Source organism: Acomys minous (assembly GCF_964271855.1).
Source record: "Acomys minous genome assembly, chromosome: 1".
NCBI classification, from domain to species: Eukaryota; Metazoa; Chordata; class Mammalia; order Rodentia; family Muridae; genus Acomys; species Acomys minous.
In genome coordinates, this window is record NC_140483.1 from 164650502 (window position 1) to 164794680 (window position 144179).

The 144179-nt window shown below is 38.5% G+C and overlaps 1 protein-coding gene across 2 annotated transcripts; it reads right to left on the minus strand.

Annotated features, from left to right (window-relative positions):
* Positions 1-47827: 47827 nt before the first annotated feature.
* On the minus strand, positions 47828-105483 carry RASEF (RAS and EF-hand domain containing). 2 transcript variants are annotated; one of them, XM_084779533.1, is made up of 17 exons: positions 105053-105483; positions 87266-87412; positions 86301-86391; positions 77881-77976; positions 75718-75795; positions 71678-71793; positions 70376-70444; positions 67792-67876; positions 66615-66703; positions 64039-64273; positions 63590-63727; positions 63354-63498; positions 61777-61858; positions 60549-60663; positions 57703-57822; positions 52551-52627; positions 47828-48894 (listed from the first exon to the last, which is right to left on the minus strand). In XM_084779533.1, exons 1-17 carry the CDS (start codon positions 105391-105393, stop codon positions 48789-48791), a joined length of 2130 nt encoding a protein of 709 aa, XP_084635659.1. In that variant the 5' UTR covers positions 105394-105483; the 3' UTR covers positions 47828-48788. The 2 variants fall into 2 exon arrangements, with proteins under 2 accessions (XP_084635659.1, XP_084635660.1); XM_084779534.1 differs by having other exon boundaries at positions 63354-63494; positions 63586-63727.
* Between the last annotated feature and the right edge of the window lie 38696 nt (positions 105484-144179).

A 144179-nucleotide genomic window follows, 5' to 3' on the forward strand; every position in this document is an offset into this window, starting at 1 on the left:
CTGGATTTCTGAAAATCTCTTGCTCTTACTGCTTCAAAGACTAGTTTGAGTAGAGATGGTCTGACAGACTTCTTCTTTACTACCTAATTATTCCTAGTATGAATTCTCTAATATAATCTCTTTCATGCCTCTCTCGGCAATAAAACTTTAATATATAACCAATGTTTTCTTATGAAATGTTCAGTTTTTCTATTTTTATGGTCACTGAAACATAATACTTGTATGTTTTCTTTAAGACAATATAATCTAGAAAGTTCTTCAAGGTAGTAATTCAGGGCAAATGAAAGAATGGGAGTTAATCTTAGAAATGCTTAGTCCATAAAGAAATTGGTTGTAAGTTTTTTTGCTTGTGTTTATTATTCTCTAGCAGGTGAAATTAGAACTCAGAGGAAATGGTAAATAGACAGGAGGAGAATGTCTCCTAAGGGAGCTTACATCTCTAAAGTACCAAAGTAATTACAGTATCTGACAGATTCCTATTCTTTATTTTAGCCCAGTTTTAATAAAAAGAAGATTCAACATTGGTTTATATTCCCCGGAATTGCCTTTAATTTCATCAACTCACAATATCCAATATGAAGACGAGCCACATTTCCACTGAAACTTCTTTTTTCTCTCTAAGTTCATTTACAAAGGCAGCCACCAGGGCTTTAAACGTTGTCTTCACTTCTAATACACTAGGACTGGTAATGACTCTCCCAGGTCACCCTGTGAGATAGGCAAATTCCCCTTCTCCTCAGTCCCAGATAGTGATAGAGAAAGCATCTATTAAGTTAAGAACAAGAAGGCTGTTTCAGGCCCACATGCTATAAAGGAAACCCTTCCTCCAGCCAACCAGTTGGTATGCTCCCACTTTACCAAAGACAGGCACCCTTGTCACTTCAGAAACTCTTCTGAAATGGGGAGTAGTGAAATGCTGTCTATATCTGAGAGCTCAAAGCTCTTTGAGTAACATTCTCAGCATAAAGCAGGTCACAGTACTTCAAGTCTCAGGCTCTGGAATGCTATCATAGCTAGTGTTCTATTGATGTGGTAAAACACCATGAGCAAAAGCAACTTGTATGGAGAAGGCTTTCTTCACCTTGTAACACAGTCTATCACTGAATGAAATAAGAGCATGAAGTAAAGTAGAGGCCGTGGTAGATTACAGACACTGTTAAAGGGCTTGCTTCCCAGCATGCTTTCTTATTAAAAAAAAAAAAAGCCATGTGCCAAGGAATGGCACTGTTCACAGTGAGTTGGGTCCTCACTTGCCAATCATTAAATAAAATAATACCTCCATAGACTTGCTTGCAGTCCAGTCTTAATGAGGCATGTTCTCCATTAAGATTCCTGCTTTTAATCTGACTGTAGCTTATGTCAAATCAACATGAAAGTATCCAGTGCAGACACTATTGTTTTAATGAACACTTAAAAACCAGCATTGTTATGCTTGTAGAATAAGAGTGTTGGCAATAATGCTACTTTAAAAGATTATTTACCATGACTTCTTTCTAAAAATCTCTCTTGGTAGACATAGAGTCTGAAAGTTCAGTCTAATTTCTGGGTAAGACAAAACAAGCAATGTTTCTGTTGCAAAGGTAGAAATCAACCTCTAAAATACATTTGCAATGTTACAACAATGACATAGTACAACGATAACACTCAAAAGGACTTCATTCCAACATTTTTGGGCATTTTGCAACTGTAGTGACTACATTTTCATTTTAAATAGTTATGTAAAAAATGTATGACATATTTAAGCTTTCTAAATCATCAAGCTTTCAAGATTCTAAGGCAATGTATCAGATCTTTATGCACCAATTACTGAATTAAAACTACAGCACACCAAGGAAAAGACAACTTCACCAAGATGGTCTGTGCTAACAATGTAAATAAATAAGTAAATAAACAGATGAATAAAGCAAAGAAACAAATAAATAAAATAAAATCTACCCATTCCAAAGACAAAAAATAGATGGTTGCATGAAATAGTAAAAGATGGTAGTGAAAAAAGTCTTCTTTTAAAAAAGTCTATACCCCCAAATAAAATAAAAACAAGAAGTAACAACAAACGGAGATTCAGCAGAACAAAAAAACTGTAAGTTTGGTAAGACAGAGAGGAAAAACAAACACTCACTATTTTTCCCAATAAGTTGTCTGATAAAAATCCTTTTAAAATTCAAGTGACTAATCTCTTATCTATTAATAATAAAAGTTTTAAGTTAATAAAGCAGATTGAGCTCTATTCCCAGGGGACCTCTCTGAACCTTGATGTGGTGGCACTAGCTTTCCTCCTTCTTGTGGACTCTGTCAGGCATTCCTTCCAGCCCATCCTCATTCTTTTGTGTCAGCCTCCAATGCCTAGAAATCCTTCTACTTGGGGTCCCCAGTGCTGCACATCATAGGAACTCAGCTCGTGATTCATATTATCCTTCCTCTGACACTTTAGGATCTCTCCATCCTCACCCTTAGCCAGGTAACAACCTGTATACACCCTCCTGTCCCACATCAACTGCTTCACTAGCGACTCCAACTCTTGATATAGTCTCATGATCCGCCTAGCTCATTTATCCCTCTTTCTCCAGATTACTCTATGCTTTACTGCAACCTACTTGTAGGATCCCCTCTTCCTACAAGACTTGATAGGCTGGGGTCAGTTGGTAGTGGAGGAGGGCTCCCTCTTTCTGAAATCTAAGGGAAGGAGGGAGAAGGGAAAAAGGAGGGAGGGTAGGACCAGGAGGAGACAATGAAGGGGCTACAACTGGGATGTAAAGTGAATAAATTAAAAATAAACAAATTTTTAAAAAATAGAGAAGGAGAGAGAGGCAGAGAACCAAACAATGTTTTGTAAAAATAACCTTTTGCAGCCCAATGTGGGGCAGACATTACACTAATCTAGCCAGAACTTGCATATAGTCTAAACTTAAACAGAAAGCAGTTTCTTAGTTCTGTTTCCTGAAATAGAAAAGCAAACAGTTTCTCAAGCGGGAACTCAAAGCTTCCAGATTAGTCAAATCCCCTAAAGAGCACCAAGGCCTCCTATGGCTGCAGAAAACAAAAACTGATACAAACCCCAAAGAGAGTTCTCTCAGGAAGCCTTTGCTAAGAAAAAAAAAGTGGTTCCTGAATACAAGCCTTCTTCACAAAGCCAAACTTTCCTAGCCAAGGCAGGAACTAAATCCCTTTGAGAAGGGGCTCTTGCCAACCTGACTACGCAGGCCAGAGGAAGAAAGTACCTGTGGACCAAATAACTTCCCAGAGTGGCAGAGGAGGTCACGATCCCTTGATTGAAGGGAAAAAAAGCCTCTCCCTGGAATTAGGAAACAGATGCAGACTGAGAAGCCTCAAGTATATGAACTGGTCTAAAAGGAAAGCTGAGTCTAAAAAAGTAAAGTCCTTAGGAAGAGGTTTTGATATTTTTTTAAAAGAACTATTTTCTATATTGAAAATATGAAAGACACAGTGACACAGTGCTTCTGTGTTCCATTTGAGTTTCTTTCTCTTAGCTTCCAAATAATTATTTCATTAATGATTACAATTTTGTATGTCTTATTTGGGAGAAATCAAAATAAGACAGACTTGGAAGAAGAGACAGAAAAATTAGTGGCCATAACACAGAGGTAGTAGGATCTTTGAATCTAAATAGGGAACCTTCAGAGAATTCTAATCTGGAACTTACAAGAGCACCAAAAGGGGTAGTTCTAGATGAGGAAAGTCCACAAAGGCTTGAAAAAATTGCCGAATGGCAGCCCACAGAGATTCTGAACAGAAAGTCTTCAGCTATCAGACTGGATATTGTATGTGTATTTTCCAGGATCAATCAATTACTAGGTGAATGTCTATATGCTAAAGTAGAAATTCAGATCCTGTCTGGTGTTGCCTTGGAACATGGTCATATAATGATGTACATGATGTATTTTGCAGGGTTTGGAGAACTGAATTCAGAATTCCAATGGTCCTTTGCCTTAAGTTCTGGAAAGCATGATTCTAAGGCTACACATTTGTTAGAGATAGTGACTGTCTTGGAGATGCCTTTGCAAATTGGCAATGATGGTACATATTTCAGTATGTATATCCATTGGAGTACAACAGTTTTTTAGACACTATGACATAAAACCTGTTACAAAAATAACATAATCCTATAGGTCAATTATGAAATGATCTAACAATAGTTTTTAAGGTGGCCATAAAACAGAAGGGAAATATAATATCTCCCCAAAATAGATTAAATAATGATATATTGATTTTAAATTTTTAAATGAGACAAATACTATGCCTATATACACTGGATTTTAGAAAGGACTTCAGAAGGAGATCAGCATTTAAAGGTCCTAATTCCAAAATGGAAGACAGGAAATATGTTGTGTTAGGGAGAAGAAGATGCTCTTGTCTCAACAGGAAACAGAAACCTAGGTATTTTCATCCCAACTCATAGAAATCAGATTTGATAGAGGGAGACCTCCAGAAGGCCTTGGGAGCAGGCAAAAGGAAAGATTTCAAGAAGACAAACAGGATAGGTAACATAATTTGCTGATCCCTCCACATGGGAATAACTCTGAGACTGACTGAGACATGAAAATGTTTCCAGACAGGACTTCAACTGTGCACGGCCAATAAATCTTTGGCTCCAAATTCTTCAGAACTTATCACACCATTCTTTTAAATGGCATAGATAAAATTTATACTGAAGCATAGTTGTACAGTAAAACTAACTTATATAGAAAAAACATGCCTTACCTGCTCAAACAGAGAGCAGAGAATGATCTTTAACTGACCTATTCTCAGTGTACAATCCAAACATATATTAATGAAAAATGTATAATACCTTTGAAAGTTTATATATTTTGCGGATCAAGAGGACCAGAAACCAATAAAGACAATTAACCGAAGTGATTCAACCTCATAGACAACCTCAATAACTGATTCCTCAGAAATCTCCATCCCAGCCAATTTCAAAACAGATAGCTAGTTCTTCCAGCTTCCAGTTCCAGACAGGACTTCGACTGCACACGGAATTTTCTCAACATGCAGAGACGGGAGAACAAAAGTTACAGATAGATTTCTTAAGACTGAACAATATCTCTATTTTCTTGGGCCACCCAAAAAGAAAAACCAAATCTCAAATCAACAGGAAACAATTTAAGAAAACTACATTCTATTTCCAAAAGTGGTGGATTGCATTTGTCATTCTTTGGGTGATAAATGTTTGTTATGGCTTTAAAACTGTTAGTTATAGGAATGGTAAGTAACAGGATACATTATGGAATCTGATTTTATATCAGAAAGTAGTAATAAGCCAAAAATCTTATATTGGTATAAATATTTGTATTTTGATACATAATTAAGTTTGGTTACAACATGCTAAGGTATTGCCCTTATGTAATTCTTTAAAAATTCAATGTTAAGTTCTAGTCACTTTGAAAGCAGCTATTACTACCTGTTTAGAATATTTAAGAAGTATATATTAGCAGTTAAACAATCAAGCTCATGGTCATATTAGATACAAGTTTAGTTAATTACAAAAATATGTTTTGTTGATTGACAGATTAAAAATAGCCAAAACAAACAATTCAGACAAGATGGATGGTCTTTAAAATCCTCAGAGATCGACAGTATATGGCATTTAACTTAAGCCTTTTTGACAATAAGATAGGTCTGCTTCTGGCAGCACCCACATTCTACTTCAAAGAGCAACAAAGGTTTCACATGCAGCAAGCTAGCCACTGGTTGAGGAAGCACTCTGTGTCAATTATAAACAGAATACCATGCAAAACTGGACAAACTGGATGCAGCAAAGTTGACTGCCACTTTGTAAGGACAAGGTAGGGAATTCCTTTATAATTCCTGTTTTACAGAAAAGTCTGTCAAATATTCTCAGCCAGAATGCAAAAGATGATGCTCTAACATTATAGAAAATTTTGGAGAGAAGCCAAATATCTCTGTCATTTATAAACTTTTGAGAGATGCTTGCCTGAAGTTCCTACATATTTAGGTAATAATCTCTGATGGGGTTGAAGACTAGATAGTTATAGTCTCATAGTTAAAAACTATTTAGGATGATAGAAATTAATAGATAGTAGAATACATTATCCAAAGTAACAGAATATACAAATGTAACTCTTTCCTAATAATTTTAATAATTATTATTACATATAGGTTGCTATTGTAAGAGAAATATCCTTTTATTAGACTAAAAGGGGGATGTAGGCATAAAGTTATTGTTTAATTCGAATGCTTATTTCTGTGCCTCCCCATATATGATTGCAATCCTTGTTCTGAGAATTTCCCGTCTCAGTGTTGTATAAACATTGATACTCAGTTGTCCCCTGATATGCCAATAAAACATTACTGAGCAGGGAAGAGAATAGGGCTGGACTTCCTTCCAGCCATGGAAGGTGTAGTTAGAATAGAAAGTAAGGGATTTAGCTATGAGAGAGATCCAAGAGACATCAGGAGAGGATCTGGAAAAAGAAAAGCTATTAAATGCAAGTATCTCTGAGATGAATGCTGGGAGAAAGCCAAAGTAGCTTAGAAGGTTAAGAACACACTATTAACTGCTCAGTTATTGTGCTGGGAAGTGTGTTTAAACAATACAGTAGAGTCTCCATTATTTGTGTGATAGCCAGGTTAAGAGAGAAACTGAGAGCCAAACACAGTCTTATAAAAAATAACCGTAACAGAAGATAATATAAAATGTTGGACCAAGTACTAGTTGCTCTTCTTTATCTCCATGACATGGGGTAACTGATCTGCAGACTTTTATACAATAATGAGGCTTATATATTTAAACAAGAAGCTAAATATGTCTTCTGTCCTAAATTTATCAACCTATTTTTAAAAATCTATGCCCATCTAATATCAGAGCTTGGATTCTGGAGAAAGCAGACCTTGCCTATCTCAAACATAAGGCTTTGTGAGCAAGCTTTGAAAACACTCAAGATGTAAAATTGTTAGATATTGATATACTGAACATTATATGCCAAACTAACACTGATAGATATATATTCACTCTGATTAGCTGGGGTCATTAAAATATACTAATGGGCTATTAGTATAAATATCTCTACATTTATGCTCCAGTGGTCCACACCTGACTACTCTAATTCTACAGCAAAAAAGTTGTAGACCAGACTACTATAGGGTTGCTTATTTATTTCTGCTTTGTACAACTGTATAAATTCTCTTCATACTTATACAAACACTTTTGTAATCAATCTGGTGCTTTCTCAGAAACCTGGGAATAGTTCTATCTCAAGAACCAGGCATACCACTCCTGAGCATATACCTGATAGGTGCTCCACCTTTCAAGGATATTTGTTAAACTATGTTCATATCAACTTTATTCATAATAGCTAGAATCTGGAAACAACCTAGATGTCCCTCAACCAAAGAATGAGTAAAGAAACTGTGGTACATTTATATGATGGAATACTATTCAGCTATTAAAAACAAGGAAATTTTGAAATTTTGAGGCAAAAGATGGAACTGAAAATGATCCTCCTCAGAGATGTAACCAAAAGACGTGTATGGGATATATTCACTTATAAGCGAATATTAGCCAAATAATACAGGATAACCACACTATAATACGTAGACCTAAAGAAACTAGATAATGAGGAGGACTCCAGGGAAGATGCTTAATTCTCATTCAGAAGGACAAATAGAATAGATGCCAGAGCAGTTGAAGAGAAAGAAGGAAGGGAGCCTACCATACAGTTCCTCTGAATGATTCCACCCAATAGGAAATCCAAGCAGACACTGAGACACACAGCCAAATTGAGGGGTAGATCACAGGGAGACTTATGGGAGAGTTAGAAAATAGAGGGATCTGGATGGGTCAAGAGCTCCACAAGGAGACCAATAGAGCCAACAAATCTGGACAATGTAGGGGGTGCTGTAGGGATTGATGCACCAACCAAGGACCATGCATAGTATCAACATAGATGCTCTTCTCAGATGTAGTAGATAGCCAGCACAATCTCTTTGTGGGTCCCGTAACATGGGGAGTAGGGACTACTTCTGACGTGGTCTCTGGCCCCCATGTGTGGATAATTTCCCCTAGTGGGGCAGCCTTGCGAAACCACAGAGAAAGAAGATACAAGTCCAGATGAGACTGTTAGGAGAGGAGAGCTCCCTCTTCTAAGGACTAGGAGAGAGAGAGAAAGGGAGGAAGGGAGGGTGAGATCAGGAGATGATGAGGGAAGGGGCCACAATAGGATGTAAAGTGAACAAATTAAAAATAAAAAAGATTAAAGAAAAATTATCTTCTTAGCCTCATTTCTACTCATATTATTATATGATATGATGTGATCAATTAGCACATAAATTCTTCAAAGGGATAAACTTTAATTGCATGGAAATCTTCTTAACACTGATATTATGAAAAGAAAAAAAGAGTAGGTAGAAAAATCTCAGGTAAATGTGTATAAGGAACAACTAATGCTCACAGTCAAAGTCCACATTTCCTTAATTACAGTATCATGTTCAGCAGAGTTAAGGCTTTGTGAGATGTTTACTAGTATCTGAAAACAGAACAAAATTTCACTACAATTTTTTCTATTTAAGATAATAAACTCTATTAAATGAGAGATAACCAGGAGAACAAAACACCTCCATCATTACAGGGTTCTAGATTCTGTACGTCTATCACATCCCAGTGAGCTCACTTTGTAGTCAACATATTAAAATATAAAGTAACTTTATTGTCATCTCTGCTCCCCCCAAACACACACTCACTCTCTCTCTCTCTCTCTCTCTCTCTCTCTCTCTCTCTCTCTCTCTCTCTCTCTCTTTCTCTCTCTCTCTCTCATACACACACACACACACACACACACACACACACACACACACACTAAAGGATCAAACTCTCTGACTCTAAAGTTTGTCATGTTTTCTTAAAAGTCTCTGGTAAGTAGTATTAAATGATTTCAGCTAGTGTGAGCTACATATAACAAACTGTGCTCTAAATTAAAAAGAAACACTTCTGTGGTTATTTTTCTCAGAAACAGAAAATCAATCTCATGTAGATTTTTTACAATATACATTATTGAGCTGGGATCAATAGTTGTCTTCATTAGAGATTTTATTGTTGTGATAAAACACCATGACTAGAGCCAACTTGAGGAGGAAAGAGTTTACTTCATCTTACAGATTGTAGTCCATCACCAAGTAAGTGAGGAGAGGATCTCAAGGCTTGAGTTCTGGAAGCCAGAACTCAAGGCATGGACTGAAGCAGAACCCATTGAGAAGTGTTGCTTATTGGCTTATGCCTCATGGTTTGCTCAGTCAGCTTTCTCATAGCATCCAAAACCACCTTCCCAAGCTAGCTCATAGAGAGCTACGCCCTCCCACATCAGACACCAATCAATGAAATTCCCTGTAGACTTGCTTATGAAGGCAGTTTATCAATTAATATTCTTTCTTTCTGGCCCTAACTTGTTCTAAGTTGAAAAAAAAGGGGAGCACAGTAATATTCTGTAAACTAGTATTCATTCATGAGGCTAGAGAGTGGAAAGGAAAGCAGAGGGAATAAAATAGATAGAGGTAGTAGTAGAAAAGAGGAAACATAGTAGAATAGGGAGTGCAGAGGAAAATAAAGGTAGAGATCAGACCTGTGGAGCACAGCAGGATCTGGAGGACAGAAGGCCTACAGAGAAAAGGCAACCAGGGTGGGGGCATCTTTGTGACAAGTAGAGACCTAAGTCAGGATAGGCCTTTGGGAAGATATGAAGAAGACTATAACTGAGACTCCTAGTTGCAGGGGCCATGGAAACTGGAGAGGACAACCTCTAACAAGATAAGACTCCTAGTGGAAGGAGAAAAACACCAACCCACCCACAAAAACTTTGATCCAAAAGTTGTTCAGCTATAAAGATAGAACAAATAGAACAAAGATTGAGAGACTGTCCAACCAAAGCCTGGCCCAACCCAAGACCCAGCTGGAAGAGAACCAACTCCTAACAATTTTAATGATACTCTGCTATACTTGCAGGCAGGAGCGTAGCAGAGTTGTTCTCCAAGAGACTCTACTCAGCAGCAGTTCAAAACAGATAAGGAGACTCAAAGCCAAACATTAGGCAAAGCATAGGGAGTCTAGTGAAAAAGTGTGTGGGTGGGGGACAAGAGGACCTAGATGTGACAAGAGCTTCATAAGAATACCAAGAAGTGACTAACCAGGGCCAAGAGGGGTTTTTGGAATCTGAAGCACCAACAAAGGACCATGCATGGACTGGACCTAGGTCCTCTACATAAATATAGCTAATGGCCAGCTCAGGCTTCATGTGTGTCCTTTAGTAAGAGGAGCAGGGGTGTCTCTGATATGGACTCTGTTGTCTGTTTTTTTTTTATCACTTCCCTCTGGTGGTACTGCCTTGCCAGGCCACAGGAGAAGAGGATAATCTTAGTTTTGATGAATCTTGATGATCAGGGGTGGGTTGGTAAGGGGCTCCCCTTTTCTGAGGAATAAGGGAGGGGGGACTGGAGTAGAGGAGGGCAGGGGGCTATGACCAGGATGTAAGGAGAATAAATTAATTAATAAAAATTAAATTATATGGAAGTGTTTTATGATAATAATTTGTTATATTTTTTACAATTTAAACTTGTTTTCTCTATTAGTATTTTAATAAAAATTGGTTATACATAAAATATATGTATCTCTATTTTCCCCATTTATTTACTTATTTCATTACAGCCTAATCACAGGATTCATCCCCCTCTCCTCCCAGTCCCACCCTCACACCTTCATTACCCAATTTTGCCATCTCCTTCTTCTCAGAGAAGGGGAGGTCCCTAAGGGGTACCAACCCACCCTTGCACCTCAAGTTGCAGCAGAACTAAGTGTATCCTTTCCTACTGAGACCTGGCAATGGAGCCCAACTAGAAGAAAAGGATCCAAAGACAGGTAACAGAGTCAGAGACAGCCCGTACTCCCATTGTTAGGGGACCCACATGAAGACTAAGCTTACCATCTGCTACATATGTGTTAAGAATCTCTTTGCTTTGGTAAAAAAAATTCATGGTCAGTCAATTTAGAGTTGTTTTATTATTTTTAAGAAACAGTATTATATCCTGTTATAATTCTTTATATAAGATGAGCTTCTTTTGATGTGTAGTTTATCTAATTATTCACAATAAAAATGTATTTTCAGAATATATTCATTCCTGCATTGTTGTATATACAAGCGACTATTACCAAATAGCTAATCCAATCGAAGAGTTTGGAATTATAACTGATGGTATATTTTGGTTTAATAATAAACCAATATATCAATCTGCGTAGACTATTGAATACAGTAATATAACACACCACACAATCAGACAAATAGTGGTACATAAAGTGCAAGTCATCTTAGACTATAAACACAAGATTCTCTGTTTCAAAATGATTGCATCACTCTTAATTGTCTGCTCCTTTGTGTGAGACAAATAGTCATTTTAAAACATAAAATATATTAAGCAGCAATTTGTCTGCATCCCATCAAGCAAATTCACTGAGGCATGAGGGCTGTGTAAACAGTGGAGCAGAAGGCCATGTTATGACATGGATAAATGCTCCTGAGTCACCAAAGCATGACAAAAGCGGTCATGAGAACATGGATTTCTGATGCACTGAAGCACCCAAATGTGGTAGGTGAAAAGAAAGTGTGGTTTGCTCACAAATGGATAAAACAGAGATCTTGTGGCATTCCAGAAAGTGCGTTTTAATGTTTGGGTGTGATTACTGCAAATGGAGAGTTGTTATGCTCTTTACCTTTAAGATATTTTAAAACCACTGGAAAGGCATTTAATGGACATGTAATTGAACCTTTTATAGGGTGATTTCCTTTTGATCATGCAAATGTCTAATGGGGTAGTTGGTCTGCTTCCTTAATAAAATTTAAATAGCTTCTGCTTCAGGTCAAAGTGAAGTCTTTCGTCTTAAGAGGAATTCATCTGTGACATGCATGCATAATTACTTCCCAGTCTCAAGTGGCAGTTTGTGATTACTGCTTCTGTCAGAACAACAGATAAGGAACCAGATACAGACATGTAATTGGGAGGAGGGGCAGTATTCTTTGCCTTGTGATTGCCTGTCTGAGAAGCTCAAATTCTTGTATCCTCTTGTATTGTCACAACTTGTGACTGTTTCCTCACCTGCTATGGGGTCCAGAATTGCCATGTTGTCCCCTAGCAGTTCATGGCTTCTTTGTAGATCCCATTCTTATCCTTCAAGTTCTCAGTGTCTGACCTTAGATCTATAGTGGTTATGTAGCTGTCTTCCATATTGTATCTCTGAGCTACTTCTATTCTTCTACTTGGCCCTCAACTGGAGTTCTGCCTTACTAATTTTCATTTCTGTTTATTCTCCAGTTTTGATCATAGATTCCAGGTCACCTTCAGGGCACTTATCACACAGTTTTTAAGTATTAAAATCACACATGTAAAGTATGCATGTACACACGCACATACACATACAGAAAGAGAGAGAGAGAGAGAGAGAGAGAGAGAGAGAGAGGCAGAGAGGCAGAGAGACAAACAGACAGAGACAGAGACAGACAGACAGACAAAGACACAGAGACAGATAACATAGGCAAACACACAAGCAAACATGCACACATATTAATAATTTTATCTTGGCATATATTGTTGATACTTTTACAAGTGAAGCTCAGATTTGCCCAGGAATCTTGGCTCCATCCTTCCTATGGGTCCACTCTATCTCCATGGCAGTGCAACATATAGCTATGCAATTCTATTCATTTTTTCTATTTTTCTTTCATTGAAAGTGGATTGTTCTCATCCAATATATTCTGATTACAGTTTCCCCTCTCCTAAATCCTCCAGGCCTTCCCCATCTCTTCTTTCATCTGAATCCTTACCCTTTCTCTGTCTTTTTCCCCCTCTTTCTGTCTCTCTCATTAGAAAACAAGAATCTAAAGCATAATAATAAAATAAAATGACAAAAACCATGTCTTAGTTAGACTTTCTATGTTTCAATGAAACACCATGACCAAAAGCAATTGGGGAGGAAAAGTTTCATTTGGTTTATACTTCCACATCACAGTTCATAATCAAAGAAATTCAGGATAGGACCTCAAATAGGGCAGGTACCTGGAGTCAGGAGCTGATGCAAAGAATATAGAGGAGTTCTGCTGACAGGCTTTCTCCTCATAGCCTGTGTCCTTATAGAACCCAGGACTATCTGCCCAGGTTTGACAGCACCCATAATATGCTGGGCTCTCCACCATCAATCACCAATTAAGAAAATGCCCACAGTCTTGCCTGTAGCCCGATATTATGGAGGCATTTTCTCAGATGATACTCTCTCATTTTGTACAACTCTAGCTTGAGTCAAGTTGAGGTAAAACTAGCCAGGACACATAAGATATACACAAGGGGAAAAAAAGTAAATAAAAATTAAGCCCTAGCAAAGCATTATGAGACAAAGTACCTTCAAAAATGCCATTACGAACACTTTTTGTTTGATTTATTAAATAAATGGAATGAAATAATTGGTGACGAAGCTATAATTTATAAATGCAGGTTTATTGGAAGTGGCACGGGACGGGGAGGAGAAAGGGCAGCCCAAGCTGGGGGTGGGAAGAAGGGAAGGAGAGAGGGCCTGGAGGTGGGAAAAGGGCAAGAGGAATGAAGGGCAAAAGGACAGAACGGGGCCAGGGAACCCAAAATGTCCGGTTTATATAGTGAATATCTGGGAGAGGGGAAGTCCCGCCCCTAGGTAGAGGGTAGGGCATGCCAGCCATGCCTTGCAGCTGGACCTAACATCCGAGCCTATTGTTGATAACAAATGGATAATGGGAGAAGAAATAATCTGGTCTTTGGCAGCTTCCTGTTGAGAATAGTATGGGGAACGGGGATCAAAAGGCTGAAATGTTGGCCAAGTCTGGGAAGAGCAGGCTGTTTTATTTGCTGTTCAGGACCTGTGAGCCCATCTGCAGCGAAGAAACTGCAGGCCTAACTGATGCAGTCTGTGAGGTATAGGCCAGAGCACCTGTGTTCTGGATGCAGCACCCAGCTGTATGCTGGGAACATTTGTATGTTAGGGCCCAAAGATAAAGTTAAGAAGTTTACATTTGAACACATTTAGGCCCATGGTCTTGGAGGTTGGCAGAGTGGAGTCCCAAGACTGGGGAATGGAGGAAGAATTTCACCCTCTGAAACAGAAAATACTTAACTGGATGGTAACCTGTGGATTCGAATGGATCTCCTGAAGCTTAAAGGAATCTTTTTAAAAGAGATTAATTGTCATGAGAGACAAGTAAAAATCTGATTAATGTTAAAGCTCTGAACAGTCTAAAAACAGCAGTAGCATAGTGAGGGAAGAGTTTTTATATAACTTTACCAACCTTAAAACCCCTTCTCATCCTCAAACCCTTCTTAGATCCTCAGACTTTGCACTTTCCTTAGAAGGCAGCTTCAGATGCCTTGGTTTTTGTTGTTAAACTTGTGTTCAAACTCATCAGAGACCTGAGAAAGATAAACTACTTCAGGGAGCATACTCCAAGCAGCCTAAGTACTGATTAATATGACAGAGGCTTACCCAGTATCCAGATAGCCCAGTAGGCTCCTGTGGAGTCAGTGGATTCATTCTGGCAACAGGGAAGCATCGCAGCATCAATCCTGGCCCAGCAAGCCCAGTCGTCATGGAAGATGAGTTGGGGAGAATGACTGATTTTATTTTGTCTAGGAAAATGGGACAACTCTCCAGGTGTCTATAGTTTGAGCAGGGCCAGTTGGGGCAGACTTGTCCAGTATCACAGTTCAGGTGGGAGTCATCTCTGGTTGCACCCAAGTCTTCTTGGAGGCCTTGGGATCACTGATAGAATCTGGGGGTCTCTGTCACATTAAGCTTTTTTGTTAAGCATTTATATGTACTTATTCTATAGCTTGTCTGACAGGTCTGAGGACCATCATCTATAAAGTATAGCTGGCTGAAACAAATGATGGGTTCAGGTGAGGGAGTTGGGGCAGTCCTCAGGAATGCCAGGAATATGGAGGCTTTCCTTGGATAGGGTAGGTTTGTAGAACTGGAGTGGGGATTTACCAGACCATGTGCAGGAAGGGGTGGGAGCATACGTGAAAAAACAAAAACAAAAAAAACAAACAAGCAAACAAACAATTACACAGATGTAGTTTTGAAAAAAGAAAAATCATGCAGACACCCAATGGCAACCCTGTCTCTCAGCCTTTGCCAAATCACAAGAATATAGAAATGATGTTTCAGTTCGATATCCTGTGATTGGTGAGGTAAATCCGTGAACTTAGAAATCTTAGATTTGGACTCATACACGTGGTGAATCTTATTCAAAATTGTACAATTTGCAGAAATAGAATCAAAATCTCTCACTATCCACAGATAACCTTTACTCCAAGTTGACAGTCCTTTACAGAGCAAATATTTCTTTCCATATTTTTCTTTTATGTGCATGGGTATTTTGAATATATGTCTGGGTGCCACTTGTGTGTAGTGCATGCTGAGGCCAGAAGGGGGCATCAGATCCCTTAAAACTGGAACTATAGACAGAAATGAGCCTCTATGTGGATGCAATCAACCGAGTCCTTTAGAAGAGTAGCCAATGCTTTTAACTCAGAGCACTCCAGCTCCATGTTTCATTTTAAATTATGTCTTCCTTATCAAAGTCTTTAAATCAGAATTTCTGACACTTTTGAATATTGGTTCACATGTACAACTTATCAGAGGAATAGATAGAAATCTCATGAACTTGGAAAGTTAATATGGACCCATGATACATATTGCGATCAGAGTTCTAGGGACAATAATGAATGAGAACCATGAGTTCATGACTAGGCTGGGCTACATATGGAGACACTACCCAAAAATAAAATAAAATAAAATAAAATAAAATCAATGGCAACAAAAAGAGCAAGTTATTTGATTCCTGTTCAATACAGCCCTCAGCTATCTACTTCACAGAATTACTACAGGAATTGAAAGTTATAAGGTTCCTAGGTAGATTATTTATGCTAAAATCATTGCTTTATTTTTATATCATTTTAGTATGGTCTTAATGATAGAATATAGATCTATCCTCAATATTGCTTCTATCAGTGCTTTCAGGGATTAATTTTTCTATCTATTTATTATTTCACCAATATATGTGGTATCTGTGGCAGCAGGTTCAAAACTCAGTTCCATGGTGTCACTACCAGAAGCCTAGATAATTCTCTCTCTTCTTAAGGAGCTATACTCAGGCAAAACCAGAATTTTTATTACCACAGAAAAGAATGTCATTACCAGTTGAAATAATGCAGAGTTGGAGTTCAAGAAAAAACATTTTTAACAGAGGGATACATACAAAAAAAAAATGCTCAAGGAAAGAATAAGACTTCCAAGTCTGACTGCAGGGCGTCTCAAGGAAGAGTTGCCCTTAGTTGCCCTTACAGTAGATATATATAGGATTTTCTTAGGTCTCCAGTTACATCTCTAATAGTTGCTAAGAGCTCCTTGTCCTTTTTGACAATGTTCAAATAGTGTACTTTACAATGGTAAAGTGTTCTGAAGAGGTTGACAAAATTGATGTAAGGGAAGAGAAGTGTCAAGATGGATGGCTGCAAGCCATTCTGGGGCTAGGTCATGACAGATGGCTTTAGAAATCTGAGTGGAGTGTTAGAACTCAATATTTCATGTTATTCTGGCCTCAAGTGGGCACAGATGGCCTTAGGAGGTGTCATATTATCTCTGTAGGCAACTTTTTCTATAAGTCATCTTTGAGGTTTCCTGGCTCTGTGACTGTCGGCAGGAAAATCAAGCCAAATCCTCCCGTATTCTCTCAGTTTTTTTATCTTGTCTCACATACTGTTCTAGAAATAATGAAAAAAAAAAGTACAAAGATGGATAAAAATAAGCTTGTTATCAAGAAGGTTATTCTGTATCAGAAAAGGTAAAGAAACAACAAATCTGTAATCCACACAAACCCACCAGTGTGAACACAGCTTACCCAAAGCAGAGAAGAGGAACAATCAATTTTACCCGTAATAAAAGATAAATTATTCATAGAAAAAATAAGCAAGATTCTGTCCACATGGGAGTTTGAGAGTTATGGAAGTACCTGATCAATCCAGCTTCTGAAAAGTTAATATGCATTTGATGTTGTCAGTGAGATCATTCAAAAAATCAAAAGTACTTTGACCACCTCCGACCACAGAATCTTATACTGAAGAGATAAGATGACTTAAGAGAGAGGTTGTTATGCCTGCCTGCAATCTTCCCACTTCTTTGCAGAGATGTGAGGCCTTTTAACTATCTCTGAGAAATGCAGTGTTAGGCAGGGTTGGTGGGGGTAGTTGTGAGAGGTGGGGGAGGAAACTAAATTAATAACTCAGTGTCTCTCTTCCAGAGAGAGCCTATGGCAGGCCAAAGAATGTACTATGGGAACAGTGTTGCCTAGTTAAGTCTTCAATACTATCATGAAGCACCATCCCTGAGGACCCAATCAGAGGCATTGTATGAGAGAAACAACTTGGTGAAGTGAATCAGTTGTTTTTAGACCACACTTAGACTGTCTGCCTTGAAACCTGGATATTCCTATACTCAGAGAATAGCTTCTCACTGACAGTAGAAACAAACGTGCTCATTGAAGTTGTAGGGAATCAGGATAACTTTGGCCTTCTAAAATAAATTGGACAATGTTCATTCTGTTTCTATTTTGTGGAATAATTTGAGAAGAATTGGAAGCCTAGTAGAATTCTGCAATAAAATCATCTGACCCTGAACTTTCCATCTTTTTTTCTTCCTTCTTTTGTTCTTGTTTGTTTGTTTGTTTGTTTGTTTTTTCCTGTGAGACTTTTAATGACTGGTTTTATTTCACTAGAGGTTATGGGTACATTTAAATTGTTTATGTGATCTTGATATAACCTGGTGAGTGATATCTATGGAGAGAATTATTAGATTTTCCAATTTGATAGAGTCTAGTATTTTAAAGAATGTTCTTTTGATAGTCTGGATTTCCTTATTGACTGTTGTTATGTTTCCCTATTCTTTTCTGATTTTGCTAATTTCCTTATTCTCTCTTTTCCTTTTAGTTACTTTAGATAAGAATTTGTCTATCTGGTTGATTTTCTCAAAGAGGCAACTTTTTGTTTCCTTGATTTTTTAAATTGTCTTCTTTGTTTCTATTTTATTAGCACTCAGTTTGATTATTTCTTTCCATCTTTGCGGGGGGGGAGGTGGTGGTGGAAATCTAGTGCAGTCAATACTTCCTGCAATCTATGAAGATGATCTTAATGAACACTTTTAGTAATGGGGGCATACTGACTCTCAACTGGCCATTTTATGGGACTCATGATTATGAGAAGGAATGTGTCTCTGAATGTGTTACCTGCTCTTGAGATCTTCCTCCTGTTGGGTTGCCATATCCAACCTTGACATGAAAACTTTTGCTTCCTCTTATTCTATTTTATTTGTCATATTTGGCTGTCATCTCTAAGAAACCATTTCTTTTCTAATGAGAGGCAGAAAGGGGGTGAAAGGAAGGGAAGGAGGAACTGGTAAAGGTAGGGGGAAGGAGACATAGGACCAGAATATATTGTATGAGAAAATAATCTATTTTTAATTATTAAAAAGAGAAAAAGAAGATGCAGGGAAGACATTGGACAGAAAAACTTGAAGTAGAGGTTGGTGCTAAAAAAAATCACTGCATTTTTTTTTACTAAGCAGTCATTTTTAATTATTTTTCTCCTGCTCCCACAAGTCATTTTTCAGAATTTATATTTGAAGTCCTAATAAGGCCATGCACTTCAGTGTGACCAATGAAATTACAGTATTTCATTGGGTTACAGTGCACTTCAGTATGACAAAAACAATTATGAATCACCTGAAGCAAAACAAATCCATCTGTCTTTACATGCTTCCTCAAAAATACACGAAATCTAAAATCAACCTAATAGGGAAAAAACAGGCTACAAGGCTGAATGCCAGCATCGTGTTTAACCTCTAACGAATATTTGCAGCCTAACAGCAAACTCTGTCCAATTAACATTTCTAATTGGAAATTGATATATTTCTAACAAGAAATTCCAGTGCACCATTATAATAACCTACTTCTTTTTATTGCATTTATTTTTAATGATTATTTTCCCCATGCCAATCTAGCCTCTGCTGCCAACAGTGAGAGAAGGGGAGCCCAGAGGCCCAAGGAACATCATCTTTGTGCTGTACTGCCACCTAGTGACGCTAGAAAAGACCTTGCACGGTGCTTTCATAGGAAACGCAGCCTGAGTTACTTGAAATGAAAGCAGGATCTTCCTTCTCTAATGAAAATTACTCACTCCTTGTTATCTGCACACAAAGGCAGAGGATTTTAGTAAGCACTGAAGATCTTCGTAAACATTAGATGCATTTCATGATGACTTTTCTCAAAACTATTAATACAATGAACCCTTTTCCGGGTAAGGTCATTTGGGAAGTCAATTGTTAATTGTTCCTGAGATAAGAAATGAACATAATTGTGAGACAAAGTTTTACCATTACCACTTATATTAAGAAACTGTTTACAGAAACCTTGTCATATTTTAAGCCAAATGATAATATCTCCTGTTTAATTTGGTAGGACATATACACACCGTGTATGACAACCATCATTATTCAAACTTTGAATATTTTTAGATAAAAAATATATGAAAAAAGAGTAAAGGAACAAAGTTATAAAATTACTAAGTATTCTACATAATAAAAATCTAACTGCCCACATAAGAACAGAACTCAAAATTAAGTAAGGTAAGAGAACTATTTCTGGGTAATGAGGACCTTTGAGGATGAGCAAACTTTAACTGCCACAAAGATAACTGCTCCCAGTTAAAAATATTTACTGTGATTCTAGCACTATGTTAAGGCTTTTGCTCTGTTTCAGCCTAGCCTAGCTCTTGTGGTTGATACTGTTGTGTCACCACTTTACAGATGGGATTGCAAAGCACAGAGGAAACAGCCTGGGTCCAAGCCTAGACTGTCTTTCTCTTATTTTTTTTTTTTTTTTTTTTTTTTTTGCTAGGGGATTTTCTTTCTTTTTTTTTTCCTCCTTTATTAATTTATTCTTGTTACATCTCAATAGTTATCCCATCCCTTGTATCCTCCCATTCTTCCCTCACTCCCAATTTACCCTTATTCCCCTCCCCTATGACTGTTCCTGAGGGGGATTACCTCCCCCTCTATATAATCATAGGGTATCAAGTCTCTTCTTGGTAACTTGCTGTCCTTTCTCTGATTGCCACCAGGTCTCCCCGTCCGGGGGACATGGTCAAAGGTGAGGCACCAGAGTATGTGAGAAAGTCATATCCCACTCTCCACTCTACTGTGGGGAGTGTTCTGTCCATTGGCTAGATCTGGGTAGGGGCTTAAGGTTTACCGCCTGTATTGTCCTTGGCTGGTGCCTTAGTTTGAGCGGGACCCCTGGGCCCAAATCTGCCTATCATAATGTTCTACTTGTAGGCTTCTAGGACCCTCTGGGTCCTTCTACTTTGCCTTTCTCCCATGATTCTCTCATCTAGAGTCCCACTAGAATGTCCTCTCCTCTGTCTCAGTTTCCTGGTAAGTGAAGGCTTTCGTGGGACATGCCCCTTGGGCTAATATGCAGATATAAGTGAGTATATACCATTTGAGTCTTTCTGCTTCTGGGTTAACTCACTCATTATGATCATTTCTAGCTCAATCCATTTATCCACAAATTTCGGGTTTTTAATAGCTGAATAGTATTCCATAGTGTATATGTACCACAGTTTCTTTATCCATTCTTCTATTGAGGGACACTTAGGCTGTTTCCATGTTCTGGCTATTATGAATAAGGCTGCTATGAACATGGTTGAGCAAATTTTCTTGCTGTGTGCTGGAGCATCTTCTGGGTATATTCCAAGGAGTGGAATAGCTGGGTCTTGAGGAAGCCCTATTTCCATTTTTCTGAGATAGCACCAGATAGATTTCCAAAGTGGTTGTACTAGTTTGCATTCCCACCAGCAATGAAGGAGTGTTCCTCTCTCCCCACATCCTCGCCAGCATGTGGTGTCACTTGAATTTTTGATCTTAGCCATCCTGATGGGTGTAAGATGGAATCTCAGCGTTGTTTTGATTTGCATTTCCCTGATGATTAAGGAGGTTGAGCATTTCTTTAAGTGTTTCTCAGCCTTTTGATATTCCTCTGTTGAGAATTCTCTTTTTAGTTCCATGCCCCATTTCTCGATTGGGTTATTTGGTTTGGTGGTATTTAATTTCTTGAGTTCTTTATATATTTTGGATATTAGACCTTTGTCGGATGTGGGGTTGGTGAAGATCTTTTCCCAGTCTGTAGGCTGTCGCTTTGTTCTCTTTACCATGTCACCTGCCTTACAGAAGCTTCTCAGCCTCATGAGGTCCCATTTATTAATTGTTGACATTAATGTCTGGGCTGTTGGTGTTCTGTTCAGGAAGTTGTCTCCTGTGCCAATATGTTCCAGGCTCTTCCCCACTTTTTCTTCTAAGTGATTTAGTGTCTCTGGTTTTATGTTGAGGTCTTTAATCCACTTGGATTTGAGTTTTGTACAAGGTGACAAATATGGGTACAGTTGCATTTTTTTACACATAGACATCCAGTTAGACCAGCACCATTTGTTGAAGATGCTATCCCTTTTCCATCGAATGGATTTGGCTTCTTTGTCAAAAATCAAATGCCCATATGTGTGTGGATTCATATCTGGGTCTTCGATTCGATTCCACTGATCAACCAGCCTGTTGCTGTGCCAGTACCATGCTGTTTTAATTACTATTGCTTTATAGTACAGTTTGAGATCAGGTATGGAGATTCCTCCAGAGCACCTTTTATTGTACAAGATTGTTTTAGCTATTCTGGGTTTTTTGTTTTTCCATATGAAGTTCAGAATTAAACTTTCAATGTCTTTAAAAAATTGTGTAGGTATTTTGATAGGGATTGCATTGAATCTGTAGATTGCTTTTGGTAGGATGGCCATTTTTATTATGTTAATTCTCCCTATCCATGAGCAAGGTAGATCCTTCCATCTTCTCATGTCATCTTCAATCTCTTTCTTTAGGGTTTTGAAATTTTTTTCAAACAGGTCCTTCACTTGCTTAGTAAGAGTAACTCCTAAGTACTTTATATTGCTTGTGGCTAATGTGAAGGGTGTAGTTTTCCTAATTTCTTCCTCTGCAAGCTTATCATTTGTGTATAGGAAGGCTACAGACTTTTTTGAGTTAATTTTGTATCCAGCCAATTTGCTGAAGGTGTTTATCAGCTGTAGGAGTTCTCTGGTGGAATTTTGAGGGTCGCTTATGTAGACTATCATATCATCTGCAAATAGGGATAATTTGACTTCCTCCTTTCCCATTTGAATACCCTTGATCTCCTTTTGTTGTCTTATTGCTCTGGCTAGAACTTCGAGTACTATATTGAAGAGATATGGAGAGAGTGGGCAGCCTTGCCTTGTTCCTGATTTTAGAGGAATTTCATTAAGTATCTCACCATTTACTTTGATTTTGGCTATTGGCTTCCTATATATAGCCTTTATTATGTTGAGGAAAGTGCCTTGTATTCACGATCTCTCTAAAACTTTAAACATGAATGGGTGTTGGATTTTATCAAATGCTTTCTCTGCATCCAAAGAGATGATCATGTGGTTTTTTATTTTCATTTTGTTTATGTGGTGGATTACATTGATGGATTTCCGTATATTAAACCATCCCTGCATGCCTGGAATGAAGCCTACTTGGTCATGATGAATGATATCTCTGATGTGCTCTTGTATTCGTTTTGCAAGTATTTTATTTAGTATTTTTGCATCGATGTTCATCAGAGAAATTGGTCTGAAATTCTCTTTCTTTGTTGAGTCTTTGTTAGGTTTAGGTATCAATGAGACTATGGCCTCACAGAATGAGTTTGGTAATGTTCCATCCCTTTCTATATCTTTTGGAGTAGCTTGAAGAGTATCGGTATTAGCTCGCCCTTGAAGGTCTGGTAGAATTCTGCACTGAAGCCATCTGGCCCTGGGCTTTTTTTGGTTGGGAGACTATGAATGATTACTTCAATTTCTGTAGGGGAAATGGGACTATTTAGCTTGTTTATCTGCTCTTCACTCAACTTTGGCAAGTGAAATTGATCAAGAAAATCGTCCATTTCCCTTAGATTTTCAAATTTTGTGGCAAATATGCCTTAAAAGTAGGATCTTATGATTCTTTGTATTTCTTCAGTGTCTGTTGTTATGTCTCCCTATTCATTTCTGATTTTGTTGATTTCAATACTGTCTCTCTGCTTTTTAGTTAGTTTGGCTAATGGTCTATCTATCTTGTTGACTTTCTCAAAGAACCAGTTCTTGGTTTTGTTGATTCTTTGGACTGTTTTCTTAGTTTCTAATTTGTTAATTTCACCCCTGAGTTTGATTATTTCCAGACGTCTACTCCTTTTGGGTGTTTCTGCTTCTTTTTTTTCTAGGGCTTCCAGTTGTGTCGTTAAGGTATTTATGTGCGATGCTTCCACTTTCTTTTTAAAGGCACTTAGTGCTATGAATTTTCCTCTTAGCACTGCTTTCAATGTATCCCACAAATTTGGGTATGTTGTTCCTTCATTTTCATTGAATTTCAGAAACTCCTTGATTTCTTTCTTTATTTCTTCCCTGACCCAGGTGTCATTTAGCAGAGAGTTGTTTAGTTTCCACATACGTGTAGGCTTTTTGTTATTTCTGTTGTTGTTGAATTGCAGCCTAAGCCCATGATGATCTGATAGGATACAAGGTATTATTTCAATCCTCTTGTATCTGTTGAGGCTTTCTTTGTGAACTACAATGTGATCAATTTTGGAGAAGGTTCCATGGGGTGCAGAGAAGAAGGTATATTCTTTCTTGTTTGGGTGAAAGGTTCTATAGATATCTGTTAGATCCATTTGACCCATGGCATTGGTTAATGATGTTATTTCTCGGCTTAGTTTCTGTTTCGATGACTTGTCCTTCAGTGAGAGTGGGGTGTTGAAGTCTCCCACTTTTATTGTGTGGGGATCGATGTGTGGTTTAAGCCTTTTTAGCAGATCTTTTACAAATGTGGGTGCCCTTGTATTGGGAGCATAGATGTTCAGAATTGTGATGTCATCTTGGTTGACTTTACCTTTGATGAGTAAGAAATGTCCATCCTCATCCCTTTTGATTAATCTTGGTTGAAAATCTATTTTGTTTGATATTAAAATGGCTACGCCTGCTTGCTTCTTGTGTCCATTTGCTTGGAATATTTTTTCCAACCTTTTATCCTGAGGTAATGCCTATCATTATGGGTGAGGTGTGTTTTTTGAATGCAGAAGAATGTTGGATCCTGTTTATGCACCCATTCAGTTAGTCTGTGTCTTTTTATTGGAGAATTGAGACCATTGATGTTGAGAGATATTAACGACCAGTTACTATTAAGAGTCTTAATTTTGATGTTGGTTCCAGTTGAGCGTTTGTGTAGTTGTGTTTTTGCCATGGTATAGTTATCTATTTCCTGAGTAGTTTTGATTGTAGCTTGACCCTTTGGGATGGAGTTTTCCTTCTAGTACCTTCTGTAAAGCTGGATTTGTGGATAGGTACTGTTTGAATTTGGTTTTGTCATGGAATATTTTGTTTTCTCCATCAATGTTTATTGATAGTTTTGCTGGGTAAAGTAGTCTGGCCTGGCATCTGTGGTCTCTTAGGGTTTGCAGGATCTCTGTCCAGGCCCTTCTGGCTTTGATGGTCTCTGCTGAGAAGTCGGGTGTAATTCTGATAGGTTTGCCATTAAATGTTATTTGGCCCTTTTCCCTTGCAGCTTTTAATATTTTTTCTTTGTTCTGTATGTTTTGTGTTTTGATTATTATGTGACGGGCAGTTTTTCTTTTCTGGTCAATTCTATTTGGTGTTCTGTATGCCTCTTGTATGTTTATAGGCATCTCTTTCTTTAGATTGGGGAAATTTTCTTCTATGATTTTGCTGAGAAGAGTTTCTGGGCCTTGGAGTCTGATATCTTCTCTTTCTTCAATGCCTATTATCCTCAGATTTCTTCTTTTCATGGTGTCCTAAATTTCTTGGATGTTTTGTGTCAGGAATTTTCCAGATTTGGCATTTTCTTTATTGGTTGCTTCAAGATCTGTTATTGTATCTTCTAGACTTGAGATTCGTTCTTCCATCTCTTGGATTCTGTTAGAAAAGCTCAGCACTGTGTCATTCGCCTTCTTCTCTGAGGCCTCACGTTCTCGTTTTTCTTCTGTCTGTGTGTTTATCATTGAATCCATTTTCATTTTCATATCTTGAACAGATTTTTTAATTTCTTTCATCTGGTTGTTTATATTTTCCTGAAAATTTTCCAGTTCCACTCTATGTGCTTCTTTTATGTCTCGCACCTGCTTCGCTGCTTCTTCCTGCATCTGATTTCGAATTTTATTTGTTTCCTCCATTAACATCCTCATTACCAAGGATCTGAGGTCATTTTCTTGTGCTTCTGTTGTATGTGAGTTCTCCAGGTTGTTTTCTTTGGGATAGCTGGGAACTGGAGACGTCATATTGTTTTGGGATTTTTTGCGAATGCTTTTACGCTGTCCCTTAGGCATCTTGCCATCTCTGTTTTTGTTGGGTAACTTCCAGAGTTGAGTGGAGGGAGTCTGATGATAGATTCACTTGTTTTCTCATGATTTCCGTAGACTGGAAGCCCTGATACTTCACTGGTGTGGATGGCAGGAGGTTATCCCTGTAGTTTTGGGCTCTCACCACCAGTGATCCTCAGCTCCCCTTTGCTGTGGGTCCTGCAATCGTTCTGGGTCTCTGAATGATCGTTGGGTCAGGCCAAGGTATCCACAACCTTTTGTGTCCCCTGCCAAGTCCAGCCAGGGATACTGGGCCCGAGCCACGCATCGAGCTCAGCTAGTTTCTCAGGGCCTGAACCGTCTGCCACAGCAGGAGAGCTGCGACTGCACTGAGCAAGCACCTGGTGGAAGTGAGCGCTCTGCCCAGCTTGTTTCACCGCAGGAAAACCAAGGCTGCACTGAGCAAGCACCCAGGGTATAACTGAGCGCTCCGCCCAGCCCGCGTCACAGCAGGAAAATTGCGGCAGCGCTGAGCAAGCACCTAGGGTAGAAGTGAGTGCTTCACCAGGCTTGCATCACAGCAGGGAAACTGAGACCGCACTGAGGAAGCACCCAGGGTAGAAGCGAGCGCTCCGCCCAACTTTCGTCGAAGCAGGCAAACCAAGGCTGCTCTGGGCAAGCACCCAGAGTATAACTGAGCGCTCCGCGCTGCTCGTGTCACAGCAGGAAAACTGCGTCTGCGCTGGGCAAGCACCCGGAGTATAACTGAGCGCTCTGCCCCGCTCAAGTCACAGCAGGAAAACTGCGTCTGCGCTGGGCGAGCACCCGGAGTATAACTGAGCGCTCCGCCCTGCTCGAGTCACAGCAGGAAAACTGTGTCTGTGCTGGGCGAGCACCCGGAGTATAACTGAGCGCTCCGCCCCACTCAAGTCACAGCAGGAAAACTGCGTCTGTGCTGGGCAAGCACCCGGAGTATAACTGAGCGCTCCGCCCTGCTCGAGTCACAGCAGGAAAACTGCGTCTGCGCTGAGCCGGTGCCCAGGGTAGAAGCCCGCACTCCGCCTAGCCTGCGTCACAGCAGGGGATCTGCGCCTTGGGCAGAATTGCCCGCTGAGCCGAGCCAGCCTCTCCACGGCACAGCTCACTGAGCAAACCCAGGACTCCGGGCCGAACCGTCCGCTGAGTCCAGCCTGGGTCTCAAGGCACCACACGACCCAAATCCTGTCCAGAGTCCCCTCTCCCACAGCAACTCCCACCGTCCACCACACTAATCGCCTCCACTGGAAGGCTCTGAGCTGCAAACCTCAGCCACTGCCGCTGGCGCCGCTGGAGCCGCTGGCGCTGCCGGAGCCGCTGATGGCACTGCTGTCCTCACCGCCGCCGCTCTGATCCAAGAAAGTCCTCGCTCCTCCCGTGTGCAGGGGCAGGCAGGTCCTCCGCACCCTGGTCCCTCCGAAACGTGGAGCACTTCTGCTGCCATGGTATGGGGACCTTGGTGTTCCTGGCTCAGAAATCTGTGCAATTCCCTGAATTGTTCGCTGGAGCTTTCAAACACGGTCCACACTGCTCGCCGCCATCTTGGATCGATCCTGTCTTTCTCTTATAAACCCCAAGTTTAACATTCTCATTAAGGAATGCTTTACATGGCACAGCCCAAGTAACTAGTATTTTATTCTGTGCCCTTTTCAATAAGGTATCACTGTTGCCACAGCCTGTGCTTTCTTTCCTTCTTGGATGACTTTTCAATTGAGGTATAGCTTTTGATAATGGTCATAAACCTTCATTAGTGTTAGAGAAGGCAGCAGCTTTTTCTCCCAGATTGCTTTCTGATTGAAAATGAAGCATCACTCATCTGTCAGTCACCTCAAAAAAGATTTTCTTATCATACCGACTGTTAAATGCACCTCTTCTTACTATGCACTAGACAAAAAGTGAGGTTTCTGAGGTTACTTTGTGTCTTATGCCTGAGGTATATATTCAATAAATATTTGAGTGGGATGATTGGAGTCATTTCTGAGACATAATTAAACCACAGTCTTTTTTACATTGATGAGGTTCTGGGAAGAACTTATTACCTCACCCAACACACCTGGTAGTAGTTAATAGTATGCAAGCCTTCTTTTTTCTCTGTAAGATGTATTCTAAGAAAATAAGTCTGGATTACCTCAATAATGAAAATATTACTGACAAAACAAAAAGAAAGGAAGGAAGGAAGGAAGAAAAAAGAAAGAAAAACACATCAGTCAGCTCATCTGAAATAGTTGTTAAACAAAGTATCTGTTTGCTGTACCTGGCAGAACTTTCTGGAAGGAGAATGTGAACAATAGATCGCTTAAACCATCCAGTCCACCAAGTTGCCATGTGAATATTACATTGGGTTATAAGAATAAGATGAACTACACAGAAATGTGAAAAAAATTGAGGGACTTAAATCTTCTAGGTCCATTCCTAATACTAAAGTGTACTGAGGTATAGGTTTTGTTTCTCTTGTTCAGAAGAACTGAATGAATAAATGAACAAAAGAATTTTAAAAATCAGCAATTGAATAAAAAGATGGATAAAGGAAACAAATACTCCAGAAACAATAAAACGTTGCTGCTGTAATTCTTGCTTATGTATGTGTGTTGTGTCAACCACGTAGACAATTCCTCCTTCTACCCAACTAGTTTCTGAAACTGCAAGGCACACGATTCTCTTTTTTTAATATATTTTATTAATTTATTCATATTAAATCTCAATTGTTATCCCCTCCTTTGTATCTTCCCATTCCTCTCTCCCTCTCATTTTCACCTTACTCCCCTCCCCTATGACTACGACTGAGGGGGACCTCCTCCCCCTGTATATGCTCATAGGGTATCAAGTCTCTTCTTGGTAGCCTGCTATCCTTCCTATGAGTGCCATCAGGACTCCCAATCCAGGGGACATGGTCAAATATGGGGGACCAGAGTTCATGTGAAAGTCAGACCTCACTCTCCACTCAACTATGGAATATGTCCTGTCCATTGGCTAGATCTGAGTAGGGGTTCAAAGTTTACTGCATGTATTGTCCTTGGCTGGTGCCATAGTTTGAGCAGGAACACTGGGCCCAGATCCGCCCATCATAATGTTCTTCTCATAGGTTTCTAGGACCCTCTAGATTCTTCTATTTTTCCATTCTCCCATACTTCTCTCACCTAGAGTCCCAATAGGATGTCCTCCCCTCTGACCCACTTTCCTGATAAGTGAAGACTTTCATGGGCATGCCCTCTGGGCTAGTGTCCAGATATAAATGAGTATATACCATGTGAGTTTTTCAGCTTCGGAGTTAACTCATTCATTATGATCATTTCTAGTTCAATGCATTTGTCCACAAATTTTGGGAACTCCTTGTTTTTAATAGCTGAGTAGTATTCCATAGTGTAAATGTACCACAGTTTCTTTATCCATTCTTCTACTGAAGGACACATAGGCTATTTCCACGTTCTGGCTATTATGAATAAGGCTGCTAAGAACATGGATGAGCAAATTTTCTTGTTGTGTTCTTGAGCACCTTCTGGGTATACTCCAAAAGTAGAATATCTGGGTCTTGAGGAAGCCTTAGTCCCAGTTTTCTGAGATAGAGCCAGATAGATTTCCAAAGTGGCTGTACTAGTTTGCATTCCCACCAGCAAGGAGGGAGTGTCCCTCTCTCTCCACATCCTCGCCAGCATGTAGTGTCACTTGAGTTTTTGATCTTAGCCATTCGGATGGGTGTAAGATGGAATCTCAGAGTTGTTTTAATTTGCATTTCCCTGATGACTAAGGAGGTTGAGCATTTCTTTAAGTGTTCTCAGCCATTTGATATTCCTGTGTTGAGATTCTCTGTTTAGTTCTGAGCCCCATTTCTCATTTGAGTTATTTGATTTGCTGATGTTTAATTTCTTGAGTTCTTTATATATTTTGGATATTAGACCTTTGTCAGATGTAGGGATGGTGAAGATCTTTTCCCACTCTGTAGGCTGTCGCTTTGTTCTGTTGACAGTGTCTCCTGCCTTACAGAATCTTCTCACCTTCATGAGGTCCCATTTATTAATTGTTGACCTTAAGGCCTGGGCTGTTGGTATTCTGTTCAGAAAGTTGGCTCCTGTGCCAATGTGTTCCAGGCTCTTCCCCACTTTTTCTTCTAACCAGTTTAGTGTCTCTGGTTTTATGTTGAAGTCTTTGATCCACTTGGACTTTAGTTTTGTGCATGGTGACAAATATGAGTCCCATTGCATTTTTTAAATGTAGACATCCAGTTAGACCAGCACCATTTGTTAAAGATGCTTTCGTTTTTCCATTGAATAGATTTGGCTTCTTTGTAAAAAAAAAAATCAAGTGACCACACATGTGGATTCATATCTAGATCTTGGATTCGATTCCACTGATCAACCAGCCTATTGCTATACCAGTACCATGCTGTTCTAATTACTGTTGCTTTATAGTACAGCTTGAGATCAGGTATGGAGATTCCTCCAGAGGATCTTTTATTGTACAAAATTATTTTAGCTATTCTGGATTTTTTGGTTTTCCATATGAAGTTGAGAATTGAACTTTCAATGTCTTTAAAAAAATTGTGTAGGTATTTTGGTTGAAATTCTATTTTGTTAGATATTAAAATGGCTATGCCTGCTTGCTTCTTGTGACCATTTGCTTGGAATATTTTTCCAGCCTTTTATCCTGAGGTAATGTCTATCTTTATGGGTGATATGTGGTTCTTGAATGCAGAAGAATGTTGGATCTTGTTTATGCATCCATTCAGTTACTCTGTGTCTTTTTATTGGAGAATTGAGACCATTGATGTTGAGAGATATTAATGACCAGTGACTGTTAAGAGTCTTAATTTTGATGTTGGTTCCAGTAGAGTGTTTGTGTGGTTGTGTTTTTACAAATGGTGTAGTTATCTATTTCCTGTGTAGTTTTGGTTTTAGCTTGTGCCTTTGGGGTGGAATTTTCCTTCTAGTGCCTTCTGTAAAGCTGGATTTGTGGATAGGTACTGTATGAATTTGTTTTTGCACTGGAATATTTTGTTTTCTCCATCAATGGTTATTGATAGTTTTGCTGGGTAAAGTAGTCTGGCCTGATATCTGTGATCTCTTAGGGTTTACAGGATCTCTGACCAGGCCCTTCTGGTTTTTATGATCTCTGCTGAGAAGTTGGGTGTAATTCTGATAGGTTTGCCATTAAATGATATTTGGCCTTTTTCCCTTGCAGCTTTTAATATTTTTTCTTTGTTCTGTATATTTTGTGTTTTAATTATTATGTGATGGGAAGTTTTTCTGTTCTGGTCTATTCTATTTGGTGTTATGGAGGTCTCTTATATGTTTATAGGCATCTCTTTCTTTAGATTGGGGAAGTTTTCTTCTATGATTTTGTTGAGAATATTTTCTGGGCCTTGGAGTCTGGCATCTTCTCTTTCCCCAATACCTATTATCCTCAGATTTCTTCTGACCTTGATTTGTTGGATGTTTTGTGTCAGGATTTTTCCAGATTTAGCATTTTACTTAATGGTTGCTTCAAGACCTATGATTGTATCTTCTAGACCTGAGATTTGTTCCTCCATCTCTTGGATTCTGTTTGACAGGCTCATCTCTGTGTTGCTCGCCTTCCTCTCTAAGCTCTCATGTTCCTGTTTCTCTTCTGTCTGTGTGTTTATCATTGAATCCATTTTCATCTTCAGCTCTTGAACTGTTTTATTGATTTCTTTCATCTGATTATATATTCCTGAATTTCTCCCATTGCCTCTTTATAGGCCTTCAGAGCTTAAACAGTTTTAATTTCCTTCATCTGGTTATTTGTATTTTCCTGAATTTTTTCCAGTGCCTCTCTACTAGCTTCTTTTATGTCTTCTACCTGTTTGGCTGCATCGTCATGCATTTGCTTATGAATTTTATTTGTTTCCTCCATTATCATCCTCATTACTAAGGATTTGAGGTCATTTTCTTGTATTTCCATTGTGTTTGAGTTCTCTGGCTTGTTTTCTTTGGAATAGCTGGGATCTGGAGACATCATATTGTGTTGGGATTTTTTGCATATGATTTTACACTGTCCTTTAGTCATGTTGCCATCTCTGCTTTTGCCAGGTAGCTTCCTGAGTTGGGTGGTAAGAGTATGAGGATAGATTCACCCGTTTTCTCATGATTTCCCTAGGCTGGAAGCTCTAATGCTTCACTGGTCTGGATGGTAGGAGGCCAGCCCTGTAGTTTGGGTCTCTCACAGACAGCGATCCCTAGCTCCCCTGTACTGTTGGTCCTGTAATTGTCCTGGGTCTCAGAATGTACGCTGGGTCAGGCCAAAGTGTCCACAGCCTTCTGGGTCCCCTGTGGCACTGGAGCTCTCCAGGGACTGAAACAGGTCATGCAGAGCAGGTCTGATGGCCACTCTTCTCCCTGTCTTCCTGAGATTGCCTTAATCCCAGAGCTCTAATGCTCCACTCGTCTGTGGTTCCTGGTAGTGATTCAGGACCCAGGCCACTTGCAGACTCCAGGTTAGTGTCATGGGACCCAAACCACACACACATTAAGTCCAGTTCGTGTCTCTGGACCCAAGTGGATCTCAGAGCCTAATCCATGCACTTAGTCCAGTTAGCGCTGAGTCCAACCAGGGTCATGGGCCCAAAGTGCACACTGAGCTTGCAGAGTTCAGTTTGAGTCTCAGGACCTGGACCGCATGCTGAGTCCAGCCAGAGTCTCAGGGCTGGGACCGTGCACCAAGCTCAGCTAGAATCTCTGGGCCCAAACTGCCTGCCAAGTCCAGCTAGGTTCTCTGGGCCCAAACCACATGCCAAGCTCAGCTATATAGAGTCTCTGGGCCCAAACTGCCCACCAAGTTCAGCCAGGGACTCTGGGTCCAAACTGCCCACCAAGTTCAGCCAGGAACTCTGGGTCCAAACTGCCTACCAATTTCAGCCAGGGACTCTGGGTCCAAACTGTCCACCAAGTGCAGCCAGGGACTCTGGGTCCAAACTGCACACAGAGCTCAGCTAGGGACTCTGGGCCCAAACCATGCACCAAATTCAGCTAGGGACTCTGGGCCCAGTGATTCTCTTAACACAATAGTCTTCGCCACAAGATAATAGGATGTACCCAGCTAAGTTGCAGAGACAGAAGTACTCAAAGACACCTCGAGCAATAGATGCCAGAAAAGAATTTGAAAAGAATTGTTAGGACAAAGGAGACTAGTAGGGATGAAGAGAAGAAGAATTCCAAGGTGAAGACCAACTGAAGGTGGACTCATATAAACTAGAGATGAACCAAGTAAACTGACTAGAGTAGGCAGGCAATATTGAAGTCAGCCAGTCTTAGGAATAACCATGCTTTATTTGGATGGGCTTTCTTTTGTCTTGTTCTTGATTTTTTAGTTAATACCCATCTTTAGAGAAAATATGGAAAAGTTTGGAAAATACTTAAATATCACAAAATATGAAAATGGCTAAAATGAAGGCCATGGCAAGGCTGTGCTGAAGCAATACTCTCTGTTAAAACTCCAGGATTCTTGTGTTCACTTCTCATCTAGGTTATGAATAATCAACAGAGGCCCCCAAGAAGCAAAAAGGTTTTTTGGTGGAGATGGAAGAGGACAGGGGATCTTCTTTAATTTATGACAATCCCTAGTGGGATAGTGTGTGAGTTCTGAGGAGCAATAGATTCAGAAACAGTGTTGCAGATGCATTGAAGGGGGTGGTTTCTGCAGTGCTGTCTTTGCTTCTCCCTATTCACATCTTTTTTGTCAAAGAAACATCTTCAAACTTAAGTTTATAAATATTTATACATTTATATTTACATATAAATGTATAAATATTAAGCTGTCCATAAATGGGCTGGAATGTCATCCCACTAAGGGTTTTATGAGGTTCAGATTGGAAAGCATTCAATTAAGGGTTTGTTGAGGTATGAGCCCAACACCAGGTGTCCCCTGGACTAAAGCAAAATAACTGTCCCCCTTTGATTGGGTCCAAGTCATTATCCTATCCTCTTCCTGTTGCTCTTTACTCATTTTTACCTTTTATTTAATCATTTCTTATTTTATTTTATTTTATTTCTTATTGTTCTTTTTTTTTAATTCCTCCAAGGAGGTGCACCATTCCATGAGGTACTGCAATACTAGGTCAATGAATGGAGTAAATGGAGCAAACTCCTATTCCAACTCCTACTTCTAAAAATCCATTTAATATATTGTCCTCAGATAGAGGATGAATCAGATATTAAACTGATAAGAACAGATACTACACTTGATCTTAGCCAGAAGGCTGAGAAGCAGTTATTATTTCATCTTTAAAAGAAGCTATAAAGGAAATGGATATACTTTCCCATAGAAATGAATGCTGATACAACTTTCTTACCTTGTTCTATTTAATTACTTTAGGTCTAATCATCTTTGATAAAGAGTCTAATAAAAGTCAAAATAGAAATATAAGGAGCAGTATCATTCTTTTGGTAATTCAAATGTTGACCTTCAGATCTTCGTGATAAAATAAAATTATTATTTGAGTCTAAAGATTATTAATGTCTATGGGTATAGCAGCAAATCATTAGTAGTATGCCATTGTTATGTCCTTTAGAATAATAACGGAATTATGTTTTCCCTATATCCATATCTTCTGTAGTGGCAGGTTGTTGGACACTTTAGTAATATCAGATATGGGCTCCATTTCATGGCGTGAACTTTACAACTAATAAAAGAAATGGTTGGTTACACCTATAACACTAATGCAATGTATATATTGCATGCTGGTCACTCTTGTAAGTTTTAGGATCTGTAGTTGAAAGATATTGATGATTACCTTTCTCCTCCAGTAAGTGTAGTACTTTAAATACAATAAACACTACTTAACAGGGATGAAGGTTCTAGGTAGGCACCATTATGACTTCTCCATGTTCCATGATATATATGTTGTCTTCTCCAAAAGATCAGTGCCTTACTCAGCCCTCATTAGGGAAGCTTCTTCTTGCAGTAGCTGAGAACTAACACACACACACACACACACACACACACACACACACACACAAACATACACCTGGACCATATACAGAGAGTGAGAGGTATTTGAAACACTCAGTCCTAAATAGGATGTATGTAACAAATCCCTCCAATCACAGCTCAGTCAACTGTACAGAAGAGAATACAGAAAGGCTATAAAAGGAAGAGGTAATGGATGATTCCAAGAAACTAGTGTCTTTCAGATATAATGGGACTGATGAACAAAGGAATTCACAGAGACTCTGGTAGCATGCCCAAGCCCTGCACCAGTTCAAATCAGATGAGATCACAGAGAAAGGGAGAAAGACATAGGCTCCCAGCCCTATCAGGAAGGTGTCTGAAATTGTTATCTATTGGTAAAAGAAAAATCAGAACCCCTAATGGAATTTCACTGAGTATATTAGCCAAACATCAGAGTAAGCTTTGTGTCCAGGAGTAGTTTGTCAACACAAAACTAACTTGGTGGTAGTTTTGTAAACTTGAATCTCATTTTGCTTTGTTGAGACATTTTGGTTTTGATCTTACTGGTAATTTGTTTATTTATTTTAATTTCTGTGTTTGAAGGGGTTCTTTTGCATGTCTTTCTCCTCATCCTCTTCTTCCTTCTAAAAGGGAGACAGTAAAACAAACAGACAAACAAACAAACATAAAATTGGCTATGTAGGAAGGTGATAAAGACCTGAAAAGAATTGTAGGAAAGAAAAATATATTTAAAATATATTATATGACATTTTAAATAATTTTTTACAATTAATTTATTTATTTATAGTTTTTCAATTATTATTTTTACATATACATTTTTATTATTACACATATATTAAATAAACCGCATACAGCAAGAAGAACAACAGAACAATCAGGAAATATATTCATGTTACATTCATAGTGTTTTGACTGTTTGTATTTGGCAACCTTGAAGAAAACATTTTCCTATCTCAGTGAATCTAAAATTCTGAATGTAAATCAATATCTATCATATCTCATCTCTATCAAGTTAAAATATCTATCTAAACCTAAAAACATCTTAAACCCTAAACAACTAAGCTTAATTGTGAAACTAAACTATTTGGTCTTCAACCCCATAAGAGACTTGAGAAGGAATAAAGTTAATGACCTGAATAAACAGAAAGACAAGTTAGCAGCTTCCAAATTAAAAAAAAAATGACAGTTTGCTGCCTAAACAGTCACTCATAACTCTCTAAAACATTGAGGCATCATCTTCAGCCTTCAGGCTCAATATATTTAAAAGACATATTTGTGAGGCAGAAACTATTGAGGACATGCTTTCCATGTCATGGGACAGTGGACAAACTGAAGACATTTTCCCCACTGGCTTGTTTGCTGTAATAGAAACCATCTCCATAAGGAGGTTCACTGATGCTCATCATCATCTTTGAGGTAGGCTGGGTATTGCCAGGAGTTAACCTGTCTTTTTGTTAAAGAATCATTAAGACAATATAAACATCTTTAAATGCCATATTCTGTAGGACTCTGAAGTTTTTGAAGACCTTATCTAACCATTTTACCTTATCTGTCAATAGAATCATAGGTATCTGTTACATCTAGGATGTGATATAAATAGACTAGTAATTGAAATGACAACTTCATCAATTGACAATTAACTTGTTTAACTTACTTATCCTAGACAGCCTGCAGTAAGTAGCCTTTTCAAAGTATTGGAGGTAAATTTTGTCTTCTACTTGAATGGTATGGGTACAATACCTCATACTTGAGTAGAAATATATATATATTGTGTGTGAAGAATACTCTTCATTTGAATTCCATACCAATGTATCAAAATTAAACTTAGTTTGCATCAATATACAAATTTCTATACCAATGAATTAAAAATAACCTTGTGAGCACAGTTTAAGACCTTAAGTTGAAGAGTCAATTCAAATATCTACTTTTTGTCCTATCATCCCTATATATTTCAATATTCCCCCTTCTTTCTTTTCAACCCCTATCTCCAAACCTAAGGAAAAAAAGATAAAGGAAAACAGAGACATCTCTGAGTTCAGTCATGTTTTCTCTCCAGAAAAGATCAATAGTAAATTATAACCAATTCCCCCATGAAAATAAACATCTAAAGCGCAAGAGAGAACCAACAACCTACCTGACCCCCTTAAGAGAAATGGGGGAAAGTAGGGTTTCTGCTGGCTGACTTGGGATGAATAATACCTTTGTAGGTACACAAATGAATTGGGTAAAATGGTTAAACAAGGTAGGATTATCGTTTGAGGTCCAGTTTCTAAATGTTGAGAACTTCGAGGCTTAATAAAAGTTCTGTGTGTGACAGTCTCAAATCCTGGACCAATTAGGACCAGAAGCTTTCTTTGAAGCTGTCTTGGGAGCTGTCCTGTTCGATGGAAAATAGCAACTGAAGCACTTGGTGTTGGCACATGAAGGATATAGGATGTCAGCATCCAGCAAGCTGAAAGGAATGAATCCTGTCAGGTCTGATCCAGCTTCAAGTCCAGTTCTTTTGTTCTGAAAATATATAATTTCTCACAAGAATTATACCATCCTAAAATTTACGTGTGTTAGTTGTGCAAGGTGCACATAGCAATTGAGGTTAGTTCTCTGCTCTTTGCACTAGCAGAAAAAGACATCTATAAGTCCTCATTCATTATATATGAAGAATGGCACCTACTCCTAAGTCACATGTATTCTGTAACCATAAGAAGCATTGACTATTCATAGACATTCATGTCTCAGCCTGTCTCAGAGCTATTCTCATGTAGTGGGATTAGGAATATAAATTACCTGCTTGTTCTGCAGTTTCAATTTTTAGTTTTTTAACATCCCAATTGTAGTCCCCTCCCTCTTTACCTCCTCATCCAACCCTCACTCCCCCATACTCTCTTTACTCATCCCCTAACCCTCAGAAAGGGGGCCCTCCTCCACTAATATTTGAATTCAGCTCATCAAGTCTCCTTTGTACTACCTGTATCCTCTTCCTCTGTGGTCTGTAAAGGCTACCCAGCCAGGGGGAAGTGATCCACATTGCGGAAAGAGAGTCCATGTCAGTAAGTAGTCCCTATTCTCCTTATTGTGGTACTCACAAGGAGACTGTGCTGCCTACATACTACAACTGAGCTGAGTGTCTAGGTCCTTGCCATGCATGGTCCTTAGTTGGTACATCACTCTCTGCAGCAAATCCCTCCTCCATCCAGATTTTTAAGTGTGTAGTTTATTTATTAAGATTTATTTCCCTCTCCTAAACCTCTGGCTAGTTTGCATCCCTTTGTACTGTGTGTCTACTAGGCCATCCTGCCAAGGAGCAGTGACCAAGTAGTGAGCCCCTGAGTGCATGTCAGAGGTTCAGCAGCAGCACTTCCCCACCCCACCCCCAATTCCCCTCATGTAAAGAATTGGACATTTATTAGCTGCATATGAAAAGGGGGTCTTGGTTCTCTGCATGCATTGTCCTTAACTGGAGCATCGGTTTGTGCAGATAGCCCTGTGCCTTCATCTACAGGCCTTGATGGTCTCTCTCTGGAGCTCTTGCTCCCTCCCGGACCTCCCATCCCCCCACTTTTAACTACAATGCTCAGCACTCTGCCCACAGTCCAGCTTCGAGTCTCAGTAACTGTCCCTATCACTCACTGGGTGGAGTTTCTCAGAGGACATCTATGTTGGTCTACAATCACTTATAAGAGAGTATATACAATGTGTGTCTTTTGAGGTATGAGTTACTCACTTAGGTGATCATTTCAAGTTCCATCCATTTGGCTGCAAATTTCAAGATTCCCTTGTTTTTAATAGCTGAGTAGTATTCCATTGTGTAAATGTACTAGAGTTTCTTTATCCATTCTTTGGTTGAGGGACATCTAGGTTGTTTCCAGATTCTGGCTATTATAAATAAAGCTCCTATGAACATAGTGGAGCAAATATCCTAGTTGCATAGTGGAGCATCTTTTGGGTATATTCCCAGGAATGGTATAGCTGGGTCATGAGGTAGAACTATTCACAATTTTCTTTTTTTTTAATTATTTTATTTTTGTACATATACATTTATATTATTACACATATATACAATATGTTATCTATGGCATGAAGAACCATGACACAATCAGGGATTATATAAATGTTACATTCTTAGTGTTTTGGCTATTTGTATTTGTCAGCCTTAAAGAAGGCATCTTTCCTATCTTGATGCATCTAAATTTCTGAATGTAAATCAATTTCCATCACATATTGTCATTATCAACTTAGAACACCTATCTAGACCTAAAAACATCTTAACCTCTAAACAATTAAGTTCCATTGTAAAACTAAGGTACCTGGTCTTCAAATCCCTCAGAGACTTGAGGAGGAGTAAACTTGATTATCTGAGTATGCCAGGAGTGCAGGTTAGTAGTTTTCCAAATGAAAAGATGACAGAGACAGTTTTGTACCTGAATAGACACCCAAAACTCTCTATAACATTGGAGCTTCTTTTTCAGCCTTCTGGTCCAATATATCTGACAGACATATTTTTGAGGCAGGAACTATTGAGGACTTGTTTACTCTGTCTTGGCAGAGTTTGGCCTTTGACTCTGCCTACATTCAAGCTTGCCTCTTTTTTTGGCAGAATTCTATCTGTGGTAGAGTTGAGGACCTTTTGCCCAATGGCTGGTTTGCCACATTTGAAGCCATCTCAATAAGTAGGTTCTTTGATGCTCATCATTTTCTTTGAGAATGAGTGGGTGTTGCCTGTAGTTAACCTGTCTCATGGTCAAAGTAATAAAAACCTTTTTAAATGCCATATTCTGCATGTCTCTGGGGTTTTTGAAGACCTTGTGTTTCTATAGAGTCGTATCTATCTGCTGTACCTAAGATGTATATTCTTGTGATAAAAGTAGACTAGCAATTGATATGACCATGATTTAATCTACTAACATTTAATTTGTATAACTTATTCCTCCTTAACAGCTTGATAGAACTTTCAAAGCATTATAAGTAAACCTTGTATTTTAATTGAGTTATATGGGTACAGTAACTCCTATTAGAGAGTGTGTGTGTGTGTGTGTGTGTGTGTGTGTGTGTGTGTGTGTGTGTGTGAAGAATAATCTTATATTTGAATTCTATACCATTGTATATAGAACTTATTTTGCATCTATATGTAAAATTCTATACCAGTGAATTAAAAATATCTTGTGAGTGACAATTGAGGCATTAAGTTGCAGAGTAGATTCACTAATCTACTTTTTTGTTCTATCTTCCCTGTACATTTCTATATTCCCCCTTCTTTCTTTTTAACGATTTTCTCCAAACAGGATGTCAATGTCCAGTGTGCTGTGAGGAATGCATCCTGCCAGGTCTGATCCAGTGTCATTGTCTGGTTCTTTTGTTCTGAAAGCATATAATTTCTCAGGATCAGTATACAGTCCTAAAATTATGCCTAAAAGGTGTGCATGATGCATGGAACAATTAAGGCCTGGATTTCTGCTCTTTGTATGAACAGGAAAAGAAGACATTTGTAAATCTTCATTCATGCCATATGAAGAATGGCATCTAATAGTAATTCATAGGGGTTCTGTAGCCAACAAGAATCATTGTCTATGCCTAGACATTCATGCTTCAGCCAGGCTAATGGCTAGTCCCATATGGTGGGATTAGCAATATAAGTTACCTGCTTGTTCTGCAGTTTAAATTCTTCACATCCTGATTGTAGCCCCCTCCCTCATTTGCTCCCAATCCCTCCTTCCTCCCTCATTCCCTTTCCCTCCCTCCCTTAGTACTCAGACAGGGGAGCTCTCTTCCCCTAATATCTGACCTCAGACTATAAAGTCTCATCTGTATTAACTGTAATTTCTTCCTCTGTAGCCTGGCATAGCCATCTTGCTGGGGGAAGTGATCTAAGTTTGGTGGCCAGAGTGCATGCCTATAGTAGTCCCTACTCCCCAGACATGAGATCCACAAGGAGACTGTGCTACTACATCCAAGCAGTGGTTCTAGGTCCACATCATACATGGTCCTTGGCTGATGTTTCTGACTCTGTTTTATAATGTAGTTATCCTGTATTGTGTGGCTAATGTCCAATTATGATTGAGTATATACCATGTGTGTCTTTCTGTGTCTGGGTTACCTCATTCAGGATGATCCTTTCCAGTTCCATCCATTTGCTTGAAATTGTCAAGATTTCCTTGTTTTTAACAGCTGAATAGTATTCCATTGTGTAGATGTACCACAGTTTCTTTATCCATTCTTCAGTTGAGGAATATCTAGGTTGTTTCCAGATTCTGGTTATTACAAATAAAGTTGCTATGAACATTGTTGAGCAAATGTGCTTGTTGTGTGGTGGAGCATTGTTTGGGTATATTCCCAAGAGTGTTATGGCTGGGTCCTGAGGAAGAGTAAATCCCAATTTTCTGAGAAAGAACCAGATTGATTTCCAAAGCAGTTGTAGAAGATTGCACTGCCACCAGCAATAAAGGAGTGTTCTGCTTTCTCCACATCCTTGCCATCATGAGTTGCCACTTGAGTTTTTTATCTTTGTCATTCAGATAAGTGTAAGATGGAATCTCAAAATTGTTTCCCTGATGACCAGAGATGTTGATTTCTTTAAGTGTTCCTCAGCCATTCAATATTCCTCCATTGAGAATTCTCTGTTTAGCTGTGAACCCCATTTCTTAATTGGGTTATTCCTTGAGTTATTTATATATTTTAGATATTATCCCTTTGTCAGATATAGAGTTGGTGAAGATCTTTTCCCAATCTGTTAGCTGTTGCTTTGTTCTGATGATAGTATCTTTTGCCTTACAGAGGCTTTTCAGTTTCATGAGGTCCCATTTATTAATTGCATATCTTAGAGCCTGAGTTATTGCTGTTCTGTTCAAGTTTTCAATGATTTATATGCTCTTTCCCACTTTTTCTTCTAACAGATTTAGTGTGTGTCCAGTTTTATGCTGAGGTCTTTAATCCACCTGGACTTTAGTTTTGTACCGGGTGATAGATATGGATCAGAGGAATCAGCCACAGAGTAAAAGAGTGACTTGGATGCCAGGATGCTGTGTTGTTTCCACTATTCTGCAGGCATCCTGCCCTGCTCCAGTACTCAAAAGAATGCAATGTGCTTGGAGCCTGTGGTTCTCAAGCCCGGACAAAGTCCAGCCATAGAGGGTAGGGGAGTCAGGGGGACTTCTTCTTATCCTCCCCACTTGTTTAGTCTGAGAAGTCCCCCAAGACTATGGTTTGGGTCAGCAGGTAGTTCAGTCAGCGTATTGTTGAGCCTCTGAACCTCTGTTCCCCAGGGGGTCTATACTCCCTCCAGTATTCAGAGGAGTGCAGGGTACTAAGGGTTTGTGACTCTTAAACCTGGGGGAAGTGCAGTTTAGATGGGGGATGGGAGGCTTCTCCTGAACCTTTCCAATTGTTCAGTCTGAGAAGTCTCCAAGACTGTGTTTTGGATAGAAGCTGGTTCACTCACCTGTTTTGTTGTGCCATCACTACAGACCCTCTGCTCCCCATGGGGTCTGTGCTTTCTTCCATACTCAGAGGCATGTAGGGTGCTCGAAGTTTGTGCCTTCCAAACTGGGAGTTGTCCAGATGCAATGAGGGGGGAGCTTGGTGCTTCTGGTTTTTCTCTTCAGTCCATTTCCCAGCCTCTACTCCTCTGCCCTCTAGACACTGTACATACTATGATCTGCCATCTTGTCCTCTCTATATGACATTTTTAAAAATAAAATAAAGCTAAAAGGCAATAAACCAATAAACAAACAAATTGTCAAAAAATTACGAATGTCTCCCTTTTTCATCATTTGTCCTGAAAGCAATCTCTATTTTGGTAGTGTAACACAGTCTACGGACATAGCATCTTGAATCCTTCAGACTTCAGCTGAAAGTGTAACACAGATTTCATTGTAGATATCATCTGTCCTGAATAGTACTATACCTATTTACAATTTGCTAAATGAGAAATTTACAGTTTGCTTTGAATAAGAAATGTTTCCAGCACTCATAAATTTAATTACTTGCTTCCCCATTGGAGGTGCATGAAACTTTTAAAAAGTGGAGTCCTGCACGAGAAAGTATATTACTGGAGGCCGACTTTAAGGGTTTATACCCAATGAATTGGAAACAACTTCTGCTTCATGGGTTTCCATTGTGTGATGTATCATCATGACCCAAATCAACCTAGAGAAAAGGGGTTTATTTCATTATATAGCTTTTGGTCCACCATTCAGGGAAGTTAAAGCATAAACTCAATGTAGGAAGCTGGAGGGAGGAACTGATATAGAGGCCATGGAGAAATACTTACTGGTTTGATCTGCATGGCTTTCTTGATCAGCTTTCTTATAGCACTCAGAACCTCCAGGCTAGGGTTAGCACCAGCAGCAGTGGACTGGGCCCTCCCATGTCATTCTTTAATTAAGAAGGCAAGGCTCCAACAGGCTTGCCCACAGGCCAATATGGTAAGTGAGTTTTTCTCAATGTAGGCCCTTCCTTAAAAATTGACTCAAGCTTGGGTCAAGTTAGCATACAACTAGCCAGCGTGAAGGCTAAGTTATCAGTCTATGCTCTATGGGTAATACTGGGTGTTGAAATGCCCATCAAGGTGAAACTTCAGGTTAGGAGTTGATCTGGTGTTATGTATTCTAATGCTAATTACTGACCTGCGGTAGGCAAGAGCTGGTTGCCTCCAAGATGGGCACTTTGTCATGTTCACCTGCCTTTGCTGTGTAAACCTTGCTCTTCCTATTTTAAAGTTGATTTGATAATAAAGTTGCAGAAGCCTGGGCAGAAGAGAAGTAGACAGAGCTGGGGTTCGTGGGTATGGGGTCTGTGGGTGAACACAAAGCTAAGAAGAGGAGGAAAGAGAGGAAGCAGAAAGAAATGAAAGCTGGTGAGAAGGAAATTGCCATAGGGAGGTATGGACCGTGAGCACGTGGCCATGAGAGCTGGCCTGATAAAGCAGAAGCAGCCCAGACAGGAATGATTAAGGCAAATAACATGGGATGTATATCTAGGAAATAGTAAAATATCCTAGAGGGTTGATTCTTGTCCAGTTACAGTGCTTTAAAGCGTTCATAAGCCCTAGAAGTCTCTATCTTTAATATTTGGGAACTAGCTGGGGTAGAGAATCCCTTCAAGAGTCTAGTATCCCACTTCTACTACAGCTTCATTCCTTATCCTGGGAAAGAAGTCAAATGTTGCTTGTAAAATGGAGTCTCTCAGGGTAAGTCACAAGGTGAAAAATTATCATTTTATACAATATGGAGTATATTGTGACCAACTAATATTACATCAATTTCTCAGGGCTACTTCCGAAAGGTACTGAGAAGTCCTTCCTGTTGTCACTACCAGGAGAGCCATGTTGATCCCTATGAAATGATTATTGTTGCTCCAAAGTCCAGACTCTCCTTTATGGATAGGTACTTCATCTCCGGGATGGCTTGCTCAGGAAGCTATGACTTTCTCTGGAACAAAAGGTGAGTGCAAGTACATGGCCATGGTGATGTAATTGTTCTAGACAGATGCTCCACAGTGACATTTGTTCCCTTCCCTGTCTATCAAACTATTGAATCAATGGACCTCCTTAGTCTGGAATTTAGCCAAAGAGTCTCATTTTCTAAGAAAGAGAAGGTTAGCAGCTAGTGCCAAAAGAATGTGTCTCTAAGAGAGATTTGAGACAGTACTGACACCTTGCCAGACCACTTTTCACAGCTAACTGGAGACAAACACGGGTCTCTGGCTCAAATAATGAAAAGTATCACTCTTTGACCAGACTGCTTAATTACACATACAACGTGTAATCCATTTAAACCTAAGCATGTCAGGACTCCAAGATGGATATATATATGAGCTGGGGGGGGGGGGTGTCATTGGACCATTTTATTCATTACTCTTTCTAATACTACCATAGTGAATAGACCTACTTTCTCAGACTTTCACTATTACTTGTCTTTTTAATTGTTTTATTGAAGACAGGTACAGGTGTCAAATAGTAGCTTATTATGGCTGGGCAAATCCAAAGATGGAGTATAGAAACTCTGGCAACATTATTTACAATTTCTTTAGACTTGAATACATTAGGTACACAGACATTCCTTGAATGATTAACAGGCCTGTGTGGAATCAAGCAGGAGTCTGAGTCAAAGCAAAAAAGGCACAAAGTGAAGGCAGAGACCAGGCTTCATTCCACACTCATCTGTATCTGTAAGGAGACAATGCTTGTAAGAAAAAAAATATTACAAATTAAAAATTATAAATTAAAGAAAGCTGAAATTAAGACCCATTCCCTAATCCCTGATTTGCTTGTTTCATTACTAAATTTAAAGATGCTATGTTATAGCCTGTGTCTCATGATTTCTGTTAATTTGAACATTGACCATAGGCACTTTAGTAATGCCATTAGACATCTTTCTCCATCTAGTTTAAATAAACTATGAAGATATCCATTTTATCTCCCATTTTTTCCCAGTTTCTTTGAGATACCAGAAAATTGAAGTGGCAGGTCTTTGGATTAAATGACACTCCCACTGTTTATAATATTACTCAGGAAACATTGGAGCTCAGTAAATGCTAACTGAATCAATGATCAGTCAACAGACAGGCAGGAGCTAGGTCACAAAGGTAGACATCATGTTGTTTTTCAGATTTTATCCAAAGTTATATATCTGTTTTTTGAAAAATTAGCAAAAATTATGTGGCAAATTTTACTTACTTATTTTGCCTTTAAAATAACACTGAAATTATCTATGAGACTTTTCCTCCAAATGTTTATCTCCATCATGATTGTGGCCTAAAGGTAGGAAATGTGCAGAAAAATGCTGATGTGAAGATATTTAAAAATCCAAGATTTGAAGGTGACTAAGAACCCTATGAACAAAATCACAGCAGGCCACAAGTTCTGTGGAGTACAGCACAGCACTCAGGAGCAGAAAGTCTTCTAAGAAAGAGTCTCTTAGAAATGGCTGCCTATATTCCTGAGCAAAGACAATAAAATATCAACAGGTATGCTAATGCAGATGGAAAAAAGTTCACAGGATCCCACCCTTAGGCAAAGATTTGTAAGTAAATAATGACTGCCGAGAATGAAAGGATTGGCCTTTCTTAGATATAAAACTGTCAGGTGGTTACCAAATACAAAGTGGTCAGCCCTGAAATCATATACAAGCAAACAAACAGAATAAGCTCGTGTACTTATATAGTTGTCCATGTTTATATATCTATCATCTATAACAATAATAAAGGGAAAAGGCTGTTAAGTTCAGAGGGAGATGGAGGGTTGGAAGAAATTGGTGAGAGAAGACAAGAGAGGGGTTGAAAGGAAGAAAGGAAAAAGGGAAAATATCAACTATTTCCACTCCTTTCAATACTGTGCTTGAAATAGAATCTGAAGCAATAATGCAAGAGAAGGAGACTAAAGTGATATAACTAGGGAAAGAAGAACTCAAATAATCCCTATTTGCAGATTTCCTGATATCACACACAGAAATCTTAAAAACTCTATCAGAAAATTCTAGAAATGATAATCAAATATATCATTGTGGAAAAATAGAGAATCAACTTACACAAACAATTGCTTATCTATACAGCAACAATAAACATAAAAAGTAGTAGTTCATGGACACACTACCTTTCAAAATACCCTCAAACTAAACTGAAATATCTAGGAATAAACTTAATCAAGTAAGTAAAGGGCCTTTATAATGATGACTTTAAACCTCTAAAGAAACAGACAAAGATACTAGGAAATGAAAAAAATCCCATATGCATGAGTTAATAAAATTCTTTCAAAAATGACCATTTTAGCAAAAGCTAACTAAGATTCAATGCAATCCCAATCAAAAATCCCCACCACACTCTTCAAAGAAATTTTTAAAAATTATCCTAAAATTCACATGGAGCCACAAAAGCCCAGAGATAGTCAAAACAATTATAAGCAAAAAGAAAAATGCTGTAGAAACTATCATTCCAGGTGTTAAGACATATCATAGGGCCATAGTAATTAAAACAATATGATCCTGACACAAAAACAGACATGTAGACCAAGGGGAAAAAACTGACAACCCAAGTGAGACTATATATAAGTTCAGCCCCTTGATATTTGACAAAGATAACAAAAACATAAGATGGAATCCTATTCCAATAGTCCTTTTATAACCATGTTATGTAGAGTACTGCCTGTTTCTATTAGTAATTTCTGGATTTCAGGTTTCATATTTAAGTCTTTGTTCCACTTGGAGCTAGTTTTTGTGCAATGTCAAGGAATACTTCTTTTTTTCTGCATATGGATATCTGTCTTTATCAGCATCATTTCTTTGTTGAAGGTGATATTTTTCATCCCTTCATTGCTTGATCTATCAGTCACTTTTCATTGGAGATCTGGCCTCAGTTAATGATTCCATTTATATCTTTGTATTCTTATTTTCAAACCTTCATTTCCCCTATTCATTTCCTCTTATTTGCTTCCTCACTGTACCCTATCTTATAGTGTATGATACTACAAATTTGAGTCATTTGACACAACAGCAATGCATGCAGAAGACAGTTAATGGAAGAGATACTCTTTCATATGCTTCATTTCCAATGTCATCCTGAAAACTTACCAATTATTCACAGCTGCAGAATGTCTGGTTCTAAACCAGAACAAGCAAAGATGCCTAAGGTTTTAAAGTGGGAGAGATCAGTGAGCCAGGCACTATTTAAGGGTAGAAAGATTCTAAAAGCTGTAAATCCAGGATGCCTGCTACATAATTGTTTCTATTAGATATGACAGGAATTTATACACAATAAATATTAATGTCGTGATCACCTGGACAAGATTGGCACAATAACACTACCAGCTGACATCACAATGTGGATGAGGAAAATCTCACAAGACCCCACTCAGAGATTTAAAACTATAGACAATAACTGCAGAGAGAGGGAGATTCAGTCTTCTCAAGGGATGAGTGCCCTGAAAGGCTACCCAATGCCCTAAAAATGTGTATACAGACAAACAACAACACATAGACCCAGCAGGGGTATGCATGTGTCAAAATAACAAAAATAAAAGAATCCATGAAAGTTGTCATGAGGCAGAGAGGACATGGAAGGAGTCAAAGGGAAGAGACAAGTGAAGTAGAAATGTAAATGCAGTGCAAAAGTATGAAATTCTTTAAAAAAAAAAAAAACAAGGAATGGATATAGCACAACCAATAATGCTATTATATAAGTCCTGCTATTGGTCGTTCAGTGTCCTCAATGACCTCCCTGATGCCTTGTGCGGAGGCAACAACTGTCACATATTTATTCATTCTTTTTTTTCCCACTGCTATAATGGCATGAGCAGAAAAGACAAGTGCTGAAAAAGCACCGTGTTCTGCAGACATTGTAGAATCTGCTGCTTCAGAATACCCACAGGAAAGCTCAGGAAACTGCCCAAGGGCCAAAGTAAGGACACTTTATTGCATTTACAAGGCACAGATTCTGCTCAATTATACTTTACAGTATCATTGTAAATGGTTTGAAAAGATATAAACAATATAAATGAAATACAGCTCAAACTGTTAAAAATGTAAACCATACAAATCAAAATCATATAACAGTGACTCAGTTCTCAGTTGCTTGCCTATCATATACATACAGAATTTTTTACACATATATACAACAAAAGCCTACAAAAACAATATTGGGAGGAGAATCCCTGTAGAAATGTGGAAATGCATCTTAGCCATTAACTCCAATTTTATCTTTAGAGGAAGGAAGACAGTTTGTATTTATTCAAATCATACCTATTATTAAATAATCAAATGTCACACAACATTGTATAAAGCAGCAAGAAGACTGTTATTAGGCTTGCATCTTCCCGTTCCTACCCACCCTCCCTCTTCTGCCCTATTCCCTTCCCCTAGATCTCTGACAGAAGGGGACTTTCTTCCCCACTATATGACCACAGCCTATCAGGTCTCATCCAGATAGCCTGTTTCCCCTCCTCTGTGTGCTGCCTGGCCTCCCCACCAAGAGGAAGTGATCTTTTGTCCAAATTTTTAAGTAAACACTGTCACAGGTTAACTACAAAACTACAGGTTTTCTTATGAAGAGAAGTGGTTTATAAGTGGTTTCTCAATAGCTTTGATATGAAAGCGTTATTTTGTTTTACTATGTCATATTAAAAACATTAATACATTTTTCTCTTAGTGATCTACAGAGCCAGACCTCCCAAATAGCTCACTGAGGACAGCAAAGGAATCCTAAGAGCCCTGAGAACAGTCAAGAGTAGCGCAGTTAGCCAGGCTGTGATTCTTCATAGCTCGGTGTCTTATGATGTCCCACTCCATGTACCAGTGTCCCACAGTCAGTAATCTTGAAACCAGGACCTTAGGAACTGAGGACAGCTGGGATTTAGCCATTGCAACAGCTCTTCATTTGCAGTGATTTTCTAGAAGTGGACCCAACTAGACTGGTGATGGATCTGCTGTCATCGTCCTCTGTCCTTTTCTTCACTTCCCTAGGAGATGCGAGAAAAGGATTACCAGAAAAGTAAGCTACTTGTTTACTAATCTGTGGAAATTAATTATGAGAACAATAAAAATTTAGCACCGTTTGAAATACAAAGTATTGGTCATTCTATTATTAAATAAGTGTCCCATCTATGCCTAAATTGCAGGCTGTCCGTTACAAAGCTCTGAGGCAGATATATAAACAACTACCTGGTCACAAGTGTGTACATAATACACATATACAATGTCTTGTAGGAACCAAGGTGCTTCTAGGCACTGGAAGAACTTCTGTGGCATTTTAATTAACTGTCCGCCATAGTCTCAAGCATTTGAATGTTGATCCCCAGTTAGTAGTGCTATTTAGGTTGGTTTCAGAGGTGTGACCTTGATGGAGAATGTCACTCAGAGCAGGAAAACTGGGTGCCATTTCATATTTACTCTCTGCTTCCTGTTTAAGATTTGACATGGGAGCCCTCAGCTCTGTTTCCATCTCCATTCACGATCCATGCCTGACTGCTGCCACACATCCTAGCTGGGATGATGATAATGGACTCTTAACCAGCGGAACCAGAAGCCCCCAAAAACTCTTGCTTCTATGAGGTGCCCTTATTATGGTGTTTTATCACAGTAAGAAAGAATTAACTAAGACAACCTCCCTTCTCTCGGCTGCCACTAGTTGCCTGTAGCTATTCTTCTCAACGGAGGGTGAGCTCCCTGACAGGTTATCCAATCCCAAGTGGTCAATCCTAAGTACATGTACAAATAAGTAGCTCTGAAAGGGCTCAGTATAGGTGCGTGTTGTGAGTGTGCACACGCACGTGTGTGTGTGTGTGTGTGTTTGTACACGCATGTGTATATGTAAAATACAACAAAAGAAGTCATGGATTTGACGGGGAGTCAGGAGGACATGAGAGGCGTTGAAGCAGGGATAAGGAACGGTAGAAATAAGGCAAGTACAGTATTCCTTTATTATGGCAAGAAATCATGCTTCCATTATTGGCAGAATGTCTTAGTTAGGGTTTCTATTATTGTTACAAAACACCATGACCAAGAGTAACTTGGGTAGGAAAGAGTTTAAAATCCCACACCACCATAGTCCACCATCCACAGAAGTAAGAGGAGGAACAGGCAGACAAGAACTAAAGCAGTAACCATGGAAAAACACTGTTTACTGGCTTGCTCCCATGGTTTTCTCAGTCTGCTTTCTTATCCTCCCCAGGACCAATTGCTCAGGAGTGGGACCATGCACAATAGGCTGTGCCCTCACACTTCCATAAGTAACTAAGGATATGTTCCTCAACCTTGCTTACCTGGCAGTCTATGGAGGCATTTTCTTTAACTGTACTATGTGCCAAGTTGAAAAAAAAAACTAATGAGGACAACTGACCCACTGTCAACTTAAAACACACTGGTTAAGTCATAATCTTTCCTTTCTTGTTCATCCTCAAGATCTCCATATTACTATCACAATATGAAACATTGCAACTTTTAAAATTCCAGTCTTTAAATGTTAAAATTTTGCCTCTAACACATATCTCAACATTTAAAGTTTCTCAGAAATATCCAGTCTTTCTACAATTCCGAAGTCTCTTAACTGTGGAATCCTGTGCTATGGAGGGCAGATGCACAATGTGTCTCATAGACTGAGGGAAGATACCTGCCGAAGCTGCTTCTGTCTTGGTGGTCACCCCAGGGTGCTGGCATCTCCAGAATGCTGGAGTAACTGGGCTGTATTTTAACCAACAGACACTCCTGGGCTTACTTCAGGGACTCTGACCCAGCCACATGGTATTAAGCCTCAACTCCTCTCCAGGACCCCTTCCATCTTGGAGTTTCTACTGCAACCGGGGCTGTACATTCACAAATGGCCTCACTTGGCCTCTTATGATATCAAGCCTCAGTTGCTCTCCATGAACCTTTCATGCCTTAATAACCTTTACTACCTGCATGGTTACCAACTTTGACTGCCAGCGTGAGATACAGCCTCCTGTGAGGCTGCCTGTGAACCAGAGCTTCTATGTGCTGACCCTGAGGAAATACTCAGAGATTTCACCTTAATATTAGTCTTTATTAGTAACCACTAATAAATCAGCTCCAGCTGACCAGTGTTGACAGTTCCAGAAAGGCAAAGATTTTATTTTAGTGCTTCTGTTCTCTTCTTTATTACAGCCAAGGCTGAATAGGATTACATATTCTCCCTTCAAAATATCACATAAACAGTAGTGATAGTGTCTTGGAAGAACTCTCAAACTTCCCTCTATAATTTCTCAAGCCAAGCAGCTATCATCTGCATTACTCTCTAGTTTTTCTTCTCAGCTCCCACAGAAAGAGTCATTAAGTTTTGAAGATCAAAGGGTTTTCTATTCTTTCACAATTCTCCACAAAATAATATGGTCAGGTCTTTCCCAGCAACAGTCTTTTGTACATATTTCCATCTTAGTTAGGGTTTCTATCACTGTGATAAAACACAATGACCAAAAGGAATGTGGCTAGGAAATAATGTATTTTACTTTACAGTTCCACACCGCAGTCCTACATGAGTCAGGACAATGACTTCGAAGCAGATACTGAAGCAGATACAATGGAGGAGTATTGCTCATTGGTTTTCTCCTCATAGTTTGCTCAGCCTGCTTTCTTATATAACCCAGGACCAAATATGCAGAAGTGGTAGCACACAGTCATTAATAGTGAAAATGCCGCCCAGGTTTGCCCACAGATCAATCTGGTGATTGTCTCAATTAAGGTACTCTCTTCTCAAATGACAATACCTTGCATCAAGTTGACAAAAAACTAACAAGGACACACACCAAACAAGAACTATAAATCAGGAAGCTAATACTGTCATGTCTAGGAATACTTGAAGAACTGACATAAATATTTTATACAAGTCTTCTTATATGAATCTTATTCTAATCTACATGCAAAAACACTACATAGTCTCCATACCACTGCCTTCTTATGATAATTACCTAGTGAGAAATTCAGATAATGATTCCACCAAGTGTTGTGATATGCAATTTGTGGTTTTGGTTTTCCATATACGACGTGATCAGCAAAGTATATATACATACATATATATATATATATATATATATATATATATATATATATATATATATATATATATATATATCAGCCTATTGAAGTTACATTTTGGTTTTAAGAGTTGACTCTATATGTCTATTTACCTTTCTTTTTAAAAAAGATTTATTTGTTTGTTGATTGATTGAATGTTCTGTCTATATATGCACCTGAAAGGTATTAGAAAGCATCAGACCCCATTACAGATGGTTGTGAGCCACCATGTGGTTGCTGGAAATTGAACTCAGGACCTCTGGAAGAGCAGCCAGTGCTCCTAACCAATGAGCCATCTCTCCAGCTCCAATTATTACCTTTCTTAGTGATGTTTTATAAAAAGTTCAAAATACTGGAGCTACATCTCTTTTGTTTGATAGAAAATATATTTAGCCAATGTTTACAATGCACAAGCAGCACATATAATAGATTTTACAATAGACACATGTACTGTTTTTCTTACCAAGACTGAGAGAACTATGTTTTACAACAGATATGTTAACTGAAAGCTATAATGAATGTAATATATTCATTAGATAAGTGAAAATTTGATTTGCAAGGAATTTACTAAACACAAAGCAAACTTTACCGGGCAAGGTGGAGAACAGCTTCCACCACATTGGAACCATCTTTGGCACTAGTTTCACAGAATAATGCCCCATAGGTCTGTAGGAAAGAAGCATACACAATTCAGTGAAGGCTTTGATTAGATTTTATGAAATGTACATTATTAAATTAAAAAACATTTATTTGAGCTAGGCATGGTGACACACACCTTTAATCCCAGAACTTGGGAGGAGAGGCAGGCTGATCTCTGAATTCCAGGCCAGCTTGGTCTACAGAGCAAGTTTCAAAACAGTCATGGATACACAGAGAAACCCTGTTTTTTTGTTTTGTTTTGTTTTGTTTTCCAGGTATAATTTTTTATTAATTTATTCAGATTATATCTCAATTGTTCTCTCATCACTCGTACCTTCCCATTCCTCCTACCCTCCCACCCCTACCCTATTACCCTCGCTTAGGTCCATGTCCGAGAGGGATCTCCTCCCCCACCTTATTTGAAAAACAACAAATATGTACATATGTACGTGTGTGTGTGTGTATTTCTACCAAGATTGCTAAGAGCTAATAAATAAATAAATAAATAAATAAATAAATAAATAAATAAACCTAAACTCTAGAGTTTCAAGACTTATAAACAATAACAAAAAAAACCTCATTCTGACTACCCAGATGTAGTGGAGCATGCATGGAATACCAGCACTAGAAAAGTAGAAGCAGACATTCAAATTGAGCCTGATCCATAAGACTCTGTCACAAACAAACAAAATAGACCAGTTTAAACACACTAATACTAAAAATAGTTCCTAATCAGAAGGTATCTGTTTTACATTTAAAAAATACAAAACTTCTTTTGGGGAATTTTACTTAAAATAATCAAGCACATATATTCTCTTCAAATAATTTGAGACAGATGAAAATGGCAGTTTAAGAGAGCCACTCCAGAATGATATATCTAACAGAAGAATGTTTGCAGTGTAAGGTCAGTTATAAGTCCTAGGATAGCCTTGACTATGTAGCAAGACTCAGTCTCAATGAGAGGGGAAAGAATGTGATGCTTGGTCCAGTGGCTAAGGCTTCCTCTTTCATACTCTCAGCTCCTTCCATCAGAGTCCAGGGCTCCCGTGTTGGAGATGAAATTTTCCACTCCATAGATGACGCCCAGTGGCTGTCCAGGTACACTTGCTTATATTGCTCCTCTGCTTCTAGCCTTTAAATGACTCTCTTCCTTGTTGAGGTAATGTTCAAGTGCTTTCCCACAGCCAACAAGACCCTGCTTAGTGTCAGGTTGAAGTAATCGTCCATCTTTACTTTAGATCATATTCTTTAGATCATAAAACCCCAGGTGCCTGGTCCTTTCGTGCATTTCTCCACTCACCTAAATTCCAACTCATCTCAGGATATTCACATCTGCCCTTTCTAACAGATAGGTTGCCCTTACTGCATTTCAACTCCTATTTTTTGTTTTGGAAACTTTGGTAGTCATTGAAGTTGTTTCTAATTCTGGAAAGTATCTATCAGGGTTTCCTGTCATAAAACCTCACAGGTTTTTTGCATTTGCAGCAATTCTTTTGTTTGTTTGTTTGCTTGTTTGTTTTGTTCTTTATTTTATTTTTTTACGTATACATTTATTTTTTTATTTTTTTTCTCCTTTATTAATTTATTCTTGTTACATCTCAATGGTTATCCCATCCCTTGTATCCTCCCATTCTTCCCTCCCTCCCATTTTCCCCTTATTCCCCTCCCCTATGACTGTTCTTGAGGGGGATTACCTCCCCCTGTATATGTTCATAGGGTATCATGGACAGAACACTCTCCACAGTAGAGTGGAGAGTGGGATATTACTTTCTCACATACTCTGGTGCCTCACCTTTGACCATGTCCCCTGGAGGGGGAGACCTGGTGGCACTCAGAGGAAGGACAGCAGGTTACCAAGAAGAGACTTGATACCCTATTTTTGTTTTTTTTATTTGCAGCAATTCTAACAGTTATTTTTGTATGCCATGGTAAAACAAGAAGAAGACAAATTATTTTAACAAAAGACTATTAGGGGTAGAATAGCTTTAGAATAGGATTAAATATTACCATGTAGTTCAAGGAAAATATTTGTCAGCTACTCAGCAGCACCAACATAGAAAAATTGGTAATAAAAAAAATTTTCCACCAGGTTTACATAAGCAATCTGACCAAAAAAAAAACTATACTATTCACAAGGCACACATTTGTGAAACAATACTGTTGATGGTTATGTATGACAGGAATGACAATAAAAGGTAAAATAAATCTTGGTGATTACAGGAGTTAAGTCATAAGATGCATGATGGAACAAGTTGAGAATTCAGCTTGGAGCTAGCAGATGTCAAGCCTAGATACTGGGTCTGAATGGGGCTAGGCAGAAAACCCCAGTTATATGAACCAAAGATGTAAATAAGACATTGAAGAACACAACAAGTAAATTATATAGATAAAGAGACTATGCTCCCACAAGTAAAGTATACAGGCAGATGATTGTCTTCAACGAAGTGAAGTACACTGTCCTCAAGTTAGAGAACAACATGGGTAATGACTGTATTAACAAAGTGAATGATACAAAGGGAAGAAATGACCCTGTTCCCTGAAGAATAAACTACACAGTTGTATGGACTGTTTCTAAGAGAGGCAACCACAGAGGGTGTGGACTCTCCCCAACACAGTCAATTACACAAGGGGAGGACTTTCCCTAGTATAGTCAGAAACAGTAGTGATGACTTACTCCAATACTGTAAACTACACAGTCATGAGGACTGTCTCAAACACAAACTACCCAGCTTGAGAACTGTCTCTGAAACTGCCAACTACACAGGATGAAGACAGTGTCCAACACCAACAGTGTCAACTACAGGCTCAGGACTATCTTTAACACAGTACAATGCTAACAGTGAAGAATATAACATAGTAAACTACAAGGGGTAAGGACCGGCTTCAATACAATGTATCAGACACAGTCTTCTACTACTATGTACTAAAACACAGGGTGAGGACTAACTGCAACACAGTCAACTACACAGGATAAGGACTGTGTCTAACATAGTCAATACAAACTAAGAATTGTTCCAACACAAAGTGAAGACTATCCATAACACATCAACTATACAGGGTGAAGTCTGTCTTCAACACAGACATGACACAGGCTGAGGAAGGGCTTCAACACAGTCAGCTGCATAGGGATGTGAGCTGTGTCTACCACTGTGAACTACACAACATGGGTGAGGACTGTTTCCAACAAGTGCAATATACAGGGTGAGAAATGTCTTCAGTGTACTGAATTACACAGGGGTATGATCTGGATCGAAAACTGTTAGCAACACAGGATAAAGAGCATCTTCAACGCAATGACCTATTTAGGGGAAAAGTATTTTCTCAAACACAAAGTACAAGAGAGTAGAGAGTGACTTTCTTAACTCAGTGGAGCAGACAGGTATGAACTGTTCCTAAAATAGACAACTACACAATATGAGGACTGTGTGTAACACAGTGACCTACTAAAGGTGCAAAATATCTCCAACAAAGTAAAGGACATAGGTTTGAAGATTATGTCTAGCACAAATACACAGGAATAAGAATTATTTCCAAAACAATGACCTACAGAGGCATGAACTGTCTCCAACATGTTGTACAACATAGGGAGAGGTCTTTCTCAACTCAGAGAACTAAACAGAGTAAGGACTGTCTTCATCAAAGAAGAATATACTGGAGTGAGGGCCATGTCCAGCACAGTGAACAACACAGTGTGAGGACTCTTGTTTAATATGGTGTAATACACAGCATGATAAGTGGGTCCAGCACAATGTAAGTCACAAGGGCCTAGCTGCAGCACAGCGAAATATATAGGAATGCTAACTGTTTTCCACACACTCAACTACACAGACCGAGAACAATCTCTAACACAGAGAACAACACTCAGTCAAAACTGTTTCTACGAGTGAACTATACAAGGTTAGGCCCATGTCCAGCAAGGTGAAATAAATTCACAGGGTGAGGATTGCCTCCAATATAGCATAATAAACAGTATGACTGTCTCCAACAAAGTGAACTATACAGTATGACAACTGTCCTCAACACTCAGAACTATCCAAAGTAAAGGCTGACTCCAACACAGTGAACTACAAAGGATGAGGACAGTCTCCAATACACTGGACTACATTTACAGTGTGGAGTGAATCCAATACAGTGAACACACAGTGTGAGGACTGTCTTCAACACTGTAAACTACCCAGCCTGAGGGCTGGCTCCAAGACAGTCAACTACACAGGCTAAGGTCTATCTCCAGAACAGTCAACTACACACACACATGCATATTCACTCAGTGGAGGAAGCCTCCAATACAATGAAATTCAAAATCACGGACTTTTATTCAGTCATTTTTTTTAATCTGTGTAATGACGTGTTTCCCACATAGTACTGATTTTTGGTGTCTAGTTTTGATGTTTGTCACATTTAGCTTTCAGGTCCTATTATCTAATACACATTTCTTTACCTTCTCATGATTATTTGCCCCATGAGCTCTTTGTTTTGGTGATGACAGAAGTGACTATCATCATGAAATCACATTTTCACCAGATCACCTTGTTTGATTCTGTTGCATGGCTTCCCGGTGTGACTCAGAAGAGTCAAGAGCGCAAATCATCTTCAGCAATGATCACAGGATAACAATGCACACATTAGCATTCAGAGTAGGAGTGTACTTTATTCGCTGCACAAGTGCATATTTGCAATTTCAGATAATTCCTACTAAGCACAAAGTCTTAGAGAAATAAGTCTTTGAATTCTTTTCCATCAGCCAAGATACTGCTATACTTCTATCATTTGAATGACAACTCTTTGAGGACAATCAGATCCTTTAAAAATAGCTTTACCAGGATTCCTTTACTAGGCAAAGATTCCCACAACCAGGTGCATCTATCAAGAAAAGTGGGGGAACATTTTGCCTGATCTTCACCAATGCTAATCACTAGGAACACACGGATGGGGTCATCTGACCTTCATATGAATGCCGCCTTAAGGTTAAGCAGAGTTAGGGAAATTGATTTATAGGAAGTTCAAATGTGCTATCAGTTAAGAATATAGGTTTGTCAAAGGCTTAAGCTTTTGGCCTCTGATTCTGAGAATATTGCCTCCTTTTGGACAACCCCCATGCTTACCATGGCCAGTTTTTCTCCAATATATGCTGATATACATGTTTGTTTCTCTGCAGTAGCAACGTCACGGAGATCAGCCTTGTTTCCTACCAACATGATAGGAACAGTTCGGTGGGTTCCATCCTACCAGGAAGAAAAAAAAATGGACATACATCAAATACCGAACCAATTATGGTTCTGTGACAATGGTACAAGCTGCTGCTATTTTCCAGTTGTCTCAATGTGCCAAATTTAGTATTCTTAATAATTTACAGTTGTAGAACAATATTCATAGCTATTATCATTGTCTATGTCTTAGTGCTAATCAAAATTAAGATAATAAATTTTAAAACTCAACATGCCTTGAAGCAAAATAACCCTTCTTCCTCATTTAGAATTGAGAAGTCTAAAATTCAGAGAGATGAAGTAATAACTGTGAAGCTGAATGTTTGCGCCCAAAGTGACTATACTGCCCCACTTAGGCAATGTACCACTCTTGGATAATAGAAAAGGTAAAGATCATGAGACTAGCCAGCTGCACAGTACAAAGTGTATTATAATCACTATATAACCCAGTGTCATGACCACAGAATTCCTTTCAGGTGGAATGTCTACAGAATGAAGGATGACAGTGGCTTCTTAAAGCAATGGTCAATAAAGCAAAATAGTCAAGTCTTAAATATTAATTTTCTTAAGTTATAAATTTTAAAACCATATAATCAGTATATGCAAATGTCCACATGATATCAGAACCCTTAGTGGAGAGCCAGAGGCCCATGTCTGGAGGTGATTGTCTCATAGGGCATATTTCACCTTGTCATGCCATAATGTAAATAAAACATGAGGTAAATATAACATAAAAGAAACACAAGTTTTTATTTACTAGCTATGATAAGGAGCAGTCTCACCACAAACACATGGGAATTAAATTGAAATACTTAAATAGTATGCTCAATTAGGTTGGTATTTTCCTCATAGAAGATCAAAGCCTGAGTCCAAACATAATACTTTATTTGATTTTATGAGTTTGACTTAGGCATATAGTTGTACTTAATGCAAAGGGGAATAAGGAGCTCATGATCCTCCTGTATATGTTCTTTCATGATGACAAAGAAATAAGTAGTCACAATAACCAAGGAGCTGATTGTCTGAATGAGTTCCTTAGGTCTTATAAACAGAATGTAGCACTCCCTCAAGTACTGACTTAAACACTGCTTTCTATGTGAGGGCCCCTTGGTCCTGCTGCCTCATCACAGGCCTAGGCCCCACCCTCTTTACTCTTCTGTAATATCTGTTGCTTCCTGTCATGCCATTTCTTTGCTATACTTTCCTTCAGCCTTCTGTCTTCTCCATGTCTTCCATTAGGAATGGCTCCATTCTTCATACTTAATTAATAGGAGCCCTTGTATGTTTAATGCCTCACCGTAGAATGAGCCAGGGCAAGTCTTTTTCTAGCCATTCTTTTTCTGCAGTGAAATCCAAATGCAATGTGACATCTACTTTCTCTCTCATAAGAACTCTAAGAATTCATCTTCTTTTCTCCCTTTTCTGACTCTATATGAGGAAGTAACATGGATGGCTGAAAAGTTCTTTTGTAATATGCACATGGAGTGCCTCGCTTAAAGTTAAGGATGTTTTCCTTACTGGCTGACCTTGCCTTTTGAATTGCAATTTTCTTCAGCATATATGAAGGCTAAGAATGGAGAATAAGTCCAAAATATTAATGATAAGATGTTTGGCACAGGAGTCAGTGTTCTAGTCCATTTAGTTCTACTCAGTAGTAGAAGACTCTCTTGTAGGGCCAAGCACTCCTTAGGCTTCCTTTAATTTCATCAAGACAACTAGTGTTCATTTGTACCAAAGAAATGGACAATGTTGGGTGAAGAGGTTATGAGCTCCATTCCATCTCTACATACACAAGCTTATACCATCTGTGTCTCAGGGTTCTCGAGATATGTAAAATCTGTCTTACTTTTTCAGATGTGAGAGAAATAAATGTAAAACATTACAGAAATGTGAATAAGTTTAATTGAATTTATAATGACTTTAAGCTATAGTGCTTTTGTAGAACAAAGAACACATTTTTGTTTCATCATCAAAGAACTATTCCAACCACACAGCATCTTTCTTATTAATTCTGTAGTCAGGAAGAGAACATTAATGCACAGGCACACTTGATCTGACAGTACTTGTCTTCAGCCATGACCATAACTTAAACTCTTTAAGATACAGATGATATACTTATTTGGGAAGTTGTATTTACCACTAGCTTATATTTTCAACCCTGTTGTTTTTATGCTCATTAGTAAGAACTGGCAGTATGCTTCCAACTTTTAAAAAACTCCAACAGTGAAACCAAATGATACAGAAGGTCCTTAAATGAACACATCACCATCTTGACACAGATGTTACCAACCCATATGTTACAAATGCCAGTTCATATTTCCAAGGCATCTTGTGATGTCTGAAGATCACACATCATAACCAGAATAAGTGTCACTTTTGCTCTTAGCCCAAGCTAACATCACAGTCATGTCCCAGCTGTTTCTAAATTTCCTAACACATTGTACATCCAATCCCACTACTTTCATGTTTCTAAAATTTGCTTTTTTAGCTACTTGTGTTTCTAGTTCATTACACAAGGTTTCTATATCTTATTTATCAAAGAGCCCAGATGTTGCTTCTAGGAGCTACTTACAGAAGTATCCTGGGAAGAGATAAGGTTGCAAATGCCACTCGATACTGTCAGTCTTCCTGAAAGCAGGGATCAATAGCTCCTAATCATATTCACTCCAGCAGAAAGCAATGGCATTTCCTAACAATCCATGACTGCTTCGCATAATTTTTTATTTCCTCATTATAATCCTTACCTCAACCATATCCACCCATTCTCGGACATTAAGAAAGCTTTTCTCACAAGTGACATCGTACAGCAGTAAGACACCATCTGCTTTTCTGAAGTAAGACTTGGCGATACTTCTGAATCTGGAAAAGACAAAACAAAATTTCATCACCATCCTGTCACCTAACTATTGCTCTGCACTTCATCTCAACTATGCCATTTAGTTTTACTTTCTATAACCAATTCCAACAAAGAAAAGCCATATTAGCAGGTATTACTGATAAATTTTCTTAAGACCACTGAGGAAACCCATCCTTTTCTTCACCAGACAATCTCAAGAATGTCTCCTAATGCCAAAATGTAGCTACAGCAATGGTAAAAGCATAATGACAACAAAATTCTACCCCAAAGACAGCTATGGGACAGGTGTAAAACCAAGGAAGCCTGTCCCAGAAGGGAGCCAGAAAGTGAAGAAGATATCTGATACGGAGCTATGGCCTTCACATGTACACACACACACACACACACACACACACACACACACACACACACACACACACACGTGTATATACCAAAACAAGTGGTCGAACTTCCAGTATGTTGGAAAATTGTATTCTGAAAGGGCAGGAGTGGGCTTTGTTTTGTTTTTTACATGAAAGGAGATAGTTTATTAAGGGCCAGAGGCACCTGGATGTAAGCTGTATCTTCCTTATAGCCATCTCCAAGACGCCAAAGGAGGAAAAAGCAGGGAGGTGAAATTTGCAGTGACCATTAGCAGTAATTATGTTCATCACTGAATCCTAGAGCAACAAATAGACCATGGTACAGAGGGAGGCACCTCAAACTCACTGCACAATTGGGTAAATTTTGACCGTAAAATATGGAATCACCAGAAGTGTGTCTGCCACTTATCTGGTGTTATTTCCCTTCAATCGAGGATAGTTGACAGGGTATCTTCAACCATCTTTTACTGCTTCCAAATTAAATGGCCCTAGAAGTGACACTGCAGTCAAAAATGCTGCATATTCTCCACAGAAAATATGATGTCCCAATCAATAATCAGGTTAATGGAAGCTCAAAGAGACTTCTCATACAAATGAGACATACATATGGAAGATGTTGTAAAAAATGAGCTTTATTGATACTACATATACCTTACAATTATACATGCAATATCTTAAAGCACAGTGATATACTGTGAATAAAACAGCATGACTTTGTAGTCTCTCATTCAAAACACTACAGAAAGCACTTGCCTCTCTTGTCCAGCTGTATCCCAGAGCTGCAGAATTGTTTGTTCTCCATCTACAATCAGAGTTTTCATTTGAAAATCAACTCCTGAAATAGAAATACCACAGGTGATTCTGTAAGTTGCAACTTAAATAACAGAAAAGCTAAAAACAAAAGCAAAGGTAGAAAGAAATACACTTGGCTTTCAAAGACTGAGCTTCAAATGAATTAGGTCACACATGTATATATGGATACACCAACAGATAAGCGCAACCCACATCAGAGAAGACTCTTCTGACAAGACAAGGGAATTAACACAGAGACTGACAATTGGACAAGGTACAGAGAGTGAGGGATTTTGCAGCACTCGGTTCTTAAAGAGGTCAAGGCTCAGTAATCTGTGGAAGAGGAAGCTAAAAGACTCAAAGAGACAGACTGGATGGATGACTCCAACCAAACACTGTCTTCCAGAGACAAGAGGAGTGATGAATATATGAACAAACAGAGACTATGTTTGGATGCATGGGATCTGCAGAGTTTCAAGCCAGATGGGGGTTCCCAGGACTGAGAGGAGAATTGGACATGGGCTCCTCCCTAACAATGAAGATATTCACAATTGGTAACTGTTGAAGAAGGGAAAATCAGTTATGCACAATGGAGTGTTACCAGGTATATGAACAACACTACAAGGTAGATTCCATGCCCAGGAGCAGTTACTCAAGAAACGGAACTCCATGGTGTGAGGGGGGTGTTGTTTTGGTTTGGTTTGGGTTTTTTATCTTAATTATTTTTTGTTTGGTTTTTATTTTTGTTTTTATGTGGATTTTGTTTTTAAAAGAGTGAGAATGAACATGAAGTTGGTGGAAGGAATATGAGATTATCTGGGAGAAGTTGAGCAAAAACACGACTAACACATATTGTGTACAAAATTTACTTTGAAAGTGGTGTTTTAAGAAAGACTCAGAAAGAAAAGAGTAAAGAAAAAAGAAAAAAAGAAATGGAAAAAATAAAGAAGAGAAAATTAATGCTACTTAAACTCATTTTCTTGTAAACATGTGGAAAGGAGCACAAACACAGATTTAAATTGGACTTTAATCTCAAATTTGCCATGGCCGTTGGAAATTTTTAAAAAATAAAATGAAAGACTTTTCTGATAAACTTCTTCCTAGCCACCTGTGGAAATATGCATGTCTTTCTGTGCCTCACTTTAAAAATTCATTTTGGTCAATGTGTTTCCCCTGAGTGAAAGTTCCTTGAAAGTTGAGAGTAGTTGGCTTTCTCCACTGTGTACCCTCAGCATTACAATACAAGGCTTGAGAAATATAGGCTGAATTAAAGAATGGACTATGTCTAAGCATAGAATTGTTTGATTGAACTGTGTATAGAGATTTCCCACATCTGTCAGTTTTTTCTTTATTAGATTTAAGTCAAAGTAAAGGATTATTCTACATACAGGGGCACACATACAGGCACATACAGTCTCTATACGCATGAATTCATACACAAATATTTAATTCTATGAATTTATGTGCATACTCCTGAAAGAAAAGAAATCAACCTAGAGATGGTAATTCCTCTGTTAGCATGGAAACAAAAGCAATACCTAGAGTTGCACTTGTATTCCCCTGAAATTCATTCTTGCAGAGTCTCATGAGGAAGCTGGACTTTCCCACTGCAGCATCCCCGGCAAGCACAATCTTGTAAGCCTTCTGAGACGTGGGTTTGGAGTTGTTATCCACCATGTCTATCTAGAGGGAAATAGCCAAATGGGTGATGACAGGGCTCATTTCTTCCTCTTAGTAATAAGACATGAAGAGAAGAGTGTCATAAGCTACCCACTTGAGGTGAAAGAGCTGAGATGGGCTTTCTGGAGGAACTAACAGTGCTGTTCTCACCAACAGACCCCCGTGGTTTCCAGTGTAAGACAGAAGCCACACTTTCAGAATCAAATTCTTCTTCATCCCTTATATCAGGAACCTATCAAAAAAATCAACAACAACAACAATTAAAAACCAAATCTCTAACATATTTACATACAGACCAAAGAAAAACAAAACTATGTTGCTAAGTCTACTACCAGTATGATTAATAAACAAACCTCCTTTTCGAAACAAAACTTTGATAATACTTCCTTAGTTTCATAGGGGAAAACATCCATTCTAGTGAAGAAACTTCCTATTTATGACCTTAACACCACAGATTATGTGTTGTTTTCACAGATTTCTATAAAACAGGGTAGAAGATTTTACTCAAAGGAAGGCATCAAAGCATCCTGGCTTCTGGCTTACATCTGTGTCCGATGCGTCTCCCCGAAGGCTCTCCTGTGTTCCATGCAAACTCTGAAATCCTCCCTGGTGCTTGTAGTCCACCTCAGAGTCGCATTCATTGGAGTCCCTCAGAGTAGACAAGCCACTGTCAAAGCAGCTCTCAGGCAGGCTGTCAACTTCATAACTCATCTTCTGCAGAGGATCACAGAGAGCCAAGGAATCACAATCCTCATCAGCATAGGAAGAATGGAATGGCCTTGTGATAAAAGAGGAAACAACTTTACCAAGGAGTTCACAATGAGCAACAGCACAAAGAGACAGGCTGACAACATTGTCACTTGCCAGTAGACACGGGATGCTCCCTTAGGATGGGCAGAAGAAGTACGCAAAGTGCAGTCAATTTATTCTGTGTAGTAATTTATCATGACAACAGTCCTCAAATGAGAAACTTTATACATGTTGCTCTTTTACATTGGGTAGTCTACTTCCTGACACAAATAATGACTATTCTAGATAAAAATACAATCTTCCACTACTTTAATGAAATATCCCTAGACCACAGAGCTTTTTTACTATAACACAGTTAGACCACAGTCTGTATTGTTTGTCTATTTCTAGATTTAACTCTTTTCTATTTTGTGTCATGTGTTTGTTTATTTTCAAGACAGAGTTATTGGAAAGATTTTCCCTTGCAGGTGAGGAGGGGAAATTAGGCAAAGCCTACAATCATCCAATGTCACAGTTACAAAACAAACTTCAATTTCACCAAAGTTGCTCCTGGAAAACCAGTGAGTTTCTTGTGCCTACTTACAGAACATGGGTCAGGGGATACTGACAGCAGCATGAGTGAGCCCAAAGGAGCTGCACTGGAAAGTCTTACACAGTGTGGATGATGGCTTCCCTATAGATGCACAAATGGAGCCCTCTCTCTTAGTCCTTCTCAACCGATATGTACTCTAGCCAGTGCCCAAGCCTGCAAGGCCATGTACAGTTAGGGTAAAACGACACAGAGCTGGTAGAGGGGCAGTGACTGAATACTTGGGTGAAGATCCCATGACCCTTTGCAACCCCCTCCCCCCAATGAGGGAAAATCAGCAGTCAATATCACATGCCTAAAGATTTTTTGCAAGCAAGAAGAGCTGTAAATTAACACAGAAAAGAAAACCACCCTGTTAACTTCATATATCAAACTAACCTCCAGGAAGGAAGTTCTGCACAGTACCATGCAGGCTTCTAGTTAGGGTCAGCCTAAAGAAGAGCCCTTGCCTCCCTGAGGCCCTGGTGATGTGAGATCACTATTCCTCAGAAAACACTACCGAGGAACTCTCTTTCAAGCTCTAGGGCCTCATCTGTGGCATCATCTTTCAAGAATAAATCCTGATGAGACTTCTGAAGTAATTTTGTTTTCTATGTTTTGTTTTCTCTTCATCTTGCTGAGAACTACTTTTAAATAATAGTTTTGAAAAAGTAGCATCAAGCCTACACATTTTAAAAATATGTATTTACTACTGCATATTCAGCTACTTGTTAATAAACCATTCACTTTATAAAAATTAATGAATCAGCAAAAGAATTCAGGACCACGGTTTCACAGAGGCTCTGTAGTGAGAGACTTTCCCAATGGCATCAAGAGCATCGGCTGTCACCAGATGTAGTCAAGCATTATTGTTCTGTTGTTAGGGACTTTCCTAATGGCAGCAAGAGCATCTGCCAAAATCAAGTTTGGTGGAGCACTACTGACCATCACCAAATTGAAACCTGACAAGCTATTACATGGCTGTCATAAGATTTCCCTGATTTCAATCCCCACAATAGGAGAGAATTGAGAGCATCATTAGAAGGATACTAGATCATTATCTAGGCTTGAATGGGACTCTCGAGTGACACAGTAGTTTGGGGTCACTCAGCCTCCTGTAAGTTAACCCTCTAAATTCATTAAAGTGTATATAGCTGGACAATCATGGAACTATATCTTTAACCTTTCTTTGATGCTCACATATACCCATGCAAAAGTCATACAATATCACCATACTAAGAACATGCTTATTTATATTAAAAGTACTCCTTCCACACATACAAAAGTAGACAAGTCTGAGTTAGAAAGATTCAAACATATAGGAAGCTTTAATGCATTAGTATACATTTTACTTTTGTTCTATACTTTGACATACCACAAAATGAAATTCTAAGTTTTGGTATATCTCAGTTTTTTGGCTTTTTTTTTTAGTATTTAGTAACTCATAAACCTAGTCACACTTTCTACTCTTTTTAATATTAAACACTGATAGATCATAACAAGAGGCTTAAAGCAATACACCGTCCATAATGCAACTACATAGGGCACAATTAGAGGAGAGGGGTGATGGATATGCATACAATCATTCACACTCGAAGTATGTTGAGAAAATAGCTGTCCTCCACAAAATGCTTATTTACTGTTTCCTCCTTTTTTCACGTTTCTGAACATTAATGTACAATTATGATAATTATAAATTGTTAATTAAATATATCCCTTTATTTTAATTCCTCTCTAAGATAATTTGTCTTACTTTCAATTTCAATCTAGAACTCAGATAATAAAAGCAGGTGCTACATACCTATCATAAGCCAGTGGTTGAGAAGAATGGTGATGAAATTTGGGACTGCTTCTAGAAATTGTATTTCCTGGTGATATATTATTTATACGCTGTAATACACAAGTAGTTGTATAGTATGTAAATGTTTTCCATACTATAGACAGATGTGCTTATGCATACCCACACAATTTAACTTCCAATACAAATTCAAAATCTATGACCCCACATGAACAAATGTGAACATGAAAAATAATCACTTGGAAAGTTTCAACATACATAACAGACATAGTTTCTCTTCTTCATCTGATTTGACTCTTATATAGCTCTACTGAAGATTCTACAAGTGTCCGCTAGCTCCTCAAATATTTCCTGTACCCCATGACATCAGCAGCCTCCTCAGATGTGTCTCTTCTAGAAGCATAATTTTATTGAGTAACTATTCTTCATCCAAATATGACCCTAGATTCTCATGTCTAAAGCTGAGCCACAAAAATGAGATTAGATGCTTCATCATAACTACAATCTGGGGAAACTTGTTTCTGCCAGGAGAGTTTAAAACCCCAAACCCAAGGGCCTCGAACTGTCCGAAGTCTGTCATAGGGAACGTCACTAACCAGAAGCAAAGCTGCCTTCTCTTGACTGGCAATTTTTTTTAACATGGGATTTGTCTTCTTCTTGTATCTTCCTGTCCTGTGAACACTAACTAGCTCTTATTTATTAAACCCTCCAGAATTAAACACACACACACACACACACACACACACACACACACACACACACACACATTTATTATCTTTCTTTAGTTTCATAGAATATTTAATTTAAGAGTTTGGTGGTTAGGGGGAGACCTCCTCTGCTACCATCTAACCCAGCCTATCTAGGGGAGGAGGATGGGGGATGGGTGAGGGAGGTGGGAATGGGGGGAGAACAGGGACGGGGTTCCAATCAGGATGTAATATGAATAAATTATAAAAAATAAAAATAAATAAAAGAGTTTTGTTAATATTATTGAATTTACTTTTAAGAATGTGTAATTTAGAAATTTCTAATTTAGAAAACTCTTATCCTTTTTATTTTGTGTTAAAAGTGTCTCACTATAAGATCAACGTGAAATTATCCTAAAATATCATGGGTTTTCATGCCCCAAAACACTTATGAAGAGAAAGAAAAGAGTATGATTTAGGATGACATGGCATACCAAGGATCTGTTGAGCTTGCTGTAGGTGTTCTCCAGGGCACTTCTGAGGCCATCATTACTGTCGTGTAATTTCCGGTTAGCTGTTCTGTGTGGGAAGAAGAAGACAGATACAGGAAGCACTCTGTTTTCAGGCAGTGGCATTCAGAATGTACAGATATTTAACACCTCTTGTAATTTCTGTTTCCCTTCAAACCCCAGACACAGAGTCAGAAAGAGATACAAATTACAATAACTGAATTGATTAATTCTCTTTCCTGCAGGTCTAGGAGCATTTTAAAAATAAATTTGTCCCTTTTTAAGGCAGAATTCTCTCTGTGGTAGAAATGAGGGCATTTTTCCCAGTGGCTTGTTTGCCATATTTGAAGCAATCTCCATAAGGAGGTTCTTTGATGCTCATTATCTGCTTTGAGGTGTTGCCAGGAGTTAAGCTGTCACATTATCAATGAATCTTTAAAGTAATAAAAACATTTTAGTGCCATATTCTGTAGGTCTCTGAGGTTTTTGAGGCCTTATCTATTTTACCTTATCTTTGTTTGGAATCATATCTATCTTTTACACCTAAGATGTATATTCTTTTGATAAAAATAGACTAGTAATTGATATGACAATACTTTGGTCAACTAACAATTAACTTGTACAATTTATTTATCCTAAACAACCTGCAATAGCACTTTCAAAGTAGTGGAAGTAAACCTTGTATTATAATTCAGTGAAGCTTGGATGTAGGCAGACTCAATGGCCAATTTCTGCCAAGGCAAGGTAAGCAAGTCCTCAATAGTTCCTGCCTCACAAATATGTCTGTCAGATATATTGGGCCAGAAGACTGAAGATGATGCTCCAACATTATAGAGAGTTTTGGGTGACTTCTCAGGTAGCAAACTGTCATCTTTTCATTTGGAAAGCTACTAACCTGCACTCCCGGTCTATTCAGGTAATTAATTTTATTCCTACTCAAGTCTCTGATGGGGTTTAGTTTTACAATTAAGCTTAGTTGTTTAGGGGTTAAGATGTTTTTAGGTCTAGATAGATGTTTTAAGGTGATAGAGATGAGACACAATAGATATTGATTTACATTCAGAATTTTAGATTCATCAAGATAGGAAACATGTTTTCTTCAAGGTTGCCAAATACATATGGCCAAAACACTATGAAAGCAACATTTATACAATTCCTGATTTTTTCATGGTTCTTCTTACTGTAGGTAGTTTATTGTATATATGTGTAATAATATAAATATATGTAAAAATAAAAAAATTAATAAAAAAGAATAAATCTGCTGGGCTGTGGCACTCACTCTTCCCTCTGATAACGTCTGTGTCAGCAGGCTTCATGCAGCTCTCCATTCTCCCGCTCACACAGCTGAGCCCCAGGCACCCACACAATGTGCTACGTAGCACGCCTGTTCTTCCTGCATCCCATCCTTTTCACAGCCTGATGGGGTTTCTGTTCCAAGCATACACTTGGCCATTGATCTCAGACTGATTAGAGCTTAAATATGCACTTAAGTACTTACCACATGGGGTATCACGAAAGTCATTTAACATCCACTTCCCCTAGCTAAAAAGTGATGATCACAAAGTCACCGTTCTGTAGAGTATCTAGTTTTCCTGTCTCTAGCCACTTCATCCTTCGTATCTCAGTTCTCTTTTCTCTTCCACCAGGAGCACTTTCTCCACCTTCTACAGCTCTCCGTGGGGGGCCTGCCCTTCTCCTTCATCGTACTTCTCTCAATTGGATATATTATATATGCGGCATTTATTTCTATGAGTAACCAGTTTCTCTATTACTACTCTATCTGCTGTCACTATTCTACCCTCAGTTACAGGAGTGCCTCATCCACGAAAGCTGTTAACTGAGAAATCTATTGAATGAGTTAATGAGTGAATAAATTAATAAGACTATATAACAAGTGGCCTCTGCAGTTTCCACAGCTGAGACTTAATGAACATTAAAAACAGGAGAGAAAAAAAAACATTTGCCAAGCCCAACATTATTTCATTTAATAGATTGAAAACCAATGAACATACTGTAAGTGTGTAAGTGAAACAAATGGGAGAGCATCAAGGTTTTTTTGAGAAAGACACTTGGGGAATGGAATCACTACAACTTAGTTGTAAAGATGACAGTTTTAGAAAAGAATTTCTTAGGAAATGGTTTTCTTAAAGAAAAGAAAAAAGAAATCTAAGAATATACACACACACACATATATGTATGTGTGTGTGTGTGACAGCATAACAAAGTGAGAAAGAATGACTAAGCACTATTTATTCTATGGCCCATTTGCAAGAAGAACCGAGGAGCTCTCCAGATACGCAGTAGAACACTGAGGGTGAAGGTTTTCATTCCTAACAGGCATAACACTGACGTGGGACATATACTTTTCTAGCTTGGGAGGATTCATAGAACTAGGCTGCACTGGAGTAATTCAGTTAGAGGGAGATGAGTCAGAAAGTGAAGTGGACATGCCAAATGTACTGCAATGAGAAGACACAGTGACCTGAACAGTGGATATGGCAGGTTGTGTTTCATGTTTTAGTAACAAAACTTGGCTAAAATGCAGAGAGCATTTCATGTAAGAACTTACTGGAGGATTTCAATTTGCCTCTCAAGACTACTGCGATCTTCTGTGTACTCTCGGATTATTTCCAGATCCCTGCAAAATTATATATTATGTTTCAGTGAGGAGCAAAGAGACAGCAGGTGTGTGTAGGAGGCACAGGCCAACTCATCACTATCTCCCAATCCTCGCAAGCTCTCAAGCTTCATATATAGACACCTGTCCATTTGCTGCCGAGTTAGAATCCAGTTGCATACAGGAATTTATAAGCTCATTAGCCAAAAATTCTGAGCCCTTTTCAAATGCCTGTAAACTAGCTTATCAACCTTTAGTGTGTTTTAAAAGGGTGTGTCTGTTACTTTGCTTCTCTGGTTTTCCTCTTTCCTACAACACTTCTAAGACTTCTCTTGCCTGTGTCTGGGAAGCAGAGATATTAAAGCCCCTGAAAGATAGGGTACTCTGAGGATGGAGGCATGGACACGATTAGTATGCCAAGGATGCTCCTGGCAGTGGCAATGCTATGGCTTCAGCTGATATTGCTGCCACTGGATCCTCTTGTCCCTTGGCCAACACAAGCTGGTCTTTTCTCTGTTATTCACCACCTGTGTCTCCTTAACAAAGCTGAAGCAGGGCAGTTAGCCAGCCCCGATGTTGCTAATCATATTACTGCTGGGCCTCCTCAGTGAGCACTGCTTAACTTTTTGTCTTGGCTTATGCAACTGAACTTACAATGTTTAAAGAGCAGTGGCATATGTTTCTTTTATTTTATGTTTGCTGAACTCACAGATCATTATCTCTAAGGATCCAAACATTATTTAAGCAGGAAAGGTTGTACCATTTAATGATACTACAATGTCTTAGTTCTGCTTGAAGTCTGAAAAAAAATCTCTTTCTCCCAAATGCTCAAATTTACACTCTTTGTATATGCATACAACTGTATCTCTTATGTAAAAAATGCCTGTCTCTGATTATGTGGAGCTATATGTTGTTTACATCAACACTTCAAAGCACTGACAATAATGACTTTCATTCTTATGCTTCAGGCCAGGTTTCTTATCTGACAAGCACTTTTAACAGAGGTTTGTTTGTACATAGTATTTTCTTCCCACAGCCACATAATCCAAACTCTTTTTAAGCCGTCCACTATCATAAGAGGCCTAGAATTCAAATAGTTACTCTTTTGAAAAAGATTATGTATACACACACACACACACACACACACACACACACACACACACGGAAATGTGTCACTAAAGGTACCATCTTTAGAAAGCAATATATAATCCCCCAAAGTTAATGAATGGCCTGCTATTTTGAATAGTTTCATACCGTTCGGAACTCAGACTCTGGTCCGCATAATCACTTTTCAAAGCATCTAGTTCACTTTGAAGAAAGGCTACATTTGTTTGTGCTTCCAAAAGGTCTTTCTGGAGTTTTTGATTTTCCTAAAGAAAATGAACCAGGAGACTCATTAGTTTCAGGTTTTTCTTGCTTCTAGAAAAAGGAAATAGTATATACTGTAACCCCACAAAAATAAAACTACCTTTTCTCAGTTCTTCACATCTGCCTGCTGAAAGAAACAGTTATATATTCAAATAGTTAAAGTTTATAGTTGTTTTTCATTTTGTATCTGACATCTATACCAAACTATAATAAACAAAGGCTGTTAAGAATGCACTGATGTTATTGGAAAATTAGGCAGGAAGAAATATCTAAACACCTACCCAAAGCTGGTTACACTGGATGCTTTTAATAATAAACACCATCATGTAACATTTAAAAAGAATGTAAATAATAATAGAAAAATATAGTTATAAACTTTTACATTTTTCTTTAAAGAGAAATCACTGGGCACTTGCAGTTCAAATAATTGATTATGCATATAGACTGTCTATTTTTCCTTCTAAGAAAACCTCCCGAATATGAAATTACAATGGAACGGTTAAATAAATGTCAGAGGGGCTCATCAATAGTGAAGTGACTTAAACACATTTCTAGAATATGGAAACCAGATGATGTGTGCCACCACAAAGAAGAGAGTTGGGGTGGTAGGGTGGAGACAGTTGGTACTGTGTGGATATAATTTAAGAGTGCATGCATTACCACAAAGATTTTTTGCTCAGTTTCCAGGGATAGAACAGAAGTGGCATGGAACCTTTAAGAGGTAAATCCAAGAAGGTGTTCCTTATGTCAATGGAATGCTGTCCTTGGAAGCTATTTCTGGAGATCAGTTGCTATTTTCTGTTTATCTTTGTGGGTCATTCTCTGATTGTCTACAGCCAGGTCTGCAACAACGCTAAGCTGACACTGCCCCTTGCTCGTGAATACTTACAACTGTGAGCTAAATAAAACAGTTCCCTTATAAAGTTATCCTGCCTCCAGTTTTTAATTATACTAATAAAAGGCATCAAGGCACATTCTAAACACAAATATCTAGTAGGTTCTTCTGTGGAATGCAGAAGAGGCCAAGTAGCTTGGTTAAATGTCAGAAAGTAGAATGACAAGTGGAGCTAGGGGACTGGAGAGGTGGATCAGCAGTTAAATAATACTTGTTGCTCTTCAAAAGGACCTGGGTTCTATACCCAGAGCCCACAGGGTGACTCACAACCACCCAGAACTCCAGTTCCAGTGCATCCAATGCCCTCTTTCAGCCTTTATGGATACCGGGCATATATACGGTACAGAGACATACATCAAGGCCAAACATCCATACACATAAAATAAATCTTTTATAAGAAATGAGAGCAGGGAAAACAAATTAAAATTATCTGGGCATGGTAGCTCTTTTCTTTAGTCCTAACACTGAAAGACAAATAGACAGGTACATGTCTGTGAGTTTGAGAACAACCTGGTCTACATAGAGTTTCTAATTTAGTCATTTAGATAAGCTTTCAAGGAAGTGTGGTGTGTGTGTGTGTGTGTGTGTGTGTGTGTGTGTGTGTGTGTGTGTGTGCTGTCTGTCTGTCTGTCTGTCTGTCTCTAACATCAGAGGCATAGTGACCAGCTTTTGTCTATCATAATTTGGTAACAAATGCCACATACCAGAATAAAGAATGATGTTAAGAATTTATATATTTATTTTTAAAAATGTCCAATAGTTGAATCAATAATTGGTTCTTTGAACGAGAAGATTTGAAGAAGGGGGAAAGATAAAACTATGAGAGTTATATTATGTGCTGTTTCACTTTTCCCAGAAGGAAGAAATACTGAGTGTAATGACCCTCAACATTCATTCTTTAAAAGGAAATATTATAGATATAATGAAGGGCCCAAAATAAAGAAATATCAGGTTGATATGCAAGTACAGCAAGATTAAAACAATTCAATAAAAACTGTCATTTCATGATCTCTGAAATTAATATTTTCAAGGGAAAATAAAGAATTTTTACAGTAGTGGTGACGTAACAAAGCTAGCTGAGTTATCTTTGTCCTGACAAGTTTTACATTAACTTGACTCAAGCTAGAATTCCTGTAGGAAAGGCCATAGGGCATTTTCTTAATTGGATTTTTTATAGGAGGGCCCACCCCATAGTGAGTGGGGCTATACGTGAACTGCCATCCTGGGCTCTATAAAAAAAGCAAGCTGAGGAACCCAGAGGCAGCAAATCAGTAAGTTGCACTCTCCCATGGCCTCAGCATCAGTTCCTACCTCCAGGTTCCTGCCCTCACTGTTATATGGAACTGTGAATGAAATAAACACTCCCCAAGTTGCTTTTGGTCATGGTGTTCCATCACAGTAGAAACTCTATTTAAGACACTCTCTTTTTTTTTCTTCCTTTTTGTTTATTTTTTATTTAATTAATTTATTCAAATTACATCTCAATTGTTATCCCCTCACTTTTGTCCTCCCATTCCTCCCTCTCTCCCATTTTCCCCCTATTCCCCTCGCCTAGGTCTGTGACAGAAGGGGACTTCTTTCCCCACCATATATATGGTCACAGCCTATCAAGTCTCATCCTGGTAGCCTGCTTATCCTTTCTCTAAGTACCACCAGGCCGCCTCACCAAGGGGAAGTAGTCAAATACGAGGCAAAAGAGTTCATGGTAGAGTCAGTCCCCACTCTCTACACAACTGTTGAGGATGTTCTGCCCATTGGCTAGATCTGAGTAGGGGTTCAATGTTTATTGCATGCATTATTCTTGGTTGGTGCAGTAGTTTAAGCAGGCCCCCTGTCCAGATCTACCCATCATGATGTTTTTCTTGTGGGTTTCTAGAGCCCTCTGGGTCCTTCTATTTCCCCATTCTCCATATTTCCCTTACCTAGAGTCCCAATAGGAAGTCCCCACATCTATCCTAATCTCCTGATAAATGAAGATTTTCATTGGACATCCCTTTTGGGCTAGTTTAAGACACTCTTTTAAAAGAAGAACCCAAGAACAAAATCAGAAAATCCAAGAAAGCAAGCAACTCTTCATGATCCAAGTATAAAGCCATCTATGATGCAACAATATCGGGAATGGCTGAGACTGTGAGTCCTAGCAAACTTCTCTCTGAAATGGAATAAAGATTACTGAGTAGATAGAAGGTATGCAATCTCAACTCAAGGGCCTGAGTAAGTAAAAACACTTTTAATCTTTAGGATTAACCTAAAATCAGAACAAGTAAAATAACTTAACAAAGGTAAATGTTATTGATTTTTGCAACAATGAAAGGAAATATAAACTTAGGAACAGATAAAAAAAATATAAGAACAGATAGAAAGCTGAAGGGAGGGTGAGCCACACATCCAAATGCAAGGATGCTTCTAAAAGCTTGGGAGTAACTGCACTAATCCAATATGCATTACTTTAAGTAAATAAACATTTAAAAACCTCATAAGTAGTATATAATTGAGAGAGAATGCCTCTTTTATAATACAGTTACTGAAATATATTTCAAAGACTTTCTATAACTATAGTATCAGTTGCTCTTTAAGCTTTTATTTCAGAAACACAAAAACAATAAATACCACAATTATGTGCATGCTGTCTGTGTTGACTTGATCTTGTCAACTTGATACCAATTAGAGTCATTTGGGAAGAAAAATATCAACTGAGAAAACACCTCTATAAGACTGGCCTATAGACAAGTCTATTAAGCATTTTCTTGATTAATAATTGATGTGGGAGGTTCTACTGCAAATGGTGCCATCTCTGGGCAGTTCCTAGTTTGTATAAAAAGAAAGCAATAGAATTAGCAGTGTTCCTCCTTGGCCTCTGCTTCTCTCCCTGCCCTGACTTTCTCTGTGATGGAGCTGAGAGCTGTAAGATGGAATAAACTTTGCACCCCAAGTTGCTTTTGGGAATGGTGTTTTATCATACCTATAGAAAAGTAGCCAAGACCCAGTCTTAAGAGGAAAAAAAATTCTGCCAGGGAAGCGTGATTCTTACCATTGTTAAATCATGAATTTGTTTCTTTAATGCTGTCACATCTTGCTTTTGACTTATGTGTCTTGATTGTTCTTCGAGCTGAAAGAGGAAAACATAAATTACGTATTTCCAAACTCATTCAGAAGTCCTTGGTGAGGATTAGAAATATTTTTAAATATAAATGTGAGAGTTCTAGCAGTTTTTCATTTTTAACATCTTATGACTTTACAAATCACAAAATGACATAAAATCTATAATATTTAAACATGTGTTTTAAATGATGGAAACTATTGGAGAAGGACTTTTATTATTACATGTATTTTCTTCAAAACACTGGAAAATCCCTTTGGAAACCATTCCATTACAAATCCCTGCTTTTCTTGTTTGGTAACAGAATTTGGGCATTCTCTCTTATCTTGTGTGCTTACCACTTTCTATCTTACTTTGTAATAGTCTTACCTTCTATTAAGTGTATGAATTGATTTTGTTGTTGTTGTTTTGATTTGATTGATACAATCCCATATTGTATAGGCTAGCCGCAATTTTGCCTTGTGGCTAAGGCTGGTTTTGAACACCTGACCTTTTTCCCTCATAAGAGCTGAAAATACAGATGAGCGTTAGAAATAAAATTTAAGAGGAGTTTTAATGTCAGACTCACCTGTTCTCTACATGGGGACTGTAAGAAATGTTGCAATAATAACTGACATCACTAATATCTAAGCATGATAGATAAGACGCTAGACAGGCACGGAGAGGATGAACTATGAGATGCCTACATGAGACACTGGGGAAACCATGCCCAGGACAGAGATGGAAGAAGTCAAAAGCTATGCTTGAATTCTGAGCAATTCAAAGCAGCTGAAAGAGGAAAGGAATTGCCATGGATTCCACTCAGTAAACAACTGCACAGAAGGCAGTGTTTTGGGGAAGAAAAACTGTATTATCTTATTAAATGGTTAATTATTTCTCCCATCTCTTTAGCTTGGCTTTGAGTAACTCCACCTTCCTAAGGGATGGTCCCTTAAACCAGGAGACTGTTTAGTCTGCTCCAATTAACTCATATGGTTTGGGTAGCCTGAAATGATAGGTTTAATACGCAGGATAAATAGATTGTATACTAATGACCAGAAAGAAACAGCTTTCCCTTAATGGCCATCCAGTACTACTGTAATGTTTAATTATCAGTCTGTTTACTTAGTTAACATATTCCCACTACTTATGAAAACAACCACATGTAAGATCTAAGGATAATCCTTACAGAAGTAGCTTGTAGTGACAGGTGAGAGTTTATTTCTGTATATGGAGATGTCAATTTGATAGCATAATGTCTATAACACTAAAAATATCTGCATCATGGAAGCTGGCAAGGGCTCCAAATCTCCCCTATCCCATTGCCTCACTCTCTAGCCACTTTTTAGCATGTGCAAGTGAATCACAGAGTACAAAGAAACTGTTCATTGGAAACAAGAGGGAGAATGCCAGCACTCAAACATGCTTTTGCTCATATTTCTACAATTTTTTTTAATCTCATGAACAGGTTATTGCTAGACCTGGTACTTTCTACTTAAAAGAACAACTTTTTATTTCACTTAATATTTACTAATTATCTGCTATATACCTTGAAGTAAGCAAGGCACAGGACTACAGGGATAACTGACCTAGTCGATAATATTTCAGTAAAGAACTGGAAACAGGGGATTCACTCAAAGCATTTCGTGAATGAAAACTAAAGAAATGGGTATGATGAACTCTTCAAAGATAAGCCATTTTATTATCCCCACGATAAAAATCAGATGATGCAGGAACTAGAAGAACTGCAGGGCTTTAAAAATAAGTCTCTCGAGGAGGTGAACTGAATCACAAATGCCATTCTTTCTTCTACTTTAATATAATTCTAAAAGTTTTTTTTTAATTTTTTTAAAATTTTTATTTATTTTTAATTTTTTATTATTAATTTATTCTTGTTACATCTCAATGGCTATCCCGTCCCTTGTATCCTCCCCTTCTTCCCTCCCTTCCATTTTCCCCTTACTCCCCTCCCCTATGACTGTTCCTGAGGGGGATTACCTCCCCCCGTATATGCTCATAGGGTATCAAGTCTCTTCTCGGTAACCTGCTGTCCTTTCAGTTTCAATGTCTCAGACACTGAGATAGTGAGGCTATATCTACATGCCATATACATACCTTTTTTAACCTCTTAATGGTCACCTGTAGGTCTCCTACTTCTGTTTCGTACTGACGTCTAAGGTCACTAAGAGCTTCCTCAGCTTTGCGTTTTTCCTAAAAAAAAAAGTTTTTAAAAAAGCATTTAAGTAATTTTTGTCTCTTAGACAGCCTTCAAGCCTTCACAGACATGAAGCTTAGCTTGATACAAAAGGCTCCTAAGCAGGAATGATAAGATGGCCCAAGGATATCAGGAAGGTATAGGTGCACAGCAGTGCTGGAGTTGAAGCCTACAAAACTGGAAGAACGGCAAAACATCAAGATTCACACATCATCCTGAAGTTCAGTCTCTAAGACTGTAACACTGTGGTAAGACCACCGAACGCCAATGAATAGATAAACATTACTGTCAAAAATATAGCACAGCTATATCTTATGATGTCCCAGGACTCAGGAAGGCACAGCTGATGTACCTGTTGTCCAATCATTTTTTATTCTTACCTGAATTCAAATCACATCATTAAAAATTTCTATGCAGTGTGCACAGAAACTGTGATAAGCTAGGAGAGCTCCTTAGCAGGGTACAGTCTAAAAATGCTATTAGGCGATTTTTGTCCTTGAGTAAACATGAGGAAGTGCACTTTACAGCAAATAAGGTGGCTACAACAGCAGCAGGCTTTAATGATAGGACCATTTTAATCCACGCAGCTGCAAGACCATTACACAGTATGTGACTATGTTGCACACTCTGATGTATTCCATTATGTTTCCCTATTGAAAACAGTGGCAAATGGGTGCACCAGCAGGTCCAGGGACTTCATTCAGAACTCCTCACTCAGGTAGAAGAACAAATGGGCTTGGGGAGGAGAGTCAGATTAACTTAAAAAAGAAGACTACAGTGGAAGACTGGAAACCTTCCAGGCTTCTGGCTTCAGTTAAGAAAACAGAGAAGCCAGAGAATTGAGTAACATATAAGGGATCCATAAAAGGCAATAATGACCTGATCTCTCTCTTTTGAAACAGGACTTTTATGTCACAGATCCATAAGCTGCCTTTCTCTGTCCCCAAAAGCAGTTTGAGTCCCCTTGCAGTCGATCCCTTATGACAACTGACAGGCAGGCACCTGCAGCAGCAGGGAAAAGCAAACCAAGCCACTTTCTCACTTCCCCACCCACAGTACGCTTACAAGACAAAGTTGATTAGCTGTGTTGTGATCTTGAAGCCCCTCCTGCTTGAAGCTACAAGATAAATTTATTGTCCTGGGCCAGCAGGTTAGGCCAGGTCAGGCTAGTTCACAATTTGTGGGAAATAAGATAAAAACAAGAAACTAGTGAAAACAAAGCAGGTTTTTTAAGTCTCCAGATTATGAGAAATTCCTGTCCTCTTCTCCATTGGCCATGACTTGCCCCCTTATGAAACTGACCATCTTAATTGGTTTAAGGCACAAAGCCTTTCTACCAAATAATTTAAAGCTTGAGATCTTGAGATCACCCTTTTTTTCTGATCTTGGATTCAGTCACTTAAGAAGCAACTAACTTACACTATGTGTAACATTCCAACCCTTTTTTTTTTACAATTTTTTCTCCTTTATTAATTTATTCTTGTTACTTCTCAATGGTTATCCCATCCCTTGTATCCTCCCATTCTTCCCTCCCTCCCATTTTCCTCTTATTCCCCTCCCCTATGACTGTTCCTGAGGGGGATTACCTGCCCCTGTATATGCTCATAGGGTATCAAGTCTCTTCTTGGTAACCTGCTATCCTTCCTCTGAGTGCCACCAGGTCTCCCCCTCCATGGGACATGGTCATAGGTGAGGCACCAGAGTATGTGAGAAAGTAATATCCCACTCTCCACTCTTGTGGAGAGTGTTCTTAAGAGTTTTGAGAGGAACAGCTAGGGGTGAGGATACATCTTCCTGCTTATCTTTAACTCTGTTGAACACTAAGTGCACCTCATACTTAAAGTGGACCATAACAATTCATATCTTACAGTTCCCTGATTTTTCTCTTTTATTCTTATATTGGTCCTTTTTCAGATTATTTATTTATTATTTATTATTTATTATTTTAACCATAACCCCCTAACCTGCCAGAAGAAGGCATTAGACCTCATTGTAGATAGTTGTGAGCCAACATGTGGTGGCCAGGAATTGAACTCAGGATGTTTGGAAGAACAGACAGTGCTCTTAACCTCTGAGCCATCTCTCCAGCCCTCAGATTCTTTTAATAATTTTTGTTGCTATTGTTAATTCATTGCCAAGGCTAGTTAAAATCCTTGAATGGCATTGGTGATTGTCTTGTCAGAAGATGTATTCTTACTGATCAAAGAGTAACATCTTCCACAAAGTATGACACAAACATATCCTTTCTCTGCTAGTGTTTTATTAACTATGAGTCTATTTTCCCAAGCCATCCAGCTGTTGACATTCCTTTAAGGTCATCACTAACATACTTGATAAATCCTTGTTAAGGCTAACAAACAGTCAACCCAGTGTACATTCTTGTTTAATGTTGACCATTAGAATACAGGCTTTTCTAATCCTATAGCTACTTGGTTTTTAGAATTAATTTGGGATTCTATATCTATAGAGTCAACATAGATATAAAAAATCCTGGAATCCATGCTGGAGAGATGGTGCAGCAGTTTAAGAGCACCGGGTCCTCTTGCAGAGAACCTGATTTTGGTTCCCATTATCCACAAAGCAGCTCCCAATAATCTATATCTCCAGTCCCAGGGAATCTGATGTTCTCTTCTGAATTCAATTGGCACTACACCTGCACACAGTGCACAGATATACATGCAAGCAAGACACTTATATATATAAAATAAATATAAGTATACCTTCTAAAATACACATCGAGACAAACAAACAAACAAAAACAACAAAAAAACCTCTTTGCAATGGAATTAGCTTCATTAATCAAAAGTTAATTGAATAGCAATGTAAGAGTAAAGGTCTACTGAACCAACATCCAGATCCCAAAGCAGTCAGGTGGAGGCTTGAATAAAGCTTCCCTCATCTACTGTACTACCAAAAGTCAGCTAAGGAGAAAAATGAAGAGTTTTTTCTGCTTATTATATCCAGGACATTGGTAAAAACTCAAAAGTCAAAAGTCAAAACAAGACACATTCAAAGACTGGGCTATGTGCCTAAACCATTCAGATTTTTAACTAAGAAATTAACTAAGAAATTATTCAAAACTGTTTGAAATCCTTAGAAATTAGGAAAATTCAATTCAAAATAACTTTGAGATTTTATCAGATGCCAGTCAAGTGGCTAAAATAAACAAAACAACCAACAAACAAATGCTGGAGAGGATATAAGGAAAAGGGAACCCTCATGTACAAATGTGCATATGCTCTCTCATCTATGGTTTCTAGATCCAAATCTTCAGATGTGAGCATATAACCTGGAGTGACCACAGAAACTAGGGAAGTAAAAATGTACCATGAGGGGAGGAGTTGGCACTAGAGAGGGAAATAGCTATCTTCAGTGGCATAAAAAATAAAAATTGAAGTAAAAAAAAAAACAGAAGAAATGGTAGGCTTTTTAATTGGAGAAAAGAAAGAAAGAACACTAAGATTTTTTGAAAAAACATAAAGAATCATTATTCTTTGTTTACCAAAAAGAACATATAATACATAATTGTATAGGTAAACAGAAACATATAAAATTTAAAACTTCATTATGTCACTTGGCCTGGCGATGTTCTCAAGAGCCTTAGGTTAGCAAAATCCCCAACAGTAGGAATTAAAAATTCTCTTTCAAACTAAGAGAGTCCAAAAGACTCTAAAAACAATAAAGGCTATTGTGTTACACTTGGTTGCCTTCCAGAATTTTCTCTAAGTATCTTTTGCTGAAGGAAGATACCATATGCACTTGGTACACAGGACCCTAACCCAAAATCTCTTCCCTGGAGAATAACTTTCATAGTATCAGAAAGTGCTGCCAAAGAAGGGAAGCAACCAAAAGTCCTACTCAACTGTTTGCCTTTACATCACATCAATGACCAACATAATGTGATATCCCTAATAGTACAACATTGGCACACACATGTTGATGGTAACCATCAGCAGTCTAATTATACTCAAGAGTTACTCAACAGGAGTAAAATCATGTTTTATATTGGAGACTTATCCAACTACCCAAAGCTAGCGAGGTCCTGGACCTTAGGGGCAAACCTACTACGACAGCTTTACTAAACCATCATCGTTCCTAGCTGCATTCTAAATGTTCATCCTAACACCCAACAAAGAGTGTGGCTACTGCCTGCCTCTATCTCCTTGCAGCTGAAAAACAGTATGGAAAGGCACAACTGGTCAAAATACAGGGTACATGTGAATGTGGGGTGCCCAGTCACAATAGATCCAGGTAGAAAAACACAACTCATATATGTAAGGCACAGTGAATATCATGAAAGAGGGAGAAGAAATATTGTAAAATCCAGTAGACTAATAAATCTCATGGAAGCTACACCCATGACATATCAACACCATGGTGGCCTAAACAATATCAGAACAAGGACAAAAGCAATAAGTATGTTAAGGTGGAAGATGGAAGTTTCAAGGGGCCCCACCTCTGAACAAAAAACTACTGAAGAATGGTGAGATGTGAGAATTGGTTGTTCCCATGGATGAGCCCTTTAGCTGTTTATCTAATAAGTGCTCAGCCCAGAAACCATATAATACAAGCAACACTAAGAAGACCCGTATATATGTTAACAATGAAAGAAAAAGAGGCCCTGAATTTGAGATAAAATGAGGGTTAGGACATTGTAGGAGCTTGACAGAGAAAAAGGAAAGGGGTAAATAATGTGATTATACTTTAAACTTTAAAAAAATACAATTAATGATGTTCAATGCAGAAAATCTCAGAAAACGCTGAAATACTTTAGGAAAAGAGCATCCATTATTCAATGATAAACACTAATAATTGCTTTTCTACTATCTTTTCATTTTTTATTAATAAAAATAGCATCATTGACCCTAAAAAGGACAAAATATAAAAATAATAATCCCCCACTTGCTGATAACCAGGCCCTAATTGCTAGACATATGCCCCAATAACTGTTATGTCTTCTATGAAAAAAGATAATGTCTAACTCCTAATGACCCCTGGGCCTCACACTGATGATTAGTCCCAGCAGAGATAAATGGTGCTATAAAATACCACCTAACGAGATAGTGTGTTGCTTACCTCCTATGCTCCCAAGTAGGGCTCCATAAAAACTTAGGTCAATTCTGGTCTGACAAATATTTTTACTTTTGTTTCTTGGCAGGTCATGCCCAACACTACAAAAACTACATAATGATCTTTCCAATGGCTTATGATTATGCATCTGCAGACACTAATATAATCAGTGTTCAGCAAACTGATTTCATTATAGATGAACATTATAGATGGAATATATAATAGCCAGTAGGACATGAAAAGATCATCAAGAAAAGGAGTAAAATTGTCTTCATGCATAGATTATGCTAATATCAACCTAGAAAACATGCTGGGATCCATCAGAAGTTATTACATATAAGCAAATATATCTTATAGTCTAATATTTTGCATGTATTTTCACAGATTTACTAGTAACAATCAGAAATAGAATTGCAAAACATTTTCAATATTAACAAGATAGAACAATTGAGAACCAATCATATTTAGTATCTGCACATAGCAGACTACCACACACTTCTGAGAAGGAAGAAATGGAGAATGCTTCATATTACACAATGCAAGGTTTCTACTTTACTATAATATAAATGAGTACTGATACACGGCTATGTCTCACAATAATTATGTTGTGTAAAACAAGCTAAATAATAAATAGCACACATTCATATACAGTTTTAAAACACAAATCTATAGTGACAAAAGGAATTGAAAAGTGATTGTGTGGCAAAGAGAAAAATCACAAAATTGACAATAAACCAAAGGAACATGAGAAAACAGCTCAGTGTCTTAGTTATAATGATGGCACATATATATATATGTGTGTGTGTGTGTGTGTGTGTGTGTGTGTGTGTGTGTGTGTGTGATTATATGTATATATGTATATATATATATATGTCCACACTTACAATATTCTTACAAATTACATAAGTATAGTTTACTGAATACAAATTGTAAGTCACTAAAATTATTACAGTGAAAAAAATAACTGAAACAATACAATGTTCATTCCATGTACAAAAAACAGTCACGAGTGAAAGAAGATTCCCTTGGCTAGAGAACTAGGTGGGGAAATTAGGGCAAGATAGAGATAAAAATTTTCAGAATTTAGGAAAGTAGAAGAGAGTCTGAAAAAAATCACCAAGGTAGCTGGGCAGTGGTAGTGAACACCTTTAACCCCAACACTCAGGAGGTAAAGGCAAGCAGATCTCTTGGGTTCAAGGCCACTTGGAGTGAGTTCCAGGGCAGGCAGAGATACAAAGATAAACTCCTTTGTTTCAACAAAACACCAAGGTAAAGAAAACATCTGGAATAAAATCAGACTCACAAGCAATGAAGTGATGTCATTGGGAAGGTAGGTATACAGAATAAAGAGCCCAGGAAGCTGAAGGCTGGCATGGTGACTGCAGGAAGTTAGGGAAAGTCTCCAGTGATCCAGCATGTGTGAATCCAGTAAAACCATGATTAAAGGTGTGAGGGTGGTACCGGGAAGGGCTGGTAGATACAATTCCTCCCAGTGCCGAAATATTCAGCCAGCTGTAAAGTCCTTCACTGGCATGTTAACATTTCAGGACATATATGCACAGAAACTCACTGACCACAGTAGAATACAAAAAAGGAGCTGTGAGTGACATGTTTCTTATTTTAACTTCTAGAGTAAAGAAAGGAAAATAAGAAGATATTATCATTAGTAAAGTATGAATTTGATGGCAAGACTTTATTGCTGATGACAATGCATAATTCAGCTATGAAACCCAGAGAGATCAAACTGGACTGCATGGGATTAACAGAAAACAGGGACATAACATGCAGGTGGTTGGTAGGGAAAGAGAATAGATCAGAGAGGAGTCAAGGAATGGAGAAGATGATCAATTTACATTGAATTAAATTCTCAAAGAATTAATAAATATTAAAAAAAAAAAGATAGGCTAGGCTCAAACTAAGGCACCAGCCAAGGACAATACAGGCAGTAAACGTCAAACCCCTACCCAGATCTAGCCAATGGACAGGACATTCTCCACAGTTGAGTGGAGAGTGGGGACTGACTTTCACACGAACTCTGGTGCCCCATATTTGACCACGTCCCCTGGATGGGGAGGCCTGGCGGCAATCAGAGGAAGGATAGCAAGTTACCAAGAAGAGACTTGATACCCTATGAGCATATACAGGGGGAGGGGGTCCCCCTCAGTCACAGTCATAGGGGAGGGGAGTAAGGGGAACATGGGAGGGAGGGAGGAATGGGAGGATACAAGGGATGAGTAACAATTGAGATGTAATATGAATAAATTAATAAAATATTTTTTTGAAAATCTAAAAAAAAAAAGATAAGCTAACAAAGATACTCAAAAGGATCTATGTATAAGGTAAAGATAAACAAAGTAAGTTATCTGAAAGGAGACAAAAAGGCACAGAAAAAAAATAGTATTAGGCCTGCTTGTACCTAATTACAGGCAACAGTTCTCAGTACTTCAAATATACCACTGTGATTAATCCACCTCGAGGCTGGTAGATGGCAGCAAAGACTCACAGGAGAGATTACTTTGCCATCTCCACCTGGCCTTCATGAGGCCAAATCAGGATGTAGACTGAGATCTGCTAGATGCCAGTACTTGGGTCTGCATTGTTATTGCATCTCAGCATCAAAATAATAGTTTAAATCCTAACATTACTTACTGAAAAAATGTATGTATTTTCTGCTTTAAGCAAATATCAACTCCCCAAATGCATTTTATACTGAAAAACACACCTTTCTCAGGAAATCACTAAAGTAGCACATAACTTTTCAACTTAAGATTTCCTATGGCAATAAACACAGTTAGGAGGCAGGATTTTAAATTAACTGCAATTGAGATTTAAAGTTGTGTAGTGAGCCCAATATACAGGTAGATGTTCAGCCATCTTCTAACGAAAGCTGATTCCACAACTGCCAGCCCTCCACTCCATGACACTCTGTTCAAAGAGGCCACTGCCTTCCCTCTTCTCCAACTCACATGAGGCTTATGTTATGTTTATCAGTACTGGAGAGGCATGTCCTCCACTTACCTACATGATTAGAATATCTGTATCTCTCTAACTCATGAGCACAAAACACTTCTAGTTATAAAAATCCTTTCCCTGCTCAAAATCCAGAGCATTGATATTTTTACATAGGGTACTTAGCAAGGAGGACTGACGTCCCCAAGCCTTGGTACCAAGAGAAGTGCCCATGGCTCCACAAGAAAAGGTGCCCCCTAAAACTCTGCCAAATGAGTGAAAGGCCAACCCGAAAACTCACATCTTTCCGGGTCTCATTTTCCACTGCATGAATCCGCTGGTCCATTTCCTCTTCCAACTCGCTCAGCTGAATGGCTGCCTTGTCCTGGGCTCTGAAATTCAAAAAATGCATTGTACACAAGGATAAAAAAAATGTAAAGAGAGATTCAAAATTCATCAGTGTCAGGCTTCACATTATGTAGGTGCTCTCCATGATATATCCTAATCCTTCCATATAATAAATTAAGGTTATTGATGTGCTTATTTAGGTGTAAAATGGCATTGAACAACTTAAATAGATGAAACAAATAGTAACTAAAGACAGCAAATTTCTGGGAGGCAGTCAGCAAATATGAAAATATTGTTGCCACAAGTTAAGTGGCAAATCTAGACAAAAGAAAGAACTTTATGGCAATAGACAGATATAATTTTAACATTCTATTATATAAACTTTGCACTCATGTAGGCTAAAGTTAAAGATGGAAGGAGCAATCTTAGCAACATTTTTTAATCAGTCTTCTACAATTCCAGAGATAAAATTGCCTGTTAAACAACGTCTCTTACTCCACCCAAAACATTGTGTACTACGACTTATGACCCCAACAGGCTTTCATTCACCTTCATTCTGACTGAGACTCCTCTCTTTACCTGGCTTGGCTGAAGAGTCTGCCTACCACCCTAGAAGTTTCCTGTTTTTTCTGTGTCGGGATAGAAGAAACATTCTGAATTTTTCAGGATGGAAGCATCAGTTCTGAGAGTTGATATGGTAGGAGAACAATGCCCTACCAACGGATTGCTATTTGACCTTGCAATTATTACCTGACAAAACTTACCCTGTATGAAATATTCTAGATGGTTCTGAATTCCTGAAGTTCAGGAAGTCCACTTGTATCATGACAAGACTGCACCACTCAGTCCCTTTACCACCCAGGTCACAGAACAAGATAACAGACCCTATGAGTTTCTAGGAAGGAAATAGATTGATACCTCTTCACTGCAATGGCCAAGTTTTCCATTTCTGTGCTCTGGAGTTTGATCTCACGGAGAAAGTTCCTTATCACATGTTCGTAGGGCTGGATTAGTCTTGGCTCCACAAGGGTGATGTTCTGGTACAAGATACTAACTTGTTCTTTTCTGCCCAAAATATTAAAATTAAGTGTTATCAGCTAAAAAGTAAAACAGGAAACATATCAGGTGGAAATGATAACTAAAATATAAACGAGGAGGACTGAATAATCCATCGAATGACCTGGAATGAAGAAAACAAATGAGGCAGAGAGCCTGCTGGGTAGTTTCCCATACTGGAAGATGGCTACCCAGACAGCCAGTGACTTCAGTGCAGTCGAAGGGGCTTAGAATGAAGGCTCTTCATTTTATTTATTAATAATTGAATTGTAAAGAACTTCAGAGAAAGGTAAACTAATTTTCAAATTCTGTATTTCTCCAATCCTTAACAAAATATGTAGTCACTGACCTTTTCAGAACGGATATACCTATTACTTTGTGGCCAGTAAAAAGTACTTCAGGCAATTTCACATTTGTGGATATACCTCCACGCACACACACACACTTTTCCCCCTAGTACTTTAAATACTAAATGTTTAGAGTTTCTCACATCAATCCATTTTTATTTTTTAGATACCAGTTAGGTGTTCAAAATTTTTATTCAATAACTACTGAAAGTTGGGAGGAGCTCCCAGGCTAAGGGCTCTGATCCACGCTGCTCCCCAACTTCAGACATCAGTTGCCAGTCCAAGTGAGGGCTTGTTCTAAGCCATCAAGTACAAACTAGAAGTTCCCTTGACCCATCTACAGGCTTGATAGTTTCCTAAAATGGCTCATGGAACTCACAAAAATATTTTACTTACTTTTAGTAGCTTATTACAAAGAATAGCAAAATGGGAAGGGTATGCAGGGGTGGCATTAGGGGGTCACAGAGTTTTCACGCCCTTGTTTATACCATTTATTCAGCCTACACTTTGATGTGTTTGACAACTCAGACATGCCCCAAGCACACTCTTCTAGCCAGGAGTGAAACTCAACTTTCAGACTTTTTTCCCCAGAGTCAGGGATGAGGGTCCAAGTTCCAGCCCTCTGATAATGCCTTACATTTGTCTCTTTGGTTGTTGTTGTTTGTTTGTTTCTTGTTTTGGATTATTGTTTCGTTTGATTTTGTTGTTGTTTTGTTTTGTTTTGACAATTAGCCTCCATTCTGAAGCAACCTATAGTCTAGTATATCATCTATTTCATTATCTAATAGAAAATAAGAGATTGTTGGATTGGCTAGTGGCATTCCAGCCACTGACATCAGCAGCTAATGGCCTAAGTGGAACTGGGTGTGTTTTTAGAGTAACATGTTTTTTATGTCTTTATAGAAACACCCACTGTGCTGGCTAATTTTATGTCTATTTGACACAAGCTATAGTCACTGAAGAGGAGGGGGAACCTCAGCTGAAAAAAAATGTCTCAGTAAGATTGGGCTATAGGTGGATGTGGAAAACATTTTCTTAATTATTGATGTGGGAGGGCCCAACCTATTGTGGGTGGGGTCACCCCTGGACAGGTGGTCCTAGGTTGAGCAAGCCATGGGGAGTAAGCAGGATCCCCTCCATGGCCTCTGCATCAGCTCCTGCCTTCTGGTTCCAGCCCAGCTTGAGTTCCTCTCCTTACTGCTTTGGATGAGGAATTATAAGTGAAAAAATCCTTTCCTCTACAATTTGCCTTTGGTTGTGCTGTTTTATCACGGCAATCATAACCCTAAGTAAGACACATACTCTGTGAGGATTTAATAACCACTCCACTTTCTATAAGCACCACTTCACAGCCATCTATTTTCTCAGTGCATGAGCTGTATACTGATATATTTTGACATGCTCCATCAGAGACAACGCAATCTATCCTTCCTTCTTACTCTAAGAGCGTTGACATGAACTGTGAGTGTGACAGCACATGATAGTAGCAGGGATTTTTTTTTTTAAAGCAAATAACATTTATACTGGCTAAAAGACAGAATGAGGATTTCAAAATTAGGTAATTACTTAGGTCTGCAATAACTTACCACAACACCAGCATAAAAGAGCTGTTATCAATTTTCATCAGGCTTAAAAATGCTATACACACACACACACACACACACACACACACACACACACACATACACACACCTTGCACACCCACACTGCATTACTGAATAACCAGCAGCAGCACTTGGCTATTTCCTATATTTGGTGATCTGCCACTATGGTTTTAGAGTCACGCCCTCAACAATGCACAGGATCTACTGTCCCCTGACACTGATCTGGAGAGGTTACTCTTGAGGTGCACGTCTTACACTGGAAAAGCTGCTGGGCAAGACAAGAAACCGAGAAGCTCACAAGCCTTTCACAGCCATCCTCAGCACTCTGCACAACAATGTGATGAGAACAGATCACTCAAATAACCTGAACACAAAATTCACATCATCTTCTCAATCCACTTTGCCTAGAATCGGCTGAGGGCAGTATGTTTTCGTGCTTGTTTTAGATGGATTTACTTATTATTTTATGTGAATGAGTGTTTTATTTTGGTGTTTTTCTGTCCATCCCATGCATGTCTGAAGCCCACAGAGGACAGAAGAAAAACTTGGAAAGCTAATTCAGAAGGATCATGAGTTCAATCAAGGCTATTCTAAACTATAGTAAATGTATTGTCGTTGTTGTTGGGTTAAAAGGAAGAAAAGGAAGGAAAAGGACTAAATGCTGAGGTGGGACAAAGGTCAAGAGGAAAGGCAGGAAGGGCGGGTCAGATTACACACTCTCCCTGGGCAAGGCTGAGAAGAAGGTGCTCAGTGATCTTCTGGGTTCTCACAGTGCTCACTTCCTCCCTCTGGCAGTGGCAGACAAGTTGAACTGATTACTTTATCAGTGTCTTGTGACTTTCACAGGTAGTCTCCGCTACGTGGGATAGAACTTAACCCCCTACCCTATTCACCCTTGAAACCCTGTTCTAGCAAGAAATACTCTTTTGTTCTTTGGACCTGAAGATCTATCTTTTCCTTCAGGATCCAATTGTGATGAAATTCTCCTTGTCCTTCAGATGTGAAGAGAACTGAAGGCCCTGTCCCTACAGGACCCCATCAATACTGCACCTGAGAACAGTCTTTCATAATGAAGCTCTTATCTGCACCTGAAAGCTTGTCTCTGGATTACAGGCTGTGATGTTGTAACTCTTCTAATAAATCTTATCTACAGGGTAATTCATCTCAGCTTCCCTTCTACAAAGCCTCCATTATCTACAATAGGCAGGAAAGCAGCAAGGTAGGAAGGCAAGAAGGAAGAAATAATGCTCTTTGTTCAAAAAAAAAAAGCACTCTGCTACTGTTTGTGGGCACAGCCATAGATCATGATAAGAGCAGCAAAGCCTGGCTCTCCACTGGTGTCAGAAGGGAAGCCAAATTGCATGGTCTCTGATGGATGACGTCACAGGACGCAAGCCATCAATCAAGAGAAGCTTTGGCTCTCGTAGGGAAGAAATGGTACTCTTTATGCATACTCAGATGATTTGCTAAACAACCTGAGTATATCATCTATTGGATTGTTCGTAACAACCACAGAAAGTATTTCTTTTAACTTATTTTTTCAAATCAGACAGATCTAATGGTCTGTTATAAGAGAAATCATGTCCCCAATGTCCCAAGTGCATGTGTTGAACCTACCACCAAGACCTCAGACTCCAGCTCAGTGGTTCTCAACATTTGCAATACTGTGAGTCTTTAATAGAGTTCTTTATGTTGTGTGGAGCCCTCCAACCATAAAATTGTTTTTGTTGCTACTTTAAAATTGTAATTTTGACACATTATGAATTGTAATGTAAATATCTGTGTTTCCTGATGGTCAACCCCTAAGGGGGCCATGACCCACAAGTTGAGAACCACTGTTCTAGCTAATTATATTTAAGAGTCTTTAATGAAGGAATCAAGTCAAAATGAGATCATTATGGTGAGTTCTAAACCAGTCTTACTAGTGATCTTATAAAAAGAGGAGATATGGACACAGATGCTTACAGAAAGAGATCCATGAGAAGATCCATAAGGGAAGATGGCAGACCCAGCAACAAGTCACCACACAAACTAGCCCTACTGATAACCTGGTGCCAAATTTTGAGAATCTACAATTATGAGAATTTTTTTCTGTTTAAACTAACTGTGGTTCTCGGTACTATAAATGCATGGACAGCACACAAGATCCAAGGACACAAAGAAAAAAAATGGCAGAATTGAAATTCTGTTCTGTGCTTGAGACTTTACAATTATCCACTAATATCCTACCCCTTCTCAACTATGCTAAATGCCTGCACTTTGCCAGAAGAAATGGGATCAAAATTAATCCACAGAACTTTGAATAACTATATGACATGAGTTGCATACTAACTATGCTGATTAATCAGGCATAGCCAAAAAAAAAAATTGTCCATGTTGCTTTAAATTTCTTGGAACTTTTTTTTCTAAATAAATTGTTCAATTTACTCAGAAACTAATTGTGATTTTTTAAAAGTTCAAATTAAGCATAATAGTAAGTCTCATTATATGATGATATAAAATACTCAAACCTGTCATCCTTCTTATCATTAGATCCCAGGAGAAATACTGACTACAAGAATGATTCACATTATTAGAGCAATAAATGATTTCATTACCATTAGATCCCAGGACAAATACTGTCTACAAGAATAATTCACATTATTAGAACAACAATGATTTCAGTGCAGAGCAGTACCAGTCATGTCCTGTATCGCTTAGACTAGCAGGATGCCAAATCTAAAGACGTACTATATGGTTGGAATCCATCAGAGTAATAGTTGTATGCATTATTTACCAGCTAACTGTTCAACATGGAAATATTCATTTGCAGAAGTCCCAAGAGGCCCTTCACTTTCTGTAAGTATCTTAAGTGGGAAAAAGTATAATGACATGAATTCCTTTGGATCATTTTTAAATATATTTTATTAATTTATTCATATTACATCTCAATTATTATCCCATCCCTTGTATCCTCCCATTCCTCCATCCCTCCCATTTTCCCTTTACTCCCCTCCATCATGAGTGTGAATGAAGGGGCCCTCTTCTCCCTGTATATGCTTATAGGATATCAAGTCTCTTCCTGGTAGCCTGGTACCCTTCCTCTGAGTGCCGCCAGGCCTCCCCATCTAGGGGACATGGTCAAATATGGGCCACCAGAGTTCGAGTGAGTGTCAGCCCACTCTCCACCCAACTGTGGAGAATGTACTGTCCATTGGCTAGATCTGGGTAGGTGTTCGAAGTTTAGTGTACATATTGCCCTTGGCTGGTGCCATAGTTTGAGCAGGACCCCTGGGCCCAGATCTGCCCATCACAATGTTCTACTTGCAGGTTTCTAGAACTCTCAGGGTCCTTCTATTTCCCCATTCTCCCTTGCTTCTCTCACCTAGAGTCCCCATAGGAAGTCTTCCTGTCTGTTCCACTTTCCTGGTAAGTGAAGACTTTCATGGAACATGCCCCTTGGGCTAGTGTCCAGATATAAGTGAGTATATACCATTTGACTCTTTCTGCTTCTGGGTTAACTCACTCATTATGATCATTTCTAGTTCAGTCCTAGATCTTTTTTTTTTTTTTTTGATTCATCCTTTTCTGCAAAGTTTTAGGGATAATTTACCATGAGGAATATACATAGATTAATTATTTTTAAAAATTTACGCCTTTGATCCCAGCATTCAGGGAGGCAGAGGCAGGCAGATCTCTGTGAGTTTAAGGCCATCCTGGTCTATAAATTGAGTCCAGGACAGTCAAGGCTACACAGAAAAGCCCTGTCTCAAAAACAAAAACAAAACTAAACTAAAATCTACCGTTGATTTAAAAAAAATGTGCATGCTACACAATCCGCTATTACATCAGAATGGCCTAGATTCTCTTCTGCCCTGATTTGTACACAAGGTGCTTGTCTAATGTGCACAAAGCAATAGATGGGTTTAATCCTCAGCACCACATAAACTGGGTGTGGTTTCACACATCAATAATACCAGCACGCAGGACATGAACATAGGAGGATTGAAAAGCCAAGGCCATGCTGGGATGTAATGAGTTGGGTGCTAAACTGGATATGATGTGATCTCAAAAAGAAAGCAGAGTGTGTGTGTGGGGGGGGGGGGGGAATAGGCAGGAACTGTGTCTTCACATCACAGCAAGGAAAAAAATACCTGATCTCTCTAGATAAGAGTTGAATATTGATTGCTACACAAGCAGCACATCTTCAAGTGTTCTGGTGTTATGACTTGATGTCATGACAGTCTTTTGTTCCAAGACAGTATCAGTAATATGCTTCCCCAAGCACACTCACTCTTGATGTTAAAATTTTAAATAGCAAAGAATATATAACTGCTACATAGAGGTCTTAGTATGGGGCACAAGGGTGCCAAGAAAGGTGTCAGGTAACTGCTGACAGTAGAAGCATGCTACATTCATGATTACAGGGGCTTATCTGAAGCAATTACACAGAATTGCAATAGGACTCAAAAATACCGTGAAGACTTATTTAGAGAGGGCCTTGACAAATATTGGGTAAAGATTAAGATCCAGGTGATATGTGTTAGTCAAAATCAAAAATAAACAAATAAACTCTACTTCTGTGCTAATAGTGCTATTAACTAGGAAAGCAGCCCAAAACATGCCTGGGGTATCAAATGAGAGCCTGGGGCAAAAGCACACTGAACTATGGATGAGTCTTAGATACTTAAAACCTGAGCCTGTGCTTCTTTTTTAAGTTCAATAAATCAAAATATGAATTGTATGAAAGATAGTATTAATTATTTATTTCTGATGAAAAAAATTACAATTTGAAATTTTAAAAGGGTACTGGGATATCAGCATTTTAAGTTCAAATATTGAGGTTGGGAAAGAAGCAAGAGATCCTTGAAGAAAAAAAAGACCCAAAAATTAAATAGAGCCTGTAAACTGTTTCAAAAGTTACTCATGTTTTTATAAAACAAACATTTCTCTTAGACCACATATGTTTGTGTCTGTATGTTCTGTGCTCTACAAATGTCTGCATACCTGGTTGCAGGACGATTCTATAGAACAGTTAAATGCAGACACCATGGCTCCAAACAGGGGATCAGAGTAACTCAATTACCAGAAATACTGCTTGGTACAAGTCCTGCATTAAACTAGTTTAAGCATTAAACTAGAAGATTGCAATTCAAGGGGTGTCGTGACATTCTGGAAATAAATCAGGGTAAGTTCTATCCTATATAAGCTCATACAGAGTTGAAAAGTTCTGTGCAGGTAAATCAGTATAGAACAAGCGAGTGCGAATGGGCACAGTTAGTACTTGGAGCATATGAAGGTACCAACAGGCAGAAAGCAGGATGACTCTGTGTGTGTGTGTGTGTGTGTGTGTGTGTGTGTGTGTGTGTGTAATTGACTATTTTGGAGTCAGTCCTCAGTCTGTGCAGTTGACCATGTTAGAGACATTAACTACTTAGCCCAACAAGATGAGCTACCCCAAGGAGCAGGACTTCCCTGGCTCTGTTCTGCAGCTAAATGACAAAGGAAATTCTCATCCAATTATTAAGCCAAGGCCTCATCGAGGGCCCCTTGTCCAAATACAGCTCTGGTAGTTAAAACTTCAGCAACACATCTTATATATGTAAGTACTTATCTGGACCTCTTATTCTATCAAAAGTTTTAATAAGGAAAGTTCCTGAAAGATGAGAAAATTAACTAGATTCACTCAAACAATAGGAAGAATTCAGAATGCAAACGGTATCCTATTCAAAACCACTTGACATTTGGTATCTAGGAGTCTGCCAATGAAAACAGTAAAGTGGTACAAACAGAAGGCAGTGTCCTGAAGGTTTAGAGGCAGCACCGGTGTCTTCTGACGTCATAAATTAACAGTGCATAGCATGGGGATTAGAGCTCAGTCAGACTTAACTGCAACTGCAGCTACCAAGCTCTTTGTGCAAGAGACAACACTTAACCACTCTTGTTTCAACTCCTGCACCTACAGTGGGACACTGGGTGGAACAGTGGAACTGAAACTTACATGTACTGTAAGGTCAAATCTTTATTGGGGTCTGCAATGTAAATATTCTGTTTCCTGCTCCTCATTATAAAATAATTAGTTTCTGGGGGAAAAAAAGGGAGATAGACAGCTCCTTTGGGGATCAGCAGGTGTCCAGAAGGGCTGGGGCATTATAGGCAGCAAATACAGAGGGCAGGAAAAGGCTGTCCTGACTCTGAATGATTGGCAGAAGTCAGTGCTCTGCCTACAGTGACTCAATCTGTTGAAGTGCTGTTTAAATTTACAATTCATGGTTTAATTAAATCGTAATGCACTTATTTTCTGTAGTAAACCTTTTTGACACCAAAAAAACTAACAAAAACAAACAAAAAGATGAATCTGGTAATAAAAAAACAAGCATCAAACTTCCTTTTATACAAAACATTGATAAATGCCTAACTGCTCAAACGCTTTGCTGTTATAACCAAGAGGTGTATGAAATGATTACTAAATCGTGAAGGGAATGCTGGCATGTACTGATTTGCTTTATATGCAGTTATATTCCTTAACAGAATAGTATAAGCCTAAAATGTCAACAATTTTGAAGCATCTTAGTGTGGAAAAAAAAACCATAAGAATAATAAGTGGAGTCACTTTCCTTAACCAATCTTGTCCTATAGATGTTAAAATAAATCTAAGTATTCATCAAAAAACAAAAACAAAAAAACCTATGAAGAAAAAAAAAAAGACTGCTACAATGGCAACAGTGGGTCCTCATGCATGTATGTTACCCTCTTAGTGAAAACCAGTCTCATCTACAGAGAACAATCAACTGCAACTGCTAATGTCTGCAAGTTTTTTTTTAACATTCATAGTAACAATAATCAGGCAACCATCAACACTGCAAGCAGTGCTATGAAAACAGCTCACTGATCACAGTGAAGAAGACGCTCCTTTGAAAAAATTGAGACACAAGCATGGATAAGGATGGCCAGAGTCCACATGATTGAGATGCCCCAGTCCCGCGCAGCTCAGACTACACACACCTACATTACCCTAGATACCTTTATGCACTTCAGAAATGACATTCTTTTAGGAAACATTTCGAATGAAACCATTTTATAAAACTACTTATAATAACAAAAGCAATTTGTCAGATTAGAAAATAGGATTCCAATAAAATCATAATAATTGAAAATGTGTTTTCCATCATTATTTTCAGTACCTTGCCGCAGTGATAGCAAGTAAATATTATTTCTGTACCACATTATCAAGCAGTTTGTGGGTCTCAATCAACTAGCTAAGGCCTTAACACAAAGTTCTGCACACCAGATAAAACAGAATTGCATTGCTGACCTTCACTCTTCCCAGTCTCTTTCTGAGTATCCAGCCTTCCACCCAGCCTCGAGCGAATTGAATCAGCCTCCATAACAAGCAAATTCTTTGAAAACAGCCATATGCTACACTAAGCCAGAACAGGTAATATATACAAGTGTGTATTTACTCATACACAGGTTCTGCTTCTTCCTAAAGAACTCTAATAGTAAAGAAGTGTGAGTCACTGCATGCTCTTTGGGGCTTCACTACGTGGAAACAAATCCACCAGCTCCTCAGGGCATGGTTACATTAACTACTGGAACTGGACACAAAACCTCAGTTTCTGTTGAATTGTTAATCAGCTTACTCACTTTCTAACCTCCTCTTTTAATTTTTGCTACTATGCCAGCCTGGATAACAGGTTTGCAACTTTAACCTAAAATCACCTCACTGTACCTTGCAGGAGAAAAGTGGTGCTTTTACATTAACCCTCAATTTTTCATTCAGAATCAAATGCTCTGTAAACTTACGTCAAGCCTCGTGAGCCTGTATCCAAGCTGGCCACATATAGCTGTATGTAGCAGTCTATGGATGAAAGCCACACTGCACGACACCTCTTGAGCCATGATTTTCTACTGGACAGAGGCTGATGGTTCCCTTCACTGGACTCTCAGATGCTTGAGTTCTAACTCTGTTCTTGAAACCACAACTAACCAGCTACAGCCCAACACTTCCTTCCTTCAATCTCGCTTCAGATTAAAGAAAGAAAATAAACAGCAAAATCTTTTATTTTAACTTTTTCCTTAAGTGACTACAGGTTTTTAAAATTCTGAAACTTGAATGTTAAGCAGCTAACATGACTTCCTTATTGTGTAGTTTTTCACTTAGATTGTCACTGATCTTTTGTGTTGAGTTCTGATTACAGAAGTGTACAGACATGGCCTGAGGCAGAAACAGGTTATAAAGATGCATTTCACGGAGCCTGACCATGAGCCTCAGAATTACCCACAAATCTAAAGAGCCTCATACAATCTTCTGAAGATAATTAGAGAGATTCTCTCATGCCTATAGATTTACTCCTAGGCTGAGATTTTTCACATAGCCAACCTGAGACCACTTCTGACAATTACCACACCAATATATAGTGGCCCCAAGACTGAACAGCAAGGGCCATATTGTTGGACCACAAACTGACAAGTTGAAGTAACACCAAACAAAAATCCAAATAAGCACTCAACAAATGTGAGACTAGATATCCAGACCAGAAAAAAACTAACAGTGACCAAATTCTAGATGCCTAAGACCTATCACAAAAAGTCAAACAACATGAATAAGCAAGACAACATGTATCCTTGAGAAATTAGCAACCTCATTGTAGTATTCTATGAGAAAAAAATTTCTAGATAATGCATATAATGATTACTAGACAGTAACTATAAATATGTCCAAAGACATAAAATCAAACTGGTGCATATTTAGAGGTATCATCCCTACTAACTCACATCCATGGTACTAGAATATATTGCATGTTACTAGAAGAGAAAGGTAATTATCTGTATCACTCAGCTACAAGTCCTGTGACCAACAATAATGACATGCCTACAAAACATACTGGTGCAATAGTAGTGCAACTACTTTTTTATTAGACTTAAGGTCCACTCCATAAGATGAAACACATTTCTGACACTGCTAAGGTAGCCAAGAACCTGAGACTACATAGGTTAACTGAGGTCTACTGGAAAGGCTACCACTATAATTATGCTGTTAAAGAACACAGCAATAAGATGACACCTAATGACATATTGCTATACCCATAAATCGGCCTCACTCAACACACACCAGAGAAACTTTTTCTTATAGTAGATAAGAATTAACACAAAGACCCACAACTAGACAATGTACAGTGTTAGAGACTTTGGAGCACCCCGTTATAAATAGGATGTTTTCATCAAATCCTTCAAGGTCTGGGGAGCTATATAGAAGAGGATGCAGAAAGATAGAGCCAGAAGTAAGAGTTAAGTGAACAGTGTCTCCTGGACACAGCAGGACTGGTGTACATACGAACTCAGAGACTGTGGCAGCAAGCACAAGACCTACAAAGGTTCAAGCTAAACAAGGTCCCAGCACTGAAAGGGGTAAGTGGGCACAGGACCCAACCCCTGAGTAGCTATCTACAACTGATACCTACTGGCAAAGAGAAAATTAGTTTTTTCCCAATGGAGAATTATTGGGTATATTAACCACACTTCAGGAAAAGGCTCCATGCTCAAGAGTAGTTGGCCAAGACAAAATGAACTTAGTAGTATTTTTGTGGACTTTTCCCTCGTTTGAGTCTTCTGTTCATTTTGATCTTCATTTTGTGGATTTCTGTTTCTTGGTTTTCTTATAGATGTTCTTAGTTCTTTTTTGATTGTTTTTAAAGAGAAAGTTGGATAGATAGGTAAAGAGGTAGGAAAAATCTGAGAGGAGTTAGGAAAGGGAAAAGCAATCAAAATATATTACATAAAAATTTTTCAATAAAGAAGGAGCCAGGCATGGTAACCCACAACTGTAATCATGGCACTTGGGGAGGCAGAGGCAGGTGGATCTCTGTGATTTCAAGGCCACCCTGGTCTATAGAGGTAGTCCAGGACAGCCAAGGCTACACAGAGAAACCCTGTCTCAAAAAAAAGCTGATAATAATAATAATAATAATAATAATAATAATAATAATAACAACAACAACAACAAACTAATAATAATAATAACTACAACAACAATAATAATTACAATAATGATAATAAAGAGAAATGACAAAATGAGTTCAAGAATATGAAGGAGCATATGAACAAATGACTAAATGAAGATTGAGAATAGAAACAGTTGAAGGAAATAATACAAACAATTCAAGAACAAAGGCACTCCAAACTGTCCAAAGTTGAGCTTATAGTTCATTACAATAGCAAAATGCTCAATCCTCCATAGAGACTTACAATGCTACAGACATGTGATACCACAGGGGTCCCTCAAATTATCTAGGCTGTGGCTGTTGCTACTGGTTGCTCACCATAACCAGGTTATCTTATCGCTGAAGACACCACACATATTGGTTGCAAGATACAGAAAAATCATTCTAGAACTGACCTGGAAACTTCCTCAGTGTTATACGTGCTTCATTCTGTAGGAAGTCACTATTGTGGCAGCTGGGGGCAAAAAGTCAGCAATCATTTCCCAGCTTTAGTCTTTGTGGTCTACAATACCAACTTGCTCATTAGAGATGCTTACTGGTGAAACTAGGGACCAAGTGTTCACACAATTATCTTTGTACATGTCTAAAGCAGATATAGCCACTAGGGGTGATTTTACTTCTGTTGTTCTGTGTAGTGATTTGAATAATAAGTTCCAAATCAAACCAGCTATTGGAACACTTGGTCCCCAGTGGTGGCACTATTTGAGTAGGTTTAAGAGGTGTGGTCTTGGTGGAGAAAGTATGTCACTGGGGAACAACTTTGTTATTTCAAGTCCACCCACCATTCCCAGTTGTCCTTTCTCTGCTTGGTCCACAATGTTGAGACCTCGGCTTTTTCTCTAGCTACCATGTCTGCTATTTGCTGCCATGCTTTGCAGCCATGATAGACTCTTATCCCTCTGGAACCAAATAAACCTTTCTGTTGGGAGCCAGGCTGATCCAAGGCTTTGTCATAAAGGCTGATGAAAAGATAAAGAAAATTTTAGTTTTGTGTCCTTGCTCAGAGGCAGACATGGCAAGGTTGGGGACATGGCTGGTGCCAGGGACTCAAAAAAGTTAAGGTATTGGTTCCTTAGAACCTGAATTTTCCTGCTGATAAGAATGAGGTTATCAGTTCCAGAGCCACTGTGTTCTGAGTTTGGTGATGTACCCAAATCCCCTGTTCCTTTTGTGCAGCATTGCTTGATTAACTTCCTGTGATCCAGTCCCATTTTCCCCCTAAAAACTGCATATAAGAGTATATTTCTTAATAAACTTGCCTTGTACAAGTCATCAACTTGTGCAAGGCCTGGTCACAACTTCCCTACCTTCTTTATTTTCTCTTTCCCAGCTCTCCCCCTTGGGAACTTAATACTGAAAAATAACCTGCTGGTCCAGGTCAAACTTCCTTCTATATTTGTCTTACTCAAGGTGCTTTATCACTGTAATAGAAAAGTAACTAATAACTATCTTCCTCCCTCTTTTCCTCAGTATTGCCCTCCTCCTTCCCCATATAAAGTTCTGACTCATTCCTGTTACTTTTCTATTGCTGGAATAGGACACTACAACCAAGATATTTTATAGATGGAAGAGTTTATTCATGCATGTGGCTTCAGAGTGTTTGAGTGTATAACATCAGAGTTGAGGAGGTAGGCAAGGCAGCTGGAACAACCAGCTAAAAGCTTACATCTTGAATCCTTAGCAGTAAGCCTTGAGAGTAAACACAAAATGCAAGTCTTTGAACTCTCAATGTTTGTCTCCAGTGACAAATTTTCTTTAACAAGGCCACAATTCCTCAGCTCCACCAACTGAGGACCATGTATTCAGATGCCAAGATTACAGGGGACAACTCAATCAAACCACCACAGTTACAAATGCAATTTGCAACATGGACATATTGTCAAACTTCCTCTCAAATGTATCTCCATATCCATAGGTTAATGCCGTCCTCAACTTTGATTTAAAAAGCTTCTGTGCAGTGACTGGTTGTTAGTGTAGATTCATGCTTGGTCAACGTACTGAGAAAAATTAATGTTGAGTACTCAGCACTAAATGAGACACCAGCATTTCAAAGTTCAGTACATATAACTTAAACAAAGACCCAAAAATGTGAAAATTCACCTCTAAGAAGGGAGGCTATGGAATAGTGTTTTATGAGCATGGCATGGTTGTGACATTCAAATTAACAGCATCTGTGACTGCCTGCATAGTTCCTACAGAATACTGAGCCAGTTAACATACTATCATAGATGCAAAGGGGCTCATAGGACCTCACCCTAACCAAGAGAGCTAATGGTGGTTGAGGGTTATGGGGTGGTGGAGCAAGGGGAAACAAGAAGCCATTGTCATCAGTGATATAGCCACGGGTGAGTCACTTTTGCTGCAATGGAGAGCCGTACTGGTAGTTGGTTTGGCGTTTGTTGTTGTTGTTGTTTTGATTTATTCGTTGCTGTTGTTGTTTTGTTTCTACTTGACACAACCTAGAGCTAATGAGAAGAGGGGGAAACAGAAGAAAATGCTTGTATTGAGGTATCTAAGAAAGCAGGAAAAACAAGCTAATAGCAGCACACCTCTGTGGATGGTGCTTCAGTTCCTGCCTTCAGGCTCCTACTCTGAGCACCTTCCCTGACTTCCTCAGTGATGGACTGTGACCTGAGAAGTTTAGGATGAAATAAACCCTTTCCTCCCAAGTTACTTTTGGATTTTTTTATCACAGCAATAGAAGCAGTAACTAAGGCAACAGCTTGACACCCGTGAATGGCTATCTGATGGGTGGCAAAAGCAAAAAGAAGAAGGAGAAGGAGGAGGAGCAAGGGGAGGAGGAGGAGGAGGAAGACTTGCTATTGCAAGTAGGACAGAGACAGTAGAAAAGGGAGGTGATGGGTGGACTGATAAGAGTGTTTGGAAGGAATAATGCAACTAGAGTGTATTATATACACGTATGAAACTGTCAAAGAATCAGCCAATTTAAAGAAAAGGACATGTAGCACAACTTGGATATGAAATCCTGTCCTGTCCTAATGATTCCCTAAGCCCAGAAAATCTAAGGCAAAAGCTTAGTTTTTAGAAAATTGAGTTTCTGATTTTTTTTTCCTGTTCTGACTTACTTTGTCCCCTGGAAGTAGACCTTATTCTATCTTTGTATCCACCATATGCCAGGCTACAGGTCACAAATTTCCAGAATGAAATGGAAGCAGTCCCTCAAAGAGAAAACAAACTTAATCATGCATTGACATACATCACAAAAACGGTTTAAATTCTTTTACAGGACAATTTAGTTTCTTCTCTAATCTCAATACTATTGTGGACGATGGTGTATAAGCATAAAATCGCTTAATATTTTCACTTGGATGATCTAAAATGCAAAAGTCATCAGCACTACCATGCTTTACGTCTATGGGAAGAAAACATTCTTATGTCTAATGTATTTCCATTTTAAACTGGATATGTTTATACCCTAAGACAGGCCTAGGTCAGCATGCAGGCAAGATAGAACACCAGCTTGGGAACAAACTGGAATACCACATCTTTCTAGAGGGTTCGTTTTTTATGAAGAAGAAAACATAATATTTTATATCAAAACAACCCCAAAATATCACATAGAAAAACAAACAAGTACCATTCTTCTTAAAGATTAAAATTCAAGACTTTGGGACTACATGAGCACTGGCTGCTCTTTCAGAGGAACTGGGTTTAGTTCCCAGCACCCACAGGAGGCAGCTCACAACTCTTTCTAACTCTATCCTAGGTAGATCTCATACCTCTTAACTGGGCTGTGCGGGCATCTGCACTCATGTGCATGTACCCACAGATGGATACAAATAATATAAAATAAATTTTTGTTAAAATTGTCAAAACATCAAAGAAAATTCTCATTTACAGCAGTTGACAATTGATGGTTCCCTACAAATAGCCAAATGGCCTTTAAATATCATTTAAAGAAATATCTGAAAAATGTTATGGGTACACCATAAGCTTCTTGAGGATGTGAACTTCCTCTTTGCTTGGCTTTTCTCCCCAGGGGTCTGAAGAAATACTAAGATAGTATTTGCCATCTGTGGGGCATTCAAAAAAGTTCATAGGATGAATTTGCCTAAAATAATGCAGTAGAATATCAATAACAAAAAGTTGTAGAGTTTTCATTTTGTTGTGTTCTTAATCAAGGACAGACGCAAGAAAGAACAAAGTGAACAACTGTATGAGGAAGTACAATGCCAGCAACCCAACTTACCAAAACAGTTTATTGCTGCCATGGCAACAATCAGGTGGCTCAACTCAGTTTGGTTCTTTTTCACTTGAACAACACAGGAAAGCAAACACTGCACTTGTTAACCTCCCATCAGAAAGGCTTAGGACAGAAGTCTATCAGGCAACACTGATATATTTAATGACGTCTGACAACATTTGGGAAGATATGCTGATAGTCATCCACTAGTTATGTTCACTCCTAGTTTGAGAACTGATTCTAGAAAAGTCAACATAATCTTGAGCGGTTAAGTGTCAAACATCTGCTACTGAAATCTGATAAGAAAAAAAAAACACAAGAGAATGATCATGCTTATACACCGTATCTCTTCCCTACTTCACTTTTAAATCGTTAATTTAAAAAAAAAATCAATTAGATACAATGGAAAGATGGCTTGAAAAAAAGGCATAGCCTACAGCAAAGGTGTTTAAATTTTTCTACTTCCCTGGTTGAGACACTGTGGGGTTTGTTTGTTTTTCCCCCACGTGTATGTAAGGGATTAGCCCTCACACCCAGTTTCTCAACACAACGTCACAGTGAGTCACTCAACCTCCCTGCACCAAAATTCCCTTACTCAACTGGAGGGAGAAACTAGGATGACGAAGCATATGCTGTGAAGCAATCTGAAGGAGCTGACCCCTCCCAGGACCATTTCCTTTCCCTGAGATACGCAAACTGCCACTAAGCATGAAGTCTTCCGGGTCTTAATAACAACAGCCAGAGCTCAGGAAAATCGCAGCTAAATCCCAAACACAAAACAGAAAAACTTCCGGATAAAAGCAGGAATGCAGCGAAAATGAAGCTTTGACCCTCAAATAGCCCTTGTATTTCTTCCTCCAAAGAGAATAAAGTTAATAACTTGATAATAAGACATTTTCTTCTATCTGTAAGGTCGGAGACTAAATGGTGTGATTGGGTCACATTATCTACTGAATAAAAACGATTTTCAGCTTAGAAGATCTAGGATCAAATTACTGTTTTTAATTAACTGGGAAAGTCCTTTGAAGCTTGTGGATTTACATTTCTAGGATTCTTTCTCATTCAGTCAGAAACAGACAAACCTACCTCCCAAAGTATCCTTTAAAGAAAGAAAGGGGTATAGTACATGTATCCAGTAGTACTGCGGTTTCTTTTTCGGCCTTAACACACAACAAAAGCACAACTTTTATATAGGATGCCAAGCTGGCAAGTTGCCTATGGGAGCCTCTGAGTGCAGCAGGGAAGCAGCAGTAGATGGTGACTTGTCAGGTCACTGTGAGCCACTAGGAATGTGCCAGCCTCTGAAGCGCCAGAGGCTACAGGTGTCAGTCACGACAGTGCTTGTAGAAAACCTCACTCACTCCTCGAACTTATGCCCTACTAGTAATTCCAGATCTCCTTTCCTTTTCCTTTTCGGAAATGTCACCGCCACTTGTTGAACAGAAAGCAACTCACAGATTGGATGTCCCGTTTGCGAAGCGCACGCCTCCAGCGCTCGCCCGACCACGCACCTTGGAATGAGCTGGGCCTCGTCCCCGAGGCGCGCGTGGAAGTCCCGCCAAGCCGGGCCCGGGCTCTCCGGCTCTGCCGTGTCCCAGGCGCCCTGGGTTTCCGCGCTGTCCCTGCCCAGCGCTCCGCGAAAGCCGCGCGCGAACTCCGGGAAGGTGATGGCGCCATCGCGGTCGGTGTCGAGCCCCAGGAACACTGCCTCCGCTTCGGCCTCGGCCACGTGCAGCTCCGCGCATAGCGCGCCGAATTCAGCACGCTCCAGGCGCCCGGAACAGTTCGTGTCATACGTAACGAAGATCGAGCGCAGCCGCGACAGCTCCTCGGGGTCCGCGTCCGCTTCCATGGCGCCGCTAACCACCGTAGGGTTCCGAGCTCCGGGGCTCGGCCAGTGGAGCAGGTCCAGCCGGTTCTGCCACCTGCAGCGGGCGGGGGATGTCCGGGAGAGGCGGGGCGCTAGCAGAGCTTGCCTCCAGCTGCCAGCGCTTTAAGGCTGCCCTCAGCCTCAGGGCTCCACCTGCAGCCACCCTAAGGGTTGGCTCCACCCTACCATAGAGCAAAGACACAGTTGGCTCCCGGCATTCTTCTGCAGCAGCTGAACAGTCTCTCTGTTAGGCTTCGGAAGACTTAGCACGAATTAAGGGCACTCAAATTCTTCTTCTTTGAACCCCAAATACTGATAATGCCAGCAGGTGCCTGGAATGCTAACTCAATGACAAAAGGGGAAAGGTGGGTAAGGATAAGATTCCAAACTGGCTAAAGTTCTTGGCACTGTATTCTCCCTTAACTCCAGACAAGTGCTAACTCTGCCTATATACAAGTTTCCTTTTTAAAAATCAAAGAAAAGTGTACCAGAAGACCTCATTCTCTAATTTTACATTAGTTGGCATTGTCACATTGATTTAGGGATATGAGATATCCCTAAATTGACACGAATTTTGTCACTCCATGAGTTCTCTGCCTTAGAGAAAACCAATACCAAAATCATTTAGAGATAACATTCTTTTTAATTTTTTATTGAAATTTTTTTCATACAATATATTTTTAATCATGATTTCTCCTGCCCCACTTCTCCCAGATCCTTCCCTTCCTCCCCAGCCAACTTCATGCACTTTCTTTCTCAAGAAACAAAACAAACAAAGAAAAGAACAACAACAAAACAACAAGACAAAGAAAAAAAAGACAAAACAAAAAAAGTTAAAACAAAATAAAAAGTCCAGGGTAGGGCAGAGGGCGTGGAGTTTGTTTACTGTTGGCTAAATACTCCCCAGCATGTGAACTGGCATGTGGTAGATATAACCAGTGACCGTCCATTGGAGAAAACTGATCTTCTGTCTGCCACCAGCTAGCAATAGCATTTGGTTTCTTAGTGAGAGGTAGAACTTTGCATCCACTTCCCCTTTTCAGTGCTGGGATTTTTTTTTCTGGCTTGAACATGTGCAGTAAGTATGTGTGCTGCCACAGTCTTCTTAGTTCCTAGTTGTTTTAGTCCTATTGTGTGTAGAAGACACCGTTGCCCTGGAGTCATCCTTTGCCTCTGGCTCTTGTAATCTTTCTAACACATCTTTCACACACATCCCTAAATCATGAGGAGAAGGGTTTGATAAGTGCATCCAATTTAGGGCTGAATGTTCCAAAGAATCACTCTCTGCATTATTTAGTGGTGGGTCTCTGTGCTATTACCATCTCCTGCAAGAAGAGGCTCCTCTGATGAGGGTTGAGCTACGGGTGTAGCAATATATCATTTTCTTGCTTTGTTCTTTAGCAGAATAATAGCAGCAGGTTTTCCCCTGGCCCCATGACCTATCTATTTGTAGGGTTTTTGCCACTTTAGCGGTGTCAGGTATGAGATGCATCTTACAAAGCTGCCCTTAAATCCCATCAAAAGGTGGTTAGTCACTCCCCTATCAGTTGTGCCAGGACTGCACCAGTATATCTTGCAGGCAGGTCGTTCATTGCTATAGGTCACAGAGTTAAGACCACATTCTTTAAACAAACTTATGGATATTACATATTCCTCTGGTTTTAAACATATACTGATATTAATTCTTTTTCTTGAGACGGACCCCTTCTTGCATAGTGTCTACAAAACTGTTCTATTTTTATTCTTGTCTAAATAAGCAAAGTTCATCAAACCTCTAGTCCCAACTCCAGGAATGCTGAGACAGGAGGATTGCCATGAGTTCAAGGCCAGTTTTGGCCTTGAGCAAAACCTAATCCTGTAATATTAACAATGGCAATAACAATAGTTACAACAAAGTAAAACTCCCTTTTTATTTCCATTTCCAGGAAACCCACAGTCTGTTATATGGTTTATTTAGCGATTTCTTTGTGTCATGCTTCTGGACTCTGAAAATACTTTTTCAGATTACTTTTATGGTAGTCATTCTGTCTCTGCTACCTGCAGCATGCAAAGCTTCTCTATTGATCTCCGCATCTGCAGATTTCTTCAGTGGAAATCCCGTGACCTTTGGCATCTCCAACATCTGTAAAGTACACTGCAACTGAGGCTTCACTTTCACAGCTTCGTGCAGTGGCCTGCATGCTAACCCTGCCCCGTACTGCCTGGTCTCAGAGGAGTCCTTCAACCTCACATCATTAATGCCAATAGAAACAGTACAACGGGGATGACACTGCCAAATTCTAGTTCCATCTCTGGGTGGAGCCTGGATCCCTAGGGCGATGGTTGTACTGACTTCTGGGTTCTGAACATTGTTTCTTTAGGTGGTTGCTTCTGAATGGGGAAGTTGTGTAAGTCTGAGTTGCAGTTTAGATTCTCTCCTTTACGGTATGGACCACTCTTGGGTGAGGTCTTCTGTCTCGGTACAGAGCACAGGCTTCCTCTTTATTGATTCTGAATTCTTCAACACTGCAGACCCTTTGTCACTGCATTCTCTTTTATACTAGATCATACAACTTTCCTCTCCAAAGGTCACATTTTTCTGAGCTTTCTGCTCCATCTTTGTGCTCTTGCTGAAGACCTGGGTGGACATGGTGAGCCATTACCATGACATTGCCAAAAAATTAGTACCTTACTTTTATATTCTTCTTCAACCAAGGCTCAAGGCACAGGCAGAAGACAGCCAGATTCTTTGCCAAAATATCATACAGATTGCTCCTAGCTCAGTTCCTTTTTCCTCTGGAACCTCTTGAGATGGGTGTCCACTGTCTGTGTTTCTCTTGGCAGTCTAGTCTTTTGCCAGAATAGTAATGAAACTCTATAGTATTCAAAGGCATTTCTAGTCCAGTCCCATATTCTTCCACATTGAACCCCCAAGCCATTTCCAAAACTCTAAGACCTTAGTCAGCTTTATCACAGCCACAGGACCAATTTTCTGTATTATTTTCTTTACATTTTCCCCTGTTATGAACACAAGACTTTTCCCAGGGAGATGCAACAGACCAAAGTGTGAACACCACCAAAGTTCAGCTTAGTGAACCAGTGAGTTTTATTGCTGCTATTTACAGAAATATGCGTGAGGAGTTAACTTACTGGAGCAGAAATGGCCTACAAGCAGTCATCTGGTTGAAGAATGTCCAGGTAGCTTAGCTGTCTATGCCTCTTCCTGGAGATTTGGTTGCTGTCTCTTGCTTCCTTAAAGCTTGGCTTGTCTAGTAATGACTCTCAATAATCTCTATTGTTTACTAGAAAGTCTGGTCCCTTTCATGTATTTCCTGAAGCTATTTTGAGTTGTTTACTTTCTCTCTTAAGGAGTTTCTCTGAACCCTGAAATGTTTCACTCTCAGATGGAACTGCCACCCAGCACTGCCACAACAAAATGCAAAATCACTTTAAGGAGTGAAAGATTTGTTGTGGCTTACAAGTCCAAGGGATACAAGTGATCACGGCAGAGAAAGCACAGCTGTTCAGATTGTATTTGCAGTCACCAAGAAAAGACATATGGATGCTTGCTTGTGTTTGGCTTCTTTCCCATTTGCATTCAGTCCAGAAGTGAGATTTCAGCCTATGGAATGGGACCACCCAGATTTTCGGATCTTCCCACCTCAGTTAATCTAATCTAGATAATACCTCACCGATATGACTGAAAGCTTGTCTGTTCTGGAATATAGATCCTGTCAAGGTGGAAATGCTAACCATCATATTCAGCTGTTCAGGTGTTTTCTCAAGATGAATTAATTTATCCTTTATCACTGGTATATATACACTAATATATATATATATATATATATTAATATATATTCTCAAAGTTCGTACTAGAGTGTTTATCAGTTAGCAGAGACCATGACCCCACATGAGGGGGTTCCTCTTCCAGAAGACAAACATCACCAGTTCCCTCACAAGTCTGTTTTCAGCAGAAAAACACCACACACACACTTACAACAGTCTGTTTCACATCCCACACTTGGAATCAAAACCAAAACATGTTTACATCCACTACACACTGGAGTTTTTAAAAGAAGGGGGATTGTGGAGTGGTCTACCTGACACATTTCTTCTTGGCAAATGCCATTAAACAAAAAGGGCAATGCTGAAATTCTGGGGGAGTCTTCCTCCTTGAGTGGTTCACTGCATGTGGACATGCCCAAGGGGACCGATGTTCCTTGAATGCGTAGACTGAGTATGGCGACACTCATGGAGTTCTCTGAGGTGTAAGACCTATACAGCCCATCCACAGATGTAGCTGGTAAATTCTGATAGCCATTCTACCAGAAGTTCTGGTCTCAGCAGCCTGATCCCTAACTGAATGTACTGATGTGTGGTCAGAAGCCCGACACACCAGGGGGCTTTATCATTACTGCAATGGGCTTTATCTAAAGTTTTACACATAGGTGACTAAAGTGAATCTTTGTAAACTCATTCTCATGCAGGTAGACAGTAATGGATGTGTTTTTGAAGACAGGGGTGTGAATGTTTTTGTTCTCCTTAGGTTGAAATGTTTTCTTAAAGATCGTTCAGACAATTTCATTAATGATTAGCACCCAGTACTTCTTAAGTCTTTTTTGACCTGCTTTTCTCTTCCCGCAGACTTTTCATTAGAGTCATCAAGAAACACAGATATTAAAATCGTCATGTGCAAGCATCTTATTTCCCCTAATGTTAACCTGCTCTAAATCAGCTACATGTGTTGTTTGTTTGTTTGTTTGTTTTTTAATTTCCTAGTAACATAGACAAGACTCAGTCATTTTAAACAGTAGCCAGTTATTTGTGGATAAGTTCTTTGTCAGGCATTTGGGCAGGGTTCACTTAGTGGTTTTAGTCTCTGGTCACTTACTAAGCTTCTGTAATATGGAGAGAGGTGCTGGCTGATGGCTGGCCTGTGCATTTAGAAGACTGGCACTGCCTGCTTCACATGGTGGCAGTATTACAAGACAGTGAGTCTCTATGCACAAGTGCTTTTTAAATTTCAGCCTATGTCATGATTGGTGCTAATTCCATAAACCAGAACAAGTCATGTAAGAAATACCTAAGTCAACGTGAAAGGGCGCCAAACAAAGTCATGGATACTGAGGTATGTGTTTCTCTGCAGTCCATTACTGGATAACAGCTCACATGAAAGTCACTGTGACAACCACTAATATAACCTCCACTTTGTCTAGCTGGCTTTCAGGCTTACACTACCACAGCTGAAGAGCCATTTTTAAGCATTTGTTATTCACCAGCTAATGAGTCCCAATTACATGGCAGTATTGTTCCTCCTGGTGCATTTGGCACTACCTGGAAACAGATTTTTTGGCATTTGTCTTAATTTCAGAAGAGGAAAAAATGATACTAGAATCTAGTATATAGCCTAGAAATGCTCCAAAAATACTCTATAAAGCTCAGATTAACCTCAGACCTTCATAAAGTTATCTGAAAATTAGATTAATAGTACAAAGGTTTAGAATGCATCCTAACTCAGGGCAGAAGAGATGGCTCAGTGATTGAGAGCACCCGCTGCTCTTTCAGAGACCACAGGTTCATTTACATCGTCCACATGCAGGCCTACAACCTTCTGTAACTCCAATTCCAGGAGATATAACACCATCTTCTAGGCTCTGCAGGCACCAGGCAAGCACATGGTGCAGACATACATGCAATCAAAATACTCATAAACACACGCTAAAAAAAGAAGAAGAAAGCTAGGAGATGGAGGTGCATGCCTTTAATCTCAGCACTTAGGAGGCAGAGGCAGGGAGATCTCTGAGTCTGAGGCCAGCCTGGTCTACAGAGTGAGTTCCAGGACAGCCAGGACTACATGGAGATATCCTGTCTCAAAACACAAACAAACAAACAAACAAACAAAAAAGGCACCAAAATTCAAAGTGTGTTGTATTGTTTTCTAATGAGAGAGAAACAAGAGAATATTCCAATGTGCATTCCAAGTTCACAGAAATCTAGTTCAATTATATAAACGCAAATCTGTCTCCCTTTAGGCACATTTATCATATAACTAAATTAATAGCTCTTTGTTATGAAGATAAATATAAGCATAAATTTGGCTTTTTTTTTCAATTTGGCTTTTTCTTTGTCTCTTCTAATTACACTATTTGTCAGTGTCAGTGAAATTGGATCCAGTTGCCACAGTTTCATTGCTGTCTGTCACTTGCAAATTCAAGGCTTATTATCCTCTTCGCTCACATCACATAACAGGCTGCAGGAACCCCTGGAACATCACTAGCAGTCTTTGCGGGAGAGACAAGAAAGACACAGAGGTGCTTTGGTTTTTGTTTTTGTGGAGATAAATCAGAAGTCTTTGCCACCCTGAGTCACCACTGTAGTTTCTAGGGACAGCCTGTTCCCTGGCCGTTGGATGAGTTTAGAAATAAGATATAAATGTGTCGCAAGTTTAAGATTTTCCTTGGGAAGAAAGGATTTTTTTGTTTTGTTTTGTTTTGTTTTTTATTGTTGTTGTTGTCTGGTTTTTTTTTTTTCCACTCTAAAATACCACCAATAGAAGGGAATTTGGAAAAAAAAATTCTACTGACTCCTTTCTGGAATGACATAAAACTATTACCCACTAATTGTATTTTATTACCAAGGCCTTTAGTTTGAGAGTTGATTTGGTGTTCACTTAAAGAAATTTCTACAGAATAAATGTTCTTAAAAAGTATATTTTGTGAACCTTAATAAAAGTAGGGAGTGACAATAAATGATTCATTGTAATACATTATCCCACCCTCCCCCAACAGTAATGAACACCACCTTAGCAACCTGCTTTTTACCTGATAAGTGGGAAAAGCGTTTAATGGAAATGCATTGTAAAGTACAGTGTAGGGTTTCCATCAGGCACAAGAGCCGTCCTCACATAATGATGTAGTTCTGCATTTACTCTGGCCTAGAAAGATCCAATATGCCAATTAAGGTGGAACTAAATACCCCACAAATGCCACACCACTGGGGGACTGCTCAGTAAGTTCAGGATGGCTCAGAACTAGATGGATCACTGTGTGGGCATTAGTTCTCAAGAACACAGGCTCATGACTTGCCATTCCGAGGAAATGAAAGGAAAAACGTTGAAGAAAAAGAATGCATAATGAAATATATAGGTTTAGAATCATGAGAAAATAATTTGACACTAATATACCCCTAATTCAAAATTATCAAATATGAACATTATATGACATTTACTTCTGGTGCAGTTTCCAGATAAAATATGGCTTTGATGGAATTTTGTTTCTGTAATTAATATATAACATTGTGAGTGTGACAGCAATTACCAAACTTCAGTAAAATTCTGAGCATTATAAAAAAAAATAGGTATCAGGGTGGTGAGCTGGCTTGACAGGTAGAAGGGATTCTATGGGAACCTGACAATCAGTGATGCTCAGATGCCACAGTAGACAGAAAAAACAGAACTAGGTCCTGAACGCTGTCCTCTGTCCCCCACACCTGTGGTGTGGCCTATAAGTTGGTCTGTCTTTGCCAATGAAAATACACAAGATAAGTTAATTATTTTAATGATGGACATTTTTACAGTGTTCCAGTACAACTTAAATGTCTTTTCACATCTCAGCCACAGCAAGTATAACCCTCATCACTAGAACTAAAGGAGGGGTGGTAGGATCAATGCTCTGATAGTATTTTGTGAGGATAGAGCGGAGTTCGTTTGTCATTTTTTTCCACATTAGCAATGGTTTAGCTTGGGCATATTGGTCTTCTCCATTGAGTCAGAAGTTCATATTTTACATTATGAATCATGGAAGAGAAAAAAAAAAGAAGCTAAGTACAGTGGAAAGTACATGGACCTCATTTTACTTCTGAGTTCAGTAGATTATGGAAAATTCATTTGCCCTGCTGCCTTGGAAGAATGGAGGTACTATCTTAGATGAAAGGCATGCAACTCAGACCCAAGAGTGGCATGTGGTAACTGCAACCCGGACTGGTAGTTGCAAGTGTCACTTCACTCCTACAGCTGCAGCACGCCAGCAAACTGAGTGGGTTCAGAGAGGATGTGCATGTAGGAAGGAGATGAAGTGCACGCTGAGAACTATATGGATTGGAATATTCCTGGCCCTGGGTATTTCCATTTAACTTTTGAGGTAATTTTTTTTATTCTTCTGAATCACATATTCTTGGTATTGTTGATTGTGCTGAGCATTACAGGTTGATGGGGGTGTTGATATCTTCTTACTTTGCCAATCAATGAGCATGATGCTCCATTTTTGTTCATTAAATTTATTTTTAATTTTTACCAACAGTTTTCTGGAAGTAATGATGTGTTTTGTTAAATATATCTGTAATTTTATCTGAATTTTATGCTTTTTGTGAAGAAAGATTAACATTTAATAAAATTTTGTTTTCTTTTGCTAGCATATAAAAATTTGGTTCATTATTTTATAATGACACACTCATGGCCTTACAAAATTTTAGTAGAATTTACAGTGAGTTTTCCTCTTTACTGTTATGTCATCTGAAGGTAAAATAGACAGACAGCTTTTTGTTGCCAGGTTACATTCCTTTATTTATTTTACTTTCTCTTTTGCACTGATAGTTTGAATGAGAATGGCACCATCATAGGCTTGTATATCTGTGAGCTTAGTGCACAGTTTATGAACTTTTTGAGAAGGATTTGGAGGTATGGCCTTGGTGCAGAAGGTATGTCACTGTGGGTGGCACATACAAGCTCCAGTCAGTCTCTGTCTCTCAGTGTCTGTATCTCTGCATCTCTGTCTCTCTGCCTGTAAATTAGGATATAAAACTCTCAGGCACTGCTCCAGCACCATGTTTGCCTGCTTCCCTCCACGATGATAATAGACTAAGCCTCTGAAATTCTAGGGAAGCCCCCAGTAAAACATCTACCCAGCAAAGACAAGACCATATATTACCACCTAGAATTATACTTTTCTCAATATAAATGCCTAGAGGCCACCACATAAAAAAAATTAATAAGTAGCCAGAAAAATATGTCTCTCATAGAGTTCAGCAACCCTACTATAAATAACAGGCCTTAAATGTTCCAAAATAGTTGATGCTCAAGAAAAAGACTATAAAATAGCCTTTGTGAATATGATAGTTGTCTTTAAAAAATAAAATGAATAAATCCCTTAAAGAAATCTGTAAAATCACAGTGAAAGAAAACAGTTCAAGAAAGTAGAAATAGAGTCAATAAAGAAAGCCCAAAGCCCTGGGGTCCTCCTCAAACTATGGCACCAGCCAAGGAAAATATAGGCAGTAAACTTCGAACCCCTACCCAGACCAGCCAATGGACAGGATATTCTCCACCGTTAAATAGAGAAGGAGATCTGACTTTCACACAAACTCTGGTGCCCCATATTTGACCATGTCCCTTGGATGGAGACGCCTGGTGGCAATCAAAGGAAGAATAATAGGTCACCAAGAAGAGACTGGATACCCTATGAGCATATACAGGAGGAGGAGGTCCTCCTCAGTCACAGACATAGGGGAGGGGAATGGGGGGAGAGCGGAAGGGAGGGAGGAATGGGAGGATACAAGGGATGGGCTAACAACTGAGATGTAATATGAATAAATTAATAAAAAATGGGAAAAAAAGAAAGCCCAAAGTAACGGAAATGTAGAAGTTAAAAATTTAGGAACTCAAACAGGAACCTCAGAGACAAGCCTCAACAACAGAGCACAAGAGATGGAAAAGAGAATCTCAGGTATTGAAGAAAAAATAGAAGAAATGGATACCTTGGGCAAAGAAAATGTTAAATATGAAAAAAAAAAAAAACCTGATGTAGGACATCCAGGAAATCTGAGAGAGTACAAAAGGCTTAATCTAAGAATAATAAAAATAGAAGAAAGAGAGGTCAAGGTCACAGAAAAAATATTTGCAACAGGATGAAAATAGATCTACCTCAAGATCCAGCTATAACACGCTTGAGAACATACCCAAAAGACATTTTATCTTACCAAAGCCACACTGGTTTAACCATGTTCGTTGCTGCTGTATTCACAATAGCCAGAAATTAGAAACAACCCAGATGTCCCTCAATAGAAGAATTTTTTTAAAGTGATATCTGATACCTTGAGATCAATGTGGCATTGATCTATACAATCTCTCTGCATGTGTCCTTCACTTTCTTAAAGGAAAACTTAGAATACCATTCTTTTTTTTCCTGAAAACACTCCACAAAAATTCATATCTGACTTTCTGGTGTAGTTATAAGAGTTTTGTATTGCTATTTAAGGATGGATTAAAAATGAACAGGAAAAATAGATAAAATTAAAGTTATGCCCACTAATTTTTAATAGACTTTGAAGAATGGGAACAGAAAACCTTTCCAGTGTAAAACAGTAAGACCTCTAATGAAAACTTCCAAAAAAGACTCTTTTATGCTTGTCTAAGTAATCTGAAATATTTGTTTTACTTACTTTGAGGAGCATGATTGATGCAGAGGGTGTACTTAGGGCCTAATTAACTGAGCTAAACCTGAGCTCTGGCCCATAATTTTCTCCTCAATATCACGAGGATGGTACTAACAATACCTACCTTGTGGTTGCTATGAGGACTTAGTAGTCCAACATATAAAAATAATTAGGTCCCGAAATTTGTGGATAAATGGATTGAGCTAGAAGTGATCATAATGATGAGTTAACCCAGAAGCAGAAAGACTCAAATGGTATATACTCACTTATATCTGCATATTAGCCCAAGGGGCATGTCCCATGAAAGCCTTCACTTACCAGGAGACTGAAACAGAGGAGAGGACATCCTATTGGGACTCTAGATGAGAGAAGCATGGGAGAATGGCAAAGTAGAAGGATCCAGAGGGTCCTAGAAACCTACAAGTAGAACATTATGATAAGCAGATTTGGGCCCAGGGGTCCTGCCCAAACTAAGGCACCAGCCAAGGACAATACAGGCGGTAAACTTTAAACCCCTACCCAGATCTAGCCAATGGTCAGAACACTCTCCACAGTTGAGTGGAGAGTGGGATATGACTTTCTCATGTACTCTGGTGCCTCGCATTTGACCATGTCCTCTGAAGGGGAAGACCTGGTGGCACTCAGAGGAAGGATAGCAGGTTACCAAGAAGAGACTTGATACCCTATGAGCATATACAGGGGGAGGTAATCCCCCTCAGGAACAGTCATAGGGGAGGGGAATAAGGGGAAAATGGGAGGGAGGGAAGAATGGAAGAATACAAGGGATGGGATAACCATTGAGATGTAACAAGAATAAATTAATAAAAAAATAATAATTAGGGACTGGTAAATAGAAAGCACTATATGTTGGACAATTGTACTCAATAGTAGTTCTACTGATGTTTTTAATCACCCAAATATGAAATAATTATTATAAATACAATCATGCTTATTTAAGATTCCAAGAAAAAGTGGTTATTACTTCTTTTATTTAAAAGTAAAAGCAAAAATATCTAGCACAATTTAGTTTAAGCCAATTATGATGAATTTTTAATTTTTATAATTAGTTTAAGGAAGGCATTTCTGAGACAAATGACTCATTAAAGTTCACTGAGCTGCCTTAATTACAGTATTCCTGGAAAGCACTGAAAAAAAATCACAGTAACTCTATGTATTGTGTATTTACGATGTGATGTTGTTACTAGGTTGGGTCTTTGGTCCCTTTAGAGTAGTCTAATTAAAACGTGAGAAATTCTATTTTAAAAGATAGCCAATCCAATTGGGTTTGTTAGAGGAAGGAGTTTTGATAGCAAATACAGAAATCTGTCAGGTTTTACCTCCCTGTGCCAATTAGTACTAAACATGTCAATTAGATGATTATTTCTCCACATTTTGATCAGTTGCAGTTTTCTATAATGGTGTTCGTCTGTTACAATGAAAATTTGCCTCAATTATGACTAAAGACTTCACTTATCTATGGGTTAAAATATTTAGAATGTATTTAGAATGTAGTTTGGAACCATGCTGATTTATTAATGTAGCAATTGTAGGTTCTTTTCTAGGATCCATGACTTCACTGGCCTTGGGTAGGTCACAGGGTGTGGTGGTTTGAGTGGGAAAAGCTCCCATAGTCTCATATTAGGATATGTGGTCTTGTTGGAGGACGTGTGTTACTAGAGGTGTGGAATTTGCGGTATCAGATGCTCAAGCCAGGCCCAGTGTCACTCCTCCTCTTGCATTCTGATCCTTATGTAGACCTCTCAATTACTTCTCTAGCACCATGTCTTCCTGCATGCTGCCATACTTCCCACCATATTGACAATGGACTAAACCTCTGAATTGTAAGGCAGTCCCCAAGTTTATGACCACTGTGTGTGGTCATAGTGTCTCTTCACAGAAACAGGAACCATAACCACAACACTAGGTTTCCAGTACCAAACATGATTTCCCTCTTGCTGAGCATGTCTTAAGTCTAATTAGAGAGCTGTTAGTTGCTGCCAAAGTGCCCGTCTTAGCGTTATAATACCCATCATAACTGAGTAGAGCTATCTGTTGTTTCCCCCCTTTGGAAGCCGTTTTTGTAGTTTCTGATACCATAAAAGCTAGTGGATTTCAGATCAGATACAGCTTGCAGGCCTCTAGGTCCTATTTCCAAAGTTCCTTGTGTCTTCAGATTTAGGAACTTACCATCCAACTCTAGTTTTCTTCTTTTGATTGACTTTCTGAGATATATTTTTTCATGTCATTATGTTTATTGTTAATCTTCTCTTCACTCTGACATTTTTCATGTAGTGTTTTTTGTAGAGCTGGATTGATGGCTAGAAGTTGATTAAATTTGTTTTTGTTGTGTAATGTTTTTCTCTCTCCATTATTTGTAATTGATAACTCTGTTGGGTATAGCAGCCTGAGCTGGTATCTATGGTCTCTCAGAGCTTGTAGAACATCTCTCCAGACCCCTTTAGCTTTCTGAGTCTCCATTGAAGTCTGTTGTTATTTTATTAGGTCTGCTCTTGATATCCTTTTTTTTTCCTTGTACTTTTGGTATTTTAATTATTAGGGGTCAAGAAGAGTTTCTTTTTGCATCTTTTTTATTTGATCTTTTCTTTGTCTCTTTACCCTGATAGGTATCACTTTTTCTAGATTGGGAAAATATTCTTCCATGATTCTGTTAAAAATATTCTCTGTGCCTTTAACCTGGCTTTCCTTTCCATCCTCTTTACCTATGTTTTTATAGATTTTGTCTTTTCATAGTGTCCCAGATTTCCTGGATGTTTTATATCTGGATTTTTTTTTAATTTAATATTCTCTTAGACTGAACTATTAATTTTTCTACCTTGTCTTCTAGATCTGAGATTCTCTCTCCCATGTCTTTAATTTTGTTACTAAGGTTTACTTCTTAGCTATTTTTTTTTAAGTTCCTAGGTTTGCCATGTACAGCTTTATTTCAGTTGAGCTTTTGTTTAGTGATTCTGTTTTAATAGTCTAATATTTTGAGTGTGACAGTGCATGCCTTTAATCCTAGCATTCATGGGGCAGAGACAGGCAGATTTATGAAAGTTTAAGGTCAGCCTGGTCTACATAGCAAGTTACAGGACAGTTGGGGCTATATACATTCTGTCTCAAAACAAAACAAAACAAAAAAAGTAAAATTCTACATTCATGTCTTGAGTTGTTTTTATTACTATATTCAACTGTTTGTATTTTCATGACCTTCATTAAGGCACTTGTTCATATCATCTTTAATGTCCTTGAACATATTCATAATTGATATTTTGAAGTCCTAGTCTTGTATTTTAGTTATATTGCTTCTCTCAATGACTATTATAGTAGGGTTCCTGACATATCATCTTGGTTGTTCATGTTTGTGTTTTTGCATTCGTATCTAGGTACCTGTAGTTATGATATTTGAAGTTGGCGTAGACATCTGGTTTCAACTTTGCTAAGAGGGTGCTACTCTCTTTGTTTGCTTTTGCATACATCAGTGACTAGTTTTATGTCAACTTAGCACAAGCTTGAGTCATTGGATTGGAGGGAACCTCAATTGAGAAAATAGTTCCATAAGACAGGGCTGTAGACAAAAGTGTAAGGCATTTTCCTTAATTAGTGATTGATGTGGGAGAGCCCGGCTCAGTGTGCATGGTATCACCATGGCCTTGTGGTCCTGGGTGCTACAGAAATGCAGGCTGAGGAAACCTTGAGGAGCCATATAGTAAACAGCACTCCTTCATGGCTTCTGGTTCTGCTCCACCCTCCATAGTCAAGTCCTTTTTTACTTGCTGCCCTGAATTCCATAGATGGTCAACAGTGATACGGAAGTTTAAACCAAATAAACTTTGTCCTCCCCAATTTTCTCCTGTTCATGTCCTTTCACTATCACAATAAAAAATTCTAATATGCCCACTGTGGGTCCTAGCCAAGTATGGCAGCTGTGTTGTCCATTAGTCCCAGAAAAGTATGGTGGCTGGTCCCTACGTCCCAGCTAATTGTGGTGTTTTGGGGATCTCTGGTAAAGAACTATTCTTCTGGTCAGTTGGGTGTAACAAAAGAAAGAAAATGAGATATAAGGAAGGCCTGGGTCCTAGCCATGCATGACAGCAGTGCTAGTAGAGTGCTGATAGAAGTCTGTTCTTGATTTTTCCATCTTAATAGCGTTAATCCCTTTTACCTTGTAGGTTTTCTGAGATAACTTGTCCTGTCTGCTGAGTGTGCTGGCACTAAAGCCTAGCACAATTGTCATCAAAGAGACCAGAGAGACTTCATCCATCAAGTGATGGAAGTAGATGCAGAATCTCACAGCCTAACATTACGTGGAGTTCAGGAAGTTCTGCTGGACAGGGAAAGGAAGGATTGGAGGAACCACAGGGGTCGGGAATACACCAAAAGTACAAAGTCCATAGAATTCAACTGAACTCATGAGAACGAGAGAGAGAGAGAGAGAGAGAGAGAGAGAGAGAGAGAGAGAGAGAGAGAGAGAGAGAGAGAGATCACAGAACAGAACACTTAGGGATCTGACCTAGGTCCTCTACATATATATTATAGATGAGTAGCTTAGTGTCCTTGTTCTTGTGGAAATCTGAAGTGGGAGCAAGGGCTGTCTATGATTCTTTTGCCTACTTGCAGGATGGTGTGTGTCTGATCTCTCTCTCTCTCTCTCTCTCTCTCTCTCTCTCTCTCTCTCTCTCTCTCTCTCTGTGTGTGTGTGTGTGTGTGTGTGTGTGTGTGTGTGTGTGTGTGTGTGTGGTCTTATTATAGTTTGTTATGCTGTGTTTGGTTGATGTCCCTTGAGGCCTATTCTTCTCTGAGGGGAGGCATTAGAGGATGTCAGGAAGAGAGAGAGGACATAGGAATAGGTGGAGGAAAGGTTGCGGGGAGAGAAGATAGGAGAAATGGTGGTGGAGAAACCACAGTCAGGATGTCATATTTGAAAGAATTTTTAAAAATGAAGAGCAACTTAATTTTTTCTAAAAAGAAATTGATTAATTAACTCCCCAGAGCTATCTAGATATCCAATAGACATGACCTCAGAAGTCAAAACCTTAGGTCTGCACTAACATTTGAGACTGCTGGAGTCAGGCTGGGGAAATGACTCAGACATTAAAAGCTAGGCTTGCAACCAAAAAGATAAGAGTCTGCTGCAGCCAAAGTTCCAGTTTCTCACAGGACAATGGACACTCTGGCATGGAACAGTGACATCTGGGAACAATGTAGGTGCAGTGTTTTGTGACTGAGTTTGTATCCCAATCCCTTCACATGAGGTCTTGCCTGGTTACAGAAGATTGCGGGCTCAGGTTCCATGTTCCCCATTACTTGGTGTCTTTGCTGTGGTCGCCCTAACAGATTCCATGAAGTTCCCGTTGCACTAGGTTTCCACTTGCCCCTTAAATAGGCCCCAATTCCAGACATAAAATGAGTTTTGAAATATTCCTTCTATTTCTATTTTGTGGAATAATTTGAGAAAAATCAGTCTTAGGTCTTTGAACATCTGCTAAAACCCTTGTGGAAAAACCATCTGTCCCTGGGCTTTTTTTTTTTTTTTGGTTAGGAGCTTTTTTGAAAAATCACTTTACATCTTTATCACAGCCCCCTCCCCCATCTCTTTCTAGTCCTGACCTCAGGCCTTCCTCCCCTCATGTCCCTCTCTCCTTATCCCCCCTCTCCTTTTCTCAGAGAAGGGAGGGCCCTAAGTGGTACCAACCCACACCAAAACCTTAAGTCACAGCAGGACTCTAAGCTCATCTATCCCATTGAGGCCAGACAAGGCAGCCCAGCTAGGGGGAAAAGATCCAAAGGCAGGCAACAGATTGGGTGATAGCCCTTACACTCATTGGTAGGGGACTCACAACCACATGATGACCATGCTGAGCATTTGTTACATATGTGTAGGGCATCTAGGTCCAACCTATGCAAGCTCTTTCATTGGTGGTTCAATCTCCATGAGCCCCCATGGGCCCAGGTGAGTTTATTCTTTAAGTCTTCTTGTGGTGTCCTTGACTCATCCAGATCCCTGTTTGGGAGATTTTTTTAATGACTGCTTTTATTTCCTTAGGTGTTATGGGTTTACTTAAATTGTTTGTCTAACCTTGATTTCACTTTAGTAAGTGGTATCTGCCCTGGAAGTTTCTGGTTTCTTTGAAGATTCAGTTGTGTCACCTGGTGTTTTGCTAAAACCTGACTTGTGAGAGATCAGATGATGTGTTTCTGGAAGAGAGGGCATGTGATGTTTTCCTGGGAGCAGACACGTGAGAAGGTGTGTGATGGTGTGAAGTATAAAAAGAACCACATACACTGAGATGAGGTTCTGGGCATTTGTGCAATACTCAGTTGGTCTTTGCTGGACTTTGCTGATCTTCACTGATCTTTATTGGTCTTCACTTCACAGAGAGAAATGTTCCAGAGACATTCTCAGTGTACTCTGGCTGATTCTGGCTGCTTCAACAGACTCATGCCAATTCGGTGGAGCCTTGAGGTTTCTGGTGGATTCGTGTGTTGTTTGGTGTTGGCTTGGACTGGACTGCAGGTATCCTGACAACACAGAGTAGAATTGGCCCAAGGAACTATGTCTAAACAGGTCCACAACTTCTTTTTCCTATTAACATTCTTTCTCTCATTCCTCTCGTTAGTATATTAGAAATGAGGTTGAAGTGTTTAAGAATCCTAAATAAAATAAGTTTTGAAAAATCTAAGCATACAGGTATCTATTGAGAAATGTTTCCATTTCTTTTAGATTTTCCAGTTTCGTGGAGTACATGTTTTTGAAGTATAATCTAATGTTTCTTTGGATTTCCTCAGTGTCTAGTGTGTGTCTCCCTCCTTTTGTTTCTGATTATGTTAATTTGAACATGCTCGCTGTGTCTTTTACTTTGGAAAAAGGTTTGTCAATCTCATTGATTTTCTCAAAGAACATACTCTTTGTTTCATTGATTCCTTATATTATTCTCTTTGCTTCTGTTTTATTAATTTCAGTATTTCAGCCCTCAGTTTGATTATTTCCTGCTGTCTATTCCTCTTGGGTATAGTTTTTTTTCTTTTTGTTCTAGAGCTCTAATCTGTGCTATTAAGCTTTAGTATGAAATCTCTCTATTTTTTTTAAATGAAGGCACATAGTGCTATGAACTTTCCTCTTATCACCACTTTCATTGTGTCCAATAAATTTGGGTATGGTGTGCATTCATTTTCATTGAATTGTAGGATGTCTTTAATTCCTTTCTTTATTTCCTTTTTGACCCCAAAGTTGGTCCATAAGGAGATGTTAAATCATTAAAAATCCACCAACCAAGGATCTGGGAGTGGCACAGTTCAGTGGGTTGGCAGGTCACTCCCAAGTTGCTCTTCATTTAAAGAGACAGTATTCTAAGAAGTCAGTCAGTGAACCCTGGTTTTTTTTTTTTTCCTTTAAAAATATTTGTGTTAAATACTTCAGAATTTTATACAAGGTATTGGATCATATTCAACCCCCTCCTCAACTCCTCACAGATATGGATTCCTCTTCCTTTCTCACAAACATTTATACCTTTTAAAAAACTTTGAGTCCAATTTGTCATATATACTCTTGGTTGTGGAACCATCCACTAGATGTGTTTTACCCACCATGGGCTCAACATTTCAAATTCTCCAGTATTTCATTCATAAGGATGTTCAAGTTGTATAATAACTGTGTAAGTCAGTTTTATCAGGGCAATAACTTTACTTCCCCAGATCTTAGCCTGTTCTAGTTTCTTTTATGTTTTTGTGAAAAAATACATTAGCAAAAATAGATTGTAGGAGAAATGGTTTATTTTAGTGTACATTTCCAGGTTATAACCCACCATTTTCAGAAATTAGGGTGACATCTACACAGAAGAACAAAGATAAATGAGTGAGTACACACATGCCTACTTATGCACAATCTCCCTCTGTACTCACAAAGCCCTGGACCTCAACTCAGGGACTAGTTCCACACAGAATGCATGGGCTTTTCCAACTCAATTGATATAATTTTAAAAAAAAATTCCCCCACAGACTGTTGGAACCTGCTGTTAATTTTAAAGTCTGGTATTACTGGATAGCCTCTGAGCTCAGTGGTAAAATAATAGACTCCCTTCTTCAGATGGGTTCCCTCCTCTCTGCCTCTTGAAAAATACCAAATCCTATAATAAGTCTCACATTGCTCTCAGGGAGATTATAGGCCCAACCTTTTCCTGATAAGAAACCAATTCAGTGTGCACCTGGGGATTCCTGAAATACCTTCCCCATCTTAATGAAATGTTTGAATGCTTTCAACCAGTGACCTTTTTCTATACCTCTACCTGTACCTAGAGTTCTTCCCCCACCCTATCCCTGCTGCCCATAGGGTACCTAAGTGCTGCCTTCCCCTTTCTATGATTGTACTGTGCTGCTGCATGTAAATGAATTATCCCTGGCACTCCTGGCACCAGCAAATCAAGCACATTCCCCTCCAAACCCCCTCCCATTGTCCAAGGTTTATAAGTCCCTGTTTTAATAAAATAAACGGGAACACCACTATCTATTTCACCAAAGGTCGTCTGAGACTTGTCACTTATTCTTGGGAAGGAAGGGCTGTCCTCCTTCCTGGAGGATTTACTGCTGGACCCTGGACTTGGCTGCCAGCTAGACAGCCACAGCTGCCTCAATTGCCACTCCAGCCCATTAAACAATTGCAAGCCACTGACAACCATGGAGTAGGCACAGGCCTGTGTTCAGGCCATGAACTCACCAGGCACAGGCATCTGCCTGAACCTTCTGCCATTAGCATGGAGGCTTAACTGAAGGACTATGACATCACTGCTTTCATCTTTCTCACAATGCTCCACCCACTGCATTGCTCATCTTTGAGAGCAGCTGCCTATTCTTGAAGCAGTCATTCTGTCCTTATTAACCAATCCAGACTCTTGCCACTGCCGCTCGGTTTCAGAGCTTGAGCCTCATTACAGGCTGTTTTCAAAGTACTCACCAACTCACCCAAGTCAGGCCTGGCTCTCCTTGACACCTGGCTTGGGTTTTAGAGTTCTGAGATCCTTTAACACCATGTTTCACCCTTTTCTGCCCAGAAACCAATGTAGCCTTGACCTTCTAGTGGAGGAGAGTGCACTTGTAGTTTTGTGTTCAGTGGTACCCCAAGCTTCCTGGGCGTGTACCCAACAATGCCCAGACTCCCACCGGGCTAAACTGATCTAGACAGTGCTTCATTCAGACTCTTCTCAAGTGGCTCTATAATGATTGTATCATATGACTGACAAATACATCTAACCATTACAGAAACCATAGTGCATTAGACATTTTAGGCATCCTATAAGTAATGAAGAAATGAATGTAAGTATTCTTATTAATAATAAAGTACTTATAGTTTTATAAGTAATGAAGAAACTATAGTTATCTATGAAGACAAGTCTATTTTACAAATGGTTTGGGTTTCATTAGAACACTGTGATAAATTGCAATAGGTTGTTTCATAGAAACATAGTAGAGATAGTAAACACTCTTGAGGTTTTTTATGATTTAACACTAGTGTATACACTTGACACATATTAAATATCTACTTGGTAAAATCCATACCAGATTATAATTTTCATCTATTGCCCCCCAAAAACTTGAGAGTCATTGATGAAGATATTGAAAGTTTTTATCAATTTTTTGATTAGTGAATAAAACTTCATACAAAATAAAAACAATTAGTACACACTTACTGTACAATTCTACATTCTGCTTTCCTTATTTAAATGTATAAGCGATAGCATTCTACAAAAAGTTTATTAATGATGAATTTTAAATTGCTGAAAATTAAAATAAATGCCTCATGCTTGCTATGTGCTAACCAAAAATAGTGATTTCTACTACTCTGGGTGCTTTAGAACACTTTATAACATTTCTAAGCATTTCTTCCCTGATGAAAATTATACATTTCTCATGAAATGACATTTAATGTTCTTCTGCTTCATGGTAAAATCAACTTAAGGCTTTTTCAATAGACTAAATATCTTTAGTTCCAACAAATCAATTTCCAAAGTCAATAATGTAGGCCTGTCCTCTCCACCATATCCCTGCCCATTGTGTGTTGCAAGATTGTGTATAATTTTGTTATAAATCCACAAGTCTTGAACTCACCAATCTCAGAAGAATTTCATTATGTGGATAATTACATTTTAAAAGAATTAAGTGATTCAAATTCCTCTTGGAATTGGTTTTAGCCCTTAGCATTACTAAAGCCTCATCTTGCATAAGCTTATGTAAAGTAGACATCTAATTTGGAAAGATACTGACTATCAGAGAAATCTTTTTCAGAGCTGAAATACAATCAAAAGAATTGAAGGCAGACATTAGTCCCAATGGTTAATAATCAATAGGGAATGTGGTACAACATCTCTTCATACCTCTTATAACTCCTTACCATTTCATTTAAAGTCAAACAATTATCTTGCTCCTCTATCAGACTAGCAATAACATATTCCAAAGTGTACCCTGCTCCCAATTATTGAATGTCCACCATCACATACAAGGTGTGAATCTGTCTTTGCCAATTTAGCCTGATACTAACCATCCTATTGCTATGCCAGTACCGTGCTGTTTTTATTATTGTTGCTCAATAGTACAGCTTGAGATCTGGGATGTAGATTCCTCCAAAAGATCTTTTATTGTACAGGATTGTTATAGCTATTCTGGGTTTTTTGTTTTTCTATGTGAAGTTGAGAATTGATCTTTCAAGGTAGGTAAAGAATTACCTTGGAATTTTGATAGGAATTTCATTGAATCTATAAATTGCCTTTGGTAAGATGGACATATTACTAGGTTGATGCTCCCAATCCACAAACATGGGAGGTATTTCCATCTTCTGATATCTTCTTCTATTTCTTTCTTTAGAGACTTGAAGTTTTTTCATATAAGTCTTTCACTTGCTTGGTTAGAGTTACACCAAGATACTTTGTACCATTTGTGGCTATTGTGAAGGATGTAGTTTCTCTAATTTCTTAGTCCTATTGTCATTTGTATAGATAAGGGCTACTAATTTTTTTGAGTTGATTTTGTATCCAGCCACTTTGCTGAAGACGTTTATCAGCTGCAAAAGTTCCTTGGTAGAATTTTTAAGGTCATATATGTATACTATCATGTCATCTACAAATAGTGATAGTTTGACTTCTTCCACTCCTATTTGTATCCCCTTGATCTCCTCTAGTTGTCTTATTGCTCTAGCTAGAACTTCAAGTTCTATATTGAAGAGATATGGAGAGAGTGAACAGCCTTGTCTTGTTTTTGATTTCGGTAGAATTGATTTAAGTTTCTCTCCATTTAGTTTGATGTTGACTATAGGCTTGCTGTATATTGCCTTTATTATGTTGATATATGTGCCTTGTATTCCTGCTATCTCCAAGAATTTAAACATGAATGGGTGTTGGATTTTGTCAAATGTTTTTTCAGCATCTAGGGAGATGATCATTTTTTTTCCTTCAGTTTATTTATATGATGGATTACGTTGATGGATTTCTGTATATTGAACCACCCCTGCATGCCTGGGATGAAGCCTACTTGGTCATGGTAAATGATATTTTTGCTGTATTCTTGGATTTTGTTTGCGAGTATTTTATTGAGTATTTTTGTGTCAATATTCATAAGAGAAATTGGACTGAAATTCTCTTTCTTTGCAGAGTCTTTTTGTGGTTTAGGTATCAAAATGACTGTGGTCTCATAGGATGAGCTTGGTAATGTTCCTTCTGTTTCTATTTTATGGAAACGTTTAAAAAGAATTAGTATTAGCTCATCTTTGAAGGTCTTGTCGAATTTTGTGCGGAATCTATCAGGCCTTGATAGATTGTTCCCTTTCTTATATTTTACTGATTTCAACCCTGAGTTTGATTTCCAGCCATCTATTCCTCTTTGGGGAGTCTGCTTCTTTTTGTTCTAGAGCATTTAGGTGTGTTGCTAATTTTGGTAATGTGGTATCTCCCCAATTTCTTTATAAAGGCACTTAGTGCTATGAATTTTCCTCGTAGAACTGCTTTCATTGTGTCCTATAAATTTGGGTATGTTGTGCCTTCAGATTCATTGAATTCTAGAAAGTTTTTTATTTCTTTTTTCATTTCATTCCTTACCAAGATATCACTGAGTATTGATTTGTTCAGTTCCCATGAGTTTGTAGGCTTTCTGTTGTTTTTGTTGTTATTGAGACTCAGCTTTAATCCATAGTGGTCTGATAGAATGCAAAGAATTATTTTGATCTTTTTTATCTGTTGAGGTTTGCTTTGTGACCAATTATATGGTTGATTTTTGAGAAGGGTCCGTGAGGTGCAGAAAAGAAAATGAATTATTTTATGTGTGGGTGAAAAGTTCTGTATATATCAGTTAGGTTCATTTGGTTCCATGACATCTATTAGTTTCATTGTTTCTCCATGTAGTTTCCGCTGCGATGATCTATCTAATGGAGAGTGGAGTGTTGTAGTCTCCCACTATTACAGTGTGTTATTCAATGTGCAATTTAAGCTTTAGTAATGTTTCTTTTCTGAATGTGGGTGCTCCTGGATGTGTGGAATACATGTTCATAATTGAGGTATCATCTTGGTGTATTTTTCCTTTGATGAGTATGAAGTGTCCTTCCCCATCTCTTTTACTTAGTTTTAGGTGAAAGTCTATTTTATTAGATATTAGAATGGCTACTTCAGCTTGTTTCTTTGGTCCATTTGCTTGGAATGCATTTTTTCCAGCCCTTTACTCTAAGGTAATGTTTATCTTTGTTGCTGAGGTGTGTTTCTTGTATGCAGCAGATTGATAGGTTCTGTTTTTTCATGGGGTTGAGGCCATTGATATTGAGTGATATTAATACCAGTGGTTAATGGTTCCTATTATTTTGAGGTTGGTAGTGGTAGAGAGTCTGTGTGTGTGTGTGTGTGTGTGAGAGAGAGAGAGAGAGAGAGAGAGAGAGAGAGAGAGAGAGAGAGAGAGATTCCTTTCTTTTGTTTTTGTGGCTGTGTGGTTATTCATTTCCTTTGTTTTCCTGTGTAAAATTACCCTCCTTGGGTTAGAGTTTTCCTTCTAGTATCTTCTATAGAGCTGGAAATGTGGTTAGATACTGTTTGAACTTGGTTTTGTCATTGAATATCTTTTTTTCTCCATCTACGGTTATTGAAAGCTTTGCTGGGTATAATAGTTTAGGTTGCCATCACGAGTCTCTAGGTGTCTGCATGACTTCCATCCAGGTCCTTCTGGCTTTCATAGTCTGTTGAGAAATCAGGTGTAATTTTGTTATGTTTGCCCTTATATGTGACTCAGTCTTTTTCTCTTGCAGCTTTTAATATTCTTTCTTTGTTCTGTATGATTAGTGTTTTGATAATTATGTGGTAATAGGATGTTCTTTTCTGGTCCATTCTATTTGGAGTCCTAACTTCATGAAAGAAACACTAATATACCTTAAATAACATATTGATCCTCAAACACTCATAGTCACTTACTTTAATACCGTACTCTCCTCATCAATAGACATGTCATTCATTAAGAAATTAGAGAAATGCTGGAGTTAAATAACATCATAAATCAAGTAGACATAGGAGATATTTATGTTGGAAGAACCCTGCTGTTCAAGGTTGCAGTGTTCCCAGTCTGGATACCCATTCTGAGTTCGGCATTAGGTATAGGACTCCCTCTCCTCAACAGAGCCTCTTACTCTCTGCCTATCCTCATCTGAAGTATATTTAGGCATAGATGCCCCTAATCACATTTGATGTATGGCCTTTGACACAATCCCTTTCTGGAGTTTCCCCTCTCTGCACCTATAGGATAATTAGGTAATGTGTTCCCATTCATATGATAGAATCATGCTGCCAAATGCAAATCAAGTATACTTGAAGTGCCTAATTTCAACCAATTATGTATATCTATACTGAAAGTCCATCCTCAGCACTCCCCAAGGACTATATAGCCTTTGTTCTCACTGAATAAAGGTGAAATATCTCTCTGAAGTGGTTCCCAAGTGGTCATTCTCTGTCATGCTCATGGCCTTCTCCTGCCTTGGTGGGTTAGTGGCCAACCATGTTCCAAGGAAAAAGAGACCACATATTAAAGAAAACTTTGTACAAACACAAAGGAACATATGTCTCAGAATTTTATGAATATTTCTTCAAAATCATCTATATACCCACACACAAAACAAATCCTAATAGATAGAAAAAAAATTGAAATAGCAACCTGAATCTTATCAGACCACCATGAATTAAAGCTAAATACTAACAACAGAAAGTTAATAAACTCATGGAAACTTAACAACTCACATCTGAATTAAAAATAGATCAAGACATAAATTAAGAAAAGTTAAAACATTACAGAAAATGAAAAGTCAATGTACCCAAACTTATAGTATACAATGTGTGCAGTTCCAAAATGCATATTTGTTACACTGACACCATAAAAAATAAGCATATTTCATATTAGCAATAAACAGTATATTTGAAAGATCTAAGACAACAACAACAATAACCTAGTCCCCCAAATTAGTAGATGGCAAGAAATAATAGAATTCAGGGCTAAAATCAAGAAATTAGAAAGAGAAAAATTATGAAGAGTCAATGAAATGAAGAGTTGATTCTTTGAAAAAAATCAATAAAATTGATAATTCCTTATCAAAATTAACTAAAAGATGGAGAAATAATATACATATTGATAAAATAATAGGTGAAAAGCAGGTGTTTTGAAAAAGTGCTCAATATCACTACTCACCAAAGAAGTGTAAATAAAAATGATGCAATATGACCTCACAAGTGTTAAGATGGTTTTCTTAAAAAGTCAAAAACAAAAAACAAAGTATATGCAAAAAAGAAAATATTAACACATTTTAGGAGAGAATATAAATTAGCAAATTAGAATGTAAGTTAGAGAACCTTGACTAGAAGGAGCTTTAAGACAATCTCTGTGACTCTTTGTCAAAGAAGTACAGAAAGCAGTCAGCTGACTTTCCTTTTCAGCTCATGACCCAGAAGGAAGAGGTCTCTTTTCCTTCTCCAATCTGTCTCCAATACCCTACAACTAAACATTCCTCCTTTCTACCTCCTGTGCAATTTCCCTATCCATCCTCTGGAATTTCTTTCACTTTCTATGGGTTTTTTCCTCTTTTCACTTTGTGTCACCTGGTTGCTTGCTCTGCCTCTTGCCCTAGGACTAATTTTATTTAATCCTATTTACAGAAAGCCCTTGGCTTAAAAGTGTGTGCTAAGGCTGAGCCACACCATAATCACCTGTTTACAATAAACAGAAAGTTCTTGGATTAAAGGTATGTGTCAGGGTTGAACCACAACAAACAAAAGAGAGGTTTTTGTGGGTAAGAGGGGAGGACATCCTATTGAAACTTTAGGTGTGAGAAGCCTGGGAGAAAGAGGAAATGGAAGGATCCAGTGGGTCCTGGAAAACTACAGGCGAGTCTGGGCCCTGGGGCCCTCCGCAAACTGTGGCAACAGCCAAGGAAAAAATAGGCAGTAAAAACCTTGAAACCCTACCCGGACTAGCCGATGAACATTCTCCACTGTTGAGTGGAGAAGGAGATCTAACTTTCACACAAACTCTGGTGCCCCATATTTGAACATGTCCCTTGGACGGAGATGCCTGGTGGCACTCAGAGGAAAGATAATAGGTCACCAAGGAGAGACTTGATACCCTATGAGCATATTCAGGGGGAGGAGGTCCCCCTCAGACACAGACTTAGGGGAGGGGAGGGGAGTAGGGGGGAAGTGGGAGGAAGGGAGGAATGGGAGGATACATGGGATGGGCTAACAACTGAGATGTAATATGTATAAATTAATAAAAATGTATTAAAAAAAAAAGAGAGGTTTTTACAATTCACAATCTTGAGATTCACAATGGGATCAAATATCCTGCCACATTAGTCACTGTTGTCCTATTATGAAGAGACACCATCAGAAAGGCAACTCTTATAAAAGGAATCATTTAATTTTGAGCAATAAAGAGAATTGGGATTCTCTAGGATCAAAGGCTGAGCCATACCAAAATTAGAAACCAATTTTCCCAGTTCATAATGTGATCAAATATCCTGAAACATCTCCCCCCTTTTGTAATGGTAGCTTTCAAAAGAGCTAGAACTTCATATTGCGTTTTTAAGAATTACATAGGTACAATGCGTTAAAAAGAGTTGGTACATAGTATTTTGTAACAAAATATAAATTTTTATATTAATATACAAAGATCTATTCGAATGTAACCAAAAATAACCTTAATTTTGTATCAATATACAAAGATCTGTAAGAATCGATTCAATAATCTACCTTGTTTTATACTAATTTATAGATACACTTAAAGTAATTGTGTAGAGTTTCATTGAAAAGAGTGTACTGTTTTAGATATATTTTTATTATATGGCCCAAAGTGACCTCAAATTAGTGATCCTCCTGCCTTGATTGCAGAAACATCCACCAAATTCTATTGCAAATTTCCATTATGCCTACTGGAGTATATTTCACTCAACTGATTCCAATGGTTCCCATCCAGTTGCAGGGGCTCTGCCTGTTTCTTAAATGTACTCCCACTCTTTCAGAAGCACTGTGGAATGTGCGTCTTTAGGTGAGTAGTTTTATGGTGCGAAATGATTGTAGGAATGTAAATACAATCACTTTAAAGACTGAGGTGTTAAATACTTGTTTGGCATATAAACCTATATACATATAAGTAAGAAATGTTATCAGAGCTATCAGAAGAGACTGGAATATCTAATAAAAGTTTTCAACTTCCAGTGGAAATTCACAAAGTGACAATTTACAAGGACAGGAGCTTTCTGTTCTTTGCTGACTTTAACAGATCAATTGGTATGTAAATATTGAATTATTGCCTACTCTAATGTGAGGCAAAGGTAACCACGCCTACTTTTCAGAACAAATACTTGAGAGTTCTCCCCCTCCACACTGTGTGTGTGTGTGTGTGTGTGTGTGTGTGTGTGTGTGTGTGTGTGAAATCTTTTTTACCCAGAGAGCTATTCTACATGCAGGGTATCAGGTGTTTTTGTTTTTGTTTTGTTTTGGGGTTTTTTTTTTGGGTTTTTTTTTTGTTTGTTTGTTTGTTTGTTTTTTAATCCTGTATCCAGAAAACAAATGTTTTTATAGAACTGGAAAAAAATTAGTGATTCAATCATCTTCTACCTGCTTGTCATCTGTCTCTTTCTGCATGACAAGACTTTGAACCTAGAGGCTAATTTAATTTATTTACCTGGATTATTTTAAGGACTTTAAAAGCCATCTTTTTGTATTTGTAGTCACATTTCTTTAAGAACATAACTTCTTAGCCACTTTCTGATTCCCTGAAGATAATTACTACCAAGAACTTTATGCTTTCTGCTACTATGGAGACTTCATTTATATGCTTCAAATATCATGTATTATTAAAAATTAAGGCAGATCATTCTTCATAACTCCATCATAATTTTTATTTTTATTGATAATGATAAAATACATTTCCCAAAAAACTTAGATCAAAGGATATTTGCAACTCTTCTGAATTGTTTGATTTTCTTGTTCTTTATCATTAGGAAACCTGGACTCAAATTTGTCAAATTTATTTTCAGAAGATATGTATTATAACATATGGAAGTTAATCATGTATTTTTAGTTTATTTTTCCTCCTTTTTGCTTTTTCTTCCTTGTTTTTTCATCATTCTACTGGAAGTATATTTTAGTTACATGAGATCCTTTTCGATATTATGTTTAACAATCTTCCCTTGATAGTTATTTGTTAAATATCATATTAGCTGAGTACTAGACAAACAAGACTCAGAAATTATAGTGAGACACATTGAAATGATAGAGTTTCCAGTTACTCAAAGTATTTATTATTATACTGAAATAAAATGGAAACTACAGTACATAGGAAAACTATGAAATGTAGCACTTTCCTGAGTCTAGAAGTTGTATTTAATGCACCTTAGGAAATATAAAATATCCTAACCAAGCATAGTAGCTCAGACCTATAATTCCAGCAACTCTAGAAATGAAAGCAGGAGGACCACAAGTTTAAGGCCATCCTGAGCTAAGTCATATTATGACTTAGCCTAGATATAGTGTTTGGTTACACCCTACTTTGAATTTTATAGTTCTTGTTAAAGATAGAATTAGGTACAGCTGTTGTGTAGCAATGTACTATGAGATAAAGCAGTCTACCTTGGATGTAAGCTCATTAAGACACAGGGTTTTAATGGGGAGGTAAAACAACAAGATGGTTTAAGACAGTGGTACTCAACCTTCCTAGTGCTGTAATCCTTACCCTTTATTATAGTTGTTTTTGCTCTGTTGACCCCCACTGATAAAATGATTTTCATTGCTTATGTCATAGCTGTAATTTTGCTGCTGTTATGAATTATAATGTAAATATTTGTGTTTTCTGATGATTGTATGTGAATCCTGTGAAAGTGTCACTTCACCCTCCAAAGTCTTTGGGATCCACAAGTTGTGAACCCCTTGTCTAAGGGAAGTGAAACATTTCATCGTACAGAGAAGCTCATTAATCTCAGGAGCTCATTAAGCTCACAAAATAACTCTAGAAAGGACCTAGAACTGACCATATTTACTAGTCCCCCTCCCTCTCCAAGCATATATAAGCAGTAAGAACTGCTGTGAGACCTTCTCATACAAGCTGAGCTGCTGGGAAAAAGAAGAAATAAACTTTAGTGGTTTAAATAGTCCCCATACCTAATGTATTTGAGTGCCTTGTCCACAGTTTGTAAAACCGTCTATGAAGGATAAGGAGGTGTGGCTTCTTTGGAAGAGGTGTGCCACTGCAGGTGGGCTTTGAGGTTTCAAAAGCTCATGCCGTTCCTAGTTTTTCCTCTCTTAGCATTGTGGGTTTTCTCTCAACATTTAAGCTCTCAGCTGTTGCTCCAGGATTATGTCTTCCTCCTCCTGCCATGATCCTCACCATAATGGTCATGGACTATGAAATTATAAACAAGCTGCCAATAAACTATTAATTTTATAAGTGGCCATGGACATTGTATCTCTTTACAGCAATAGCAAAGTAACTAAGACAACAACTCCCTTGGAAGAAATGGAGACCAGCTAAGCTGCCTAGGCAGGACATTCTGAAATCATTGATTTAGCTGAAATTTTGTGTAAGCTATCATCTATGTTTTTGGTGGGCTTTGATGATACAACTATCTTTGAGTCATTTCTGCTGCTGTAAATTACCCCAATAAAAACTCACTGGTACACGTGTTTAGATTTTGGTGGTATCTGTACTTTGGTCTCCCATCAGTTTCCATTGTGTTGGGAGTGGTTGTTTGTTCATGTCTTCCCTAGAATAGTGTAACACAGCACTGGCTAGTCTGTGATTTGAACAAAAATTCACTCTTTGTTAAAACCAATTTTCTGAATGTTAAGAAATTTTTTTTTCTAGAAGACTAGAGTAACAACTCCAAAGATTATTTTAAAATGTGGTTTCAAGGTTGTTTTCTATGATTATAGAGCTTTTATAACTTACTAGAATCTAAATTTAGAAAGTTAAAAATTAATGCTAGAATTGCTTATGAAATTAATACCATGCTCTCCTTCTCTTTCCCTCCCTCCCTCCCTCTCTCTCTCTCTCTCTCTCTCTCTCTCTCTCTCTCTCTCTCTATCTCTCTGTGTGTGTTTGCTAAATGATACAATACTTAAAGTTTTGCTGTTGATTACAGTAACAGGCTGACTATCAAATTTCAGAATGCATAATACATAGTTGAATAGATGTTTTTTTTCTTGTAGGCTGACATTTGTGTCCAAAAGTCTGAGTCCTAGTTCTCTTAATGCTGCGTGCTATGAATAAATGACTACTCAGTATAACTCGATTCCCTAACAGCAAACAAGTGGACAATCCACTGCTGCATGCTGTTTCCTTTCCTGCACTTGCTGTCCACATTTCTGTGACAGAGTGTGCACTTTAACTCATGCTTGTGTCTGGTTCTTCACAATGTATATTTATTCCAGAGACCCATGACCAGTCTTATCTCTTCCAACTTTAACAATAAAAGTGTCACTTTAGCTATCTCCTTTACAGCAGAGTGTTCTTCAGCCTCCGTGGTCGTCAGTATTTTCTTCTTTAAAATAGATATTATTTGACAAGTGTCTATGGTATCACCTAGCCAGAAAGACTCAGACTGTGATTTATATATAGCATTTGGTTCTTAATGATCATGTAATACAAGTTTGACATAATTTAGTCGACTACACTGACACAAATTAAGTGTAACGCCATAAGGTTACATAATAAACCGTTATTTTTTCATCAAATTTTATTTTAAATCCCATTAAAATCTTAGCAAACCCTGAGGGACTTATTATCTAGACTTTTTTCCATAATTTCTGATCCATGAAGAATCTAACTTTAAAAATCTATAGTATAAAATAACATTAGAGTTAATATCTTTCTCCAAAGTTGAGTGGAGAGTGGGGTCTGACTTTCATACAAACTCTGGTGCCCCATATTTGACCATGTCCCCTGGATGGGGAGATGGTGGCACTCAGAGGAAGGATAGCAGGCTACCAAGAAGAGACTTGATACCCTATGAGCATATACAGGGGGAGGAAGTCCCCCTCAGTCACAGTCATAGGGGAGGGGAGCAAGGGGAAAATGGGAGGGAGGGAGGAATGGGAGGATACAAGGGATGGGATAACCATTGAGATGTAATATCAATAAATTAATAAAATAAAAAAGGAAAAAAATTAATATGCATTAAATTATTTAATTTAAAATATTATGCATTAAATTAATTATACATGACTTTCAACTGGATAAACTGTTTGTGAAATATAAAAGTACTAAATGTGCGGTTTAAGCTCTATATTTTAAAATCATTAATCTAGAAATCTTATTCTGCCGTAGTTTTCACCACTCAGTGCAACTTCTCAGAGGCAGAGGCTGAGTATCAAAAGCTACCTTTAGAATTAGCAATAGCTCTTTACCCCATTTTTAATTGGATTATTTGATTTTCTGGTCTTTAATTTCTTGATTATTTTACATATTTTGGATATTGGCTCTTTATCAGATGTAAGGTTTGTGAAGATCTTTTCCCATTCTATAGGCTGCTGTTTTGTTCTGTTGACAGTATCCTTTTCCTTACAGAAGCTTTTCCATTTCATGAGGTCCCATTTATTAATTGTTGATTTTATTGCCTGAACTAGTAGTGTGCTGTTCATGAAGTTGTCTCCTGTGCCAGTGAGTTCAAGGCTGATTCCTGCTTCCTCTTCTGATAGATTTAGTGTTTCTGGTTTTATGTTGAGGTCTTTGATCCACTTAGACTTGAGTTTTATGCAGGGTGACAAATATGAATCTATTTACACTTTTCTACATGTAGAAGCATCCAATTAGACCATTTGTTGCAGGTGTTTTCTTTTATCCACTGTATGGTTTTGGCTTCTTTGTCAAAAATCAAGTGTCCATAGCTGTGTAGGTTTATGTCTGGGTGTCCAATTCAAGTCCATTGATCAAGCAGTCTTGGGGGTAGACTCCACTTTTCAGAGTGATGGGAAAAGGAAAGGAAAAAAGGAGAGACTGGAAGGAGAAGAGGGAAGGGCTATAAATTAGATGTAAAATAAATAACTAAATAAATTAATTCAGATAAATGTAAAAAAAAAAAATAGCAGTAACTTCACATGGTGGTGAGTACCTTTAATCCCAGCATTCATGAAGTCGGGGTTGGGTGGACGTCTATGAGTTTGAGGCCAGCCTGGTCTACAAACTGAGTCCAGGACAACCAAGGCGACACAGAGAAACCCTGTCTCAAAAAACAAACTAAAGACTTAGTAATGACAACTCATGTCAACAGAAACACACCTGATCTTCCTGCTTCCTCCATTACTTGCCTGTTAATGAAGACAACTGGGCTCAAGGAGCATGCTATTGCCATTTTATATCTCTGTAGAATCATGGGGGAAATTTTTTTTACAAATTTGACTATATGCAGTGTTTTAGTCAAAGATCCTATTCCTTTATAAACCACCTATTTTGTATATGAAACCAGCACAGTTACTTATATTTCTATAGCCTTGACAAAGCTACAGCTTAATGGAACATAGAGTTCAAAGAGATTAATATGTTCTATTAAATTTATAGAAAAATATTTTCTTTCTTGTTATAAGATTTTTACATTAGAAAGTTCAATATAATTGTTTATCCTTCACAAATAATCTGCATGAATAAGATTATATGGTTTAAAAAGATTATATGGCTTATAATAATTTCTATTGTGAAACAAAATTATTACCAAAATAAGTGTGAGACTGAGGAACAGTAAGTTAATTTTTTTGTCAGGGACTTGGTAAATTTATCAGTGCTTCATGTTTCAAATTTCTTTCATTCTAGAGTATTTTTCTTTTGACATTTCTTTTAATTAAAATATGATGGTAAGGAGGTCCCCCTCAGTCACAGTTATAGGGGAGGGGAGTAGGGGGAAAGTGGGAGGGAGGGAGGAATGGGTGGATACAAGGGATGGGATAACAATTTAGATGTAATATGAATAAATTAATAAAATATATAAAAAACAAAAATTAGTATTCATAGAGGATACAAATATATATAATAGTAAAATTCTCCCCTTTCTCTCCTTTCTTCTACCCCTCACATATCTAGTGTCTCCTCTGAGGTAAATTCATAGCTTCCTCTTTTTTAAAACAATTTTTGATACATATACATGTAAATGAGTAAACAGAAATATGGTCTGCTATGTCCCTTCAGTGTTGCCTGCGTGTATATGATTATAGGACTGATCGCTTACTATTGATTACTCAATCAAGTGTCTTATCCTTGGTGAAGACTAATAATCCCTTTCTCAGCAGTTTGTTAATTGCTTGTCACTCTTATATAGAAATTAGGGCCCTGTGAGTTTTCCTCCATCTGTGTTGAGATGGTCAGGTGTTTTTTTTTTTTTTTTTAAGTCAAACATATTGTTGAGAATTTATGAATATAGCTCCCTTGTCATAACTAAGAGACACAACATCACAGAAACTTTCTGGTCCTCTGGCTTTTACAATAATTCTATCCTCTGTTCTGGCATGTTCTCTGAGCTTGGATGGAGAAGCTGTGTTGAGGCAAGGTACTCTTGGGACAGTGCCAGTGAGACTGGGTATTGCTAGTATACCAATCCAGCCTCAGCCCGTTTTGACAGCCTGTCCCCTTAGAACCCTGTATGTCTATGAACTAGGGAAGGAAAGTGGTGGAGCATCTGAACAGTCCCAGGCAGAGATGTCTTGATTTCCTGCTGTTCTTACTTAGCGTTCCACTCTTCAAAAACACAAATAGTTTTCATAATATCTACAGTCATTTGAAAGAAAATACTTGAAATGGAAACCATAATCTGATATTACATAAAAAGTATTTTTAATACTGTGTGTGTGTGTGTGTGTGTGTGTGTGTGTGTGTGTGTGTGTGTGTAAGGCTGTTCTGATTTCCTTCAGCTGTAGTTGGAAATCTCACATATACACATATTAGAGTTTCTTTCTCTCTCAATTTTCTCAGCTTCTTTCCAAGGATGTCCTTGGCCAACTGCTCAGATTTCTATGGTTCGTGAGCTAGTGCTTCTATATTTTCCTTTTCTTTTCTTATTGTCCCTATATATGTTTTTCATAGAGGTTTTCTAGATAGTTTAAGATTTCTCTTACTCTCTTTGGTTTTGCCACAGTTCTTCTCCTGTCTTTGGATTTTGATTTTGTTTTGGAAGTCACGAAACTCAAACCCTGGACTTTGGACATGCTAGGCCAGGACTCTGTCATAGTGTTGCAGCTCTGGCTCCCTTTGTTGCTTAGGCAATGGATTTTTATTATCTATTTTTTACAGTCTGGGCAATTGCTTCCATTAATATTATCTTTTGACTTCAATTAGCTGCAATTAAAATACATTTTTCTTAATTTTCTGAAGCTCTTGAAGTTTTTGAAAACAGAAGGGCTTCTCAATATTTTTCTGATAACATTTTATTTTATATTTTGTTTGCATCTTTAAGCAATAAATATTTTATTTCTTAATACTATATTTACATAAAATTTGTGCACACTTATCCTTTAATAAAGATGCCTGACAACTGCCAGATAATAGGACCCATGTATTCTTGGACTTTCTCGATTTTCAGCAAAAGAATATCAGAATTCAAGATAAAACCTAGAAATACAATAAATTTGCAAGTTTGTACCTTTAAGTTATAATTTCTGAAAGACATTTTCCCAATTCCAATCTACTTTATTGAAAAAAATCACCTTTCTAACTGTGAGCTACTGTATTTGAACCAGGATGCAACTTTCCCAATGTGAAGAGCCGAGTGTAGGAAAGGAACGGGCTGTAGCCCAGAGGGAGAGTGCTTCACTGATATATAGGAAGCATAGAATTTAAGGGAAAAAACATAACAAGTTAACTACAGAAATAGAGCCTGTGGATATGTAAACTCGGAAGTGTATCATTTCCTGTTTTTTCTCTCCACTTATAGGGAACTTAGTATCACAAGGTACCTGACATTATTGCGTATACAGAGCCCTCGACCTCACACTCAAGATCAGTGACTGGGTATTAAAAGACTTGGAGGAGTTCTCAGAGTAAAAGATCACCACAGAAGCAAATGTTTAATGTCATGGTAATTTCTTGTGGCTGTGCAGCTCCTTAGATTCCCATACTTGAGATTGTTGACACAAAAACACAACTCTTACTAAGAAAGGGGATAAAAGACAGTTTATTCTGGCATCAGATATGCATGATCATGGCCCAAATATACAAATCCAAGTCACCAGGGCAACAGTTTAATTTTTTATAATGACTGAACACAAAAGTTATAAATTAAAGCACCTTAAAATATGTGGGTGGAAACATTGGGTAGCTTGGTCTAAGGAATGTAGGGAAAGTGCTGCCATTGGCCTCACATGCTATCAGATGACATTTTTAGCCGTCTGGATGGTGGAAATTAGTGTGTTTTAAAGATAATCCATCTCAAGAGTCACATGGACGTAAGGTTAGACACAGAGGTGAGCAAGGAATGGCTAATTAGGGGATGAGGACAAACCAAGACAAATTGAAGTTAGGTTCCAGATCTACAATATTCCCAACCTTCCCACTAGCACTGATTTTCTTTTTCATATCGATTTTATATTTACTTATAAAACTGATTTTATATTTAAAGCAAGCTGGTAGTACCGTTCATTCTCTTGCTCTCATCAGATGAGTGCTATGAAGTCTTTTGTTAAGGAAATGCTTTAACTAAAACTGACATAAACCTGTATGTCCGTATTCCTTAATTTCCTTGTAGAAATACTTTTTTAAAAATATATTTTATTAATTTATTCATATGACATCTCAATTGCTATCCTATCCCTTGTATCCGCCCATTCCTCCCTCCCTCCCATTTCCCCCTTACTCCCCTCCCCTATGACTGTTTCTGAGGGGGACTTCCTCCCCCTGTATATGCTCATAGGGTATCAAGTCTCTTCTTGGTAGCCTGCTATCCTTCCTCTGAGTGCCACCGGGCCTCCCCATCCTTGATTCATGGCTTCTGGTGCTAATTCTAGGAACTGTGTGATTATTTAGTGGACTACTTCCTATGGGCTGCAACAAATGGAACATTCTTTTAAGGGAAGAAACATCACAAAATGTTTGCAGTAACAAAAGAGTGATAACTTTTTAATTACAAAGTGATTAAAGTAGATAAGCTGGTGTCGTGCTAAGGGACCACATTCTAGTCCATTAAAATCTAACATCAGAAAGCACTAAAGATTGTCCCTTCCTACTATGATGGGGCAAAGGTGCTAAGTTACAAGCAGGTCCTAGCACATTTACACTGACCATTGCTTTAACTACTACCATTCATGTTCAAAGAAACTGTTCCCTTTACACTATATCTGTGAAAGTTCTGATTATAACTATATACATATATATATATATATGTATGTGCACATACTTTTACATATAATTTGAAGTGAAGTACATATTTATAATATTCAAAGTGAACAACCCATTTCATCCCTGTAACTTTCCTAATGTGTGCAATTTTTAAAATTTTATTCACTTTATATCCTGGCCATAGCTCCACCCCTCCTCTCCTCCCAGTCTCACCCTCCCTCCCCCTCTTCCATCCCTCCTTCCCTATTCCTCAGAAAAAGGGAGCCCCTCTTTCCATCCACCCCAATTCATCAAGATACATCAGGACTTAGTGTGTCCTCGTCCCCTGTGACCTGACATGGTGATCAAAAAGCTGGCAACAGAGTTCATATCACAGAGAGCCCCTATTCCCCTTACTAGAGGACCCACATGAAACCTAAGCAGCCCATTGGCTACACCTTTGTATGGGTCCTAGGTCCAGTCCATGATGCATGGTCCTTGATTGGTGCTTCCATCTCAGCAAGCCCCTTGGGATCCTGGTTAGTTGGTTCTGTTGGTCTGCAGAAGCAATTTTTAAATGAATAAATATTTGTAGAAGGATATTTCAGTAAAACTTAAAAACATTAAATTTCAAGATTGCAACAAAAATTAAGTTTTTCCCATGCATATTATTCTAAAATATAAATGAGATTGAGCCTAAATATGACATATATAGCACAGAAACTACCATTTTTAATTAAAAGTAATACCACAAAAAACAATATTCACCAATTAATTTGCTTGATTATTTTTATTTTATAAATGCCTGCACTAAATTGTGTCAGATATTCAAAAAGACTAATTCTTTTAACATTTTTACACAAAAGAGACCAGCATAAACTAGCCAATTTGATTTCTAAAAGTTCAAGTTTTTGTATTATATATAATAACATTAATAGGGCTTTGTTGAACCCTGAGTGTTTCATGAGTGGTACTAGAGATTTCCATTTTTAACTCTTAAAATCCTATTGGATCCAATTTCTCTCATAAGTCAATGACTTACTCAAAAAACTAGCATTGATTTTTCTAATAAGTAAATCATCAGGATAAATTGTATAAGAAAAGAATCTATTTTTAGTAAATAGAAAATGCAAATATGCAAACAGTTTAATAAATAGTAACATTATGAGCATATAAACATTATGTGTGAAAAAGAAATAAAGTTTATTTCTATCAAAAAAAAAAACTTCAATGGAAGACGCAGCTATTTGTGTGTGGCCGGGTGTTGGGGCTTCACTTTTGTCTCAGTTTCTATTGCTCTTTTGGTTTCTCCACTATTTTAGGATTTAAAGTGAGAGAGTGGAAATGACTCAGTAGTTTTCATATACATTTCAGAAAAGTCCATTTTCTACCCTGATTTAAAAGAGAAAGATCTTGGAAGGGAGTTTGTGCTAGACTCCTGATCTCATTTTTTCCATGTATAACACTCCTCAAAGTTGAACAAAATCCCCTTACGCCTTCTAAGATGCACGTACTGAGTTTCTAAACAAGTTCCCCAGTGATGGTGACACTGCTGTTATGAAGAGCATAATGTGTGCAAAGGGTGTGTGCTGGTTTAATAAGCTGAAGGTCAATTTACTCTTTTGATTACTATTCAGGAAGAGTTAAAGTGATCACATGCTACACCACTGACGTTGCTAGGTACACTGAGAACCTTGTGTTTAGTGAGTTCTGCCATCGAAGCATAAACTGTCACCCAGTGACTGCTCTGATAATTGTGTGTACTTCATACTCAGAAATGTATGGCCATTTTATCTTGAAGGATGTTGTTAGAGCCAGGAGGTGGCAACCACATATAATGATAATATTACAAGCAGTTAAAACAAATGTTAGGATCAAAACATGGAGGTTAGACACACTGAGGAAATAAACAAGAATTCCAACAGGGTACAAGATAACCATCCTGACCAGATTATAGAAAAAGAAAGAACACTGCATGGGGGTGTGGCTAGGGGAAGCTTCTTTCAATAGATGCAAGTGGGTACCCATGTATCATGTCAGTGTGTGTGTGTGTGTGTGTGTGTGTGTGTGTGTGTGTGTGTGTGTGTATTACTATTTGTTTTTGAAGCTAGGGTTTCTCTATGTAGCCTTGGATGTCCTGGACTATCTTAATAGACTAGGCTGGCCTCATCTAACTCACAGAGATCCACCTGCCTCTGTCTTCACAAGTGCTGGGATTACAGGCCTATGCCACTGTGCTGGCAACAATTACACCTTTATAAATATGTTTGTATCTAATTGTAACAGACTATTGTAAGTAAGGACAGATTCCATGAAACTGTATTTCTATTCCAGGAATTAGATCATTCATGACAGCCCTAGAAAAAAAGTGGTAAGTCATGGTGGTGCTCCTCAGTCCCATGCAGCCTCCACTCTGGGGGCTACACTTCACGTTTTATTAACTACTGTTCAGTAGGAACCTCAATGGTCTCTTTCTTCTACTTGTGTGCTGGTGTGAATTCTTCTCTTTCAGGAAGACAAGAAACAAAACTACTGTCAAGCTTGGGCTCTGGTAGAAGACAAGAGTAAGT

Excerpts from the sequence above, each read along its gene's own strand:
- RASEF (XM_084779533.1), bottom strand. The coding sequence starts at position 105,393 with ATGGAAGCGGACGCGGACCCCGAGGAGCTGTCGCGGCTGCGCTCGATC. Across the intron at positions 87,413-105,052 it reads GAGGCCCAGCTCATTCCAAG|AAAAGAACAAGTTAGTATCT; the intron begins GTGCGTGGTCGG and ends TATTTTGGGCAG. Across the intron at positions 57,823-60,548 it reads AATGGGTGGATATGGTTGAG|GATGGAACCCACCGAACTGT; the intron begins GTAAGGATTATA and ends TCTTCCTGGTAG.